At 42.8% G+C, this 144,179-nt stretch overlaps 1 protein-coding gene and 1 non-coding gene across 2 annotated transcripts; both read left to right on the forward strand.

Annotated features, from left to right (window-relative positions):
- The first annotated feature begins 13,285 nt into the window (after positions 1-13,285).
- On the forward strand, positions 13,286-62,391 carry LOC126278365 (endoglucanase A-like). The gene is made up of 8 exons (XM_049978433.1): positions 13,286-13,362; positions 13,634-13,801; positions 24,651-24,929; positions 35,996-36,173; positions 39,764-39,926; positions 49,074-49,238; positions 57,888-58,027; positions 62,129-62,391. The coding sequence occupies exons 1-8, from the start codon at positions 13,311-13,313 to the stop codon at positions 62,340-62,342; spliced, it is 1,359 nt and encodes a 452-aa protein (XP_049834390.1). The 5' UTR covers positions 13,286-13,310; the 3' UTR covers positions 62,343-62,391.
- Positions 62,392-130,925: 68,534 nt separating this feature from the next.
- On the forward strand, positions 130,926-130,998 carry Trnaa-cgc (transfer RNA alanine (anticodon CGC)). The gene has a single exon. It is a non-coding gene; the product is annotated as a tRNA-Ala (tRNA).
- Positions 130,999-144,179: the final 13,181 nt, after the last annotated feature.

The raw sequence follows: 144,179 nt of genomic DNA on the forward strand, positions 1-144,179 counted from the left end.
AAGACGATGGACATTGTGGTAAAGTTTGCCGAGCGGTTAGAGGCGCCATGTCACTAATTGTGCGGTCCCTCACGCTGGAGGTTCGAGTCCTCCCTCGGGCATGGGTGTGAGTGTTGTCTTTAGCGTTAAGTTAGTTTAAGTAGTGTGTTAGTCTGGGGACCGATCACCTCAGCAGTTTGGTCCCTTAGAAATTCACACACATTTGAACATTTTTTGTGGTAAAGTTTTAAAAACTGTAAAAGCCTATATTAAACTAGTCATTTCTACAAACGAATCAAAAGTTACAGATAATGCATGATACATATCAATTACAGTGGAGAACAGCAGGCAATCCCACATACAGACACTGTGCCATATGAAATAAAATTTTGATATGTCGATGTAATGTAAGTGCAAGTGATTATCACGAGCTCTTATTGATTTTCACAAGTTGCTCCAAATACACGTTATCAAAAGTCACAGATTCCTCATATTTTTCCAATATGATGTTTACATTTTTGCTCAATTTTATATCCCTGTAGGGTATGCTTCAGGCAGAAATGATCTTACGCCTTTCAGATTGTACTGAACTCTAAAAAGCGTGCTCCAATGGCGGGCATACACCAAACTCTCAGCGCGAAGATATACAAGCATAAAACCAGTAAGTGCACTGGAATCGTAGTTTCCCTAGTAAATTATATCTTGATAGTTCTTCAGTGATCAGTCTTTCGTCTGGTACCCAATTTCTTTCTATTTTGATCTAAACTTCCAGTTTCTTGGTATCTGCTATAGCAAACAGGCTCTACAAAATTTTATACTATTTTTTTCTTTTCGTACTGTTTTTCCGCACTACTGCTCTTCCCAGCACTAGTAATGTATCCGGATGCTGTAACAGATATTCCACCATTTCGTCACGTATTTGGTTAAAGTCTTATGTAGCAACTCACTTCACCTCCTCTTTCTAGAACCTGCTTTATTCATACCTTAGCTGCTCCTTAATTCATATTGTTCTTAGACATTATCGTATTTCACACATGAAACTTAAATTTCTCCCAGCGGTTAAAATGTTCAAACAACTTATGGGGTTGCAGTCTCTTAACACCTTCGACAACTGTCGATATTTCTACACAAGGACATCATAGGGGCAAAAGTAATGGAAGCGCTGTGAAAGGAAAATTAAACCATCGGCAGATAGGGCTGTGCCCATCAAAAACGATAATACGCCATTTTACACACACACATATGTAAGGAACTAGTGCCACCACACAGTGTTAGAGGATTGGGTTTTACGTGTACTTGCTCAACCGTTCGTAAATAATATTCTTTATCGATAAGTTCTGACATTTGTGACCTTTGGTTGTGTGTTTGTCGTACTTCAGTATATGCTGTGTCATGGTCCTTGGTCTACATATCTCCGTCTGCTGAGGCACAGAGATCTCCCATTACATATCTGTCTTGAAAATGTTACGGTATTCACCTGTAAAAACGTCAGTGGTTGTCGAAGGCACTTTCCTCTAAGCTGCTTGAACATATTTCAGACGTTTCCATTTACTTCCCCTCCATATTTCTATTGATCTACATTCAACTTCTACACAATACTGTATTACACCTGCATTGTTTCATGAACTTCCTTCTCGTTTCCCTATGAACATGGTACATTAGTAGGAATTTTTTAGTGACGATTGCGTTCTTCTCTCCTGTCAGTATACTACAGGTATCATTATTGCAGGTGTAATTCATTCTTGTATTGATGGCAGCGAAATTTTCCTTTTCTTTTTGCAAATAGTTGTGAATTATGATTTTGTCTTCATTTCCGCGAATTGCTTCGGTATATATGCTCTCTATAGACAAAAGTCTTTGTTTATGATTGCATGCTCTGGTATTGATATCCAATAATAAAGTAAGTATTCTCGAGTTTCAAGTCATGTCAAGTGGTTAACTTCCCACCAGCTACTAGCAGAGATCTCCACTGCCCTTGTCAACTTGTTGACTGTCAATCAAATACTTGATAATAACAGACCAGATCTCTGCCGAAAGCTCGTGGGCAGTTAACCAAATGACGCGTCTTGAAACCTCAGAACAGCTTATTATGCCTCTTCGTCATTATCCGCTGGTATCAGCGACGCCAATTGCTTTTGCTAAAGCGTTCGACTTTTTGTGATATGTTAGGTTGGGAGAAAACAAATGGACTCTTACCTTTTAGCGATATTAGGTGAAGCCTATGTTGCACTTTAAGGTAGAGGCAACAGCAGTGAAACTTACTCTAATGGTGGTATTCATCACGTTCTTGGCGATTTCTGTCAGAAATATACAAACACAAACAAACTTGTCAATACTTCTAAACAGTTATTATTCACCAAAATTGAAAAATCGCTGTTATCTATTCAGACCTTGAAGAACAAGAAACAAGACTACAAAATCTCTACATTATCTTAGGTTGAAGAAGCAGTGTACCAAAGAATTCAGTTAGAAAACGAAATGTCACCAGCGGCAACGAAAACGATATAAGAAGGTTCTTGGATTGAAACATCAACAGTTTCTACAATAATGTCGTAGGGATCTCATTAGCTAAAAACTCAATTAAGGCAAACAGCTAGTGAAAGGAAACTAATTGTACAATCAAGGAAATACCTCACCTGAGATTTACGTCTGCCAATATAAGACATTTTATGGTTTCAAATATTGATCTAAAGATGAGTACACGTTTTCGAAAAATTGCGTCTTGAGCTCAGATAAAACTAGAGTGAATGAGCAGAAAGGAAAATAGAATAATGCTACAGACAAAAAATAAAACAAGGAAATTATCAAAGGATCGAAGAATGACGAGATAATGAATCGATGGAACTGCGTAGACTGCCTGTACAGATTTGAAACTATTGACGCAAAATAACAAGAAACAGGAGAACACAGGAAACCTGTCTAAAAGCTGTTGATTAAATGTAGAAAAAGGAGGAAGATGAAAAAGGGGAGTTCGCGTTCCGCTCTCTTTAAGACACATACTTTCTTTTGCAACTTAATAATGAGTTACCAGTAGAACACTTCCTTGAGCGTACTCTACAAAGTAATGGCCCAGTTTGGATACCTAACGAAAAGCTCTTACGTTTATTTAATTATTTAAGGAGATCTTTAATGAAAGGCGCTTTGTATGATGAGCAGAAAATGGTTGCAACAGATAACCAAACTCTTTGACGCTAGTCTGCTCTTCAGTGCTTTCTGAAAAGTTACGGATGAAAGACTGCAGGCAGGTGCAGCGTTAATGATGAACACGACAACAAAGTAAAGTATTAGGACGCAGCCGATATCCTATGCAAAAGCCCGAAATACATAGTGTAGACTGGAGTAACGTTTAGGAAATCAATTTCTGATATTGATCAAACTGCAAACAGAATTATAAAGACTTTTTTAACTTAATAAGTACTGTCCTTAGTGGTACAAACGTCACAGGGAAATTTTTCGGACACAAAAATATTTCAACTTTATATGCTTTCACTGATCAAACATCAAATGCATCGAATAACCGAACGTTACCCATTGGGATTTCTTGTGATCTCTCAAAGGCTTTTGATTGTGTGAATCATGAAATATTTCTACCTAAGCTTAAGTATTGTGGTATGCGTGGGACAATGCACAAACGGTTTGATTCATATTAAACTGTAAGAATGTTGAAATTAACTGCACAGATATTCTACAAAAATCAGCAGAGTCCTCTAACTAGGGAGGTATCAAGAATGGTGTCTCACAGGGATCAGTCTTGGGTCCCTTATTGTTCTTAATATATATTAATGACTTTCCACTTTATATTCATGAAGACGCAAATCCAGATTTTATGCTGATGTTACAAGTATAGTAACCACACCCAACAAACAAGAATCAGCTGAGAAGATTGTAAATAATGTCTTTCAGAAAATTAGTAAGTGGTTCTATGCAAATGGACTCTCACGAAATATTGAGAAAGTACGGTTTATACAATTCTGTACAATAAATGGCATAACACCACTTATAAATATAGACTATGAACATAAATCTGTTACCCAGGCAGATTATTCAAAATTTCTGAGTGTGTGAACTGATGATAAATTGAATTGGAAGACACACATTCATAATATGCTGAAACGGTTAGGTTCAGCTGCTTATGCTATTATGATTATTACAAATTTTGGTGATAAACATAGCAGTAAATTAGCCTACTATGACTATTTTCATTCGCTGCTTTCATATGGCATCATATTTTGGGCCTGTTCGTCATTAAGAGAGAAAGTATTCATTGCACAAAAGAGTGTAACTGGAATAATAGCTGGAACCCACCCAGGACCACCTTGCAGACATTTAAGGAACTCAGGATATTCACGGTACCTTCGCAATACATACACTCCTCGAAATGGAAAAAGGAACACATTGACACCGGTGTGTCAGACCCACCATACTTGCTCCGGACACTGCGAGAGGGCTGTACAAGCAATGATCACACGCACGGCACAGCGGACACACCAGGAACCGCGGTGTTGGCCGTCGAATGGCGCTAGCTCCGCAGCATTTGTCCACCGCCGCCGTCAGTGTCAGCCAGTTTGCCGTGGCATACGGAGCTCCATCGCAGTCTGTAACACTGGTAGCATGCCGCGACAGCGTGGACGTGAACCGTATGTGCAGTTGACGGACTTTGAGCGAGGGCGTATAGTGGGCATGCGGGAGGCCGGGTGGACGTACCGCCGAATTGCTCAACACGTGGGGCGTGAGGTCTCCACAGTACATCGATGTTGTCGCCAGTGGTCGGCGGAAGGTGCACGTGCCCGTCGACCTGGGACCGGACCGCAGCGACGCACGGATGCACGCCAAGACCGTAGGATCCTATGCAGTGCCGTAGGGGACCGCACCGCCACTTCCCAGCAAATTAGGGACACTGTTGCTCCTGGGGTATCGGCGAGGACCATTCGCAACCGTCTCCATGAAGCTGAGCTACGGTCTCGCACACCGTTAGGCCGTCTTCCGCTCACGCCCCAACATCGTGCAGCCCGCCTCCAGTGGTGTTGCGACAGGCGTGAATGGAGGGACGAATGGAGACGTGTCGTCTTCAGCGATGAGAGTCGCTTCTGCCTTGGTGCCAAAGATGGTCGTATGCGTGTTTGGCGCCGTGCAGCTGAGCGCCACAATCAGGACTGCATACGACCGAGGCACACAGGGCCAACACCCGGCATCATGGTGTGGGGAGCGATCTCCTACACTGGCCGTACACCTCCGGTGATCGTCGAGGGGACACTGAATAGTGCACGGTACGTCCAAACCGACATCGAACCCATCGTTCTACCATTCCTAGACCGGCAAGGGAACTTGCTGTTCCAACAGGACAATGCACGTCCGCATGTATCCCGTGCCACCCAACGTGCTCTAGAAGGTGTAAGTCAACTACCCTGGCCAGCAAGATCTCCGGATCTGTCCCCCATTGAGCATGTTGGGGACTGGATGAATCGTCGTCTCACGCGGTCTGCACGTCCAGCACGAACGCTGGTCCAACTGAGGCGCCAGGTGGAAATGGCATGGCAAGCCGTTCCACAGGACTGCATCCAGCATCTCTACGATCGTCTCCATGGGAGAATAGCAGTCTGCATTGCTGCGAAAGGTGGATATACACTGTACTAGTGCCGACATTGTGCATGCTCTGTTGCCTGTGTCTATGTGCCTGTGGTTCTGTCAGTGTGATCATGTGATGTATTTGACCCCAGGAATGTGTCAATAAAGTGTCCCCTTCCTGCGACAATGAATTGACGGTGTTCTTATTTCAATTTCCAGGAGTGTATATTCACTTACGGAATTTGTTATTAGTAACCCATCCCAAATAAAAATAGTAACTAAGTGAATAGCTGCAACACTAGAAGAAAGGATGATCTTCACTATTCTGGATTAAACCTCACTCTGGTACTGAAAGGGGCAAATTATGCTGCCACAGAAGCCTTTGGTCATTTGCCAAATAGCATTAAAAGTCTGACAGATAGGCGACCAACATTTAAAATTAAATTTAAAAAAATTTCTGAGTGGCACCTCCTTCTACTCAATAGATGAATTTTTAGGTATGAGGTAGTAACTGAAAAAAGAAAAGAAAAATTCTTATTAATTAATTATTTTGTGTAAATAAAACTTATGTTAAAGTGGCACGTTCCACATCATTACGAAATGTCGTATTCATGATCTGTGGAACAGGTATTAATGTATATATGTGTGTATGTGGCGGCTTGGTAAGGGATTTAACCGCGTGTACAGCTGACACATAATTTACAGTGATTTGACTGTGTTCATGAAGCCTCGCATTCCATCAAGGCTTGTATCTGAGGGTCGTGGTGGTCGCTCGTCGTCTCTGTACGGCTGATGCTGACATCGATGGTCGAGTCTTCGCCAATTGAGGAGTAACAACTTTGTCTTGCCTGTGAAGTGAATGACCATATCCAGGAGCTGAACTCCGGCATGTTCCTGTTGCCTGGGCTGGAAGGCGTGGCCGTATACATCGTCCACGACTCGCTTTCTCCTGATACAGGAACGAAAGTGAACACCATTTATTGTGGATGATGGGTGTTGGCCATGATTCACGAGATAGCGCCTCCCTTGTGCAGTCACCTCTGAGTACCGTTTGTTGTATACTAGTGGCCATTAAAATTGCTACACCAAGAAGAAATGCAGATGATAAACGGGTACTCATTGGACAAATATGTTATACTAGAACTGACATGTGGTCACATTTTCACACGATTTGGGTGCATAGATCCTGAGAAATCAGTACCCAGAACAACCACCTCTGGCCGTAATAACGGCCTTGATACGCCTGGGCACTGAGTCAAACAGAGCTTGGATGCCGTGTACAGGTACAGCTGCCCATGCAGCTTCAACACGATACCACAGTTCATCAAGAGTAGTGACTGGCGTATTGTGACGAGCCAGTTGCTCGGCCACCGTTAAACAGACGTTATCATTTGGTGAGAGATGTGGAGAATGTGCTGGCCAGGCCAGCAGTCGAACATTTTCTGTATCCAGATAGGCCCGTACAGGACCTGCAACATGCGGTCGTGCATTATCCTGCTGAAAAGTAGGGTTTCGCAGGGGTCGAATGAAGAGTAGAGCCACGGTCGTAACAAATCTGAAATGTAACGTCCACTGTTCAAAGTGCCGTAAGTGAGAACAAGAGGTGACCGAGACGTGTAACCAATGGGACCCCATACCATCACGCTGGGTGATACGCCAGTACGGCGATGACGAATACATGCTTCCAATGTGCGTTCACCGCGATGTCGCCAAACACAAATGCGACCATGATGATGCTGTAAACAGAACCTGGATTTATCCGAAAAAATGACGTTCTGGCATTCGTGCACCCAAATTCGTCGTTGAGTACACCGTGCTGTTGCAAACGTAGTCGAACTGTTCGTGGAGATGGTTGTTGCCTTGCAAACTTCCCCATCTGTTGACTCAGGGATCGAGACATGGCTGCACAATCCGTTACTGCCATGCGGATAAGATGCCCATCATCTCGACTGCTAGTGATACGGGGCCGTTAGGATCCAACACGGCGTTCCATATAACCCACCTGAACCCACCGATTCCATATTTGGCTAACAGTCATTGGATCTCGACCAAAGCGAGCAGCAATGTCGCGATACGATAAACCGCAATCGCGATAGTCTACAACCCGACATACACTCCTGGAAATTGAAATAAGAACACCGTGAATTCATTGTCCCAGGAAGGGGAAACTTTATTGACACATTCCTGGGGTCAGATACATCACATGATCACACTGACAGAACCACACGCACATAAACACAGGCAACAGAGCATGCACAATGTCGGCACTAGTACAGTGTATATCCACCTTTCGCAGCAATGCAGGCTGCTATTCTCCCATGGAGACGATCGTAGAGATGCTGGATGTAGTCCTGTGGAACGGCTTGCCATGCCATTTCCACCTGGCGCCTCAGTTGGACCAGCGTTCGTGCTGGACGTGCAGACCGCGTGAGACGACGCTTCATCCAGTCCCAAACATGCTCAATGGGGGACAGATCCGGAGATCTTGCTGGCCAGGGTAGTTGACTTACACCTTCTAGAGCACGTTGGGTGGCACGGGATACATGCGGACGTGCATTGTCCTGTTGGAACAGCAAGTTCCCTTGCCGGTCTAGGAATGGTAGAACGATGGGTTCGATGACGGCTTGGATGTACAGTGCACTATTCAGTGTCCCCTCGACGATCACCAGAGGTGTACGGCCAGTGTAGGAGGTTGCTCCCCACACCATGATGCCGGGTGTTGGCCCTGTGTGCCTCGGTCGTATGCAGTCCTGATTGTGGCGCTCACCTGCACAGCCCCAAACACGCATAGGATCATCATTGGCACCAAGGCACAAGCGACTCTCATCGCTGAAGACGACACGTCTCCATTCGTCCCTCCATTTACGCCTGTCGCGACACCACTGGAGGCAGGCTGCACGATGTTGGGGCGTGAGCGGAAGACGGCCTAACGGTGTGCGGGACCGTAGCCCAGCTTCATGGAGACGGTTGCGAATGGCCCTCGCCGATACCGCAGGAGCAACAGTGTCCCTAATTTGCTGGGAAGTGGCGGTGCGGTCCCCTACGGCACTGCGTAGGATCCTACGGTCTTGGCGTGCATCCGTGCGTCGCTGCGGTCCGGTCCCAGGTCGACGGGCACGTGCACCTTCCGCCGACCACTGGCGACAACATCGATGTACTGTGGAGACCTCACGCCCCACGTGTTGAGCAATTCGGCGGTACGTCCATCCGGCCTCCCGCATGCCCACTATACGCCCTCGCTCAAAGTCCGTCAACTGCACATACGGTTCACGTCCACGCTGTCGCGGCATGCTACCAGTGTTAAAGACTGCGATTGAGCTCCGTATGCCACGGCAAACTGGCTGACACTGACGGCGGCGGTGTACAAATGCTGCGCAGCTAGCGCCATTCGACGGCCAACACCGCGGTTCCTGGTGTGTCCGCTGTGCCGTGCATGTGATCATTTCTTGTACAGCCCTGTCGCAGTGTCCGGAGCAAGTATGGTGGGTCTGACACACCGGTGTCAATGTGTTCTTTTTTCCATTTCCAGGAGTGTATATCAAAGTCGGAAACGTGATGGTACGCATTTCTCCTCCTTACACGAGGTATCACAACAACGTTTGATCAGTCGACTGCTGTTTGTGTATGAGAAATCGGTTGGAATCTTTCCTCATGTCAGCACGTTGTAGGTGTCGCCACCGGCGCCAACGTTGTGTGAATGCTCTGAAAAGCTAAACTACTTCCTGTCGGTTAAATTTCGCGTTTGTAGCACGTCATCTTCGTGGTGTAGAAATTTTAATGGCCAGTAGTGTATGATCGGAAACTGATATGGATCGTTTTACTGACCCGGTTTCGCCGTCGCCGTTATGTGTATCAGTCAGAATAAATCAAATAATTGTTTCATTGTAAGAGGGTATCTCTTTCAGAAGGAAAACGTATTTACTGAGTGTTTGACAGTTCCTGTACTTAGGTGCCTTTTGTATATACATTTTCTTATTTTTGATACTAGGGGGCGGAATGGAGTCAACTATGTACCATCAAGCTACTTTTGTCGTTGGGTATATGCATATTGCTTGCCACTCCGTTGCTGAGTAAGTTTAATTTATCCTCTGTGTATATGTTTTACAATTTGTCGAACAACTGTCTGGGAGATCGTACGAATTTACTGAAATTGCCTAATGCATTTGCTCTAAGCCCTTCGGTGGCCTGGGAATTCGTTGGTTGTTAACGCTCTCAGTCTGCTTTAAAGACGTGTACATTATCTTAAAATTTATGTTTGCTATGATTACATATTAGTGAAATAGTAATTTCCTTTGCCTGCTTCACAGCCGTGTCTGTAATGTTAACTTTTTGAAACTAATTTTCTCATATAAGTGAGTGATATTTATTAATGCGAAAGTCTACTTCATACATGTTGGAATTTCAAATGATCTGCTTTCCATCACTGCAAACTAGTGCGACAACAGTCTCCTCTGGTTACTTCACAGTTGTATATGTAAATTTTTAAAGGTTTTGGCTTATACGACTATCTACGCGTTTTGGTAATTATTGCTGTTGCAATACGCCCTGTCTCCTTCAGAGACTTGTATATTATTTCATGTTTCGGGTGGGAGGCCTGTTAACGCTTATTAAAGGATCTGTTTTTAAAATAAGTATAATTTCTTGGAATTTTCTGCTGTATGTATTAGCAGCGTAATATACCCCTTCGCTGTGTATGTAAACTTCCACCTAAGTGTTTTGTTATTTATTGATGCTACATTCTATTCTCTAACACACGTATATTTTATTTCCAGGGTCTGCTATCTACTGACGTGTATTTCACAAACTGTTGTTTGAGAAACTAGCGATAAAATTCGGGTATAAGCAAGTATTACTTGCTTTTGCCGACTAAACACGGCCTCTTTGGCAAATAAATAAATAACTTTCTTTCAGGCATTGTTTCTTCTTCGCTCAGAAGCTTACTTCTGCCGGACTCTTTCTCCTAGCTCCCTACCTAGAACGAACCTGACCATGTTTATGAATCTTCATGAAAATGTATATATGGAGTCTGTATCGACTCTTATTGAATTAGAGTTGTGCTAACTCCTACCGTCTGTGATCCTGAAGACAGGGTCGACTCAAGCCGCGACGTTTCAATCCGTATCTGAGACACCACTCTATCTTTGACGATAACAGTGGTCACGTTAGTGTATAACAGCAGATCGATGCAAGGTACACGAGTAATCCTACGCCGTGTGAGCGTGCATTATGCATTATAAAAGAGTTTGTACTGAGTCATTCTCTGGTATCGACAACCAGTCCTCAACTGTAAACTGCACATTAGAGATATTATAGACAACTGGGCATTACACTACTGGCCATTAAAATGTCTACACCAAAAAAATGACTTGCTACTGATGCGAAATTTAACCGACAGGAAGAAGATGCTGTGATGTGCAAATGATTAGCTTTTCAGAGCATTCACAAAAAGTTGGTGCCTCTGGCGACACCTAGAACGTGCTGACATGAGGAAAGTTTCGACGTTGCCTGGTGAAACGTTGTTGTGTTGCCTCGTGTAAGAAATGGCTCTGAGCACTATGGGACTCAACTGCTGTCGTCATTAGTCCCCTAGAACTTAGAACTACTTAAACCTAACTAACCTAAGGACATCACACACATCCATGCCCGAGGCAGGATTCGAACATGCGACCGTAGCAGTCGCACGGTTCCGGACTGCGCGCCTAAAACCGCGAGACCACCGCGGCCGGCCTCGTGTAAGAAGGAGACATGCGCACCATCACGTTTCCGACTTTGATATAGGTGGGATTGTAGTCTATCGCGATTGCGGTTTATCGTATCGCGACATTGGTGCTCGCGTTGGTCGAGATCCAAATTACTGTTAGCAGAATATGGAATCAGTGGGTTCAGGAGGATAATACGGAACTCCGTGCTGGATCCTAACGGCCTCGTATAACTACTAATCGAAATGACAGTTATCTTATCCGCATGGCTGTAGCGGATCGTGCAGCCATGTCTCGATCCCTTGGTCAACAGACGGAAACGTTTGCAAGCCAACAACCATCTGCACGAACAGTTAGTCGACGTTTGCAGCAGCATGGTCCATCAGCTCGGAGACCATGGCTGCGGTTACCCTTGACGATGCATCACAGACAGGAGCGCCTGCGATGGTGTCCTCGACGAGGAACCTGTGTGCACGAATGGCAAAAGGTCATTTTTTCGGATGAATCAAGGTTCTTTTTACAGCATCATGATGGTCCCATCCATGTTTGGCGACATTGTAGTTAACGCACGTTTGAAGCGTGTATTCGTCATCGCCATACTGGCATATCACTTGGCGTGATGGTATGGGGTTACATTGGTTACATGTCTCGAACACCTTTACGACCCGTGGCTGAACCCATCATTCGATCTCTGCGAAACCCTACATTTCAGCAGGATAATGCACGGCCGCATGTTGGAGGTCCTGTACGGGCCTTTCTGGATACAGTAAATGTTTGACTGCTGCCCTGGCCAGCACATTGTCCACACCTCTCACCAACTAAAAACGTCTGGTCAATGGTGGCCGAGCAACTGTCTCGTCACAATACACCAGTCACTACTGTTGATGAACTGTGGTATCGTGTTGAAGCTACATGGGCAGCTGTACCTGTACACGCCATCCAAGCTCTGTATGACTCAATACCCAGGCGTATCAAGGCCGTTATTACGGGCAGAGGCGGTTGTTGTTGGTACTGATTTCTCGGTATCTGTGCACACAAATTGCGTCAAAATGTACTAACATGTCAGTTCCAGCATAATATATTTGTCCAATGAATACCCGTTCGTCATCTGCATTTCTTCTTGGTGTCGCAATTTTAATGGCCAGTAGTGTATTTCTTGTGGTAAGGGTCTCTAACATTGATGCGATAGGCACGTCTTTGTCACGTAACACAAGCAGTTTATACACAAATGGCTCACTCGAATCACTTATTGAAGAAGTTGTACCGAGTGTCTCATTTCCAACCCACGATGTGGTATTTTAGAACATTATGATTAAAATTATTTAACCGGAACTTTATTTGACCCTGCAGACGTGACTTGTCATAAAAATGGTCATCAAAAGAAGATGTCAGGAAGATGTTCGAGCAATACCAAGGTACTGATTAACTCTCAAGCACATAAAAAAGTGCAACACATTAAATAGTAAATACATAACATAAAATAAGCCGTAGCTGGAAATCGGTAGAATATTTATAATGTAGATTCATGGACCAGTGTTGTTCGATTTTCAGCCTGCGTTGCCGACGTCTACGTGCCTCGTAGCGTCAGTTGCGTCTGCAGACAGCAGCCGGTGCAGCTGTGCTGGCTCCACCCACTACTGTCTCCGCATGACGTCACACGTGTGCTCAACGGGGACTCTCTCATAGTCACGCAATAGCGTCTGCTGTTACATTTCAGCTTCACAACAAGTATCAAACTGAAGAGTCGGGAACAAAAGCTGCATCGAAAAAAATATAGTTTACCATGTAGGGCGTGGTTCTCTGGGACCGCCTTGTTTGTTCTAGACATTGAAAAGAAACTCTTAAAGAAACTGTAACCTCTAGCCTGCCTGTATTAGCAAGACAGCGCTCCGACAAATGTAGCATTATGCTCACGTATGTGGCAAAGGCAATGGGCGTTGCAGATGGTACACAGACGTGTTTACTAACAGAATTCTCTGCGATAAAAAAAGAATTAAGCAATGCGAAGGACTGCATATGTCTATATATATGAGTCTGTCGAGGGCATTTCGGAGACAGGATACAACCATGGCTCGTTTGGCTGCCCTGTCGTTGCTGACGATCGTCGGCGTCGCATTCGGTTAGATAACTTTATGATCAAGTTAATCGCTCAGTGACGAACGTTTAATAGACAGACGTTATGCAAAAATATCTCGTACGGTTCTGAAGCTTAATTTTAATTTTTTATAGGGGGAATTTAATCTCATGTTTACAGAATTCGAATGTCATACTCCGGCACTGTGTCAGTTAATAGACAAACGCAGTTAACTTTACCTTACCGTAAATATACATGTTGGCCAGTTTTATGAGACGTTTCCCTCTATTTTTTTTTTCTGTGACGTGTTTCGCAGGCGCGACATACAACTACACTGAGGTCATCTACAAGTCGCTGCTGTTCTACCAGGCGCAGCGCTCTGGCAAGTTGACCGGCATGGATCCTCTAGTTTCTTGGCGCAAGGACTCTTGTCTCGACGATAAAGGAATCTTCGGCGAAGACCTCACGCAAGGTTACTTCGACGGTATGTATTAAAAATATCGAAAAATGACACGCAAGCAGTAGTATTAGCTTTTGTTGTCAATTGTGGTAATTTCACCCTTAAAAAAAAAGGACAAACATTTCCTAAATATAGCTGCAGTGAGGCATACATTTTGTGGACCTTCATTGACTTTGCACAACGTGTAAAAAAGTAATGTTTTTATTTTTCACGATTTGCAAGTACTCTACGACTGCCCTATACTCAAGGATCTGTAAAACACCTCATATGACAGAATCAGAACGCCTAATACCATTAAAACGTTTCATCAACTGTTAAAGCACACTGTTCTTTATGTTAATTGCAGTCATTGTAGTTCTGAATGGACAGTTATAATTTTTTAAGCAATTTATTGCGGTCTAGAAAGTTTGCTGGAGACGGTATAAAAATTACTAACGTCACAGCTTGTCGTTCTAGTACGTAAGTAGGCAACTAGGTCTAGATTCACGGATTATTTAACAAGTAAATACATTAAACATTTCTTGACGATTACAGTTATTTCCTGTAAATGAATATGAATTAAAAACCCAGAAAATATATTAGTCTTGAGTTTTCACATATGTTTAACTGCAGAAATTGCGCATGTGCACTAAATTATAGCACACTAAAGAAAATAACCTACAGCAATCGTAATTCCATACTCTATCAGTCCACCTAATCTTCAACGTTTTTCTGCAGCACTACATCTCAAGTTTCGGTTTTTACACAGTCTGTGCTTCGTTAACATGCAAGGCTGTGTTCCAAACGTACATTCCCAGAATCATTTTAATTGAATCAACTGTGACTTCTTGGAGAAACATTGTAAATTAACTGAAGAAACACAGTTTCTGCCTTGTTTCGCATTTTTTGTTATTAATGTTACTGCAGAACCTAGGTTTCTGGTTATAAGCCCATTTTCAAGTACATTACTGATTCTCAAAGATGATAATGCACAGATAAACACGATGCTAAGGCAAAGACAGCAGTCTTAATTTCTTAAAATATCGATCCATAGCGTAATCGAAAATTACTTCAATGACCATTTTTTAACAAATTACATATGGACTTACACAATTCAGCAGGATTCTAACATGACGGGACTAGAGTTGTGCATCAACGAAGAACTTTTTATCTACTTATTTCTTTTATTTATTTATTTATTGTTGCGTGGGATCAAATTAAGGAGAAGTATCCACGGTCATGGAACAAGGCAATACATGAAATTATTACACGATATTAGAAACAGATAAAATGAAATAAAATAAAAACATATTTAGGTGACAAGCAAGTTTAAATAAAGAAAATCAACAATGTAACACAGCAATTTGCTTAATTTTTTAGATCTTCCAGGAGCTCCTGGACAGAATAGAAGGAGTGAGCCATGAGGAAACTCTTCAGTTTAGACTTAAAAGAGTTTGGGCTACTGCTAAGATTTTTGAGTTCTTGTGGTAGCTTATTGAAAATGGATGCAGTAGAATACTGCACTCCATTCTGCACAAGAGTGAAGGAAGTGCATTCCACATGTAGATCGGATTTTTGCCTAGTATTAACTGAGTGAAAGCTGCAAACTCTTGGGAATAGGCTAATATTGCAAACAACAAACGACATTAAAGAAAATATATACTGTCAGGGCAATGTCAGAATTCCCAGACTATTGAATAGGGGTCGACAAGAGGTTCTTGAACTTACACCACATATAGCTCGAAGAGCCTGTTTTTGAGCCAAAAATACCCTTTTTGAATCAGAATAATTACCCCAAAAAATAATACCATACGACATAAGCGTATGAAAATATGCAAAGTAGACTACTTTTCGTGTTGAAGTGTCACTTATTTCAGATAGTGTTCTAATGGTACATAAAACAGCATTTAATTTCTGAACAAGATCTGGACATGGGCTTTCCACAACAGCTTACTATCTATCCGAACGCCTAGGAACTTGAACTGTTCCGTCTCGCTTATAATATTCCCATTCTGTCTGATCAAAATATCGGTTTTTGTAGGATTGTGAGTTAGAAACTGTAAAAACTGAGTCTTACTGTGATTTAACATCAAATTATTTTCCACAAGCCATGAACTTATTTCATGAACTACATTATTTGATACTGTTTCAATATTTCACACAAGATCCTTCACTACCAAGCTGGTGTCATCAGCAAACAGAAATATTTTTGTATCACCTGTAATACTAGAAGGCATATCATTTATATAAATAAGAAACAGCAGTGGCCCCAGCACCGACCCTTGGGGAACGCCCCACTTAACAGTGCCCCATTGGGACTGAACATCACTACCACTGTCAATATTGAGGAGAATTACCTTCTGCTTTCTGTTCTTCAAGTACGAGGCGAACCAATTGTAAGCTACTCCCCTTACTCCATAATGGTCCAACTGCTGCAGTAATATTTTGTGGTCAACACAGTCAAAAGCCTTCGTTAAATCAAAGAAAACTCTTAGCGTTCGCAACCTTTAATTTAATCCGTCCAAAACCTCAGAGAAAAAGAGATTATAGCATTTTCAGTTGTTAAACCATTTCTACAACCAAACTGAACATTTGACAGCAAATTATGTGAATTCAAATGCTCCAGTAACCTTGTATATACAACCTTCTCGATAACATTAGCAACCACCGATGGCATAGAAATAGGTCTATAATTTTCAGTATTGTCCCTGTCTCCCTTTTTATAAAGTGGCTTCACTACCGAGTACTTTAATCGGTCAGGAAACCGACCGCACCTAAAGGGAAAGTTACAGATATGGCTAAGTACTGCGCTAACATACGTAGAACAATACTTCAGTATTCTGCTAGATACCCCGTCATATCCATGAGAGTTCTTGTTTTTAGTGATTTAATTATTAACTCAATCTCCCTCTTATCAATATCGTGGAGGAGCATTTCAGGTAACAGTCCAGGAACACTTTTTTCTAAGAGCGCTGTATGATTCCTGTTGGGACTAGGTTTCTATATAGATCACCTGCTATATTCAGAAAGTGATTATTAAATACTGTACATATATGCGACTTATCAGTAACACGAACATTCCCACTATGCACTGATTCTATATCCTCGACATGTCTCTGCAGACCAACCACTGATGCTTGTATCCTGCAGTTGTAATATCATCCCAAAGAGGTGAATAGCTGAATTGGGTTGCTCGTTTAATACCAGGAGTGGGGCCGTACACATCTGTCTTTTAATTCCTAAATTTCGAATTGGTTGAGTTTAGCTCCTTTTTCCTCTGTGTGTAAGACTTCTACACCTATTATGTATTTGTGGTTATTTTCTAGGCAATGTTCCGCAAATGCTAAATGAGGATTCTTAAATCTCCAGCCTTTGCGAAACATTACCTGAACAATAACCACAAATACATAATACTCGTAGATGTGCAAGTCTTACACATAGAGAGAAAGGGCGCTAAACTACAACATCATGCAAGACGTTTAAATTTATTACTTCTTTGCTAGTGACTCTATTCCCAACACATTTAGATTCAGTATCCGAACATGACGCTGACTGTTTTGATGCAGCCCGCTACAAACTTCTTTCCCGTCCAACCTCTCCATCTAAGAGTAGCACTTTTAACATACGTCCTCAAATATTTGCTGACTGTATCCCAATCTCTGTCTTTCTTTGCTGTTATTATCCCCTTCAGCTTCTTCTAGTACCATAGAAGTTAGTCCTTAATGTTTTAACATATGTCCTACCACGCTGTTCCTTCTTATTTTCAATGTCCTCCATACAGTCCTTTCCTTTCCGGTTCTGCGCAGAACACCCTCAATCCTTACCTTATCAGTCCACATTATTTCCAACATTCGTCTGCAGCACCACAACTCAAATGCATCGATTCTCTTCTCTTCTCACGGTCCATATTTCACTACCATACAATACAGTGGTCCAAACGTACATTCTTAGAAATTACTTCCTCAAATTGATATTTGTAGACATCTCTTGGCTAGGAATGCCCTTTTTCCAGTGTAGGTCTGCTTTTGATGTACTCATTGCTCCGTTGGGATGTTTTTCTGCCTAAGTAGCAGAATTTCTTAACTTCATCTACTTCGTGATCATCAATCCTTAAATACATATTCTGAACTCAACAGACTGTTTCTCCCATTCAGCAGATCTTGTAATTCTTCTTCACTTTCACTGAGGATATAAATGTCATCACAGAATCTTATCAGTGATATCCTTTCACCTACTCTTGAACCTTTCTTTCATTTCCATCGTAGCTTCTTCGATGTATAGATTGATCAGTAGGGGTGAAACACTACATCCCCGTCTTACGCGTTTTATAGTCTGAGCACTTCGTTCTTGCTCTTCCACTCTCATTATCCCTTCATGTCTGTTGTACATTTGTATATTATTCTTCTCTCCCTATATCTTATCCCTATTTTTCTCTGAAAATCGAACATCTTCCTCCAGTTTGCATTGTCGGCCGCTTTTACGGAGTCAACAAATCCTATGAACGTATCTTGATTTTTCTTTAGTCTTGCTTCCATTATCAACCACAACGTAAGAAATGCCTCTCGGCTGCCTTTAGTTTTTCTAGAACGAAACTGATCGTCATCTTACATATTCTCAATTTTCTTTTCCATTCTTCTCTATATTAATCTTGTCAGAAAACTGAATGCATGAGCTTTTTAGCTGATTGTGCGATAATTTTCGCACTTGTTGCTTCTTGCTATCTTCAGAATTGTATGGATTATCTTTCTACAAAAGTTTGAGGGTATATCTCCAATCACATACATTCCACACATCAACGTGAATAATCGTTTTGTTACTATTTCCCACAATGTTTTTAGAAATTTGGATGGAATGAAATCTATCACTTCTGCTTTATCTGCTCTTAAGTCTTACAAAGCTCCTTTAAATTCTGATTGTAATACTGGATCCCCTATCTCTTCCCCATTGACTCATGCTTGTTTTGCAATTGTGTCAGACAAATCTTTCCGCTCACAGAGGGTATCGTGTTCTCTTTCCACTGATCTGCTCTCGACTCTGCATTTAAGAGTAGAATTCTCTTTGCACTCTTAATGTTATCACCCTTGCTTTTTATCTCACCAAGGATTGTTTTGACTTTTGTATATGCTGAGATGGTCTTTCTTACAGTAATGATTTTCCGATTTCTTCACATTTTCTCATGTAGCTGGTTTGCATTTGCTACCCTGCATTTCCTGTTTATTTCATCCCTATTTCTGTGTTCCTGAATTTCCCTGAACAGTTTTGTACTTTCTTCTTCCATCGACCAAATAAGCATTTCTTCTGTTACCATGGTTTCTTCGTAGCAACCTTCTTTCTACTTATGATTTTTTCACAATTTGTGTGACTACCTTTTTTAGAAATGTCCTTTTACTTTCAGCAGAACTGCCTACTGAGCTCTTCCTTATGGAAGTGTCTACAGCCTCTGAGAGCTTCAAGCGTACTTCTTCCTTCTTGGGTACTTTCGAATCCCAAATCTTTCCGTATTGATTCATCCTGAGTAGTCTCTTAAACTTCAGACTTTCTTAATCACTACTAAATTATGATCTGCTCCTGAGTGCGCTTTACAGTGCAGTACCTAATTTCGAAATCTCTGTCTTGCCAGCTGATATTTATTGCAGAACTCAATTAATCTTTTTCCTCTCTCATTACAGACACCAAACCCATTTTCTTTGCCGGCCGTTTTGGCCGAGCGGTTCTAGGCGCTTCCGTCCGGAACCGCACTGCTGCTGTGGTCGCAGGTTCGAATCCTGCCTCGGGCATGGATGTTTGTGATGTCCTTAGGTTAGTTAGGTTTATGTAGTTCTAAGTTCTAGGGGACTAATGACCTCAGATGTTAAGTCCCATAGTGATCAGAGCCATTTGAACCCATATTCTTTCTTCTGCTCCTTCTGCCCCTAAAACCGCATTTGAGTCTCCCATGACTATTATATTTTCAACTCCGTTTAAGTATTGAAACACTCGTTCAATATGCTCATACACTTTCTGTATCTTTTCATCTTCAGCTTGCGACGTCGGCATGTGTACCTGAACTATCGTTATGAGTGCTGATTTACTGCCGATTCCGATCAGAACAACCCTATCACTGAACTGCTCACAGTGACACATTCTCTGCCCTACCTTCCTATTCATAACGAATCTCCAATGTTACTCCAGTTATACCATTTTTTGCTGCTTTCGATATTGCCCTATACTCATCTTCTTATTAGAAAGCCTTGTCTCTTTTCATTCCTCGCAAGTGATCCTCACCATATCTAGATTGAGCTTTTGCATTTCTCTTTTCAGGTTTTCTAGCTTCCGTAACACGTTAAAAATTCTGACATTCGACGCCCCGTCTCGTAGAACGTTTTTCTTTTATTCAGCCTTTGTAACTAATGTAACTATAAAATTATGTCATTGCTTGAAACACAGTTCAGGACACGTGACTTCATAAACATTGAGCTGCATGAAAACGAAACTGCAGAGCAAATTTCGGCAGAGAGACGGGAGAATTACGTATATAAATTTGTGTGAAGCATGTGAAATAAATGTGAAGTATGTGGCATGTGCTTATGTGGGTAAATTCACAGGTAACAAGGTCCTCCTAAACTTGTGGATCGATTCAAGCAAATTCGATACTCATATTACTTATTCTCTGAAAAGAAATGCTGTGGGGGTAAGAATGAACAAGGTCTTGCTTGAGTAGGGGTGATAGCGTGGAGAGAGAAGGAAGGGAGGGAGAGGTGGACACAGATATGGGATAGAAGGAGACGCACCTAGAACGGGGGAGGGGGAAAGGACAGAAGGGTACGAGGAGGAGATGGACAGAGAAATGGAAGACGAGGAAAATATCATACCAAGTACTACCAGAAAGATTTGATACTGTCCCACCAGCATCAGGCAATGATATAGTTCCAGTATGATGAGGTCCCACCACACTTTGCTGCTGATGTCAGAGAACGGTTAGACAATGTGCTCAACAACTGTGATAAACGGAAATGCCGTATGGCTAGGTACTTCCGTCGGGTAGGCCGTCCGCCTGGTGCAAGTCTTTCGAGTTGACGCCACTTCGACGACTTGGGTGTCGATGGGAATAAAATGATGATGATAAAGACAGCAAAACACCGAGTCCCTGATCGGAGAAAATCTCCGTCCAAGCATGGAATCGAAGCCGGTCAGTTAGGTACAACATACCGTGGCTCTGACCACACAGCTACCAGGAGCGGACAACAACTGTGGTGAAATGGTAGGGGTGTGCTATTACGTGGCCATTACCACTACGTTCTCCCAACCTCACTCTCATGGATTTCATTTTTTGAGGAGAACAAAGCGTTTGGTGTACGACACACTGATAGAAAGAGATGATCACCTGTTTAGCCGAAGCTGCACCCATATTCGTTTAGCACGCGAGTACCAGATGCGCATTAATATAAAGAGGCGAAGTATTCAAGAAAATGGTTCAAATGGCTCTGAGCACTATGGGACTTAACATCTATGGTCATCAGTCCCCTAGAACTTAGAACTACTTAAACCTAACTAACCTAAGGATATCACACACCACCCAGTCATCACGAGGCGGAGTAAATCCCTGACCCCGACGAAGTATTCAGCAACATCTCTGAAGCAATATTCATCACACAGGAGTCTTAACGACATCTCTGCATATCAGTAGTGACCAATATTCATGGACCCATAGCGAAGAAATGGTGCACATGTGACGTTTTTACCACATGAAATCTTCCTTTTTATCTTCTCTAAACACAAAATTTGTATAAATACTTCTTTGTATGCAGTATTCTTCCGAATACTAATATACTTTGAGACAAGGGCTGCCGGTACAGTCTTTGTTGGAAATGAGTCGAACACTTAGTTAAAATACCGGGTGATCAAAAAGTTAGTACGAGGGTCGGTCAAAAAATAATGCCTCCCATTTTTTTTCTACTTAAAAAAATTAAGTTAAGTGAAAAATTTGAATTTGGCGCCATTCCTCAAACCTTCTTCTGCAATCCACTGCAGTAGTAACTTTCTGTGTCAACAGGTGGCAGCACAGCAGAAGTTTGTAAGATGGCCGACATCGATGTTCGTTTGAGACAGCGTTGTGTGATTGAATTCTTGAATGCAGAAGGTGAAACGCCCATACGCATTCATGAAAGGCTGAAGAAGATGTATGGTGTTGTGACAGTGGATGTCAGCACTGTTAGACGATGGGTTCGTCGTTGTAAGGAAGCTGAAGGGCAAACACCGTTGACTGACGAAAAGCGGAGCGGCAGGCCGGTGAGTGCAGTGACTCCACACAACATTCAGCAAGTTGATGACATCATTCGTGGTGACCGTCGGGTGACTGCAGATGAAGTGTGTCGCATTATTTCTCTTAGTAAAGTCAGTGTGATCACGATTATTAAACAATTGGGGTACTCAAAAGTTTGTGCACGGTGGGTTCCAAGAATGTTAACCGATCAGAATAAAGAGGCAAGGAAAACAATAGCCTCCCAACACTTGCAGCGCTTCCGTTTGGAGGGAGATGAGTTTCTGAAAAAAATTGTGACCGGGGACGAAACATGGGTGCATTTTTTTGAACCCGAATCAAAGAGGCAGTCAATGGAGTGGCGTCACACAAGCTCGCCGAGGAAGAAAAAATTCAAAACTGTGCGATCGGCAGAGAAAGTTATGGCAACAGTTTTCTGGGATACAGAGGGTGTGATTCTGGTTGATTTTTTGGAGCAGGGATGCACAATAAATTCTGTTCAATACGTCACAACCCTCAAAAAACTTAAAGCACGTCTTCAGCGAGTTCGCCCAACAAAATCAATGGCAGATGTTCTTCTTTTGCATGACAATGCAAGACCACACACCAGTCGTCACACCTCTGACGAGATTGTCAAAATTGGATGGGAAGTTTTGCCTCATCCCCCATACAGCCCTGACCTGGCACCATCAGACTTCCATCTGTTCGGGCCACTAAAAGAAGCTCATCGTGGGATTCATTTTGAAGATGAGGAGGCCGTCAAAACATCCGTGCGTCAATGGCTTAGGAAGCAGAGCTGTGATTTTTACCGTGCTGGGATACATGCCCTTGTTCAAAGATGGACCAAAACTGTAGAGATGGGCGGAGATTACATTGAAAAATGACAAAATGATCCTCAATGTTGTGGTTTTCAACCTATGTAATTGCATTTAAATTTCCTGACAATTAAACGTAGAAAAAAAATAGGAGGCATTACTTTTTGACTGACCCTCGTATAAATTCGAAAACTGAGTAAATCAAGGAATAATGTAGATAAGGAGGTACAAGTTGAAACATATGCTTGGAATGACGTGGGGTTTTAAATAAAAAAAAATACAAAAGTTAAAAAAATGTCCGACAGATGTCGCTTTATCTGATCAGAACAGCAATAATTAGTATAACAAAGTAAGACAAAGCAAAGATGATGTTCTTTGCAGCAAATGCTCAATATGACCACCATCATTCCTCAACAATAGATGTAGTTGAGGAATAATGTTGTGAACAGCACTGTAAAGCATATCCGGAGTTATGGTGAGGCAATGGCGTCGGATGTTGTCTTTCAGCATCCCTAGAGATGTCGGTCGATCACGATACGCTTGCGACGTTAAGTAACCCCTAAGCCAATAATCGCACGGACTGAGGTCTGGGGACCTGGGAGGCCAAGCATAACGAAAGTGGCGGCTGAGCACAGGATCATCACCGAGTGACGCGCGCAAGAGATCTTTCGCGCGTGTTGCAGTATGGGGTGGAGCGCCATCCTGCATAAACATCGTACGTTCCAGCAGGTGTCTATCAGCCAGCCTTGGGATGATGCAATTCTGTAACATATCGGCGTACCTCTCACCCGTCACGGTAGCAGTTACAAAATCAGAATCACGCCTTTCCTCTAAGAAAAAAAGGCCCGATAACGGTAGATGTAGTAAATCCCACCCATACCGTGACTTTCTAGTCGTGCAATGGAGTTTCCACGACAGTTCTAGGATTTTCGGTAGCCCAAATTCTGCAGTTGTGGGAGGGTGAAACAAGCTTCGTCGGTCCACAACACGTTACTCATCCAATCGTCATGTTCCGCCATCTTTTGAAAAGCCCACACCGCAAATGCTCTCCGCGTCACTAAATCGCCAGGTAACAGTTCATGATGCCGATGGATTTTGTACGGATAGCATCGGGGGCTACGCCTCAATGCCAGCCAAACAGTAGTGTATGGAATGCCGGTGCGACGTGCGACTGCAAGAGCGCTGACTTCCCCGTGCTTAGACGAACCCGCAACAGTCTCCATTTCTTCCCGAACTCTCTCAGCAGCATTACGCCTTGTGCTCGGTCGCTCACTACGGGGTCTATCATCTAAACCACCCGTGGCTTCGAACTTCGAAATCATTCTCGCCACCGCTGCATTTGTGAACGGACCTTGACCCGTTCGAATCCATGCCCTATGGCGATAGGATTGTAATGCTGAAGTAGCACATTCCCCATTCTGATAATACAGCTTCACTAAAAGTGCCTTTTCAAGTAACGTCAACTTGTTTCGACTGCTGGCGCATCTGATTATCTCTCTCGTTAGAGCTCCTTTTATACACGATTGTCATGCGCAGTCACTGACATTTTGCAGTCCAGCGCCATCTGTCAGACATTTTGTGAGCTTTGTTGTTGTTTTCTTTTTTGTTCTGATAAAACCCCATGCTACTCCAAGCATGTGTGTCAATTTTGACCTCTCTATCTACCTTATTCCGTGGTTTATTAAGTTTCCAAATTTGTATTGACTTTTTGATCACCCAGTATTTGAATTCCAGGCAACAGTGGTAATTCATATTGAGATACTGTGTAGTTCCTACACCATAAATTAAAAATCTTACGCAAGCGCCTGACAGGTATCGAAGAGAGTGTTTTTCTTTGCAGCGGGAGACTATGTTAAGTTCACGTTCCCCGCGGCGTCAGCGTTCACTGTGCTGTCGTGGGGTGCGATCGAGTTCGAACAGGGCTACCAGCAGGCGGGCCTCCTGGACGGAGTGCGCGACGCCATCAAGTGGGGCACCGACTGGCTGCTGAAGGCGCACCCCCAGCCCAACCAGCTCTACCTGCAGGTGGGCAACGGCACCACCGACCACAACTACTGGGGCCGGCCCGAGGACATCGACTTCCCCAGGCCAGCCTACCTTCTCAACGAGTCCTTCCCAGGTGAGTTCCTCTTCAGATCTTTAAGGCTGTAGTTCTCCACTCCAACCGATGCCCGCGTACCATCTCGTCCCAGCATAACAGCAGCGTGCCACATCTCTAGCGATCTACCATATCTAAAAAAGGCACTTGCAATTCTTTCCTTGTACGATCCCATCAACGACTCGTACTGATAGCAATTGGAAAGCACCACAAGACGAGACACACACACACACACACACACATGCTCTCGCGCGCGCACAGCATATACACTACTCGTCATTAAAATTGCTACACCACGAAGAAATGTACATGATAAACGGGTATTCATTGGACAAATATATTGTACTAGAACTGACATGTGATTACATTTTCACGTAGTTTGGGTGCATAGATCCTGAGAAATCAGTACCCAGAACACCCACCTCTGGCCGTAATAACGGCCTTGATACGCCTGGGTATTGAGTCCATCAGAGCCTGGATGGAGTGTACAGCTACAGCTGCCAATGCAGCTTCAACACGATACCACAGTACATCGAGAGTAGTGACTGGCATATAGTGACGGGCCAGTTGCACGGCCACCACTGACCAGACGTTTTCGATTGGTGAGAGATCTGGAAAACGTAATGGCCAGGGCAGCAGCCGAACATTTTCTGTGTACAGAAAGGCCCGTACACTACCTGCAACATGCGGTCGTGCATTATCCTGCTGAAATGTAGGGTTTCGCAGGGATCGAATGAAGGGTAGAGCCACGGGTCGTAACACACCTGAAATGTAACGTCCACTGTTCAAAGTGCCGTCAATGCGAGCAAGAGGTGAGAAAGACGTGTAACCAATGGCACCCCATACCATCACGCCGGGTGATACGCAAGTATGGCGATGACGAATGCACGGTACGCAAGTATGGCGATGACGAATACACGGTTTCAATGTGCGATCACCACGATGTCACCAAACACGGGTGCGACCATCATGCTACTGTAAACAGAACCTGAATTCATCCAAAAAAATGACTTTTTCCATTCGTGCACCCAGGTTCGTCGTTGAGTTCACCATGGCAGGTGCTCCTGTCTGTGATGTAGCGTCAAGGGTAACCGCAGCCACGGTATCCGAGCTGATAGTCCATGCTGCTGCAAACGTCGTCGAACTGTTCGTGCAGATGGTTGTTGTCTTGCAAACGTCCCCACCTGTTGATCCAGGGATCGAGATGTGGCTGCACGATCCGTTACAACCATGCGGATAAGATGCCTGCCAACTGCTAATGATACGAGGCCGTTGGGATCCAGCACGGTGTTCCGTCTTACCCTCCTGAAACCACCCATTCCATATTCTGCTAACAGTCGTTGGATATCGACCAACGCGAGCAACAATGTCGCGATACGATAAACCGCAATCGCGATAGGCTACAATCCGACCTTTATCAAAGTAGGAAACGTGATGGTACGCATTTCTCCTCCTTACACGAGGCATCACAGTAACGTTTCACCAGGCAACGCCTGTCAACTGCTGGTTGTGTATGAGAAATCGGTTGGAAACTTTCCTCATGTCAGCTCCTTGTAGGTGTCGCCACCGGCGCCAACTTTGTGTGAATGCTCTGAAAAGCTTATCATTTACATATCACAGCATCTTCTTCCTGTCGGTTAAATTTCCCGTCTGTAGCGCGTCATCTTCGTGGTGTAGAAATTTTAATGACCCATAGTGTAAATGGGATATATATTTTTTTCAACCTCAGAGTGGTAGCTGAATTAAAGCCACAGTGTAAATCTGGTCAATCTTTGCGGAGATATGTTGCACACTCTCTGTACTCTCTATCTTGCCGATCTACCGCTTCTCGACGGACCACAGCACTTCTCAGTTCGAGCGCACAGTGAACATGTAAGGATGCCTTCAACAACAGTGTGTCCCGCCAAGTGTGAAATTCCTGTTGAGGGGTGTCGCCTGCTTCCATGCAGCCAGCACAGTGTAACTGTCATGTGTTTCCTCTTTCAAGCCAATTATCGGACAGTGGGAAGTGTTTGTCGACCAATCACACAGCATAGAATTGGCTCTCGTCATCTTTGGTTTTCGTCTCTTTACTTAGATCTATCGCTGCCTATGAGGAGAATTTTAGCATGAACAGAAAACTGTATATCAGTGTAGGGTGTTGGGGGAAAAGACGTAGCAAACTTTTTCAAATAAAATAGTTTTGACTTTTTACTGTGGTTTCCATTTCTCGATCGATCATAGGTTTGAAAAAAATAGCATTCGTATATACATACTGGAATATCAATGTTGTAGCCATCTCACGTTTATTAAGGGCACTTGTCTAGTGTCCTGTCATTTTATTTATTTATTTACTTTTGCACAATTACAGAGGCTTGGGAGATGCGTAGAGCGACTGTTGTATGTCAGTTTACTTGCTCATAACACATTCTTTGGCTAATTTTCTCTATTTGTGTTCATGTGTGGATCAATGTGTGAATGATGATGTGTTATACTTGTCTCCACATGTCAGAAGGATTAGGGTAATAGCTCTGCATTGCCAGCGTAACTGGGTTGTTGTAGTGGGTAATACAGACAGCGTGTTGAACAGAACCAAGGCGAGAGCAGGGACAAAGCATTCCCTGGCGAATGTTGGTACTCTCATACCTATGCTAACAAATAGATACCCTACTCTTGACAACAAAGTGGTTGGTCTTGTCTTTCCGTTCTGGAAGTGGTGTTGGATGTTTCTTAATCAACTAGTCAAAAGGATAAAGATAATGATTTAATTTAACTATCTTCTAGTGGACAATTAATCCTTTTCTTTCACCTATGGTGTCTGTTTGGTTACGTCACGAGCTCTTTTCATCTGCAAATTTAAGCCAAATCCGTGCTTTCTTCTCCGTGTACGATACATGTGAAATGGGCTTGATTATTTTGGTTGTAGACCCTGCAGAAGTGTTAGTTTTATTATATAAGGTAGCATTTTTCCTTGCTTATGTGTTCCTATTCTTCTTAAATTCCATGTCAGTGATTATTGTATAGTAATTTTCGGTCATTGTTTGGTACCTGTCATGTATTAATCTTTGTTCGGCTGGCCACTTATCTTTATCATGTGTCCATAATGTCCATGGGATTGTAATATCTTACTGCATGCAGAGTCGCTCACACTGCTTTAATTCAAGCAAATACTTGTGCGCTTTATAAGTTCTGCTTTATTTCCTCATTTTTCCTCGCGGTATGTAGAATTTAACTAGTACTTCCAGGTGTATAATTTCCATTAATTGTGATTTTACCTATCTTTTCAGATTTACTACAGATCTGGGGTTCGCTCTTTTCACGTGCTACACGATGTGTGGCTAGCTTAAAACCATACTTTTTAGGGGTTGACCACGATATACTGATTTGTACGACCATTTGCATGTATACTGAATTATGCGGAATTTTCTTAGTTCTTAACTTATCTGAGTAAGTTGATTTCTTGTGCTCCAACCCACTGTGTTTCTGAGCTTCTGGGCCCTAATATAGGGAATCTAAGTCACTTATTTAGTTGGTAGGTGCTAAATTCTGAGTGACCGTGTTTACCTATGCGTACGGGAGGCCCATTCTGATATCTGATTTTATGATGTTCATACCAATTTGGACACTTACTGTTGATCTGAGTACAAAAGTCCGTGGCACAACCATGTTGGTATGATTTAGTCTCTGAATTCAGAATTAGGATGAGCTCAAGGAGTAGATGGTGTAGTTTTCCTGTGTGAAACAGTAAACAAATGATTTTGAGTGTTTTCTTGCCTCTCTCTGTTGTAGTTTCCCCGTAATACTATGAGGAAGATTGACTGTTTTCGTATTTACGATTGCCTTAGTCACTGTAGCACAATTTTTAACGAATCATTCACGAGAAGTTTAATGTGTTTGATGAACCCCAAGAACGTCTTGAGGTGAACTATATGTTTGCTCGTCATCCTTGTTGAGTAATAAATCTACAGTCCGTTTTCGTAATCTGTTTGTTGTGTGAATTACACTAAAATTTCTCTGCCCTTATCCTCTTCCAGTCCATGCCATGAGTCGAAAGCCTTGCAGTATAAATTGCAAATTAGATCATTCGTATAATGAAAGAAAAGAAGGGATGATTCCAGAAACTTATTTACGTTTTCCCTTGCCCTTTAATTTTAATATGAGAAGTAGTAATAAAATGATGTAAGTGTCTGTACAGATCTTATGAATTAATAGTACTGACTAAGGGTTAATAACGTTAATTCTGGCAGTACTTATACTACTGATGCTATCAATAATAATGATAATAATAATGACAATAGTAATAATAAAGATAGTGGCTGATAAAAAATGAATTTGTAGGTCTACAAAAAGCTATCTTCTGATATAGCTAGTTCTGGGGAAGGGAAATCTTAGAACATGACGAAGATCTGGTTGGAAAGAAAGATGTAAAGGGGCAACGAGTTCGTATTGGGACAACAGTAGTCACTATTGTTCATTCAGTAGATATGTCATAAAAATTCTTTCGAAACCGCATAAGTTATTCAGTCCTCTAATAAAATGAGGGACGTTATTCCGAAGTCGAGTTACTGCTACTGAAAAGGACGTAGAGAAAGTGGCTGAGTGATGAAATGGCACAGAAAGGATTTTGATCTGATGGTAACGGGTGTTCACGACATGTAAGTCAGCCAAGAGCGTTAAGGCCAGTAGAGATGTGACGAACAGTGTACGTTGGTAAGAGAGTAGAGAAGACAGAGGGCTTGGAAAGCTCTGCGCTTCACTGCATGTAGCCAGGATTGCTGTGCACCTGATTGTGAAATATGATGAAAGAGTCGAACGTTAGAGATATATCGAACACAGGCTTTCATAACCAGTTCCAGGCGCCTCGAGCATTCTTGTGAAAGTCCTTGCAGGGCAATATCACTCAAATCAATAATTGGAATTGCAAGGGTTCCTACAAGTTTCTTTTACAGGGTAAGAGGGAAAAGTTTTTTAAATATTTTTATAGTGCAAGAAAAGCTGCGGCGATTTCCAGCACATTGTTGTTACGAGCTCAATTTAATTTAGATATTCGTATATTATTAGTTACAGAGACTTTAGTGAGGGAGAGAAGTTAACATTTGTCCTATTTAGGATTTAAAATGTTAGGAATTCCCAACCATTTAGGGTTAATGAGCATAGAATGACCAACCAGTACAACTTGGCTTTTGGGTGCGTAGAACGTTATATTCTGCGCCCATTTTGATAGTACTGAAATTCTCAATCTCGATCTCTGTGTTCAGGTTTTTTGGTTTTGCACATAGATACAACTGGAGGTCGTCACCATATAAGAATATATGTGATATTTGCAGTAGGACAAAACTAATAATACATTTTTCACACAACGTACGGGAATTCAACCAGGGTTATATTTACAGCGACATATAATAAGAAGAGTATAGGGTCTAATACCGAGCCATGTGACCGCCTGATACTGCCGGCCTCCACTGTGACTCTGTGGAGCCGGATACGTCACACTTTTGGCAAAACGACAGGTGTGAGTGGAACCACTGATCTGCACTTCGCGAGAAATTTAAGCTGCTACGTTCGACAAGCAAAATATCGAAGTCGACTGTGTGAAAAGCTAAGGAGCATATTGTCTCTATTAGTCAACATTCAGGTAAAATACGACTACTACACGTATGATTCATCCCACGTATGACTTTTGCCAATAACAGCATCATATATATATATATATATATATATATATATATATATATATATATATATATATACTCCTGGAAATTGAAATAAGAACACCGTGAATTGATTGTCCCAGGAAGGGGACACTTTATTGACACATTCCTGGGGTCAGATACATCACATGATCACACTGACAGAACCACAGGCACATAGACACAGGCAACAGAGCATGCACAATGTCGGCACTAGTACAGTGTATATCCACCTTTCGCAGCAATGCAGGCTGCTATTCTCCCATGGAGACGATCGTAGAGATGCTGGATGTAGTCCTGTGGAACGGCTTGCCATGCCATTTCCACCTGACGCCTCAGTTGGACCAGCATTCGTGCTGGACGTGCAGACCGCGTGAGACGACGCTTCATCCACTCAACATGCTCAATGGGGGACAGATCCGGAGATCTTGCTGGCCAGGGTAGTTGACTTACACCTTCTAGAGCACGTTGGGTGGCACGGGATACATGCTGACGTGCATTGTCCTGTTGGAACAGCAAGTTCCCTTGCCGGTCTAGGAATGGTAGAACGATGGGTTCGATGACGGTTTGGATGTACCGTGCACTATTCAGTGTCCTCTCGACGATCACCAGAGGTGTACGGCCAGTGTAGGAGATCGCTCCCCACACCATGATGCCGGGTGTTGGCCCTGTGTGCCTCGGTCGTATGCAGTCCTGATTGTGGCGCTCACCTGCACGGCGCCAAACACGCATACGACCATCACTGGCGCCAAGGCAGAAGCGACTCTCATCGCTGAAGACGACACGTCTCCATTCGTCCCTCCATTCACGCCTGTCGCGACACCACTGGAGGCGGGCTGCACGATGTTGGGGCGTGAGCGGAAGACGGCCTAACAGTGTGCGGGACCGTAGCCCAGCTTCATGGAGACGGTTGCGAATGGTCCTCGCCGATACCCCAGGAGCAACAGTGTCCCTAATTTGCTGGGAAGTGGCGGTGCGGTCCCCTACGGCACTGCGTAGGATCCTACGGTTTTGGCGTGCATCCGTGCGTCACTGCGGTCCGGTCCCAGGTCGACGGGCACGTGCACCTTCCGCCGACCACTGGCGACAACATCGATGTACTGTGGAGACCTCACGCCCCACGTGTTGAGCAATTCGGCGGAACATCCACCCGGCCTCCCGCATGCCTACTATACGCCCTCGCTCAAAGTCCGTCAACTGCACATACGGTTCACGTCCACGCTGTCGCGGCATGCTACCAGTGTTAAAGACTGCGATGCAGCTCCGTATGCCACGGCAAACTGGCTGACACTGACGGCGGCGGTGCACAAATGCTGCGCAGCTAGCGCCATTCGACGGCCAACACCGCGGTTCCTGGTGTGTCCGTTGTGCCGTGCGTGTGATCATTGCTTGTACAGCCCTCTCGCAGTGTCCGGTGCAAGTATGGTGGGTCTGACACACCGGTGTCAATGTGTTCTTTTTTCCATTTCCAGGAGTGTATATATATCACCTCCTTGCTATTTCGTTAACCGTTATCCAGGGTAATTTCTTTTCATGGGCCCTTCATGTTGTGCATTGACCACGCATTCAGTGTCCACAGACTTTCAACCAAGGCTTCGCTCGCACATACGACGGCACAGATATTTCATTCATCGTCGACGAAAGGGTCGTTAGGGACTAAGTATAAACTCGAATTTGGGAAGAATGGGAAAGGAAATTGGGTGTGTTTTTTTTTTTTTTTCAAAGAAACCATCCTGTCGGCGGTATGAATGGCCATCATCCTATAAAGGAGTCCGGTGTGTTATCACTGCGCCGTCTCAGTCGGTCAGAGATCAGAGCAGTGTCGTCCGAACTGCTATTGCCATCGTGTGATATTACGCTGATGAGCCATAACATAACGTGACCACTGTCCACCGCGAGATTGTATGGGGCCTGGTGGCATTGCGGGCATGCGACACAGTAAGGAAAGCATATAGAATGTCTCATAAATGCTGCGACTAACTTCGAGGGACTGTGAAGGGTATCCTGAGGAACAAATTAAAGGTAGGAACCCATGTCTGGAAAGTTAACCCAGCTACGCTACAGAACATTGATCTTACAGGCGCCGGAACCTGCCTCTAGGCCATCCTTCCGGCAGCAACCAAGTCTTGGTTTGCTGACGAACCATAGAGGGGAAGTCTCGGAATGTTGTTTCCTCTTCAGTGATCGCAGCTGATCATCACCATCGCCAGTGTAGAAGATGGTGCTAGCCGCTGCGTTGTTTCCTATGGCTGCTAAGCTCCACTGACCCATGAGATGACTGTTTAGGCCACAGGTTTCCATCCACAGTTTATTTTTCTCCTGGAGCCCTCTAAAACCTCCATTTTTTCGGTATGCAGAAGAGAAATAAACTTCAGATGGAGTCCTATGTCCGAAATTGTCATCTAACAACAGAGCATTGCATTTATAAGAGACGTGGCTTGTCTATGCAGCACTTAGCTCCATCTTCTCCGCTGGTGAACATTACAATCAGTCGCGATAACTGAATAACGCCTGCAGTTCGTCAGTGTACAGAGCCATGTTTGCTGCCGAAGGGTTGGACTAGCGATACATACCAGCACCTATAACTTCAACTCTCTGTAACGTCGTTGGACAACGTTTCCGGACATGGATACCTGTCGTCTACGTGTTCCTTAAGATACCCTTGACAGTCCTTCTAAGTGGTTCTCAAGATATGTGGGATGCCCTGTATATGTGTGGCAAAGATGTATGGGGAATCATTTTAGTGCCAATACGGGCAGAAGATAGAGAAATTGATTGATAAAAGTGACTTTGGGAGAGGACAGATTGTTACGGCCCTCCGCCTGGGAGCGGGCAACGGCGAAACTGGTCAGTCGTTGGCATGCTGCTGTCGCAAGCTTCTTCAGAAAGTGGTTGAAGGATGGTTAAACGACAAGTAGGTGCAAAGGAGTTGATATCAACGCCTCATCACAGAATGTGAAAATTGGAGGGCTACTGTCTCTGGTAAGCAAGGTAAGCAGCAATCTGTGACAGATATGACGACATAGTGCAATGGTGACGCAGGTACAAGTGTTTTGTAGAACACCGTTCCACGTACATTGCTGAACATGACGCTCCGCAGCAGACGACCGCCACGTGTTCTCATCCTGACCTAACGGCATCGCCTCTCACGACTGTAGTGGGCACGGGATCATCGACACCTGACACAGCATCAGTGGAAATATGTCAGCTGGCCGTATGAACGACATTTCTACACTACTGGCCGTTAAAATTGCCACACCACGAAGATGACGCGCTACAGACGCGAAATTTAACCGACACGAAGAAGATGCTGTGATATGCAAATGATTAGATTTTCAGAGCATTCACACAAGGTTTGCGCCTGTGGCGACACCTACAACGTGCTGAGATGAAGAAAGTTTCCAACGAATTTCTCATACACAAACAGCAGTTGACCGGCGTTGCCTGGTGAAACGATGTTGTGATGCCTCATGTAAGGAAGAGAAATGCGTACCATCACGTTTCCGACTTTGATAAAGGTCGGATTGTACCCTATCACGTTTGCGGTTTATCGTATCGCGACATTGCTGCTCGCGTTGGTAGAGATCTAATGACTGTTAGCAGAATATGGAATGGGTGGTTTCAGGAGGGTAAGACGGAACGCCGTGCTAGATCCCAACGGCCTCGTATCACTAGCAGTCGAGATGACAGACATCTTATCCGCATTGCTGTAACGGATCGTGCAGCCATGTCTCGATCTCTGAGGCAACAGATGGGGACGTTTGCAAGACAACAACCATCTGCACGAACAGTTCGACGACGTTTGCAGCAGCATGGACTATCAGCTCGGAGACCATGGCTGCGGTTACCCTTGACGCTGCATCACAGACAGGAGCGCCTGCGATAGTGTACTCTACGACGAACCTGTGTGCACGAATGGCAAACCGTAATTTTTTCGGATGAATCCAGGTTCTGTTTACAGCATCATGATGGTCGCATCCATGTTTGGCGACATTGCGGTGAACACACATTAGAAGCGTGTATTGGTCATCGCCATACTGGCGTATCACCCGGCGTGATGGTATGGGGTGCCATTGCTTACACGTCTCGGTCACCTCTTGTTCGCATTGACGGCACTTTGAACAGTGGACGTTACATTTCAGATGTGTTACGACCCGTGGCTCTTCCCTTCATTCGATCCTTGCGAAACCCTACATTTCAGCAGAATAATGCACGACCGCATGTTGCAGGTTATGTACGGGCCTCTCTGGATACAGAAAATGTTCGACTCCTGCCCTGGCCAGCCCATTCACCATATTACTCAGCAATTGAAAGCGTCTGGTCAATGGTGGCCGAGCAATTGGCTCGTCACAATACGCCAGTCATTACTCTTGATGAACTGTGGTATCGTGTTGAAGCTGCGTTGGTAGTTGTACCTGTACACGCCATCCAAGCTTTGTTTGATTCAATACCCAGCCGTATCAAGGCCATTATTACTGCCAGAGGTGGTTGTTCTGGGTACTGATTTCTCTGGATCTAAATGTAATCATATGTCAGTTGAAGTATAATATATTTGTCCAATGAATACCTATTTATCAGCTGCTTTTATTCTTGGTGTAGCAGTTTTACTGGCCAGTAGTGTAGATACACCAGGTCGATAGCCATGATCAGATACGCTGTCATGCAGGAAAATGGCTGACGGGAACATGCACTACGCCATTAAGTTTGGCGATGGGGCAAGAGTTGTGCTATGGAAAAGAGGGACACTCACATGGTTTTACGGTAGTAATTGAAGACACCACAGCTGCTGCGGACTACCTGGAAATTATCACGAACCAATTGCCTCCCTTTATGTTTTATGACTTGATGGTAGGTTATAGCAGCATCCAGCAGGATATCTTGCTACAGTGGTCCGAGGAAAAACAAAAAAAACAACTTAAACATTGGTATCATGCAATATTTTTGTAGTGTAATATCTTGTACAGACATATTTTATTAACATGACACGTTCCACATCATTACGAAGAGTCATATTCATCATCTATTGAACAAGTATTAATCTAATCTAATCTAGGAGCTTGACACTGAATTACCTGATATGTCGGGCACCAAATGCGCCAAATCTGAACCCAATGGGCCACATGTGAGCCGCTGTCGGTCGCCAGTTCTGTAATTTACGGAACTGCTTAAGCTGTGCGTAGATGTCTTCCTGCCACATACCTCCGTAAATGTACCAAGGACTTGTCGAGTTCATGCCATATAGAACTGCCGCTGTATTATGTTCCAAAGCTGGACCATAAAGCTAAAAGCCATAAAGACTTGGCTCGTCCTTGTAAGTGTGACTTTCTTCGGTTTCTTGGCGGTTTGAATAACTTCCGCCACGTTCACTGTGCATCTAGTCTTCCTGTAACGTGGAGCACACTCGACGGGTTGCTGCAGGAACGGACGCCGCCGGGGAGGCGGCCGCGGCGTTGGCGTCGGCGTCCATCGTGTTCCAGTCGGTGGACGAAGAGTACTCGGCCACTCTGCTGAACGCCGCCATCGAGCTGCTCAACTTCGCCGACACCTACAGGGCGCTCTGCACCGACTCCATCCCCGACATGGCTGAGTTTTACACGTGAGTCCTACCAGTACCGTGTTCCTCGGCATCATTAACTCCTTTAAAATTTGCTCTAACACTGGAGGTAAGCCGTTCAACTGGCAAGTAGCTACCAAATGTTGTTAATGTTTAAAAATAGGATTTCTGGACAGGAACATAAGGAATTTGTAATCACCTTGACCTGCGTGAGTGATAATGACTGTTCATGAAGCTGAACAGGATGCAAACAGCCACCACGTTGAAATTTATCTAGTAAATAGTCTTCTGTAGTAGCTACCCATCGCCGAATCTATGAAGTTGCAGAGATTAGGCAATATGTGCCATAATGGTTGAGTAGTGGAAGATAACACCAGTACCACCTGGTAGCAACCGCCATTGAGGCATCATAAAGTCGTGGCTACTGTACAAAACCGAACCCAAGTTGATCATGCTGTGTACACAAAGGCACCTCATTACCGTCACGCATGAAGGTGGCCCATTATGTCGATGACGAATGCAATCTGGCATCGTTTTCCTCGGAGCCTCCACGCAATGATATTTCCACCGTGATGATGTATTCAAAACTGGAGCTTGTTTCGCAAGACGGCGTAGTGGCCCTCCCGTGTCTGTGGCTGTCTTTGAACGCACCACAGTCATCGCGTCTCCTCCTGTTGCCGTAGCAAGAGAAACGCAACAATTGTCACCGTGCTCACACTGTGTAAGCTCCAGACGTCGTCGTACTGTTCGTGTGGACACTACCCATTCTGCGGACAAACCACTTTCCAGTCTCGAGGTGCGCTACACGGCATTACGATCCTGCACAGTGGAACGAACGCTGTTGAGACGTGCTCTCATATCGTGGGATCCGGAACAACGCTGAATGGAGGTCTCGATGGGCAACTATCCTGCCGCTGTGGAATACCAATAAATGCCGCGGAACGTATATCCATTTTACATCTTTCATAACATCATGTTCTACTGCGCAACCAGTGTTCAAATACAATTTTAGAACGACAAATTGCCTGCATACTAATGTGTTCAGTGCCTGTGTTCGAAGTCATATTGGAATAACAGCTCAAATACGGCATGTGTGAGCGCTAACGATGCAGGGTATATAAAGTGTGTCCGGAGGACACGGAAAAAAGTGCAATCATTGTCGTAATGCGGAAACGGATTGATTTAGCTGACACTGGAAAGGCCATCACCATTGGCTTTCGAGTCAAGGTTGGAAGCATGTCCGAAACGGCAAAATTTTTTAAACTGTTCACGTGTCCCTGTGGTTAAAGTATTCCGTGAATGCAAAATGGTCTTATCCAAAACAGCCACCGAGCGAACTTTGGTGCAACACGGGCGAGAGATGGCCGGTATGATGGACGGCTGCGGAGACGTGTACGGGCGAACAGATGCGCAACTGCTGAGCAACGGCCGCTCAGATGGACCAAGAGGCTACCAACAATGACACCTCAGTGACGGTTCGCCGAACGTTGCTCCGTATGGGTCTCATCAACAGGCGCCTGGATTTTGCAGCCACCCTTACTGGTATACATTGGAGACGAAGGCTTGAATTTGCAGGTTAATCCCGCAGCTGGGTGTCCACTGAAAGGTGATAGGTAGCCTTATCAGATGACTCACGTTTTGTGCTGCATCTGTTTGAAACGTCTAAAAGAAAAAACACTGCAACAATCGTCGGAAGGGTCCAGCCAGGAAGAGGGAGCCTTATGGTCTGGGGACTGTTTAAGTAGCATTTCTCGCGTGATCTCGTCATTCTGAAAGGCAAAATGGATCAACAAGGGGATGTACCTATCCTTGGGGCACGTTCAACCCTCCATTCAGTCTGCTTTTCTTCAGCACCATGGCACCTGCCAACATGACAATGCAACACGTCACACAGTTTGCACTGTACGTTCGTGGTTCAGAGAGCACCAGGTGGAGTTTACCGTACTCTCCTGGCCTCCAAATTCCACTGATTTAAACCCATTCGAGAATCAGTGCGATCACAACGTTCAATCCGTCATTTATAGTGGGAACATGCGTCAAATCACGTATGACATGTGATACATCTGCGATAATTTATTTGCCACTGATGATGGTGTAAAATCGAAATCGATAGCAGAATAAATAACGTTTCCACAGACAGCACAGTGTTATGCATTTTGTAAAATATGGTTCAACCAAAGTTGTGCTATCAGTGAAACATACATATTAACTGGCAATTCCTGTAGGTGATTAGTGACCAACGACTCATAGCAATAGTAGAGCAACATAACCAGCAGAAACAATACGAGATGCTAAAGACGAGTGTATGGAATATTTATACCCAATTGGGTAAAGATAAAGTGAACGAAAAGTGTTGGTAGGTAGCTCTTTTACGCGCCTGGTTAGCCGCGCGATCTAACGCGCTGCTTCCCGTGCGGGAAGGCCTGCCTCTCCCCTGCACGAATCCACCCGCGAATTAGTGTAAAGGTCCGGTGTACCGGCCAGCCTGTGGATGGTTTTTAAGGCGCTTTTCCATCTACCTCGGCGTATGCGGGCTGGTTGCCCTTATTCTGCCTCAGTTACACTGTGACCACAATTGCTGCCCAAACAACATTTACACGTACACGTACACCATACTTATTCTACGACACAAACATCTGGAGTTACACACGTCTGGTATGAGACGTTCCCAGGGGGGAGGGGGGGGGGGGGGGGTTCACTGGGGGCCGAATCGCACAATAACTCTGGGTTCGGTGTGGGGCGGAGGTAAGGTGGGTGGACTGCTGTGGCCTGTTATGGGGCTGTGAATCACTGAGGACTACTGCGGGACGAAGCTTTCCTGTCGTTTCTAGGTCCCCTGTTAAATACATGCATACGTAGCTCATGTAAGACTGTAAGAAAAATCTTACATCATAAATTTCATGGATACAGTATCAGATAGATTTAGCATACGGTTATAAATCTGTTCACGAAGCTCAAGCTGGTAGCTTTTCGATATAAGTCTTCATCGACGAAATTTCTTGGCTTTTTCTGAGACAAAACTTTTTGAGTTTGATTTTGACGTATTACTATGGCCACAACTAGCATGGGTAAAATCGGGTGAATGGAAGAGATATAACGTACTCGTTCTATAACTTACGTGCTTCCTTCCATTCAGAATGGCATATATAACTATTACGTAACACGACAGAGGAGGATAGATTTTTTTCAAAAAGCTCCTCATGACTGCTTCATAATTTGAAGCGCTCCAGAGTGATATTATTTAACGTCCAGGACTACCAACTCAGTGTTAAAAAGGCCTCATTGAAAAATTGGCATTAGCAATCGCCGCAAGTGATGAAAAGAAACCAGGGAAAACGTGTGAATTATATGACTGGAATTGGTGCTCCTATGAATAAGAATTCGGTGTATTAAAAACAATATCACATATTTTCTGGTGAAGCTGCGCAGTGCGTGACATCAATTCTTTGGTCGATAGTTTGCTGTGGTCTTGCTGGTCTTGAAGACCAAGTGGCACAAAGGTTAAAGTGTGTACCATGGTGTGTTCTTTATTAAATTCTCATTATCTCTCCCGTACTATGATATCTGGAAACTGAATGGATCGATTCTCGCAAACCACAAGCGCTACATTATAGCTGTTGTGCTCATTTCAGGTCGTCCGGCTACACAGATGAGCTGGTGTGGGGGTACGTTTGGGTGTACAAAGCAACTGGGGACGAATCGTACCTGCAAAGGGCCCTAGAGCTCTTCGAAGAGTTCCAGCTGCAATACATCTCCAGCAACCTCAGCTACGACCAGAAGACGATGGGCATTGTGGTAATGTTAGAGAATTCCTAAATGCTAATGTCTTACGACCAATAGGACAATTTCAGATGACTGTTTTTCATCTCGGTCACAATACAGAACAGTACGTAGTCTTTCAACGTATAGTCGTTATACCGTATCTAAACGTGTATATGTGGCAAGTTCAATGTTGTACTCTATTTTTTTTCTGTTGCACCAAAATTTTTCTTCCCACTTGCCTATTATAATCAAAAAACCTTAATCATTAGTTTAACGTGTTATGGTCTTTGTTTGATTCTACTACTCTTTCTCCTCTGCTGCTCCTTCCAGCTCCTTCAAACCCTTCTTGGGTGCAATAACAACTATCCTATCATTTGTCCCTTCTACTGGTAAGAATCTTCCGTATGCTTCTTTCCTCACTTCTGCTTTTCAGTATATCTCCATGTAGTACCTTCTCTGTTAATTCATAACATTCTTCGATAATTCCTGTTTTCAAATTGTCCCCATCCCACTTCAACACAATGCTCTAATTGCTCACTTTCATGAACTTCATCCTCGTTTGTGCATCAGTACCTGATACTAGTTGAGGAATGTTTTCTCGCCTGTACCAAGCTACTGCAGATCTCTTCGTTGTACACAGTGCGAATCAGGAGTAAGTGCAGCTATTTCTGCTGGGGACTGAGCACGGTGTACTGAAAAACGTTACATCAGTATTAACGTCATTTGCAGATTAATAATTATAGCTATTACAAATCGTATGCTTTAGGTTGTACAGTACCTCCAAGTACATACGGCAAGAGCAAGCTGTTAATGCTTATTTCCCCTGGACAGGAGGTCAGGAGTTGAAGTGTGGACACGTGGGTGCCAAGCGGTTTGCCTATACTGAGAAGTGCACTCCTACTAGTGGAGCAGTTATGACCATGCAGAAAACTTCAGGTAGTAAATTATGTGATGAGTCTATGGAAAGACTGTTCGATGCAGAGAAAAAACAAGCCAACCGACTGACCTGTGTACATATTAAAAGCACTCCGTCTTCAGGCCACGAGTGGCCTACTGGGACCATCTGACCGCCGTGTCATCCTCAGTGGAGGATGCGGATAGGAGGGGCGTGGAGCCAGGACACTGCTCTCCCGGTCGTTATGATGGTATTCTTGACCGAAGCCGCTGCTATTCGGTCGAGTAGCTCCGACAGCGCTTAACTTCGGTGATCTCACGGGAACCGGTGAATCCACTGCGGCAAGGCCGTTGCCTGTGTTCGTATTAAGGCAGCACGTAAAAAATATGCACTTATGACCGTTACATTCTGTGTGTAACGTTTCCTCGTATAGAGGCTACCATAATTAACAACGAAAATTGATATGTTTGAAAGTACGTAATAATAGAAGCAAACAGTTTCTAGTAAGCAAGGGTGGTAATAAAATTGTGCCACGGACTTCAGTATGAAATTTTGTTATAGTTAACACAAATATACAGGGTGGGGCAGGGAAATGGGAAATTATGAACGTTACTATTGTCGACTGTGTAGTCCCGACATTGTTCAGAAGCAGTGGATAGTTTTTGTGATGTACGAGCGTTTCTCAAGGAGGATGACTGCGGCACAAATAGTATTTACACAGGATTAACAGCTAGGACGTCATGGCCGTATGTCATCCGTTCGTATGATTGGAAAATGGGTGCATAATTTTGAGGGAACTAGCAGAGGTTGAAAGTACAGCTTCAGCTGTAAATTATTTTCACACGACCGGTTTCGGTCTGTTGTGAGCCCATCCTCGGGTATCGTAGTTGTGCCGTGATTCCCCTGTTTGTGCTCATAGGCAGCACACCGCGTCTGGTATACGCAACGCTCGGGGACCACAGCACAGCTACGACACCTGAAGGTGGGCTTATAACAGTCCGAAACCGGTCATGTAAAAATAAAGTAATTTACAACCGAAGCGGTATTTTCAACCTATGCTATAGTGCTCAGTTGCGGATATTCTGCCAACAGTATTGTTTGAGGTAACTGTTTCAGGATTGAAAAAGTACCTCACGGTGGCGTTCGAACGGTACGTTCACCAGAGAACTTTCCAGCTCCTACAGTTTCCGTCGAAAGGAGCTTTCATCGCTCCGTTCGGCAACATGCATGTGCGCACCACAGATTAGGCGACAAAGAATAGTAAACGAATTGAAATTCGGCCACTATAAGCCACACATTGCGGAGCAATTAAATCCGCGAGATTGTGTCATAGAGAATTTAGGACACCAGCGCCCTTAACAGAATACGGATGTCAGACGATGCCAACTTCGATCTAAACTGATGTGTTAGCAATCATAGTTTTCGTCACTGGGCGCAGAAAAATCCTTGCGGGTTTCTCGAATGTCCTTTACATACCATCAAGGATAAAGTATGATGCGCTGTATCGTGTCATAGTGTCGTTGGACCTTATTTCTTTGAACGTAGGTGTGGCATTGCAGCGATATAACATCCTAACACCCGCTCTGTATGTTGATATGATTGGAACATTCATTATATCGAGAGTGCATCACCTTAACATCAAAAACATGTTTCAACAGGACGAAGCCATGTCCATAATTACTATAGAATCGATGGCAGCCGTTCGCCAGTTGCTTGCAGGCGCGTCATCTTATGTAACGATGACATTCAATCGACTGCGAGATCCCCTGATCTTTGTGTATGCGATTTCTTCCTCTATGGACATCTTAAAATAGATGTGTATCTTGCAAGGCCTCTCACGTTAGCAAACCTCAGGGCGAATTTCTCAGTTTGGCCACGAGTCTGTAGCAACTGATGAAAATGACGTATAGTGTAACTAGTTGTGTCTTCCTAAGCGAGACTGGGCTACTTAAGCTAACACATTCCTGCCTTATCTGAAAGAATCGGCCGTAGGATTTCCTTCCACCTGTTTCCTAGAATCTGTCGTTCATGTCGCTCACAAGAAGTTCTACTAGCTCACTAGATTCGTCAGGAGATGCAAGCAGGCAACTTGTGATTATAAGTGGATGTACAGATAGCCAATTTATTCAGGTTAAATTCCAGGGATACTATTACGATGTATTTATTTGTGAATACAGTTACAATTAAATAGCCAGAAACGATTCATCTAAAAAAGTTAACGGAATTCGAGAGTGTGGTAAGACAAACTAATGTGTAAGAACAGGCTCCAATTATATCCCATCGCCGAATGACTAGAGTGGCATACAGCCATGAAAACTTAAATGCATCGTGAAACTTCGTAGCCCTTAGTGCATCGGCGACAATTTAACAATATTCATTTGTCTACTGAATTAACTGGTTTACTGCGTAGTGACAGTGCTGCAATGAAGCCGTGATGGCCCTTAGGCTCCTCCTGCAATTTACTATGCCAAAAGTGGACTTTAATAACTAATATTTATAAAGAAAATTCTGAGTTCCACACCACACCGATAGTTTCCCTTAATACAGATTTTCGCGCAAGGTTCGTTCCCAAGGCCCGTACCAAGCGACGTCGCGCAGCGGGCAGCACCCTGGACTCGTATTCAGGGTGACGACTATTTGAAGAAAAGTTCATCTCAGGCGCTGCAGTCATGGACTGTGCGTCTGATCCCGCCGGAGGTTCGAGTCCTCCCTAGGGCATGGGCGTGTGTGATTGTCCTTAGGATAATTTGGGTTAAGCAGTGTGTAAGCTTAGGGACTGATGACCTTAGCAGTTAAGTCCCATGACATTTCACACACATTTGGACATTTCTTGGAAGAATAGTTCCGAGGAAGCTAGATCATTATAACGAGTGCGAATAGAACTGTTTCCTATATAAGTTGTTTTGTTTCATTGTATATACGTACTTTTCTTTGAATTTATACAAACATATAACACGAATGTATTCAACATTCGCTCTTGTAGGTAAACACTTTCTTCCGCCAACCCCCTTGACAGTACCATGTTATGCCCCCAGTTAATAAGGAATTCCTTGTTAAGGTAGGCAACAGATTCAGTTTTATCACCATTAGACACGGACTTAATCGAAGAGTTACATTTCAAATACATGTTTCATTATCAGAGGTGGCTGTTAACGATATTATAGCAAATATGCCAGAAACAGCTCATTTGCGGACCTGTGTTTGTCGGAACGTTAGTGCTTTTGTTATCGTGTGCTATCTCATGTGTCAATTTTAGCTGTGCACCTTTCCCGAATTTTCCTTTCTTCTGTAAATGATTGAAAGTCATGAATTCTTAATTTTTAATAGTTGTCAGAGTTCTTTTCACTGTCGGCTGAGATTGTTGGCATGACCGACTTCTGATCATATGTAAGACGCACCTACTGTTCCCTATAAAGCATTTGTATGTGGCAGCCGGCAATCTCCAAAGATTATGGTCGATCATCTGTTGCACTTTAAAGTAGTATTGACACCCGAGGAACATACTCGAACGGCAGAAACCATAAAATTCCTAGCGATTTCTGTCACAAAAATATACAAAACTTTCAATGAAAATCGGTAAAACTTCTTCATAGTTATCACTATAAATTTTGAAGTCGTTTAGAAACCTCAGCGATAGTAAATTATAGGTTTAAAAAAGTCCAAATCTCAATAAATTATTTATTTTTAATTTTGGTAAACTATTTCGGTCTATATGACTATCTTCAGATCAGAGGCTCAGGTAATGTGTCGAGTTGGAACACATGGACTGTTGTGAGTGTCGGTTCCTCACTCATTAGAGCCTCCGGTCTCTAGATGGTCATATAAACCGAAACCGTTTATCGAAATTAAAAATAAAAAATGTAATGAAACCTCGAGTGTTCTTCTGTTAAGACAATTATTACTACATTAAGACTCTGTAGTTGGAAAATCGAGAAACGAAACGTCCAAAATCTGTGAACTTGCTCGTAATGAAGAGACAATGCATCGATGAATTCAATTCGAAAAGAAAATCGAAGGTGAATGTTGGTTTGGAAGAACAGTGGATTCAGTTTTCCTCTCCAAGGAAACCAATGTCTATAACACTGAATTAAGTTGAATGACTGGAACGGGGAAAAAGTTTGCTCATTCAACAAATTATCTTTTATGGAAATTTTTATCGTCATTGTAAGGCGAAATGGTGTCTCAGCGTTGTGCTAAATCGAGTGGGCGTTTCGAAACTGTACATCTGCAGCACTTACAGAAAAAGAGTGAATTCCACTGAAGAACTGGAAGCGTAGCAATAACAGACAAAAAGGTAAAACGAAGAAATCACCAAAAGAAGACGTATAATACAGAATAGGGAAGCGATAATCGACGAAATTGCGAGGAACAGCTATACAGAGATATATAATGGAACAAAATATCTTGAAAGTGGGGACTACCAGATGTTAAGTGAGAGAAGAAAAGAGAAAGGAGAAAGGAACATTCACCTTATATCTTCTTTAAGAAAGACGTTTTCTTTCGTAACGTAATGAAATAATAAAAGGTTGCATTGGAGCCAGACTTTTGAGCGCGCTCTGCAAAGCAGCGTCAAGACCAGTTCAGGTATCTAAGGAACACCTCCCGAGTGTACTGAGAAATTTAAAGAGACCTTTAATGAAAGGCTTTTTGTATTTTTAACAGAGAACGCCTGGAACAGATACCAAAACTCTTTGATGCTAGTCTTCTCCTCTGCGCTACCTGGGAATTTACGGATAAAAGATGCAACTTCTGCGACGATAAGAAAAGAAAACGAAGTTTCAGAGCGAAGAGGCCATCTTACGTGAAAGGTCTGAGATACGTAGCTATTATCGGAGTCTCAGACCGGTAATTGAATCACTGCTTTGCCGAGAGTGCCAATCTCTCCTAGGATGTGTGCAAGATGTAGGTTAATATATGCCGTGAAGGTTAAGTTTGCGAAAGACTGATGCGATCGAAAATGGAGCAGTAGCCGGCTGCTGTGGCCGAGCGGTTCTAGGCTCTTCAGCCCGCTACCGCTCTGCGGCTACTGTCACAGGTTTGAATCCTGCTTCGGACATGGATGTGTGTGATGTCCTTAGGTTAGTTTTGTTTAAGTAATTCTAAGTCTAGGGGACTGATGACCTCAGATGTTACCATTCTTTCTGCATACCAGTGACACGTTAAAGTAACTGTGGAGGTAGTGCAACTTTATCTCCAAAGTAGACCACAAAGATTCAGTAACATTGGGGTCTGTTGACCGGTGGCGCCGGCCGGAGTGGCCGAGCGGTTCTAGTCGCTCCAGTCTGGAACCGACTCACTACTACGGTCGCACTACGGTTCGAATCCTGACAGGGCCATGGATGTGTGTGGTGTCCTTAGGTTAGTTAGGTTTAAGTAGTTCTAAGTTCTAGGGGACTGATGACCTCAGATGTTAAGTCCCATAGTGCTCAGAGCCATTTGAACCATTTTGACTGGTGGCCAGGGGAGATGTGGCATGTCATCCTTGTACTCAGAAAACCAATCCTGGACAAAGTGAGCTGTGTAAAACGCGGCCCTGTTGTCTTGGAACACAGCACTGTCATTAGGAAACAAACATTATATCATGGGAGGTACAGCCAAAATTGACAAATAATCCTCGACAGCAACGCAGTCTTGCAGTATAACCATGAGACCCATGGAATGTGAAGATATGGCTGCTCAAATCATCGCAGAATCCCCGTAGCGTTTCACTCTTGAGACATGAACTAGACGAGAAGTTGGGAACACTATGAAACAAGACTCACATCACCAAATGACTTTCTACCATTGGTCCACAGTCCAGGTTTTATGGTTTCGGCGCCAGGTTTTCCTGCAATTTCCAGCTTATGGAGCTGTGTTAGTGGTGAAATTTTCTGCGAGAGCGGCATTCAGCTCTGCGGTGAAGCTGTGTCGTCATCTTCTTTTTCGTCACAAGCGTCTTTAGTAAACGTGCGCCACGGTCACTCAACGCATATTTTCGTCCGCGTTGTGACGCAGCGGAGGATGTTTATCCGCTTCCCTGTATGCAGTATGATCTTCGATACGGTGCCACTAGAAACATAAAACACTTCGTCTAGCTTGATTACGAAAGTTCGCACCATGCTAACACCAATAATTTGGCGACGTTCGAGTTCACTTAGCTGCGGCATAATACAATCACGGCTGCACAGAGCACTGTTCTGACCACAACTGATAATTGCAATGTGCTGAGGACACTGCTCAGCTGCAGCTCCTGGTCAAATACGACAGCGTAACATCTACGTCTACATCTACATCCATACTCCGCAAGCCACCTGACGGTGTGTGGCGGAAGGTACCCTGAGTACCTCTATCGGTTCTCCCTTCTATTCCAGTCTCGTATTGTACGTGGAAAGAAGGATTGTCGGTATGCTTCTGTGTGGGCTCTAATCTCTCTAATTTTATCCTCATGGTCTGTTCGCGAGATATACGTAGGAGGGAGCAATATACTGCTTGACTCTTCAATGAAGGTATGTTCTCGAAACTTTAACAAAAGCCCGTACCGAGCTACAGAGCGTCTCTCTTGCAGAGTCTTCCACTGGAGTTTATCTATCATCTCCGTAACGCTTTCGCGATTACTAAATGATCCTGTAACGAAGCGCGCTGCTCTCCGTTGGATCTTCTCTATCTCTTATATCAACCCTATCTGGTGCGGATCCCACACTGCTGAGCAGTATTCAAGCAGTGTTCGAACAAGCGTACTGTAACCTACTTCCTTTGTTGTCGGATTGCATTTCCTTAGGATTCTTCCAATGAATCTCAGTCTGGCATCTGCTTTAACGACGATCAACTTTATATGATCATTCCATTTTAAATCACTCCTAATTCGTACATCAGGTTTGGCCAGCATCTGCATTCACGTTCAAGCAGGCAGTTTCGACGATGTTTCCATATTTTTGTCCAAACTCTATAAACGCAGTAAATATTCATCATAGTCAAGCCTTACGACAATATTTCCCTCTTAATGAATTATGTACTGGTACCGTGCGACATACCATACAATGAATTCTTACAAATATGCTGCTCTGTTCCTGAGAAGCATGTGAAATTAGACAAGATAGTGGGCCGTCGTCCTAGAAATAGTCACGGATAATAAAGTAATTCATTTGACGAAATTGTCATTGGTGATAGTGTTGAAAAAAAAAAAATAGGTTTGGGATAATATTTCAGTAACAGAAGGAAACCTTGAGTAGTTCCTGCACCTACTGAAATGCTCCTGTTAGCAGTAAGGTTCGTTTCGTGAAAATACTTTCGTTAATGGAAGAAGTAGAAAGATTCTTGGTCATGTGGACGGTTCATAAAAGGTTTCTCCTTCTAATGATTCTACCTTATTTATCATTCTCTCTTTCTCTGATAATTACTTCTTTGATTTTGATTCTCATTATAAGTACGGGATTCTATTTTAGTTGTTTGGAATAATAGCAAACCAATGAATTAAACATTAATTTATTTTACTGATTCCCGTACTTAAAATCTCGATAATAATGTCAATCTCCTGGTTGCCTTTATAATAATAAGCTAACGGATAATTTACTGAGGTAATGGATGAGGACTGGATGTATTCACATTCATGCTAGTACTTGTGTGCTGGAGTCATAGATTTACTGCATACCGGATTTTATTTCATGCATCACGATTATCATGCTGTAACAAGTTACAACTAATGCAGCACAGTCGAATGCTATCTGGACATTTTCTGTTCTAGCTCGGTTTACTTTTCTGTTTGTCATTACATTTGCTACTCAAACTGAGTTTATTTCTATGAGAAGGTCCAAGAGGGGACCTGTCAAAATGCTTGAAGATCGCCTGTACAATTAGACCCATATAAAATCAGACCTCGACTGCTTTGGAAAGTTGTACTCTTGAGCTGTATTTGATAACCATTTCTTCTGTTTCTTCTCTGATGAACATTTGTAAGTGGCATTCATTACAGTACCCTACCTCCATTCTGAAATTACGTAACAAGTTGTGTATATAGCAAGTACTGATGGCAAGTTATCATCGTACTGCTAAAATATCAAGAAAGGGTTTCAAACATTGGATAACTCTTTTCTTCAAAAAAATAATTATGATAATTGTGTGTTTCACTATGTCCAACAACGTCTGGTACTCAGAACTGAAGTAGAATCAGAATTTCACAACAGACTTCAAAGAGCTTATCGTTAATAAAAGGGTTAGCAGAAGGATTAATGTTCTTCGGTCAAACTGAAGCAGGAGATTTGTGAGGCTTTTCGATGGGTTTGTGAGTAACATAATTGCCTGGGTTGCAGGCGCTCCTGGCGGACATAACCGGTGACGAGCAGTTCATCACTCTGCTGTCCGACCACTGCACGTACATGGTGCACCAGCAGCAGAGGACCCCACTGAGGCTGCTCTACCTCTCCGACTGGGGCAATCTCCGGCTGGCCGCCAACGTCGCCTTGACCTGTCTCAAGGTGAGTGTGTCGGAAATAATCGTCCAGAACTAACATGACTGTCGTTTGAGGGGATAATAATTCATGAATATGTATACAATACGTTATCATTCCCTTTGTTTACCCGTTGATAATGTCATCTGCATGAGCAGCCGTTAGTGAAGTAGCAAACCGATGCACCTCTGTTTTCTCTCCATCTGCCATTAATGTCAGAACTAACATAAACTAAGGTGTGTGTTCTTATTTAACTCTACTGTAAGTCTTTATGCAACAAAAGACAGAATGAACCAACAATCCACACACTCCGTTCCTGCACTATACTATACAGTCAGTGAAATGTTTTTTATTCTAGTCTTTGATCATAATATCAATTCTTTTGACGATGGCCGGTTTCAGTCCGTAATGACCATCCTCAGATCTACAATATACAAATATATAGATCTAGTGAGCAGTGTGTCTTTCAACACAATACAGCAATACGTATCAAAATATACTGTATACGACTAGGGAAATGTACAGATAAAATACGGTAAAACGTACCTTTTCTACACCATGCCCAAAAGTGATAAGGCCATAAGGGCATCGTCAAAACATACAAATATAATCAGAACAGCATCGTCACATAGATCTAAAATAAGGTGTAGCATAGGCCACAGCTTCCACACAGTCATTATTGCAACTGGTTACTGAAGTACAGTGGCTGCCAGAAATCTGTTTGCCTGCATCCTACCTAGATGTGGCTGCTGTATAGCGACATTTTACCATATTTTATCTGTACATTTACCTAGTTGAATATACACTCCTGGAAATTGAAATAAGAACACCGTGAATTCATTGTCCCAGGAAGGGGAAACTTTATTGACACATTCCTGGGGTCAGATACATCACATGATCACGCTGACAGAACCACAGGCACATAGACACAGGCAACAGAACATGGACAATGTCGACACTAGTACAGTGTATATCCACCTTTCGCAGCAATGCAGGCTGCTATTCTCCCATGGAGACGATCGTAGAGATGCTGGATGTAGTCCTGTGGAACGGCTTGCCATGCCATTTCCACCTGGCGCCTCAGTTGGACCAGCGTTCGTGCTGGACGTGCAGACCGCGTGAGACGACGCTTCATTCAGTCCCAAACATGCTCAATGGGGGACAGATCCGGAGATCTTGCTGGCCAGGGTAGTTGACTTACACCTTCTAGAGCACGTTGGGTGGCACGGGATGCATGCGGACGTGCATTGTCCTGTTGGAACAGCAAGTTCCCTTGCCGGTCTAGGAATGGTAGAACGATGGGTTCGATGACGGTTTGGATGTACCGTGCACTATTCAGTGTCCCCTCGACGATCACCAGAGGTGTACGGCCAGTGTAGGAGATCGCTCCCCACACCATGATGCCGGGTGTTGGCCCTGTGTGCCTCGGTCGTATGCAGTCCTGATTGTGGCGCTCACCTGCACGGCGCCAAACACGCATACGACCATTATTGGCACCAAGGCAGAAGCGACTCTCATCGCTGAAGACGACACGTCTCCATTCGTCCCTCCATTCACGCCTGTCGCGACACCACTGGAGGCGGGCTGCACGATGTTGGGGCGTGAGCGGAAGACGGCCTAACGGTGTGCGGGACCGTAGCCCAGCTTCATGGAGACGGTTGCGAATGGTCCTCGCCGATACCCCAGGAGCGACAGTGTCCCTAATTTGCTGGGAAGTGGCGGTGCGGTCCCCTAGGCACTGCGTAGGATCCTACGGTCTTGGCGTGCATCCGTGCGTCGCTGCGGTCCGGTCCCAGGTCGACGGTCACGTGCACCTTCCGCCGACCACTGGCGACAACATCGATGTACTATGGAGACCTCACGCCCCACGTGTTGAGCAATTCGGTGGTACGTCCACCCGGCCTCCCGCATGCCCACTATACGCCCTCGCTCAAAGTCCGTCAACTGCACATACGGTTCACGTCCACGCTGTCGTGGCATGCTACCAGTGTTAAAGACTGCGATGGAGCTCCGTATGCCACGGCAAACTGGCTGACACTGACGGCGGCGGTGCACAAACGCTGCGCAGCTAGCGCCATTCGACGGCCATCACCGCGGTTCCTGGTGTGTCCGCTGTGCCGTGCGTGTGATCATTGCTTGTACAGCCCTCTCGCAGTGTCCGGTGCAAGTATGGTGAGTTTGACACAGCGGTGTTAATGTGTTCTTTTTTCCATTTCCAGGAGTGTAGTATATTGTGATACGTATTGCTGTATTGTGTTGAAAGACACACTGATCACTAGGTGTATATATTTGTATATTGTAGATATGAGGAGGGTCATTACGGACTGAAACCGGTCATCGTCAAAAGAACCGATATTCTGATCAAAGACTGGAATAAAAGACATTTGACAGTATTGGATCACTGTTCGTATACGGGACTATGTTGCAGCTGGTGAATCTACATTCAGTAGTCTCTATTTGCAATAATATGAGCAAGGCATGTCTGCTTCCTGTAATATAAATGTAATTTCACTATTGCAGGTAAAAACTAAGACGGTGAGTGGTGGACAATGAAACAAGTAGATAATCCTGATAAGCATATAAGGGACCGTCAAATGAAAACCGAAATCCGCCTTTCAAAATAATTACCGCGCGTGTTAAGACATTCGTCCCGCTAGGAGCTGAGACGATCAATTCCAGTTTTATAAAAAGCGGCCGGCCACTGAAGGATCCACAGCCTCACCCACTCTCTCACTTACTTGTCGACTGAAACCGATGTCCACACTTGTCTTTCTTCATGTGGCCAAATCACACAGAGAAAGATTTGTATTGAACAAAAGGATGTTGCAGTGTTTCCCGACCAAATTGCTGAAGGGCAGCCTTCGCCTCATTAGCAATTTGCGACGGTATCATACATCTGACACCACTCGTGGGCGTTTTGATTTTAAGGCGCGTTGCAGTTTCTGCTAAGTGTCTTAGAAGCGTTGCACATTGATTCTTATTCCTCGCTCTGCAGTCGAAGAAGGGGGGTCATGGTGACCTTACCGGAACTTGTCTGAAGAATTATTGATTTATTTGGCTGGAAGGTGTGAGATGTTTCCACTGTTGGCTTTGATGTTTGCTCTCGGGCTGTTGGAATGCTCTTGGAAAGGATCATCCTGTTGCGCGATAACGCCTGCCGTCACACTGCCAATTGGATGAAGGCTACGCGTCAGCGATTTGGATGGGAAACACCTCAACATCCAGAAGTACGATAAATCCATCGAGAGTTTATCGCTTTGTGAATGCGTGCTGTGTTTGAAAATAAACGAAGCCTTGGACATTAGCAGTGTTGTGACACTGGTATGACTGTAGTTGTGCATGTGTCATGTTGGTGTGAACATTGGATTCCAGACTTTATTTGAAGGTCATGTTATTGTTTCACTACCATTCACTTGCCCCTATCGTTTGTTCTATACCAGCCATACACACTGTATTATTTGAATAAATAAACAACCGCAACAAATGCCGTTGGAAGATTTATTGATCTCCGTACCGTGTATCGTCTTTTGACTGCACAAGAGCGATCTGGAAACATATGGGGATAACTCATGTAAACAGACAACGACAATCCAGTCGAGACCCATTCCACTGTACAGACAAAAAAGACTCTGGTTACTTGGTCACTATGTCTGCGGTAAAAATGCACAGTGAATGTAAGAGTGCACGATACCTTCTAGGAATCTCGGGCATCGGGAAACTAAGCACTATTTTAGAAGTCATTCAGGCCGAATAATTTCATCAAGTATGTTTTCTTTTAGCATGGGATGTCATGAGAGATCAATAAATGATTTTACGATGTATTTTAAGTGAAGCAAGGAATCTAAAGTGGCCAATAAAATGTAAGAACTAGCTCAGGGCCAATATTTGAGAATGTTAGAGAAGAGACAGAGAGAGATGAAAAACGGTTGCTGAGAGAACTGATGTGACACTCTCTAGCTCCTGCTGAGAGGTGGCTCAAGTCTTGGGGTATGTGTATAGGTGATGACCATCCACATCATCATTGGTGCTATAGCTTCCACCAATTCTGTTAAGTTGTGTACGTGCAAAAGGCACTGCGTGATGTTTCAATGGCTGTCACGAGTCCTTAATGTCACGTAATGGCCTAATCCACTTGGCAGAGAAGTGTAGTAATGCAATTCAGCAGTGGTTCACTTTGAAAGACGTCCATTAGAAAACCTCTTTCAATAATTTATCTTTACTGCGGCCTGACCCCCCCTGGGAGAGAAGTATAGCAATGCAACTTAGCAATCTTTCACCTTAAATGTCGTCCATTAGAAAATCTCTTTCCAGTAATTTATCTTTACTGCAAGTTATTAGTTGCTGGCGAGGCGCAAAGATACACTACGCGTAGTTTTAGTGTGTCACGAATGTTACAGTTTTTGGCTGCACAACAGAGGTACATCTGTACACTGTGCCTTGGAGGAGAAGCTGACCAATTTGGTGTCACTATGGCAGTTTCAGGAGCATCCCCAAGTAGACGGCTAGACAGAGAATACTTGTGTTTCCTGGATCGTTGGGACCAGATGCATTACGGGGACTCTTTCCCTGGTGTTTCATTTCGATGACTATTTTCTACTTTGCAACCGAGAGACAATTAGGGTGATCGTGGCTTGTATGCACTCACTGGCGTAACATTTCATTCGCAGCGTTTTCAGCTTTATAAATGTAGTCTTTGTGACCAAGGTTAAATGCATTGGTTCAAGCTAGAGCCTTTCACCAGTCATGTGCTTTCAGCAAAATCGTTTTCCAATTGAGCTATCAGAAGTATTTTCAAATTCTTTGCAAGCATTTTGCAGCAAGTATGTTGCAGAGAAGTTCGAGTATTCCTGCTGATCTTGAATGTGTTCAGGCTGATTAGTGTACTTGCTGTTAATTGTGAATAGGTGTTAGACCACACATAGTGACGTCTTACATCCTCTGTTACAAAGGTAACAAATGTACTTGCAGGTCGTATTAGGAGACTGGAATGTGATGATCGTAGTTTTGCATTCATGTAAATACATTTTCTAATCCCTTTTACATTAAATTACTAGTTGCGCTATGGTCTTTCCTGATTCGTCAATCAAATAAGTCAGATCACTTTAACTTTTATTTCATGGTAAAAAGTTGTATAAAAGAGAGAATATTTTGAGCTCATTTTCTCTTCCATAATTCTAGTTGCTTACTCAGCTTAGTTCAAATAAGGAAGCAGGAGGCTTTCAACCAGTCAGTATTCCATTTCACTCAAGTAAAGCAACACGTAGAACGGTCACCTTGAAATAAGTGTTGATGCACAGGGCATATTGTTCCTTTCCATTTAATCGTAGTGTATGGTGAGAAGATACTAATTTTTTAGGAATACATTATTTTTTTAAAATAACCATAGTGAAAATTAGGTAAAAGTTTGGGAGCTGAAGAAATTGTGATACAAATTAGTTGCATTCCTGCAAGTGAAATAACCATCGATTGGTATGGGAGAAGGAGACACTGCCAGAAGAATGGAAATTGGCTATAATATGCTCAACATCAAGATGGAAAGCAAAATGGAATGCGGTAACTACAGAGGAATCTGCTTGTTGAATGTAACGTATGAGGTGCTGTCCATCATTATCCTCAGAAAATTGCAATCATTCATAGAGAACAACGTACAGGAGTGCCAAGCTGGCTTCCGACCAAACCGATCGACGATAGATCACATTTCCACACTAGGGCAACTGTCTGAAAGACACTAGGAATGTGATAAAGATATCTAGAGTCTGTTCATCGATTTTCAACGTGCATATGACAGCATCCACAGGAATAACCCATACAGTGCAATGCGGGACTTCAAAATCCCTGAGAAGCTAGTGAGAATGGTGAAAGCTTGTATGGAAGGGTCAAAGGCTGCAGTACGTTTCTGAGGAGGCACATCAGAAACATTCGAGATTGAGACAGACCTCAGACAAGGGGATGCTCTCTCGTGTGTTCTGTTCAACGTCATCCTAGAGAAAGTAATAAAAGAGTGTAGGCGACAGGAGTGGGCAGGAGCAGAGACGGACGGTAACTTCAATTGTCTCGCATAAGCAGATGACGTAGTAATGTTCAGTGAATCAAAGCACGAGTTGAAAGAAACGTACCAGAAAATGGACAATTACGCACAGACGGTAGGGCTCAAAGTGAATCATGACAAAACAGAGTTGATGCAATTAGGAAGAAGACAAGAGCAGATAGAATTTCTTGAGATAGATGGCCAGAGGTTCAAGAGAGTAGACCAGTTCAAATACTTAGGAGTGTGGTTTACCACAGACAACAACATAATAATGGACACCAAGGAAAGAATAGCAGTGGGAACGAAATGCATGCATACCCTCAATGAGACGCTTGGCTCTCAGTGAACACTAAGACGAAAATCTATAGCACAGTGATATGCCCAGCAGGTTCAGAAACATGGAGCGTGACTAAGCGAGAAAGGGAAAAACTATTATTATTTGAAAGAAGAGTAATGAGGAAGATATGGGGACCAGTTTTAGATAACGGAGAATGGAGGAGGAGGAAAAACGAGGAAATATACCTTCTGATGCGACAACCAACTATCCTACAGAAGATAAAGAGCAGAAGAATACAATGGGTGGGCCATGTAGCCCGTATGCCAGATGGAATCCAGGCGAAGACGCCACTAGAGAGGAAGCCAAACACAAAACGCCCCATTGGACGACCAAGGCAGCGCTGGATAAACGACCTGGCGAAGGACCTAGCAGCTATGGAAATTGAGGACACCTGGTGGAACCGGGCACAAAAGAGGACGGAATGGAGACACTTTGTGGAAGCAGCGAGTGGTCTGCATGGCCAGTGATCGCTGAATATCTATCTATCTCTGTATCTGATAATGCTGCTCTTAGATGCAGTTCTTTAAGTGATAAAGGTATTAGTTTTTAATGTTCCCTAATGTAATAAATGCGTCATCTCATAAATATATTTTGTACAGTGTGATTAACTGAAACAGAAGTACACAAATTAGATTGCTAATGCAGGGCTGACCACAGATACGATTCTCCTCTGCATCTTCGCAGGCTACGCGGGATTAATCGAGCAGTCTGAGGAGCTGCGGCGATGGACTATGCGGCTGGTCCCGGCGGAGGTTCGAGTCCTCCCCCGGGCATGGGTGTGTGTGTTTGTCCTTAGGATGATTTAGCGTGTAAGCTTTGGGACTGATGACCTTGGCAGTTAAATACTACACTCCTGGAAATGGAAAAAAGAACACATTGACACCGGTGTGTCAGACCCACCATACTTGCTCCGGACACTGCGAGAGGGCTGTACAAGCAATGATCACACGCACGGCACAGCGGACACACCAGGAACCGCGGTGTTGGCCGTCGAATGGCGCTAGCTGAGCAGCATTTGTGCACCGCCGCCGTCAGTGTCAGCCAGTTTGCCGTGGCATACGGAGCTCCACCGCACTCTTTAACACTGGTAGAATGCCGCGCCAGCGTGGACGTGAACCGTATGTGCAGTTGACGGACTTTGAGCGAGGGCGTATAGTGGGTATGCGGGAGGCCGGGTGGACGTCCCGCCTAATTGCTCAACACGTGGGGCGTGAGGTCTCCACAGTACATCGATGTTGTCGCCAGTGGTTGGCGGAAGGTGCACGTGCCCGTCGACCTGGGACCGGACCGCAGCGACGCACGGATGCACGCCAAGACCGTAGGATGCTACGCAGTGCCGTAGGGGACCGCACCGCCACTTCCCAGCAAATTAGGGACACTGTTGCTCCTGGGGTATCGGCGAGGACCATTCGCAACCGTCTCCATGAAGCTGGGCTACGGTCCCGCACACCGTTAGGCCGTCTTCCGCTCACGCCCCAACATCGTGCAGCCCGCCTCCAGTGGTGTCGCGACAGGCGTGAATGGAGGGACGAATGGAGACGTGTCGTCTTCAGCGATGAGAGTCGCTTCTGCCTTGGTGCCAATAATGGTCGTATGCGTGTTTGGCGCCGTGCAGGTGAGCGCCACAATCAGGACTGCATACGACCGAGGCACACAGGGCCAACACACGGCATCATGGTGTGAGGAGCGATCTCCTACACTGGCCGTACACCTCTGGTGATCGTCGAGGGGACACTGAATAGTGCACGGTACATCCAAACCGTCATCGAACCCATCGTTCTACCATTCCTAGACCGGCAAGGGAACTTGTTGTTCGAACAGGACAATGCACGTCCGCATGTATCCCGTGCCACCCAACGTGCTCTACAAGGTGTAAGTCAACTACCCTGGCCAGCAAGATCTCCGGATCTGTCCCCCATTGAGCATGTTTGGGACTGGATGAAGCGTCGTCTCACGCGGTCTGCACGTCCAGCACGAACGCTGGTCCAACTGAGGCGCCAGGTGGAAATGGCATGGCAAGCCGTTCCACAGGACTACATCCAGCATCTCTACGATCGTCTCCATGGGAGAATAGCAGCCTGCATTGCTGCGAAAGGTGGATAAACACTGTACTAGTGCCGACATTGTGCATGCTCTGTTGCCTGTGTCTATGTGCCTGTGGTTCTGTCAGTGTGATCATGTGATGTATCTGACCCCAGGAATGTGTCAATAAAGTTTCCCCTTCCTGAAATAATGAATTCACGATATTCTTATTTCAATTTCCAGGACTGTATAAGCTTTCACACACATTTGAACATTTGTTTCTTCGCAGGCAGCAGCGCTGGGCATCAACACGGAGGAGAACCAGGCGCTGGCCAAGGAGCAGATCGGCTACATCCTGGGGGACACGGGTCGCAGCTATCTGGTCGGCTTCGGCGAGAACCCGCCGCTCAGGGCGCACCACCGCGCCGCGTGAGTTGTCGGCCAGCTACAGTGGTGTGCAAGTAGGAAGGGGGGTAATGCAGGGGGTGCGCTCAGTGTTTGCCGCCTTACTGCTACCACATTACCAGCACTTTCAGTTTCCCGATGCAAATGTAAAGACGCAGAGCCAGTGATCTACTTACGAGGGTCACTCCAAAAGAAATGTACACTATTTTCTTTTTAATCCACCTTAAATCAACATGTTTTGAAAGTTTTACAGTGTGTAGATACATCCCTTAGGTACAATGTTTTCATTTCTCCACACAATTTCCCTCCATCTCAACTACCTTACGCCATCTTGGAACCAGCGCCTGTATACCCGCACAGTAAAATTCTGGATCAACCGGTTGGAGCCACTGTTTGGCCGTGTGCACGAGGAAGTCATCATCTCCAAACCTTGTTCCACGAAGAGAGTCTTTCTGTTTCCCAAAGAGATGATAGTCATACGGAGCCAGGTCAGGACTGTATGGCGGGTGTTTCAGTGTTGTCCATCAGAGTTTTGTGATCACTTCCATGGTTTTTTGACTGACATGTGGCCGTGCATTGTCGTGCAACAGCAAAATATCCTGCTTTCTCCGATGTGGTCAAACACGACTCAGTAGAGCTGGAAGTTTCTCCAGTGTCGTCACATATGCATCGGTATTTACGGTGGTTCCACTTGGCATGATGTCCACAAGCAAGAGTCCTTCGGAATCGAAAAACACCGTAGCCGTAACTTTTCCAGCAGACGGTGTGGTTTTGAATTTTTTTGTTGGGTGAATTTGCATGATGCCACTCCATTGGTTGCCTCTGGTGAAAAATGATGGAGCCATGTTTCATCACCTGCCACAATTCTTCCAAGAAATTCATCTCCACCATTCTCGTACTGTTGCAAAAGTTCGCTGAATACTGTTTTTCTTGTTTCTTTGTGAGCCACTGTCAACATCTTGGGGACCCACCTGGCACAAACGTTTTTTAACGCCAACACTTTCAGTATTCTGCAAACACTTCCTTCCCCTATCCCAACGTAGCGTGACAATTCGTTCACTGTGATGCGTCTGTCAGCAGTCACCAATTCGTTAACTCTCTGCACATTGTCTGGAGTGTGTGCTGTACGAGGCCTGCCGCTGCGAGGACAATCTTCAATAGTGCCCTGCCCGCTCTCATCACGTAAGCTGCTTGCCCACCGGCTAACTGTACTGCGATCGACAGCAGCATTTCCATACACCTTTTTGAACCTCTTGTGGATGTTTCCCACTGTCTCGTTTTCACAGCACAGGATTTCTATGACAGCACGTTGCTTCTCACGAGCGTCAAGTGTAGCAGCGATCTTGAAGACATTCTGTGACTGGGCCACTCACGCGAACACTGAAAAGTCCCCTTAGAGTAACGCAATCTGACTTCCAAAAATCCCTACAAAAGAATAGCCCTGGCTAACATTAATCTATACGTTTCACAAATCACTTACCTCACAAAAATATTCGTTACTCGAACTACTGCAATACAGCGAGCGCCACTACTGACAGCTAAATAAAAGATTCAAACTACTGAAGGCACTACCTACTGATAGGTATAGTTAGCAAATGAAAGATTTTGATAGAGAATAAACAATGTATTTACCTTAATAGTGTTCAAAAGTCATAATACACTCCTGGAAATTGAAATAAGAACACCGTGAATTCATTGTCCCAGGAAGGGGAAACTTTATTGACACATTCCTGGGTGGCACGGGATACATGCGGACGTGCATTGTAATGTTGGAACAGCAAGTTCCCTTGCCGGTCTAGGAATGGTAGAACGATGGGTTCGATGACGGTTTGGATGTACCGTGCACTACTCAGTGTCCCCTCGACGATCACCAGAGGTGTACGGCCAGTGTAGGAGATCGCTCCCCACACCATGATGCCGGGTGTTGGCTCTGTGTGCCTGGGTCGTATGCAGTCCTGATTGTGGCGCTCACCTGCACGGCGCCAAACACGCATACGACCATCATTGGCACCAAGGCAGAAGCGACTCTCATCGCTGAAGACGACACGTCTCCATTCGTCCCTCCATTCACGCCTGTCGTGACAACACTGGAGGCGGGCTGCACGATGTTGGGGCGTGAGCGGAAGACGACCGTAGCCCAGCTTCATGGAGACGGTTGCGAATGGTCCTCGCCGATACTCCAGGAGCAACAGTGTCCCTAATTTGCTGGGAAGTGGCGGGGCGGTCCCCTACGGCACTGCGTAGGATCCTACGGTCTTGGCGTGCATCCGTGCGTCGCTGCGGTCCGGTCCCAGGTCGACGGGCATGTGCAGCTTCGGCCGACCACTGGCGACAACATCGATGTACTGTGGAGACCTCACGCCCCACTTGTTGAGCAATTCGGCGGTACGTCCACCCGGCCTCCCGCATGCCCACTGTACGCCCTCTCTCAAAGTCCGTCAACTGCACATACGGTTCACGTCCACGCTGTCGCGGCATGCTACCAGTGCTAAAGACTGCGATGGAGCTCCGTATGCCACGGCAAACTGGCTGACACTGACGGCGGCGGTGCACAAATGCTGCGCAGCTAGCGCCATTCGACGGCCAACACCGCGGTTCCTGGTGTGTCCGCTGTGCCGTGCGTGTGATCAATGCTTGTACAGCCCTCTCGCAGTGTCCGGAGCAAGTATGGTGGGTCTGACACACCGGTGTCAATGTGTTCTTTTTTCCATTTCCAGGAGTGTATATATAGCAGTTCATGCCATCCATTCTTACAAATGTACTGTTTATGATGGACACACATCCAGATCATCCGCTCTCAAAAATCCGCCATCTCACTTCCCCACATCCACCACTGCTGGCGGCTCACCTCCAACTGCGCAACGCTACGCGCTGTTAACATCCAACTGCCCAATACTACAATAGCCAACAACAATGCAAACCAGCCACATACTGCACACAACACAGCCAGTGATTTTCATACAGAGCGCTACGTGGCCTTACGTGGCGCTACGTGGCGTTACCAATGTAAAAACCTAAACAGCCTACTTACAACAGGTTGAACTAGGTTTGAAAACCAGCGGGAAGGGTGTATCTACACACTGTAAAACTTTCACACATGCAGAATGAAAACTGTATTTTTACAAAAATAGTGTGCTTTTCTTTTGGAGTGACCGTCGTATGTTCGCATGGTAATATACAAGGCATCTCGATGCATGAATGGGTAATGTTTCTCACCCTCGTTTTCCTGCCCCTTTCTGTGGAACTGAGTTACAAAAAAGTGGTGAAAATGTCTAGCACTGCTTTAAAAATTTGGGGTTTCGTGTTGTTGTGCACATAGTTCCGCTTACACAACTTTCCCACTAGAGCGCGCTCCCCTAAGCACAACAGAGCAGGCGCAGCGCTCGTCCGTCTCCGCACTTCGAGATGGCGCTCCCATAGAGACGAACAAACTCTGCTTCCTCTGCCCATCCGCGTATTAATATGTAACGCAGCCAATGAGATTGCTGCTAACGTAGAACCTTTTCTCCTCGTGTATCACACTCGCACAGTGATACCTGAATGTGCGAGGTATTATAACGAGTGTACAGACCTCCGATTAGTGAGTCTACATTTGTCTGTACCAATCTATAGTCAATTTTCTGTCTGCTCCCAATAAGATTACCATATTCCTGTACATAGCCATGAAAATAAATGTATAGACACTTTTGGCGAGTATCAGAGATATAAGTGAGAATAAGATTAATGTACCAATACCAAAGGAACTTCAGATCGTCAATTGTAAATAGCATCCATAACCAAGTTAAGTAATTTTTATGCGTGTTACTATTTTTAATAAATGAGTGTGAAACTTAATCAAGATCTGTTTAAACTTAGTTACCGCCAATCTGCTACTCTAAGCATGCAAGTGGCATTTCTATCGTCTGACCTAACGGCAGAAGGTAAACACGCCACAGTAAGACCACGAGACATACTGCTGACACTCGCCTACTTCGTTAGAGCGACAAGTCAAATAATCTGATGGTGTGTGTACTGAAGGTATTACGGTACGAACACCACACGTGTCTTAAATGTACATCTCTGACGAAGTCTCCTCAACCGCGCTCTGCGCCCTAGTTACAGTTTCCTGCTGTTCTGTATCGACAGGTCTTGCCCCGAAGCGCCCGCGACTTGTGACTGGACGCAGTTCAGCACTCTGGAACCCAACCCTCAAGTGCTCTACGGCGGTCTGGTTGGTGGACCAGACGCCTACGACGCCTACTACGACAACCGCACCGACTACCAGCACAACGAGGTCGCGCTCGACTTCAACGCCGGATTCCAGGGGGTCGTGGCGGCCCTCGTACAGCTCGGACTCTGAACCGTTCCCTCTCACAGGTGTCCCACAATAAACTAAAACGCTAAGTGCATGACTGTGTTTGTTACTTCTGTTAGTATTAACCAATCCGTCGTACCTCCTGAGAATTCCAATTCCAGCATCGAGAAATTAGCAATGCGGCTCAGACAACGAGGAACTCCGTCGTGCATGAAGTTCCTTTGCGCTGATAAAGGAGCAGTTTGCAACGGTTCAGGTAAAGTATTCGAACTGCTCCTTTCGCCGCGTTATCACACCTCCAGTGGCCTCAAACTGACCCACACATTTTTAGCGCTTTGCGGCGCGTGAGAAATTACGCGACGTGCAGCTCCGCCAGATTTACTGGGAAACATGTGTTGCCGGATCTAGATCAATGATCGGAAACGCCACACCGCTAAATCAGTCTAAATAAGGGTGACCGGCTCTGATATCACACCAAAGGTACTGTTAAAATTGTCACTACTATACTGTTAACAAATGTCCTGTAGAAATCGAACGCTATTCAGAGACGCTTCTAGTTCTGAGTACTATTTTGGAAAAGGTACACTGAAAACGTACGCTAGTCCACCTCCAGCCGGTTTAAGCAACACATATCGACAATTAATTACAGAAAAGCAGAAGACACAGAAAAAGACACACAACATATTTCCACTGAAAAAAACGGAATTTATTTCTTCAAATTAGATTCCAATACGTCTACCTGGAACTAATTTCCGTCCCTCTTTCTTCTAGTGCCTTCCTCCAATCATTCAGCTTTTCCTCAAGTCTACATCGACAGACTTGAGGAAAAGCTGGAGGATTGGAGGAAGGCACTACAAGAAAGAGGGATGAAAATTAGCAGGACAAAGTCAAAATTTTTAGCACTGAAGGATGTGCAGATGGGGTCCCGCAAAGGATGGTGAGCTGAAATCGGTCTGCAAATTTAATACCTGGGTTCGTACATACAGAGGGACGGAGGACTGGAGGAAAATAAACGGAGTGTTGTGTGAAAGAAGGTGAGCATTGGGTTGAAAGAGAAAGTGTACAATTCGGTGGTAAGGCCTGCTATGATATATGGGGCAGAGACATGGTCAATCACAGTAGCCCAGGAAAGGAAGACGGAAGTGACGGAAATGAGGATGCTGAGGTGGATGTGTGGGGTAACAAGGAAGGACAGGATTAGAAGTGAATTTGTTCGAGGAGCTGTGAAAGTGGGGCCCATGGGGAAAAAGATGCAAGAGAGCAGACGAAGGCGGTACGGACACTTAAAGAGAAAAGGGGAACTTTATATCGGAAACAGAGTTGAAGATATAAATATTGAAGGAGAGAGAAGGAGAGGAAGACCGAAGATGAGGTGGAAGGATAAGATATCCGGGGACCTAACAGAGAAAGGATGGAAAAAGGAAGAGGCAATGGATAGAGTACTATGGAGGAGAAGGATCCAAAAAAGCAACGCCAGCCCTACGTGACGTGGAACAAGGCGACGATAAAGAAAGAAAGAAAGAAAGAAAGAAGGAAAGAAAGAAAACCTGGAACTGTAAACATCACCCCTAGCTGACTGATGGATCTACGCCATGTCGTGCTGGCCCTTCCCACAGATCATGTGCACACTAACTAGACCGACAATTGCGGAGAAAGGTAACTGACCGGAAGTCCATGCCCACACACGGGAAATGCACTTGTGAACTCTTTCAGAGCACTCTGTACTGGCTCAACATCTTTACTGATTACTGGGGATCCTTCATTCCCAAATCGACACACTCTAAACTCTTAAATACAGCCTTCACCCAACAGGACTCACCACCTGCTTCCAAAAAATGGGAGAACTTACAGCCGAATCACGATTACACAGCTCTCCAAGTATCTCCACAAAGTTTTTATACGTCCAGGGCTTTCAGGAGCAGAATCCAGACTATTGAAACAACACTGAGTAGCAAAGTGGTTCTTCCTGTCAACACATTTCAAAAGTTTATTTCCAAAAGCAATTGGAAAACATCTGGAATAAGGGGAAAAGAGCCATTTCGTCACCATACGGTGGCCCCAACTATAACACATTTACAAAAAAAAAAATATTTTTTATGGCAAAGGCTGTAGAGTTTTATTTGGCAGTGGGACAGGGTTGTAGCTTGTTCCTGGTCTTATTCAATCTGTATATAGAGCAAACAGTAAAGGAAACAAAAGAAAAATTTGGAGTAGGTATTAAACTCCAGTGTGGCCGAGAGGTTCTAGGCGCTTCAGTCTGGAACCGCGTGACCGCTACGGTAGCAGGTTCGAATCCTGCCTCGGGCATGGACGTGTGTGGTGTCCTTAGGTTAGTTAGGTTTAAGTAGTTCTAAGTTCTAGGGGACTGATGACCTAAGATGTAAAGTCCCATAGTGCTCAGAGCCATTTGAACCATTTTTGAAGAAATAAAAACTTTGAGGTTCGCCGATGACATTGTAATTCTGTCAGAGACAGCAAAGGACCTGGAAGAGCAGCTGAACGGAATGGACAGTGGCTCAAATGGCTCTGAGCACTATGCGACGTAACATCTGTGGTCATCAGTCGCCTAGAACTTAGAACTAATTAAACCTAACTAACCTAAGGACATCACACACATCCATGCCCGAGGCAGGATTCGAACCTACGACCGTAGCAGTCGTGCGGTTCCGGACTGAGCGCCTAGAACCGCGAGACCACCGCGGCCGGCTGGAATGGACAGTGTCTTGAAAGGAGGATATAAGATGAACACCAACAAAAGCAAAACGAGGATAATGTAATGTAGTCGAATTAAGTCGGGTGATGCTGAGGGAATTATATTAGGAAATGAGACACTTAAAGTAGTAAAGGCGTTTTGCTATTTGCGGAGCAAAATAACTGATGATGGCCGAAGTAGAGAGGATATAAAATGTAGACTAGCAGTAGCAAGGAAAGCGTTTCTGAAGAAGAGAAATTTGTTAACATCGAGTCTAGATGTAAGTGTCAGGAAGTCGTTTCTGAATGTATTTGTATGGAGTGTAGCCATGTATGGAAGTGAAACATGGACGATAAACATTTTGGACAATAAGAGAATATAATCTTTCGAAATGTGGCGCTGCAGGAGAATGCTGAAGATTAGATGGGTAGATCACATATCTAATGAGGAAGTATTGAATAGGAGTGGGGAAAAGAGAAGTTTGTGGCACAACTTGACTAGAAGAAGGGGTCGGTTGGTAGGACATGTTCTGAGTCATCTGTTGATCACAAATTTAGCATTGGGGGGCAGCGTGCAGGGTAAAAATCGTAGAGGGAGAGCAAGATATGAACACTAAGCCGATTCAGAAGGATGTAGGTTGCAGTAATTACTGGGCGATGAAGCAGCTTGCACAGGATAGAGTAGTATGGAGAGCTGTCTCAAAGCAGTCTCAGGACTGAAGACCACAACAGCAACAACAATCGGTTTCCGTACTGGAAATAATCTTTACAGGTACAAGACAAGAATAACAAAGTACGTAATTTCATACAAACTTATAACATGAAAGCAGATAAAAAGATTTGAAGTAACGTTATACTCGTAGTTATATAATGTACATCAACTGCTCAGAAATACATCTCTAACAAATACGGGAACATAAACTATAAAATGTGACTAATTATCACCATTTTTCTGTCGGAGAGTTAGTACTGTAGTAGATTTACATTATCGAAACTTGGTAGCATGCACACACTTAATCTTGACAGGAAAATGTAGTCCATCTATGTGTGGTATACAGGGCACAGTACAGTTCAAAGGTAAAATTGCAATACTGAAAGAAGCAGACATTACGTGTACATCGAAGAATATCAGACTAAAGGTACGTGTTTCAGATATGTCTCTTCTATTATTGTTTGACCACACATGGAATAAACATTGAAGTTAAGATGGCGTCTGGTAGTAATGGTAAGAAGAGTACAGTACCCAAAAATGTGTTGCAATTGCATACTAAAAAAAACTAACCCCTCAAGGCATGTGTTTTTCTTTCACTAACTGAAGGAATCTATAGTACTCAAGTTCTCCATATGTACTGGGTGTGTACTATGTTACACAGCATCGTGCACTAAAAATATTTTTTCATTTCTGAAGAATATTTATTAACAGAAACCTCATTAAATTAAAATAAAAACGTTGTGTGGAAGATTATACTACATGAGGATACTTAACTGTCATAAAAATAGTATACCGTTATCTTCTAGTGTGCTGGAGTACATGGTGATAGTAGCAAATTGTACGTGTAATCTAAATAGCAGCAGAAGTATTAGCGATTGTCATATTTTTCAACGAAATCTACGTAGGTTATACATAACAATAACTGATAAACATAAAAATTATTTCAGTTTCGAAATTTTACATTCAACCATTTTTCCGCCCGAAACAGCCCTTTTCTCTTTTTCTACTATCTCATCATTGTCATTCGGTGCCTTGGTAATTCAAGAAGTTACTTACTTACCCATGTCAGTAATTTATCTACATTAACCATATGGTATTTACACCTGCCTACAAACTCAGATCTCAGACAACCTGCGACAATACTACTAGATGAGGCATTATTTCACAAGAAAAGGAAAGATAGCTGAGTGAAGGGCTGTCTCGTGCAATACAAATAATGGTGGTGCATCCTGAAATTATTAATCTAAACTGCGATACTCATTAGATGCATATAAGACAGAAATTTCCAATTATTTGCTAATCAAATAGTTAGTGGCAATTTACTGAAACATTATTGTCATAATTAGTCAAATTTTGCACTTAACGTTCCCTTATTTGGCAGAGGCATATTTTAGACCATTTGACTTATGTTACGTTTCTGTTTGTACCGTCATGTCGTAAGACTGTAGGAATTCACGTACTTGTGTTGTGTTGTCTTGTATCGTGCAGTACCTCCTGTGAAGATGACTGCCAATACTGAAAGTGATGGAGAATTAAAAAAAAAATAAAAAAAAATTTACAGTTGTTAGCAGAAGAAATGATTTTTTCCAAGTGTCTATAGGCTGTAGATAATTTGAAGAAAGCGACATTTACAATAATTATGGAAAAATTGTTTTATAGCTCTCTTGTTAGACAGAACCTCTTCTACAGGTGTCGGGAACCAGGTTTGGCTTTCATAGTGACTGCGGGAGGGGATCACACGTGTCAAGTTCTTTAAGAAAGCAATCAAGTTCTCAAACAATGTTAAAACACTATACGATATAATTCTGACATTTCTATTCCAAAGTAAAATTTGCGCAACGGAATAATGACCGCATTCAAGTAATAATAACCTGGTACAAAAATCAAATATTATGAGCTGTAGTCACTACTAGAGCGTAGAAATTTACATGGAAATGGAAATAATCGTAAGGTATTGTGGGCCGGGAGTCCCCCCATTCGGGGAAGTTCGGCCGCCGAGGGCAAGTGCTTATTGCATTCGACGCCACATTGGGCGACCTGCGCGTCGGAGATGAGGATTAAATGGTGATGATGACAACACAACACCCAGTCCCTGAGCGGAGAAAATCTACTGCCCCAGCCGGGAATCGAATCCGGGACCCTTGGCATGGCAGCCCGCATCGCTGACAACTCAGCTAACTCGATATTTACAATTATTGCTGTATAGTGACATAGGTTTGATTCATTTTCTCAGCGAAAGATTAAATATGGAATGCAAGCAAACTAATGTGTCGACTGGTTGCCGATGTGAGTATCACTGTTACGTAGTCGTACAAATAGGATAAAAATAGTATAAAACCACCCCATTCAAAATATTGCACAGTAAGACACGTAACAACAAACTTTGTAAAACACTAGGAACCAAAACGCTGATTTATTCACAACGCAGCAACGTCACGCCAAATTATATGTAGCAGTGAATCCAAAAAGGTCAGAAAGAATGAACAAATACTGGGCGCAAAGAAATTCCGAAGAAAGTGAAACGAAAGAAGAAGATACACCACCAAAAAGATACTATAAAATTTTACTGTTCCACTACTACTTTCGTCAATTTACTTCATTATCTCGCAGAACTAGACATAATAGTAATAAAGTATTTTTTCTGAAGAATGGAGATGTTAGGTCTGTAATCACATTATAATTAGGTACTATGTTGAAAACGTAAAATGATCTCCAATATGCGCTTGGTTATCAAAACAGTTCCGAAGCAAGTGGGCCTATAAACATGTTCTAAAAGTTTAATTTCTGTTTTTGTACATTGTACATAAAAGTTACCAAAGTAAGTCAATATTGACCACATAAACTGCAGCACCACTCGTCACATAGATTAGGTAGTGTCTATCTGTCTGAAAGACAGTATGATAATTCCGATGTATATTACACTTGTGTTTATAGGCTCACTTACGTCAACACCGCTAACTACATGTTTAACGTATTTTGCAAACAATGGGCATGGTATATACTATTTTAAGCTGTAAAATAAGTAAATGTTTGGGACACGAGATACTTGAGACAGGGGAAATATCCTCGAAACTTCAGGAAGGTCGTTGTTGTTGTTGTTGTCTTCAGTCCTGAGACTGGTTTGATGCAGCTCTCCATGCTACTCTATCCTGTGCAAGCTGCTTCATCTCCCAGTACCTACTGCAACCTACATCCTTCTGAATCTGCTTAGTGTACTCATCTCTCGGTCTCCCTCTACGATTTTTACCCTCCACGCTGCCCTCCAATGCTAAATTTGTGATCCCTTGATGCCTCAAAACATGTCCTACCAACCGATCCCTTCTTCTAGTCAAGTTGTGCCACAAACTTCTCTTCTCCCCAATCCTATTCAATACCTCCTCATTAGTTACGTGATCTATCCACCTTATCTTCAGTATTCTTCTGTAGCACCACATTTCGAAAGCTTCTATTCTCTTCTTGTCCAAACTAGTTATCGTCCATGTTTCACTTCCATACATGGCTACACTCCAAACAAATACTTTCAGAAACGACTTCCTGATACATAAATCTATATTCGATGTTAACAAATTTCTCTTCTTCAGAAACGCTTTCCTTGCCATTGCCAGTCTACATTTTATATCCTCTCTACTTCGACCATCATCAGTTATTTTACTTCCTAAATAGCAAAACTCCTTTACTACTTTAAGTGTCTCATTTCCTAATCTAATTCCCTCAGCATCACCCGATTTAATTTGACTACATTCCATTACCCTCGTTTTGCTTTTGTTAATGTTCATCTTATATCCTCCTTTCAAGACACTGTCCATTCCGTTCAACTGCTCTTCCAAGTCCTTTGCCGTCTCTGACAGAATTACAATGTCATCGGCGAACCTCAAAGTTTTTACTTCGTCTCCATGAATTTTAATACCTACTCCAAATTTTTCTTTTGTTTCCTTTACTGCTTGCTCAATATACAGATTGAATAACATCGGGGAGAGGCTACAACCCTGTCTCACTCCTTTCCCAACCACTGCTTCCCTTTCATGCCCCTCGACTCTTATTACTGCCATCTGGTTTCTGTACAAATTATAAATAGCCTTTCGCTCCCTGTATTTTACCCCTGCCACCTTTAGAATTTGAAAAAGAGTATTCCAGTCAACATTGTCAAAAGCTTTCTCTAAGTCTACAAATGCTAGAAACGTAGATTTGCCTTTTCTTAATCTTTCTTCTAAGATAAGTCGTAAGGTCAGTATTGCCTCACGTGTTCCAACATTTCGACGGAATCCAAACTGATCCTCCCCGAGGTCTGCAGCTACCAGTTTTTCCATTCGTCTGTAAAGAATTCGCGTTAGTATTTTGCAGCCGTGGCTTATTAAACTGATAGTTCGGTAATTTTCACATCTGTCAGCACCTGCTTTCTTTGGGATTGGAATTATTATATTCTTCTTGAAGTCTGAGGGTATTTCGCCTGTCTCATACATCTTGCTCACCAGCTGGTAGAGTTTTGTCATGACTGGCTCTCCCAAGGCCATCATTAGTTCTAATGGAATGTTGTCTACTCCGGGGGCCTTGTTTCGACTCAGGTCTTTCAGTGCTCTGTCAAACTCTTCACGCAGTATCGTATCTCCCATTTCATCTTCATCTACATCCTCCAGTTCAAAATCCAAAAAATACAGGTGCTGACGGGTGTGAATACTACCCCACTTTCACCTCAATGTCATGACTCCAAAACACTGACACCAATTATTTACAGGAGAAGGGAAACCCTGATAGAAACCGACTTCGATAAAATTCAGCTTGAGTTCCAGAGGAATGTAGGAACCCGCGAGGCAATACTAACACTACGACTTATTTTAGAGGATAGGATAAAGTAAGGCAAATCTACGTTTTCAGCATTGGTAGACTTAGAGAAAGCTTATAACACTATCAAGTGGATTACATTCTTAGCATTGCTAAAGACAGCAAGGGTAAAATGCAGAGAGGAAAAGGTTATATACATATTGCACAGAGACCAGACTTCTGTTATGAGAGACGATGGGTATGAAAGGCAAGGAGTGAATGGGGAAGGTGTGACACATGGTTGCATCCTATCCTCGATGATATTCATTTGTATGTTGCCCAGACAGCAAGGAAACGGATGAAAGATTGGGAAATGGAATTAAAGTTCAGGGAGAAGAAATAAAAACAATGGTATTAGCCGATGTCACTGTGTTGCTGTTAGAGACAGCAAAGGATCGGAAGAGTAGGCAAACTGAATTGACACTGTCCTGAAAGGAGGATCTAAGATGAATAGCAACAAATTCAAAATAAGGGAAATGGATTGTAGTCGAATTAAATTAGATGATGCTGGGGGTGTTAGATAAGGAAATAAGGTACTAAAAGTAGTAGATGAGTTTTACTATTTGGGCTGATGAGGACTGATATAGAGAGGATAAAAAATTTCCTCTCGAAATCACAAAAATGGTTCAAATGGCTCTGAGTACTATGCAACTTAACTTCTGAGGTCATCAGTCGCCTAGAACTTAGAACTAATTAAACCTAACTAACCTAAGGACATCACACACATCCATGCCCGAGGCAGGATTCGAATCTGCGACCGTAGCGGTCGCTCGGCTCCTGACTGTAGCGCCTAGAACCGCACGGCCACTTCGGCCGGTTCGAAATCACAAGAAGGGCGTTTGAGAAGAAGAGATATTTGTAGACATGGAATATAAATGTAAGCGCTATTAAGTCTATTCTGAAAGTGTTTGTCTAGAGCTAGCGTTTCATGGAAGTGAAACATGGACGATAAGCAATTCGGAGAAGAGAAAAATAGCTTTTAAAAACAGTTCTATAGAAGAATGTTGGAGAGTAGATGACAGGTGGCATAAATAATGAAGAACCTAACAGAATTGAGGAGGAAATAAATTTTCGGCATAACCTGACTGAAAGAAGCGATGGACTGATAGGACACGTTTTGGGACATTACATCAACAGCTCAGCACTGGATAAAAGTGTATACCTCTGTGTGTGTGACGGGGAGGGGGATATAAATTGTATAGGGAGATCAAGAAATGAATACAGTCAACAGATTCAAATGGATGTGGATTGAAGCTGAAGTTTGGAGATGAAGAGACTAGCACAGGATAGAGCACTGTGGGGAGTTGCAGCAAAATCAGTCGCCGGAGTGAAGTCTACAACAAGAAGTTGTAGAAACGCCCCAGAACAACATTTGAGAAACCGTATGGAAGTAGGAATTAAAATCCACGGAGAAGAAATAAAAACTTTGAGGTTCGTCGATGATAATGGAATTCTGTCAGACACAGCAAAGGACCTGGAAGAGCAGTTGAACGGAATGGACAGTGTCTTTAAAGGAGGATATAAGATGAACATCAACAAAAGCAAAAACAGGATAATGAAATGTAGTCGCATTAAATCAGGTGATGCTGACGGAGTTAGATTAGGAAATAAGACACTTAAAGTGGTAGATGCGTTTTGCTATTTAGGGAGCAAAATAACTGATGACGGCCGAAGTAGAGAGAATATAAAATGTAGACTGGCAATGGCAAGGAAAGCGTGTCCAAAGAAGAGAAGTTCGTTAACATCGAGTATTGATTTATGTGTCAGGAAGTCGTTTCTAAAAGTATTTGTATGGAGTGTTACCATGTATGGAAGTGAAACGTGGACGATAAATTGTTTAGACAAGAAGAGAATAGAAGCATTCGAAATGTGGTACCACAGAAGAATGCTGAAGATCAGTAGGGTAGATCACATAACTAATGAGGAGGCATTGAATAGAACTGGGGAGACGAGACATTTGTGGTACACCGTGAGTAGAAGAATGGATCGGTTGGTAGGGCATGTTATGAGGCATCAAGGGCTCACCAATTTAATATTGAAGGAAAGCGTGGGGGGTTAAAATCGTAGAGAAAGACCAAGAGATGAATACTCTAAGCAGATTCAGAAGGATACGGGTTGAAGTAGGTACTGGGAGAGGATGCAGCTTGCACAGGATAGAGTAGCGTGGAGAGCTGCATCAAACCAGTCTGTGGACTGAAGACCACAACAACAAAAATGAGATTGGCGCAAATTGAGACATAGTAGGAACAATCAGATAGCACCAGATACTGAAATTATGACGGTGAATTATACTGTGACGTGAAAGTGGGTGTGGCACACACAGTTGGGCGCCGCCCCCCGAGTAGACGGGCGCCGGCAAGCGCGCGTCAGCTGTAGAGCACGCTACTGTCCTAGGTAGTAAGTGACGTCACGCGAAGTTTGTTGGAAATAGCGAGGACGAATCGTATAGATGCAGCCTCAGTGCTGAAATTACGCTGCTGCTTTCATTTATTTTGTACGACGATTACTAATGACGTATAGGTCGCTGGAAGACGAGTAATTATCTTAAAACCTGGTCATAATTTTTTATTACAATGCCTCAGCATTTCAGACGGTGCGCAAACAAATGATTCCACGGATAGCATGAACAGCAATCTGCAACTGTTTGCTGACGGCGCTGCAATCTAAGAGCAAGTGCCGTCATTCAGTGAATTTGGGAGGATACAGGATGACTTAGACAAAATTTCTATATTGTGTGATGAAGGGTACTTGCTGAAAAGCCGAAAAAGTAAGTCAATACGAATGAGGAGGAAAACAATCGTTGGGATACAGTGTTAGTGTTATGCTGCTTGTCACATTCACATAGACTAAATGTGTAGGCGTAACGCTGCATAGCGGTAGGAAATAGAACGAGCACGTTAGGTCAGTAGTGGGGAACGCGAATGGTTGACTCTGTTCACTAGGAGAATTCGAGGTAAATGTAGCTTATCTGTAAAGGATACTGTGAACAGAAACTAGCGCCACCCATTCTTGTGCATTGCTCGAATGTTTGGGATCCGCACCAAGTCACATTAAAGTCAGACATCGAGGCAATTCATAGCATTTCATTTGTTACCGGTAAGTTCGGAGAGCACACAAAGATTAAGGACGTACTTCGTGATCTAAAATGTGAATCCCTGGAGGGAAGACGACGTTCTTTTCTTGAAACCAACATCGTTCATTTCGTGTATTGAACGCGAAGACAAATAAAACTATGGCTAGTATTAATAGTGGCAATGAGAGTTGTTTTACGATTTCTACGTTATAAATAAACGAATATATGAAGTGATCAAGATGGTTTTATAGGAAAAAAATTATTTTAATATGTCCACCAGAAGAGGAGAAGTATAATGTGCACTTATCAATCAATCTATTACGAATTAACGACGATATACCAGTCCTCACATACCAGCATATTTCTTCTTGGTATATTTCTTCACTTGACACCTCTAAAAATGTCAAGGTTCGACTATTAAACCTGCTGAAGTTATTAGTCTTTCACATATTCACCCTTCACTGCTATAATTTCCCTCAAAGTTGGATGAGTAGAGGGAAACCTTGGTTCGAGAAATCTGCATTTTAGCTCTTGAGCAAATACTCTGCTTATGAAGTAATTTCGTCGTGTTTCTGCAAATGTCTGACATGCAATGGTTTCTGAAACCAAAGAAAGAGGGAGAAGTCATTAGGTGTCTTATCAGGACAACGAGCAGCATGAGGCAAAACCTGGTAGCCCATAGAAGTAGCGTCTGTTACTGGGTCCTGTGAAGTTTCAGTTGGGTCACAATCAAGGAACAAAAATGTCACTTTGGACAGGTTCTCAGGGCCCTTCCTCTTGACAGCGTCCTATTATGTCGTCAGGAGACTTTATTAATACACTCATGTGTCGGTTTGGCCGTTACGAGCATTGGTTGTTAGCTCCCAACGATGACATTCCACAAAACGTTCGTCATGATTTTGTCCAAAAAGTGAGTCTTCCTGTACAAACAGCATATCGATAAGGTTCCTTTCAGAGTTTGGTGATACAATAGTCCCATACTTAGCAATCCTATAACCGCTCGTTCGACGAAAGATCCACACTAAAAGAAGTTGCACAGGTTGTAAGCATATTGTGACATCGCTGGCTTACTTGTGGAGTATCTCTTCGGGCAGCCGCGTCTGCAGAGAGTCGAGCGCAGGACACCAAACTATTATGTTGTGTTGTGTGTAGCTCTGCATGTGGGAGGCGTTGTTAGTATGGAAGTTGAAGTGCTGCTACAAGTGCATTTACAGTAAAAAAATAAGTAAATGATTCAGAGGAAAGTGCGTCAAGAAGTATTTAAAAATCCGCAGTGCTGCTGATAACGTATTTGTGGATCCTCTTGTTGCGTGTCGCACAGCATCAATCATCCGCGCAGTGTTCGGTTTCCCAGACTGAACTGATGTGAATCAGTAAGAATTAGTAACCATAAAAGAGTGCACTTAAGTGCCAGTGTCTTGTAGCGAGCGTGAGGACGTGCGTTCGATCATCGCGTTCCGCATCATCAACAATCAGTCGCGCCGCGGCGGTTACGCTCACGATCGTACAAATGAGAGCTGAGAACTGAAAAAAATAACTTTACGAACAGTGTTATATCATTACTGGTGTGAAGGAGGACTATTACCAGATATCTGCTCGTTCGATCATTCGGCATCCGCATCTTCAACAATCACCCGCGTCGTGTCGGTTACGCGTACGCTCGTGTGAGTGATATCGTGGACAGATAATCATGAATATTGGGATAAACATTTACTACTTAGAATGCAAACAATGCAACCTGCGTTTTTCTTTCATCGTCTCGGAATATAGTTCATACCAAACGTAACAGAGTGTTGTTTTTTGATGTTTAGTCGCTGCCCTAACTCAACTCGCTTGCATATTTCTATAGATAATTCCAGGCAAGCCAGCAGCAGTGTGGAGAAGAACAGTACGGCCGCCGTTGATTTACCAGGTACGTGGTGTGGACAGGGCACACGATCAAGAAGTGGACAAAACAGTTTAAGGATCCCCCAACCCCATTCGTACTACAGGGCGTCTTACAAGGTCACTCAAATATTCAAGAAAGAAAATAGGAGTAATTCCGTGTACTACAAACACATATCACTAACGTCGATTTGCTTTAGGATTTTGGAATGTACGTTGTGTTCGAATGTTGTGGATTACCTCGAAAGTAACAGTCTATTGACAAACAATCTGCACGAATTCAGATAATAATGTTCTTGTGATATACAACTAGCTCTTTATTCTCACGAAATAGTGAGTGCTATCAACGGAGGATCTCAGATTGATTCCATATTTCTAGATTTTGTGAAGGCTTCTGTTGTCGTTCCTCACAGGAGACTTCCTAATCAAATTGCGTGACTGTAGATCAGAGCATCAGCTCTGCTGCTGAATCCGTGATTTACTCTCGTAGTAATAGAAGGAAAATCACTGAGTAAAACGGAAGTGATATCCGGTGTTCTTCAAGGAAGTATCATAGGTCCTCTGCCAATCAACATAAACGATTTAGGTGATAATATGAGCAGTTCTCTTAGATTGGTTTGGCCGAGCGGTTCTAGGCGCTTCAGTCTGGAACCGCGCGACCGCTACGGTCGCAGGTTCGAATCCTGCCTCGGGCATGGATGTGTGTGATGTCCTTAGGTTAGTTAGGTTTAAGTAGTTCTAAGTTCTAGGGGACTGATGACATCAGATGTTAAGTCCCATAGTGCACAGAGACATTTTTTTCTTAGGTTGTTTGTAGATGATGATGTCAGTTGTCGTCTAGTAAAGTCATCAGAAGATGAAAACCAGCTGCAAAATGGTGTGGAAAGTGGCAATTGTCCCTCAGCGGGAAAAGCGTGAGGTCAACCACATGAATACAAAAAAAAAAGAATTCTTTAAATATCGATTACACGATAAATCACACAAATTTATGGGCCATCAATTCGATTAAAAACCTAGAAATTATAATTATGAATGAATGATCTGGAACTATCACAAGAACGATTTGGAACAATTGCATAGATAATGTTGTGGGGAAGGCAAATCAAAGACTATGTTTTATCGGCAGAACACAAAAAGATGCAACAGATCTCCTAAGGAGGACGCCTAATCTGTGCTTGTTCGTCCTCTGCTAGAGTATTGCTGATCTGTATGGGATCCGTACCACATAGCATTTAAGTAGGACATCGAGAAAGAACAGAGGAGGGCAGCTCGTTTCGCATTATAAAGAAATAGGGGAGAGAGTGTCACGGTCACGATACCGGTTTTATGCTGGGTATCATTAAAAAGATGGCGTTTTTCGTTGCGGGGGAATCTTCTCACGAAATTTCGATCACCAACTTTCTCCTCCGCATAGAAAATTGTTTTGTTGATGCCGACCTAGACGAAGACTAACGGTCGTCACAATAAAATAAGAGAAATCAGAAATCGCACGAAGAGATGTACGTATTCGTTTCCTCCGAGCGCTGTTCGATAGTGGAATAATAAAGAGTTATTGTGAAGGTCGTTAGATGAACCCTCTTGCAACGGAGTATCCATGTACATGTAGATGAAGATGAGCAGAACTAAAAATAATAATGTGTTCATTAATGTTAACACTAAAGATGTGTACATATCCCTTAAACTTAGTCGTTATGCATTTATATAAGAGGATCATTGACGTGACCTGACGAACATATAAATAACTGACTGTGTTGCGACCTCCATGTGAACCTCTCACTATCATTATGTAACCCCGTTGCCCACCATATACTCACACAATTTCCACTTATAGGAAAATTTATACTCTATGAAGAAAATACTCAAAATATGCTCGTACAGGGGTGCCATTTCAGGCAACAATCCCCACAGGCACGGAACTACCGCAGTAGCGCAAAGTGTGATGATGGAGATAGCTGAGTGAATAGGAACGAATTTCCGAAAAATGTTCCGTGGTTTCGTGTCACAGGGCCAATGAGAATATAATTAAAAGATCTGATTGTCGAGGTTGGTAGTGAACCAGTCTAACGGATAATTTATAAATTTCGAAGTTGGCGACACTGTCACTTGATGTTTTGTTCATTGTATGGTAGAACTTTATTTGTAAGAAGAAATCTAAATGGTGTTGATTTATTGTAAGCAAATTTACAGTCGAATTTCATTAATCAAAACTTCAATTTTAAAGTATGCTTTAATCTGATATGTGTTTCTTCTAATTTTCGGTATTTGTGGGATGAACAGAAAAAATAACACTCAATGTTCCTATGGACAAACAGAGTATATGGTAGAAATGAAGAACCACCGAGCACTGTTCCGGGGATGGTTGGTCATGCTGTGATTAAAATATGAAAAAAGCAAGCAGTAATTTAGATCGCAAGTATTTAAATATGTTATTAAGAAAGCAAAGACCCTGATCATATTTGTTTTTACAAAAACAAGTTCGATTAATGACATTTATTTTAACAAATGAGGAGTCGTATTTACACAAATGTGACCTAATGTATTAACACACCAACCAAGTTAATCAATCTGTTGTTACTAGGAAGTAATTAGAGATATAACAATAAGAGATACAAAAATATATATTTGGAAAACGGAATAAAATATCACAATTCATGCGATATTTTTAGTTTTTGTACAGAATAAAACATTTTTTGAAGGAAAAAAACTTCTTATTGTCCTACATCCATTACAGGTTTCGACAAGTTCCTATTCACCACAAAGACCAATAAGTAAGGTAAAATAATATTAACACTGTTGTTTCTAATCAACAGGCTCTGTGAAGTGAAGAGGCACTTTGCTTCTCCTTTTTTTAAAATTGAAAATTGTTTTATTCACTCGTATCTACCGCACCATCAGTCTGGTAAGGATCGCTCTAGGTGTTCATAATGTAATGATCTCCAATTTTGTCAGGCTCGTTAATGTCAGAAATTACTGACATCCGTAATACGCAATCAACTTGAGTTTTGTAACAAATAATAAAAATGTAATTTGTAGCTGTTTTTCAAGAGGAGATTAGATAGTATAATAATTAACCCAACAAAGAAAGGTCATTTGGCACTTTATGATCATTTTCTCATATGATTTGTGTGAGTGCATATGAAGTGCTGAGTGCTATTGACAAGGGATTTCAGATCGATTTCGTATTTCTGGATTTCCGGAAGGTTTTTGACACTGTACCACACAAGCGGCTCGTAGTAAAATTGCGTGCTTATGGAATATCGTCTCAGTTATGTGACTGGATTTGCGAGGTCAGAGTTCGTAGTAATTGACGGAAAGTCATCGAGTAAAACACAAGTGATTTCAGGCGTTCCCCAAGGTAGTGCTGCAGGCCCTGTCCTGTTCCTTATCTATATAAACGATTTGGGAGACAATCTGAGCAGCCGTCTTCGGTTGTCTGTAGATGACGCTATCGTTTACCGACTAATAATGTCTTCAGAAGATCAAAACAAACTGCAAAACGATTTAGAGAAAATATCTGAATGGTCCGAAAAGTGGCAGTTGGTCATATATAACGAAAAGTGTGAGGTCATGAGTGCTAAAAGGATCTCGTTAAATTTCGGTTGCGCGATAAATCAGTCTAATCTAAAAGCCGTAAATTCAAGTAAATACCTAGGTATTACAATTATGAACAACTTAAATTGGAAAGAAGACATAGAAAATGTTGTGGGGAAGGCTAACCAAAGGCTGCGTTTTATTGGCAGGACACTTAGAAAATGTAACAGACCTACTAAGGAGACTGCCTACACTACGCTTGTCCGTCCTCTTTTAGAAGACTGCTGCGCGGCGTGGCATCCTTAACAGCTAGGACTGACGAAATACATCGAAAAAGTTCAAAGAGAAGGAGCACGTTTTGTATTATCGCGAAATATGGGATAGAGTGTCACAGAAATGATACAGGATTTGGGCTGGAAATCATTAAAAGAAAGGCGTTTCTCGTAGCGACGAAATCTTCCCACGAAATTCCAATCTCCAACGTTCTCCTCCGAATGCGAAAATATTTTGTTGAAACCGACCTACATAGGGAGGAACGATCACCACGATGAAATAAGGGAAATCAGAGCTCGTACGGAAAGATATAGGTGTTCAGTCTTTCCGCGCGTTATACGAGACGTTCTCGCTTCTCAAGCCCTGGTTCCCGGGTTCGATTCCCAGCGGGATCAGGGATTTTCTCTGCCTCTTGATGACTGGGTGTTGTGTGATGTCCTTAGGTTAGTTAGGTTTCAGTAGTTCTAAGTTCTAGGGTACGGATGACCATAGATGTTAAGCCCCATAGTGCTCACAGCCATTTGAACCATTTGAACGTTATACGAGATTGAAATAATAGAGAATTGTGTAGTTGGTTCAATGAACCCTGTGCCAGGCATTTAAATGTAATTTGCAGAGTATCCATCTGAATATAGATGTAGAGTAACGTGGTACATTTGTCATCTAAACTGGGAGGAAAAATAAACTGATTCAGCTATCAGGGTTTTGAACTTGATTGATTTTAAATTTAGACGCATTTATTTAGTCACAGAGTTCATGTAAGTCGTATTTTATCTCCTGGCTGCGGCAAGTTTTCTCCAGTTGGGGTCACTGATTTTTCTGAGTTACCGAGAGGGCCGGAAAATTTTAATAGGTCGCGGAGTCTAGGAACGTGCCTGGCACAAATCGCCACGGCGTGTTGAGGGCAACCGCGGACAAGCGGCGGTGATGAAACGTCGCAGGTATATATAACGGGGGCATTAGCGGGATGCGGCCAGGTAATGGCGCCGTATTTCAGCGGCGGTGACAGGCGGCAGCGTCGCCACGGCGAGGAGCGGAGCGCAGGCCTGCCAACACTGCCGCGATATTATTCCCCAAACATTTATGGTGATTGCTGTTGATTGCAGCCGACGCGTATCTGGAGGCGGGTTGCCGTGTGCGGTCACTCGACCGCAAGCTGCCGGCCACCAGTTCGCTGAAAGCAGTCTACACACGACGTCCCGCATCACCGCAGCCCCGCACGGCTTAATAGCGCAGGCTCTCACAAGATGAGGTCCGCAGCTGCAGCTCCCAGAACTGCCTACTGAGCTGTGACGTAGTTCTTCACATATTTTTATTTCCATTAACGTTCTGTGCTACTACAAAAGAAGTATCACACTTCGCACTACAATCTGATTGCTTTCTGAACTCCACTACGTCTAATTTATTGAACTTTTTGTGCAAGGGCGTCGTTGTAAGACTGTTTGGATGCTGCATTCCATCTTTCTAAAACTATTATTACCATGAAACCTCCTGTCAGATTAAAACTGTGTGCTGGACCGGGACTCGAACTCGGGACCAGTGCCTTGCGCGGGCAACTGCTCTACCAACCTTTTTCTTTTTCGTGATTGTTCGTTCTGTTTGTTCGGGGTGGACGTCGCGTGATGCTTGTTCAAGTTCATCATAGTTCCATTAACTCAGCTATTTTTTTTATTACAGTGGGCGGTAAATCCTCTGACCGAACACGCTGAGCTACCGTGCCGGCACCAACTGAGCTACCCAAGCACGACTCACGCACCGTCCTCACAGCTTTACTTCTGCCAGTACCTCGTCTCCTACCTTCCAGACTTTACAGAAGCTCTCCTGCGAACCTTGCAGAACTGGTACTGCTGAAAGAAAGGATATAGCGGAGACATGACTTGGCCACAGCCTAGGGAATGTTTCCACAATGAGATTTTCACTCTTCAACGGATTTTGCGTTGATATGAAACTTCCTGACAGATTAAAACTGTGTGCCGGACCGAGACTCGAACTCGGGACCTTTCGCGGGCAAGTACTCTACCATACATCTGTACAAAATCTAAATGTCAAAACACCACTTTTCTGCAACGCATAGATTTTGTGAAAGTATTGTACTCATCTTTTACAAAATCTAACTAGAACCGATTCAATACACATGGCAAAACCTGAACTCCACAGACAGTATTTCGAATGTTGTTCTATGATATTTTCTTAGAATTTTTGTCTAAGGAGATTTCTTTCGTTAACTGTTAGAGTTATCTTTTTTTCTATGCAAATACCTTCGAAACAACGAAAAAGATACAATACAATAAAAAACACAGAGTAAATCAATAACTTCAGACGTAATACGCACACTTTTGAACCTGTGTGTCCTGTCTGTGTAGAGTGCAGTACGCGACAAATGCAGAACTGTTGAGCACAGGTATCGACGAAAATGTCGACGACTAAGAGCACGGAGGAGTGCACAGTGACGCATCATCGACTGTATTAAGTGACTTTCGGTAGGAAATTTCTATACTATCCTCTTCAAAAGCTCACAGAGCAAGAAGACGTCCATAGGAGTCTGTCCGTTGACCGAGCTGGCCATGAGACCGGACCTTGGCGACCAATCTACTGATTTCCAGTTATTCAGTAACCAACCACAGCAGACCACGACTGTCGAAAAAGGAAAATTCTCGGAAAACATCCCTTCAAATAATCCGAAATTGTCTCTGTAGAGTTAGGATTCACCTTGCACGTCAGTACATTGAACAACATGTGTCAATGCTAGAGCTTCAACTAGACTTCATCAGGGGAGTGACAGTTGAGGAATTTAAAGAGGAGTTAGACAGGGAAATTATGTACCAACAAAATTATTCCCAGCAGCCATAGAGGGAATTTTCTGTGGTTAAATTGGCAAAAATAAAGAGCAACATCTGTTGCCCTGATGACACAGTACTGTAATGGTTGGCTCTAGAGAAGGCAACAGACATGGAAAAACTTAACAGATCAATATTGTAAGTGAGGGCAAAGTAACATGTAGCCAAATTATTGCCCCGAAATAGTAAAAATGAACAATTAAATCTTAGATGCCTTCGAAGAGTTTTTGTATTTAGGCAAGACAGTGACTGCACGAGTAACAACAGAAACGGATAAGAGTAAAAATAACCTGAAGTGTTTTTCAAAATGAAAATGGATCTTCCAAATGAAGGTATTACTATCGCGTGGAAAGTACAGTTTGAAACTGGTCTGTTGCCTCTTTTGACTTAATAACAGTGAGACATGATCATGTAACGAGAAACTATTTATGAAATTTTTTCGAGTAAACGTACAAAACAATGTCAACTTTTCATCATTTTTGACAAACTTAACTGTTTACATGACGATTCAAATGTTACTCAAAAATTGAAGGAAATGGCAGAAGAGTTGAAACACGAACACCTTGGACATACCATCGTATGACACTACACGTAATCCTGAGCTAGTGAAACGATTGGAATATCAGAAACAACATGGACAATCAAAGGACAGGTCCCATAAGTCCAGCAAAGATACTCAGAAAAGTTGTACATTGGAGAAAGTGTTCAAAATCGTAAAAGTGGCAACATCCCATTCAGAAATTTCAAGTGCAGTCTACCAAATACACCAGGCACTGCACGAGTGTGCCAGGGTTACTTCTAAGAGAATAAGTTCTTATTCGGAAGTTGTATTTCAACACCTCTATCCGTTCCTTCCTTTTTGTGCAACATTTTGAATGATAATGTATACTTTGCTATCATGGGTACGTGCTTTACATCACTTGGAACTGCTAAACCTGCCACATCATACTGTAAAGTCGATATGGTTGCAGGAAAATTAAGTTCTGTTTAATACCATGTTTTAGTTATTTGACACCGTAATAGTTAAAAATTCATAATTTGCGATCTACTATCCTCCTGTCGCTATCAAAACTTCTGTTTTAAACATGCTAGGCTCTCGGAGACTCGAAGAGATATAGAGTTGAAACAGACTTACAGTTATGTGTAATAATTTATACTGCTGCAGTCACTTTTTACTAATATTTTATTAAAAATGGTTCAAATCGCTCTGAGAACTTTGGGACTTAATATCTGAGGTCATCAGTCCCCTAGAACTCAGAACTGCTTGAACCTAACTAACCTAAGGACATCACTCAGTTCCATACCTGAGGAAGGATTCGAACCTGCGACTATAGCGGTCGTGTGGTTCCAAACTGAAGCGGCTAGAACAGCTCGGCCACATTGGCCAGCAATATTTTATTAGCACCATGCATTTCGGCAGCATGCTGCCATCATCAGGTGCATTATACTGTTACTTATATTATGTATATTAGCTGTGTTTGTCAGTTGGGTTAAGAATCGAAAAATAAACTTGTGTGGAAGGATAAACCTATTGCAGTGTGTACATTATGCGAATTGCACGATTTTACGTGATATATTAATACGTTTACTTACATTTCTGTTGGCGATTTCATTTTTTGGTACACAGAGCAAAGTAATGGTTAAATCATAATTTAATATTTTCACAAACATCTGTTTACATCTTCCCAAAGAGTTTTAAAATCTAAGATAAGCTACAAACAATTTCAAAGAGCAGACCTGCTTAGACCACATAAAGGAAGGTGGAGGAGGAGATCGATGAGAGAGAGAGGAACAGAGGAATAGGGAGCAGCAGATGGATAATGAGAGGGTGCAGAAGTAAACAGATAGACGGAGTGGGGCAGGAGGACATGGTTAGAGACAGGTGCAAGGAGAGGGGTAGGATGAGGTGAATATGCTGATGTGAGGAGGAGTACGTAGTGCAGAAGGTGATGCGTAGTGACAGAGGAAGGGCGAGGGGTAGGTAGAGATGAATAGGGTGATGTGAGGAGGATGGCAAGCTAACATGGGCTAAGAAAGGGGGCGGAGGAAGTGTAGACATAGAGAGGGAGAGGAGGAGATTATGAGCGATAAGGGGAGGATAAGACAGAATGAGAAGGGGGAGGAGGATATGGAAAGAGAGAGATGGCGAGGAATAGACGGTCAGAGAAGGGAGGGAAGAGTAGATGGACAAAGAAAGAGGGGAGGTGGAGATGGGCAGAGAGAGGGTGCGGGAGGGGATGGGCTGAGAGTGGGGCAGGATGAATGGGAGAGATGGGTGACTAGGATGCAGGCAGAGCAAGGAGAGGAAAGAGGGGCAGAGGGAAGGGTAGAAGGAGATGATCAGAGAGGTGGTTGAGAAGTTAAAGTGCTGACAGGTGTGAGGAGGAGAATGGTCATGACAAAGAGGGAGTGAGGATGAGATAGTGCTGAAAGGGACTTGGAGGAAGGAGGAGAGAAGGGTGGAGAGAGATATTGTGGGAGCAGGAGGAGATGGACCAAGAGGTGTGCTTTGCAGAATAACCTAAAGGGCAGGGACAAGAAATAGTTTTCCAGCTCAAGACATGTTGACTGCCTTATGTGAGAGGATTTTTGTCTTGGAGTAGTCCACAGCTGCTTTACTGTCCTGTTCTGCAGGCCTACATGTGCAAATTGGCGCAGCTGGGGGAAGGTTTAAATGGATTGAGGAGAGGGTGGATGGAAAGAAGGAGTAGGAGGGGATGGATACAGAGTGAGATGGAGGAGGGAGGTGACAGACAGAGAGGGGAAGGGGGAGGGTGCTTGAGAAGTAGGAGGCAGGAGAAATAAGTATTAAGGTGGTGGGCAGGTGGAAGAGATTAACTGAGAAAAGGGAGGAGTGCAAAGGGAGAGATAGTTGAGGGAGATATGGTCAGAGTATTTGGAAAGGGTAGACGAAGTGTTGAGGAAGAGGAAAACATTGAGAGAATGGGGATGTACATGGGTGTCCGATCACTGAGACGGATGGAGAAGTGGATGGACATGGAAGAAGTAGGTGGAGATGGCAATGGAGAGGAGATAGAAGATGCATAAGGAGGTGGAGAAGGGGACATGGAAATGGAGAGGTGGAGATGAGAAAGGGGATAGGGAGCTGGGGTCTGGGGGAGATTCATAGGAAGCTGGGGCAAAGGGAATGGAACGAGAGATGAGGGTGGGAGGAGATGGTCAGAGAAAAAGGAGATGGTAGGAAATGGAAAGGGTGTGTAGTGAGAAGGAGAGATAGAGACTTGAGGCAGAAGAGGATAGGCACATAGAGAGGGTGGAGGAGGAATTGGACAGAGAAGGAAGGGGGAAATGGACAGAAGTAAGCAGAAGAGGAGACAGACTGAGAGGGGAAGGAGATGGACAGTGAGAATGCAGAGGAGGGAAGCGATATGTGCAACATATATGAATATATGTACATGGGTATATATGTGAGAATTTGGGCAGTTTGTATACACTCCTGGAAATTGAAATAAGAACACCGTGAATTCATTGTCCCAGGAAGGGGAAACTTTATTGACACATTCCTGGGGTCAGATACATCACATGATCACACTGACAGAACCATAGGCACATAGACACAGGCAACAGAGCATGCACAATGTCGGCACTAGTACAGTGTATATCCACCTTTCGCAGCAATGCAGGCTGCTATTCTCCCATGGAGACGATCGTAGAGATGCTGGATGTAGTCCTGTGGAATGGCTTGCCATGCCATTTCCACCCGGCGCCTCAGTTGCACCAGCGTTCGTGCTGGACGTGCAGACCGCGTGAGACGACGCTTCATCCAGTCCCAAACATGCTCAATGGGGGACAGATCCGGAGATCTTGCTGGCCAGGGTAGTTGACTTACACCTTCTAGAGCACATTGGGTGGCACGGGATACATGCGGACGTGCATTGTCCTGTTGGAACAGCAACTTCCCTTGCCGGTCTAGGAATGGTAGAACGATGGGTTCGATGACGGTTTGGATGTACCGGCCTCCCGCATGCCCACTATAAGCCCTCCCTCAAAGTCTGTCAACTGCACATACGGTTCACATCCACGCTGTCGCGGCATGCTATCAGTGTTAAAGACTGCGATGGAGCTCCGTATGCCACGGCAAACTGGCTGACACTGACGGCGGCGGTGCACAAATGCTGCGCAGCTAGCGCCATTCGACGGCCAACACCGCGGTTCCTGGTGTGTCCGCTGTGCCGTGCGTGTGATCATTGCTTGTACAGCCCTCTCGCAGTGTCCGGAACAAGTATGGTGGGTCTGACACACCGGTGTATAAACGAGATTGTATGTGTATATGGAGGTCTGTGATCTCCTCCCAGATCCCTGCATCGATTGAAAAATAAATTCGGACAGAAACAGCAGGCCTCATTGTCTGACAGGAGTGGTGGAAAAGTTTGTTTCTTCAGCCCTTTCCATATAGGCTTCCCTGCATGACTGGCATGTTATGTCAGTGTAATATCGACCTGTATAATTAATTTGCTTTGTACGGCATGCTAAACATCAAGGAGCAGGCAACAATGGCACTCCCTTCTATGCATGTATACACATGCCACTTCTCTTGGTACATCTCTTCCTCCCCTCCCCTCTCACCCAGTCAATAGTCTTCTCTCTCCCCTCTCTCTCTTTACCCATCTCCTCCTCCTTCTCTTGCCTGAAACTTGAAGCAACAGCCTAATTTTTAATGCCAGCACATGCATATCTCCATGGCAGTGGGAATGTTGAGATGGACGACGGAGATTACGGACAGAGAGGTGAGGAGGAGATGGGCAAAAATACTGAGAGGAGGAAGGAATTGTCAGAGGTATGGGAAATAGATGAAGGGAGGTGTACAGATGGAAACACATGGTGGAGCAGCAGATGGACAGCGAACCAGGGGTGGAAGAGATGGGCATACATGTAAGGAGGATAGGTATGGGAGGCTATGAGGTGCATGGACAGATAGGGAGAATGAGGGCAGAAGGAGATGGACAGATACTGAGAGTGATGACAGAAGAGAGGGACAGACAGTGTATTGAAGGGATAGGATAAGGGAAGGAGAAGCTGGGGTAGACAGAGAGTTGCAGAATAGGAGACAGAGAGATAAAGTGGGGAAGAAGGACATAGATAGTGTGAGGAAGATGGTCTGGACACAAAGAGATGAAGAAGGGGATGGCTATGGAGGGATGAGCTCTAGAGAGGATAAACAAAGAGAGGGGAGGTAGAGGAAATGGACAGGGACAGAGTGTAGGAGGAGTTGAACACAGAGAGAAGAAAGAGATGGAAAGAGAGAGAATGAGGAGGAAATGTACAGGGAGAGGGATGAATTGGAGATGGACAGAGAGAGGGGGAGTATTAATATTCATAGAGGAAGAGGGAGAAACAAATTGTCTTAGAGAGAGGGCAGAGGAGGTGGGGAGAGGGAAGGGGGAGGAATGGATGAATTGGGAAAGAGAAGAAGCAGGACAAGATATGTGAGAGAGAGAGAGAGAGAGAGAGAGAGAGAGAGAGAGAGAGAGAGGGTGGGAGATAGAGTGATGGGGAAGTAATGTAAAAAGAAAGGAGGAAGGAGGAGATGTATGCAATAAATCTGTTGAACATACACATAACTGAAGACATGGGAAGAGGCTAGTCTATATATATATATATATATATATATATATATATATATATATATATATATATATATATATGAGGGGGGAAAGGGAGATGGTCAGAGAGAGGGTGAGGATGACAGGGGCAGATGGGTGGCGAAGAAGGACAAAGAGAGGAGGGAGGAAAAGGTGTGTGCATTAAATGACAAAGACATGGGTGAAAGGATAGTTTAAAATAATGTTCCCCTGTGAAGCCGTAGGAATATCATCTCTGATCTTTAATAAACATCGTTAAATAAAATAAAATAGCTTCTGACCGCCAAGGGAGTACGATTAAAAGTGAGCATACCATATGCCTTTGGTGGTCTGGACGAAGCGTACGAGGCCAGCGAGGGAGAGGGAGCCCGCAGGCAAGGAGGAGGAGGAGAGGCTTTGCATGCGGAGGTAGAGTTTGCGAGAGTAACAGCTAGCAAATGGATGGCTCTGGTGAGGCTGCCGGGAGCAGAGAAGCGTGCGTGTGTGGACGAAGGCTCAGGATTAGACTTTCGCCAGTTCAGACGAAGAAGACGGCACGCCATGGTAGCCATCTTGTGTAGATTCGTGGTATTTCGCTTTTGGAACTTTTGATCTTTGAAAGTGAGAGGATTGGTTTCGGTTTCATCTGATGAAGTAATCTTGTTTTAGAATCTCGTAGATCTGTGTTGTAAAGGTGATCTTCTAAGGGGAGGGGGGGGGGGGGTGGGAGGAAAAAGGAAAGCGCTGGAAACGAATAAGTTGATTCGGTTTGGTGGAAATAAGGGACGAACTGTAACCTGCTGTATTGGTCGAGAAGAACCTGTTGTTCTGGTAGTAAGGCCTGAGAAATGTGGTACGAGTAGTACAAAGGTATGACCGGTCCAAGCAGCTGGTAGAAGTTAAGTAACTTTAAGTAAGGTTAGTTGTACATGGTAGTCTGATAAAAGGTAGTCATTTCTGTTATTGTAACAACTCACTGCATACACTGGAATTTTTATTGTTTGGGAAATGTGTGTATTGGCAAAATGTAGTAATTACCGCAAATAGTAAAGCGCTCCCATGTTAATATGTTGGTAACAGCTGTTAGTTAACCGCATTTTATAAACTGTGTTTCCTTTGGTTATGATCGCATGAAAACTTAAGCTGATCATTTTTTGCATGAGTTTTGCTTAAATTATTTGTTATCAAGAGACCTCGTAAATGCTTTTGGTAGATTGATTTAACTTATGAAAATTTAATGAAAATTCTCCTCTGGAACTGTGAATTTATAGACTATTGTAAAAAAATTGTCTTCCGGTATGGTCTGTTTCTTTTTTTTTAATTTGTACTTACGGGACTGAAATGCTACTTTGTTCAATGGAGGGTATTTTGAAAAAAGTTGCTTTTAATATTGTTCTTTAAATTCTTTTGTGGTATTCTTTGCATAAGATCTTGTAAGTGAAAGTTTGAAAACAAAATAAAAGGTTTTCAGTTAAGGTGGAACTGATTAACTAATAATTGTTGGATCTTAAGTAAGGGAAGAGCCCAACATTTGCCTTCAAAATATATAATGAAATAGTAGGGCACAGTGTTGACTGGTCAGTAATGTATAGAAAACGTTGTTAGAATACTGAAAATGTATAAACTTTTGTAATAAGGTGTTTTCGACTTTTCAGTGTACAACCAGTCCGCTCCACTTCCCCACTAAATCCGTGTCCTTGCCTTTCAGAAACATCAGGTTTTCTGGCTTCTGCTAAGATAGCTATTAAAAGCCTGTTTGAGGTAACTGGACTGGAAACAAATTTTCCGGTTCGGATATGACCCATGAACAGAAATAAATATATTGCGGGAATAGAGCAATAAGAATGATCTGTACCGATGCATACAGTGATGTGATCGTACACTAGGTCTCGAATATAGCACCAAAAGTCGCTTAGGTGGCATAATACTTATTCAATGAACGTGGGACTTAAGATTAGGTGGGGCTGCGACAACGTCAATAAAAATAAAGTGTTAGGTAGACCTATTGTTATTTGTTCAACGTTTTGCGTATGTATTTAGCCAGGCAATCGTAAGGTTGTTTGGTTGCCAGTATATTGCTAGTTCCTCTGCGTTATGAAGGGTGCACCTGTAAAGTTTTTACTACGGACTTGAACTCGCTTTGCACGAACCTATTAAGGTGATATGGTGGACCCGCTCATCTGCGACAGAGTTGATTAAAGAATTAGAAATTAGTACATCGTTTACACTCAAATTTTAATTTTACATTTACTCTTTGTTGTGACCGACTTCTTGGACAATGAGGTGGCTGGTAATAATACAGTGAATTAGAACACTCTTCATAAGTGATGCGTCATTCCTTTCGACACATCAAAATTAAACCCATAAACAGTTTGTAGTTGCCAAACACTTCTTTATTCCAAACACAAGCTGTTAATGAAACCAAGAATAACACGATTATAATTAAAGGCATCTGGCCTACAGAAGCAGGAGCAGTACTCAGATTGGAACATTAATGCATTTAAATGTGACAGACCTTGATCTTTCAAAATTTACTCAAACAATTTTCACTAATTAAATCAATGTTCATAAACCCCATTAATAAAATTAAACTGACATAACTGAATGCGTCATGAATTACATAGGAACTGGCTCCCATATTAAATTCTAACAGCTCCATGAACTGCTTTTAATCAATTGTAACAAATTAAAGTATTATCAGATTAGTACTCTCGACGAAGCTTCTCTTTAGTATTACTCACAGGTACAAGGTAATCATACATTTCATGGCCAGCATATTGTAACAGCATATTAAATAGCCTTAACATGGAGCCATTTCAATTTTTACGTTGAAAATTAGAGATGGACGCGAGCAGACCGAATGGTGCTACCAGACAGAGAAGATTGACAGACGAGAAGGTAAAATGGAGCCATACCCAACTTTGGGCCACAATTAAGCTTCGAGAAAACCACAACGCTTCACCGAAAAGGCACTAACAACGTAACTACATACACCGATCCAGGTTATTAAATTTCCGTCTTCCACCGCGACAGCTCGATCGGAATTTGCTCGCGTCGACCATTGCCAATTATTTGAAACATAAACACATCAGCGACAGACAACCTTCTGGCGCATCAGATACACAGCACCAATTACCTAAGTCTGACTAACCTAGATGAGCAATTGCCTAGTAACGGCTCTTAAAGTTTGATTAGCCAATTCTCTAGAACATAGAAATAAAATAATAACATGAACAGGACATAGGAAAATTATTTCGGCACGCTCTTGAACGTCAGGTACAGACTTACGTACTATTTGGCATGACCTCCAGGTAAACATTAAGCACGGCTTCATTTCTATTTGTTGTTAAATAACATTAACATATCAGGCGCCCAGACCAAGTATAGTGACAAATAACTGAAACATCCAAGGTCGTTTTTAGTACACACGGGTATTCAATTAACGTGAACATAACCCACCAAGAAACAATTCGACGACCCCAGTTCGTTCACTTTGAGTAACATGTAACAGGCGAGAAGGAAATCTGTCGAATTCAAATGGCACCAAGCACTATGCGACTTAACGTCTGAGGTCATCAGTCCCCTAGACTTAGAACCACTTGTACCTAACGAACCAAGGACATCACACACATTCACGCCCGAGGGGAAATCTGTCCTTCAAATTTACAAGAAATCCCAATCACCATCGGGATGGCAATCGATGGAGACTGGCGCCAGCAGCAAAATACTTATCACAGCTGGATAGGGCGGCTGTAGCTGTGAAACTGCGCACGTGGAGCTGTGGTTCAGAACACACAAAATGTGCCACGATTACTGAGTGGTGAACTGGTACAAGTTCAGAATGACTGTTCTCTGGCTTCACTACAGTCACTAGAACACGCAAGTTTGTAGACACTTGTTGACACAGTTCTGATAGCGTTGCCTTATAGGCATACCCTTGTTTGAGAATCAAATAGAAGTGCATGAAGTGAAGAAAGAATAAGGATTGACGGATACCCAGTTATGATCCATGATCCACGCCTTTAGCTCCTTCGTTGGACGATCATAGAGTACATTCTGTACTCAAACAATACTACGGCCCTGGTTGAAACACAAGTGGTTTTATTTGTAAACGACATGTTGCAAAATATTATACGTAGGTATCGGGTAAATTCTGTCTTCCCAAGTTTCCGAAAGAGAGTGGACACTCTGTCATATCATTAACTACTAACCAAGATACGATCGTACGGAGTGTTTTATCAAATATGGGACTGGATAAACGAATATTTGACCAATATAAGCCAGTATCATCTTCTGGAGGCGTATGGCATGTGACACAACCAGTAATGTTAGCAGAATGTATATAAATGATTTATCATACAGGATCAGCGGCTGTCTAAGAGTTTTCTTTAACAGTGCTCTTGTTTACAAGATAATACCATCATTGGACGATTGTAAGGGAGTGCGCAGAGACTTGGACAGAGTTTTTTTCCACTTGGTGTCGTGAGCGGCAGCTCCGTTTAAAAGTCAGTGAATGTAAGGTAATGCCTGTAGCAAAGAGAGAAAACACGACAGCATGTGATTACGAATTAGTGGACATCTAGAGAACAACACATATTTTAAGTGTTGAGGGATAATGTTAAGAAGTAATGTAAACTGAGTGATTACCTAAAATTTTATTATGGGGGCGAATGGGAGAGACATCTGCTGGAAGTGCTCTGGGAAGATGGAGCTATAGTACGTAGCGAGCAACATAAACATTTTTCCTTATCTGGCTTCCCGAGTATTTGTAGGCGTAGATTGGAAGAAAACTACACTCCTGGAAATGGAAAAAAGAACACATTGACGCCGGTGTGTCAGACCCACCATACTTGTTCCGGACATTGCGAGAGGGCTGTACAAGCAATGATCACACGCACGGCACTGCGGACACACCAGGAACCGCGGTGTTGGCCGTCAAATGGCGCTAGCTGCGCAGCATTTGTGCACCGCCGCCGTCAGTGTCAGCCAGTTTGCCGTGGCATACGGAGCTCCATCGCAGTCTTTAACACTGGTAGCATGCCGCGACAGCGTGGACGTGAACCGTATGTGCAGTTGACGGACTTTGAGCGAGGGCGTATAGTGGGCATGCGGGAGGCCGGTTGGACGTACCGCCGAATTGCTCAACACGTGGGGCGTGAGGTCTCCACAGTACATCGATGCTGTCGCCAGTGGTCGGCGGAAGGTGCACGTGCCCGTCGACCTGGGACCGGACCGCAGCGACGCATGGATGCACGCCAAGACCGTAGGATCCTACGCAGTGCCGTAGGGGACCGCACCGCCACTTCCCACCAAATTAGGGACACTGTTGCTCCTGGGGTATCGGCGAGGACCATTCGCAACCGTCTCCATGAAGCTGGGCTACGGTCCCGCACACCGTTAGGCCGTCTTCCGCTCACGCCCCAACATCGTGCAGCCCGCCTCCAGTGGTGTCGCGACAGGCGTGAATGGAGGGACGAATGGAGACGTGTCGTCTTCAGCGATGAGAGTCGCTTCTGCCTTGGTGCCAATGATGGTCGAATGCGTGTTTGGCGCCGTGCAGGTGAGCGCCACAATCAGGACTGCATACGACCGAGGTACACAGGGCCAACACCCGGCATCATGGTGTGGAGAGCGATCTCCTACACTGGCCGTACACCTCTGGTGATCGTCGAGGGGACACTGAATAGTGCACGGTACATCCAAACCGTCATCGAACCCATCGTTCTACCATTCCTAGACCGGCAAGGGAACTTGCTGTTCCAACAGGACAATGCACGTCCGCATGTATCCCGTGCCACCCAACGTGCTCTAGAAGGTGTAAGTCAACTAGCCTGGCCCGCAAGATCTCCGGATCTGTCCCCCATTGAGCATGTTTGGGACTGGATGAAGCGTCGTCTCACGCGGTCTGCACGTCCAGCACGAACTGTGGTCCAACTGAGGCGCCAGGTGGAAATGGCATGGCAAGCCATTCCACAGGACTACATCCAGCATCTCTACGATCGTCTTCATGGGAGAATAGCAGCCTGCATTGCTGCGAAAGGTGGATATACACTGTACTAGTGCCGACATTGTGCATGCTCTGTTGCCTGTGTCTATGTGCCTGTGGTTCTGTCAGTGTGATCATGTGATGTATCTGCCCCCAGGAATGTGTCAATAAAGTTTCCCCTTCCTGGGACAATGAATTCACGGTGTTCTTATTTCAATTTCCAGGAGTGTATATCACCATGGATTGTAACAGATATGTAAATACGAGTATGATATTCCTGGCTGTGGCCACCAGTATTTTATTTTGCTAGAATCTCGCCTTGATGCAGCTTGATACCCGTGAAGGAGCATTTGGTACAAAACTGTAGTGAGGTACAAGCTACAGATGGTATAGTATGTACCAATCCCGTGGGAAAGTCCGCCCATTGTAGAGAACTTTTCATTATATTTGACCCAGTTTTTGGTAAGACAATCTCACATGGTTACCCTACGAGTCTATCGTTATTTTTATTAACTTTCAGTGATTTTGAAAAACAAAAGAGTAACGATATTGCAACCGAAGTGCTTAGAACACTTTCGGGTCGCATTGGTGCGCATGGGAGACGAAGCACTTCGTCTGGGCTAGTCAGTCTGTTCTGGGCGTCCTGGAGGGTTGGACACGTATCTCAGTATCGTGCGTTACTTAGATGTTACTATGTAATAGTCACTCTGTTAGGGGTTCTTCAGAGCCTGACATGTTGTACTCTATATAGTGCGTAACTTAGGTTTGAATATGATTTACTCACTCTGTCTAGTGCATACCGGAGAGCCAGACAAGTGTATCATATGTCGGAAGTTGGATGGAAAAGTTACCATACAATTAAGAAAGCTGTATCGAGTGTCGTAAAAGACAGTGTAAATATGTGAATATTTGAATAATAACCAAACAGGATACACTAATGGGAAGTGTCGCCTACCATTATTGTCAGTACTAAAGATCTTGCCCTCTGTAAATGCAGAGACTAACCAGGGCAAGTGGCATACCTCAAAACGCACAGTCACAGGTCCGAATTGAGAGCGTAGCAGCCTCCGCCGAAGCAGATCCCACCACTGACGAGCTGTCTTCTGCGCTGGGGACACAACTTTAGAAGACGACAGGTTCGCGGAAAGAAAGGTCAGAGACTTTCAGACTCTCTCCAGCTTCCAGATCTGACTTCCAAAGGGACATGTAATTTATACATGGCATCTGCTTGCTGCGGAACGTGTACTTGAAGGAGAGGCTATTATCCGTTAACGAGAACTGTTAACTGGGTGAGCTGTGAAAATCATAGTGAGAACAGTGGCCTGTAATCAGAATGGGATTTTCACTCTGCAGCGGAGTGTGCTCCGATATGAAACTTTCTGGTAGATTAAAACTGTGTGCCGGACCGATACTCGAACTAGGGACCTTCGCCTTTCGTGGGCAAGTGCTCTACCATCTGAGATACCCAAGCACGACTCACGCCCCGTCCTCAAAGCTTTACTTCTGCCGGTACCTCGTCTCCTACCTTCCAAACTTTACAGAAGCTCTCCTGCAAACCTTGCAGAACTAGCACTCCTGAAAGAAAGGATATTGCGGAGACATGGCGTAGCCACAGCGTTGTTAATGTTTCCAGAATTAGATATTCACTCTGCAGCAGAGTCGTGTACTTGAAAGTGAAAACGTGAAAACGCAAAAAGTTATAAGTGAGTGCGCGGTCCAGAGGGATTACGTTTTACATCACCTCTACGAGGGAGTGATTAGCAGAGCAGCTTACAGCAGGCGAGGCGGATGAGATGGGAGGAACACCTGTCGTCTCCACCAGCTGCAGTCCAACGTCAGCAAGCGGCCAACGACAGAAATAAGCTTCTGTGTTTGACTATGGCAGCCAAAGACACCCAACACGGCAAAAATAACGCGGCAAGCATTAGCATCGCGCCGGAGAAGAAGGTAGCGTGTAAGCTAATCACTTTACAGATAGCGAGAGGAAGCGAGCATTGACAACAATAGGGATTTTTAAGAATATTGCCAAATTGTTTCGTAATAATTTCTTTAATAACAAAATGTCGGGGAAAAGTGAAGCGCTGTACTACCTTAGAAGCAGAGAATCACTGTAACCTCAGGGTAACGAAATTGAAGAGGCAAACAAATCAAAGGGCATGCCAGACGAGATTACTAATAAAAGTAAAGAGCATATTAACATAAAGTCAGTAATGGAGAATATACAGGAAAAATTTGAATCAACGGTAGATGACGAAAGTATACAAAATGAAATGGATAATAGATAGCTACCTACCAGAATCATGTGATGTAGGAACTGAAGTTTCCCAAGAAAACATAATTTCAGATATTAGAAACAGAGAAATTGTAGAAGTGGACTCTGATGTAGATGACTTGAATGTTACTGGTAAGTTAATAACATGAATCGTGGTGTCAGAGGTGATGATTCTGAGACCACCACTGCTAATGAATCAAGAAGTAGAACAAGTAGATTGAGGCATGGAACAGCATCAGCTGATACATTTTCTACACAAGATAACAAAGTGTGGTTGAAATATTAATGGAGTTAGTATCTGGGCAAAAAGAAGTAAAAATAAGGCTAGAAGAAAATATAGAACAAGGACAAAAAGAATTTAAAACTCTAGAAGAAAAGATAGAACAGGGGCAGAAAGTATTAAAAAAGGATTCAAATGAATTAAAGATATGACAAAAATTGCTTGCTGATAAAATAGAAGCAACAAACGAGGAGATAGCAAAAATTAATAGTAAGTTTAAACATTAGGAGATCATAGTTGATTCTCATGAAACTAGAATATGGGCTTGTGAGAAAAGAATTGAACAGGAGAGAAAAGAATGGGGTCATAAATTAGATAAGTGTAAGAAGAGGTTGATCGTAAGATTGATGATGAAGTAGTGAAAATAAATGACCTCATGCAAGCTCAAGATACTTTTGTATTGTCATTTAGGAATGAAGTCATTAAATTAAGTAATGATCAGGGTAAAATAAACAAAATTCGCAAAGACACACCCATGAAAGACAAAACAAACAGGACGTGAACGTAAAGGACGAAAATGTAGTCCTTAGCCGTAAAGTATCACGAATAGAAGCTGTTTGTAATGGTATTACAGATACGATTCAGGATCGTTTGAGAGAAACAGAAACGAAAGTAGAAAACAAATCTCAACTATGTGAGGTGAGTAAAAATATAAATAATACGGAAGTTGCCTTAAAACAGAAACTCGAAATGTGGGTCGAACAGGAAAAAACTTAAGGGTATCTTTCATATTAATGCAGTAATCAGGGGCAACGCTTACAAATTTCATAACTTTTCTATCAAAGGAAATGACTTTTCTAGCGAATATTGAATAACTTAGATATAAAATCCATTTACATTTCTATGTACCATCGTCAATCCATCATGAGCCAGAGAGTGGTGAGAGAACTCAACAGATTATTTAGAACCTACTGCGATAAGATACATTGTATGTTGGTAGAATATGTGGAAGAGTTTAAAAGAATAATCAGTGAGTTGCCTCATCAATCAAAGTATTCACATACGTGAGTGTAAACTTCTAGGGATCTGAAATCGTATTTTGACATAGGCTTTGTCACAGCTAAAGCAGATCGTAGCCTCCGTTTCATTGGTAGAATACTGTCAGAATTTGTGAAAATACATTTATGTAACTCTTACACACCGCATTCTAGAAAGTTGCTAAAGTGTACGGGTATGGGACCCGTAGCAAACAGGGATGTAAGCAGCAGTGAACTAATTCAAGGAACGGAAACACATGTGGTCAAAGGTTTGTTGCACACATAAGACAGCATCATGGGGATAGCAGCAAATCTAAACCAGATGATGCTGGAAAGTGTATGTTCCCTTGTGGTTTGACGATTTTGTAGACTGTTCATTTGCTTGGCCTGGCTTTTGCCGTAGATCTGATTTCAAAAATGGTTCAAATGGCTCTCAGCACATGGGACTTAACATCTGAGGTCATCAGTCCCCTAGAACAGGGGAACCTAACTAACCTAAGGACATGAAAGAAATCCAAGCCCGAGGCAGGATTCGAAGCTGCGACCGTAGCAGTCGCGCAGTTCCAGACTGAAGCGCCAAGAACCCCTCGGCCACAACGGCCGGCCCGATCTGATTTGACATCGGGCAATTTGTAGACAGCATTATGGGACAACTTACTCTCCAGGTACACAGACAACTGCAATAATTCCCTTAACTGTATGCCAATGAGACATGTGCACCCTCAATTTACTGTTCAGTATAAGTAAGTCAGTAAATATACTACGTTAAACAAGGGCTCTCTAAATGAAACAGCTTATGAAAATTACTGTGTATAGTATATCTCGAGTGTCTGGAAAGAAATTGCTATGTCTATCTAAAGTTGAATCAGGTTACATGAACATATACAATACTCATATTATCAGTAGAGTTAACAATTGCCTTTTAGTATTCTGCTCAGTTCACAGGAAGTAAAGAGTGCTATTGACAAGGGATTTCAGATAGATTCCATATTTCTAGATTTCCGGAAGGCTTTTGACACAGTACCATACAAGCTGAAACATCCCCTTAGAAAATTATACATGACTGTGCTTACATTGACACACAATATTTTTAGCGCAACGCAATCTGAATTTCAATAATGCCTACAAAAGAATGGCCCTGACTAACATTAACCTATACCTTTCACAAATCACCTACCTCACCAAAAATCTTCGTTGCTCGAACTACTGCAATACAGCGAGCGCCACTACTGCCAACTAAATAATAGAATCTAACTACTGAAGGCACTAACTACTGATAGGCATAGTTAGCAAGTGAAAGATTTTGTTAGAGAACAAACAATGTATTTACCTTAATAGTCATAATATATATAGCAGTTCATGACATCCAGTTTTACAAATTTTAAAACTCCGCCATCTCTCTCCTCACGTCCACCACTGCTGGCGGCCCACTTCCAACTGCGCAACGCTACGCGCCGCTAACATCCAGCTGCCCAACACTACAATGGCGAGTATTACAACAATGCCAACCAGCCACAGTCTGCACACAGCACAGCCAGTGATTTTCATACAGAGCGATACGTGGCGTTACCCATAAGCAAACGTAAACATCCTACTTACATAGCCCCCATGCTCCCCACAAAAAATTTTATATATTGTTTTGGGCAGTGGCCACTACAGATTTGAAAAATTTCATAATTACAATAACAAAGAAATCAAATGCACACACTTATTAATACAATGTTCGTCAAAAGCTAAAATTTTCTCACAGTCTATAAAGACAGTCCTGATCATTCATCACAGTGAAACTGCAGTGTTTTTCTCAAAGTCTGAGTAGTAAAAGAAAATGCACATGGAAGTAGTGGATTTCAATGCAGTCTTGAAGAAGCAGTGTTGTACTTCCAACGGAAAGAGAGTGCTGACTCTTGACATGCAGACAGGTAATGGGCCACAACAGAACAAACCCACAGCAGAGTCAGTCAAAGTTATGAAGAATATTGGTAGGTAGGTCATCACAGATCAGACCACTGTAGTCTTGTTAGAGATTACGGTATTGGTGGGCCACCTGATGTGCAGACCCACTGCAGTCCTTGTAGAAATAATGGTATTGGTGGGCCATCAAAGATGCAGACTCACTGTAGTCCTTGTAGAGACGGCCAGCAGCCATCTGTTGCGTCTGTGGAGGTGTACAATCACCATCGAAGAGTCGTGAGACAATATAGCAAGTGCATAAACCATCACTTGTGCACTCACAAAGTTTTTGGAATTGTCCTTAGAACCAGCAATGCTGTTATCCAGTCCCTTGCTGAATTATTAACACACATACAAACACTAACAGTCCCAAATTCTCACATATTGTCCATACACTATGACCAACAGAAATGTGTGCAGTGACATGTAACTTACAAGTTACTTAATTTGATGAACTGGTGTCAATTACAATTTTATAACGTAAGAGTACAACAACAAAGGTACAAAATACATCATTAAAGAACATAACAATATATAGGTAGATAACATTTGGAGTAAAACAGGCTTTACAGAAGAATAGAAATAAACATATACATCAGTGTTACAAGAATTATGACATAAGTAAATACATAAAAGATCAGAATAATTATTGAAACATCAACTTCACACATGAGCATTAAAACAGAACAGAATTAATAATGTCTAATATCTTTACAAAGTAAATAACATATTATTAATGCAAATTATATTTGAGGATAACAGAATTCCTCATCATAGTTCATGTAGCTGAGTATTAGAAAAATTCTACAACATTAGTCTTATCAGTTAACATATAAAGACAGGAAGAACATTAATACACAAGTGTACACAAATATATAGTGGGATAACACAAGGAAAGGACAGGGTTTGTTTTACTGCAGTATTTTACAAACTAAACTTTCTTTACTTCTCAGAGATCTCCCTTCGTTCTTCATTATTTCCAAAAATCCTATCTATACCTGCTTTCTGTACTTTTCTCGTATAACCTCTCAGTGCATTTCTTCAAATTCATCACAACTCATTCTCTTATATACGCTACCCCTCTTAAGGTAACTTAAATCTACTGAGCTCAGATGCTAAACTAAGGGATGAGGCAATGCAGCCACACAAAACACTTAACACAAACAGCAATGACAAAAAAATGGAAATTGGCAAAGCAAGCTGCAGTAAATCTAAATTACCAAGCTATGCAACATTACAACTAATATGAGCCAATGTGCAGCAACAAGAAAAATAAATCAGCAGTAAAATTGGCTTAACAGAGTAATACAAAGTGAAATTTAGTAGCACTATGCCTGACAAACAGCCGCAGCAAATGCAATAACTTATATCTAAACATGACAAAGCTCAAGCAGAAAAAATATTACAGTATAAATGGCCATTTTTAATACCTATGTCACATCTTAACACTAGGATGATGCATCACGAGAACTTACTGTAGCAGACAAGTTACCAAATTGTTAAAAAAATTATTTATGCTATTCCTGTGAAGGAAAATGTCTATTAATGTTCCCTCGTTTTCTTGGAAGTAGATCATAATTATTTTTTTTACTGGATCTGTAGGCATAAAATAATTATATTAGTACATCTATTAAATTTTATTTTAACAAATGCTGCAGTGCAGCTAGAAACTAGATATTAAACAAAATGAGTAAATAAATACGTAAAGCAAGCCATATGGCATTTCTCTCAACCAGCAAGACAATAGGCGTGAAATGTTTCTCATTTCTCATCGTTTCATTAGGCGTTTTACTAAATATCATAAATTAAGAGCTCCACTGTATAATCATATGTATTCAAGTTTGAGCGTGTCGTATTTGCGATGCTTTCTACAAAGGAAAGTCAATAGCGAGGATAATGGCCTCTTTTTTTTTTCTCCACCTGTGCCTCTGAAAGGCACACACTAATGGCTTTTTTCCAGATGACGCATTACGTGAAGGTGGTCACTTAACTTTCTTACCGAAATCTTTACGACACCAGTGACAGTCTCATATAAAAAAATTTCACAGGTCGAGAAATTGCGTTTCAAATCTGTAGAAACAAAATACTGTAAATATAACAGTGTCCAAAAAAATTTCGCCAGCATAGTGATACATTCATGCATACACACACATTTCATAACTCTTAAAGTACGATTCTCGGTTTCCAACATCCCTTTCCATAAATCAGAGTCACTAACCACTACTCATTATTCCTTACCTTATTATACATATACATATTCATCGACACTTCTTCAATATTTCATCATAAGAAATATTTACCATAATCAAATTCCTCATATATGGCAGCACCATCTTACTGATCACAAACATACCTCAACAGCATAATACACGTTGTCGTCGTAATAATATCATAACATTTCAGTCAATTCTCAAAATCGTCATAGCTTTCTCCAATAATTTCAAAACCTAAAAAAATTCTCAATTCATTTCAATAGTGTCATCTACCTCAAATGTACTTTAAAAATCATGATCCCACACCAAATACATTATTCAAAGCTCTCATAGTATCACAATGGTTCCCAAAAATATGAAGGGTTCACACAGTACAGACAAAATACAATTTCATAAGTGTGAAGTTATCCAGCTGTGTAATTGCGTAAACATATGTCACTGACGTAGTAAAAAAAAGTTTATCTCTCAGTTAAATGATCAGATAGCTGTGTAATTTATGTGTTAGAGAAATATGGTACCGATGTGTAAAGTTGTATAAGCAAATACCATATTAGCTAGAGCTCCTTGTGTTTGCCAGACACATGGTACACAAAGTAAGCATGTACCCCCTGAGGATTAATGTAACTATACCCTCAGGTGTTACAGATTACAGCAATAGAATGAAATGTATCACGAAAAACCTTTGTATCCTTGTACTTCAAATATCTTTAAAAATAAATGTTTTATGTACAAAATTAATCACTCAAATACGTGTACTGTAGCGTTAAACTGTGCGTCTTATTGTAAGATAATCTCTGTGGAAGTGTTGTAGTTATCGTCCTCTGTGAGCAAAGTTCTGCTGAAGTCAATGCACTTCCCTTGTAATAAACGAAGTGAATTGCTTTGCGTATATATATCTTAGTTATTACGCTTATTCCCGTGATGAAGTAAGTACTATACTGTAACGTATTGTTGTGCTACAGAAAAGGCTGTCTCATTGTACCTATAACACTAAGTTACTGCTAAAACATGTTTTCCTTTCCAGAAGAATTCAGAAAAACTGTGCAGATATAAAACAGAAACACCCCAAAAGCAACATTGTAATTGTCACTCATTAGTAGCGTCGTGCTAAAATCGTGTAGTTGTCACATAAACTAACCACTGTGTCATCTGGTATCTCACAGAAGTACTTTAAATCAAGAACGTATTTTAAAGCAAAGCAAAATGTTGCATCAAAATCTCATTAGCAGTACCGGTACATGTTCTAAGTATGTCAGCCTTATAGTCGTTACGTAATCGAGCAACTAACAAGCAATAATGTACAAATTCAACACTGTGTCGTCTGTGCACTATAACAATGCATTCGTAATTACTGTTTAGAAATGTTCCCTGGGTTCTAGACTGGATATTTAACTTCAAACATTGTTGCATGTTAACAATTTCTTGAGTCTGACAAAGCATACTAGAAATGTGAAGTGAAAAGTTTTATGGCGAAGACCAAGTTAAAAAGCAGATTATCTTTCAATAAACGGTTTTCATGTGAAATGTGGTGTAAACCGTTACTCTTCCTAGTACGCAGAGTTTCAACTTGAACGCAGTTATCATGCCGTAAACGTCGGTAAAGAATACTGGAGTTTTTCTCAAGGTTAGCGCCTATGTTATTTTTCTCTGAGCCAGCGGCGCACATGGCTGCCTGCGGTGCGAGTCATTGTCTGCCATCTGTTTGTTGGCGCGGGCCGTTATTGGGATTAGGAGACCTAACTTCTACAAATTCACCTTGCCGAGAGGGCCCTGCTCTGTTTGAATCCCGCCAGTTCTGATGAAATTCAGGTCTGTCGTTACGATCATACCGTCTGTCGTCATTTCGGTAGATTCCATAGTTTCTTTCTTGTCGGTCACGTGGTGGAGAATTTCCCCCTGAATCGTAACTGCGCGCTGGACCGTTGCGTCTTAAATTATTCTGTCTCGCGTGATAATAATAGTTCTGGTTGCCATATTGTCTGTTTCTATGATTGTCTGTGTAATATTCATTACTACGGAAATGCGATCTTTCTCTGTAACTATTACTCTGCCAGTGGTTGTCATACGGGTGGTGTCTGTTTTGGTCACGATTTGTGTTGTGAGAATAACCTTGTCGTGACCAGTTATTATTTCTTTCATCACGGAATTGCGACGGATGTGACCTGTAATTGTTGTGTTCCTTTTTCGCTTTTCCGCGATCGTCAATGTCAATTTCCAGTTCTTGTAACAGTCACTGAAAAGCTTCAATGTCGTCTTTGCATCGTCCTGCTAAAATAATCTGTCGTAAATGTTCAGGCAATTTGATTAAGCAAATGCAGATGAGTTCTGAGGGGCTTTATGGGTTTGAAAGGTACTGATTCTTATGTAACATGTCTTCAAAATATTTCACAAGACTGGAAAATTCAGATTGTTCGAAATGTTTCATCATGATGCTATGTTTTACTCGGTCTTGTGTAGCTTAATACCAACATGCTGAGAGGAGGGCATGATAAAATCCTCCTTCACTGTGACAATCGTAAATGACCGAACGCATTCTTACAGCTGGTTCATTCTCTAAGTAGCCACACATAAATTCTAATCTGTGCTCTAATGACCAGTTAGGAGGAAAACAATGAGAGAATTGATGGAGCCACGCTTGTGGATGAATGTCGTTGCCAGAATTCTTAAATGTTTTGAATTTACGTGTAGTAATGAACAGCTTATAGTCAAAATGATCGTGTCGGCGGGTAGCATATCGGTCGGTCATTGTTACGTCGTGTCGGCGGTTCCATCTCGAAATTCGGTGCACTTTGCCAATTTCTTTCATAATTTCCGAAATGCCCTGTGTTATTATTTTGTAGCTTTTCCGTATTTCTAAGGCCCTCTTCCCGTACTGGAGCGCGAGTGTCCTCTGAAATACGTAATTCTTGTATTACCTGTGTCAACTGATCTTGTACTTCCCGGATTTCTCTTTGGTGTTGCATATTAATTTGATTCTGATTTAGTTTGAATTTCCTAATTTTTTCACACACTTCTGTGTCATTCAGATCATCATATACCTTTGCAGATAAGTTAATGAACTGATCCGAAAGTTCGGCTACTTTCTCTGATAGTGCACTTATTTCCTCAGTGTGTTTTTCTGAACCAAATTTCAGAGTGTCCATTTGTGATGAAATCGTATCTTCTGTGTCCTTCAAGTTTTGCTGAGTTTTTGCAAGTTGCGTAACCGAATCGGTAGTTGCAACTGAGTCAATTTGGCTTGCAAGGTCCCATGATTTTCATGAACAATAGTTCGCAGTTCTTTTACGGCTGATTCGTGATTCTGTAATGCATTTTCATGCCACGAGAAAATAGGTTGAAAGTGCTCACAAATCTGTGTTTTTATGTCATTACAGACTTTTTGACATTTCGATTCGATTTTATGCAACTCAGTAGTTAAATCTCCACTTGTTTGTTCAAGCGTATGTTCCACTGAGTCTAACTTTGGAAGCTTTTGTTCCATTGAGTCTAACTTTTGAAGATTTTGTTCCATTGTGTCTAACTTTTGAAGATTTTGTCCTATTTGTTTCTGATTTTTTCAAGCGTTGTGACTAACTTTTGAAGCTTTTGTCCCATTTGTTGCATTAATTGTAATAACAATGCACTGGTTGTGGGGCGGCGAAGAAGTTGTCGAATGAGTTGTTTGAATGTTCATTTCACGTAACAGACTATTGCCGATGCAACATATGTGGAACGGCGAAGAAGTCGTTGTTTAATGTTGAATGAAAGTTGAACATTGCCACCTTAAATCACGCGAGCCTGGCAACTAATTTGGTGGCCAGTCAGAAAGCGAAGGGAAACTTACTGACCTTAGTTCCCAGTCTGCACGGCCACATTCCTGTACAGCCCAGCTAAACGAAAAATATCCATAGTTCTTCACGGGATTAGGGCTGCTTCAATAAAACTTAAAGTTCCAAACAAGATTTTATTATCTTAAAGGCTCACACAAATTACTCGAAACTTCTGAAAATGCTAAAGACATTAAATATTGTTAATTCAGCCAATCGTTTAATAGTTCAGAGGCGACTTCTACAGCAAGTTCCTCCCGAATAGTTCATTACTCTAACTAACGGTGCTCTATTAATAGTTCGCAATAATGTTAAAAAAAAATTAATGCTCGCCTTAAAAGTGGAGTTAGTCACCACTTGCCACGCGGAATTATACTTCACACGGACGGCACAATAACAGTTTGTTACCGAAGTCTAAACGATCCAGGACGGTGTACAGTCCTCGCGATTTTCAATGTCCGTTTACATTGCTAAGTACGCGCATGTCACAGCCCGCTATGACGTCACCCGAGGCGAGGCGCGATCGGACGTTAAGCTCGCGTGGACTAGGCGTTGGTCTAATGCGGAGTGAGCTTACTACTGCCTCTGCCGCTCTTTTTATATAGCTCCGGCGCGTACCGCCAAGAGAGCATCTGTTCTCTCCGTTCCTATGCAGATGCCTGCAGCCTCCAAATGATCGCTATCTCAGGCACATAATCTTAAATATCACATTTAATAATAGATTTACAAACTTCTCAATTTTTGTATACATACATCTGAGCAGTACAGAAGCACGTAGAAAATCTCAGCCCGCTAAAATTAAAACTTTACTCTCTAGAATTTTTACAATGGAACTAACGGTAGATTGTTACCTCTGAACCATAGCTTTATCAAGACTTGTATCAGCTGTTAATTATGCTACAAGACTAAAACTTGGTGTAGCTTAGTTAATTGTCCTATCTGATCATTGGTCTTAAAGAATTTGTTTTATCATTAAAATTTAAAGTACTTAATCTATAATGCTTATGTACATTTTACTCACAAAAGTAGTTTTTACTAAATTACTAAAAAAACTAGAAGAGGTAACTGATTGTGGTATTTCCATTATTATTATTAGGGTGAACTGAAGCATCCTACCAATTTTCAATATTGTAGCTCTATTATTTCGCGCCTCTGATTTTTCCGAAAAACGCGGATTCTGGAGTCAATTTTAGTTTTATGGTTTTGGAAACCAGCACCACTCATTAATGACTTCTTACTGCACCTTCTCACCAAATTTTGGCTTCCTAGCGTCATTATTTAGCGCCTCCTATTTTTCTTTCAAAACGTGAATTTTACGTAAACTACTAATTTTATAACATTAAGATTTGTTACCTGAAACATTATTACATAGAACTATACTTTAACAAAGTTTTACACACAAATCTTAATTTTTACTTTTATGTTAAATGTGGTGCAATACTATATGCAGGCGCGTTACGATGACGTGACGCTACTAGCAGTGAACTAGGGTAAGTCCCGTGCACTCGCTCGCCTCTGTATCTTATACATGATACAGCGCTTGCTTTGCTTCATCACCCCCTTTTTAATTTTCGTGAAAATCTATTTTTGAACAAAATTAAATTTCTAAAAGAACAAACAAGCGATGGATTACTTTAGTATACCTCTTTCAACTTAAGTTGCTTCTTCTTAGGAAATTCCTTATTACTACATACACAAAATAACCATACTCATATACACATAGAAAACCTAGTACAGAAGACATTCACAAATTATTTACATACATTTACATGGAAATATAAATTTTTCAATGGTTACAAAATAGTTATTTTTTTTTCTTTAAAATCAGTCTCTTCCTGAAAAAGGAAATACACACGACTTTTATCACTGCAACGCACTCACATTTTTCTTTTACTATAATACTCGGCACTGTGGTGGGTGTCCTATTGTAACACTCATTTAATTTCACTGATTGACAAAATTGTGGGAGGAAATTGTATTCACTGTGGTTTGCGTCTCTACTTCCAATCTCCCTACCGCTTGTTGTCAGTCATTCATGCAGCCTGCATGTCCCTGAGAAACAGACAATACAGTCTAAGTTTCTGTTTTCAACTTATATCTAAGGTAGGACAAAGTACATTTTATAGTTTATATTCTGGCACTATTTTACTAATTGTGAAGTTGTCAGAAAGACATTTAGCACTAAGTCGTATCTGATACAATAGCTCCTACTTTCTTCTTTCATAAATAATCTTTTAGGTTCCTAAATAGTGAAAATTCTTTTAGCAAATTAATATATTAAGATCTTGCTTCAACTTAGAAAATTGAGTAACCTTTTAGTTTTAATGTACTCTGGCTTAATTATCGTATGGATTAGTTCATCAAAGAAGTCATTTGCTGACCAGCACTTTGCTTTATTGTATGAATTACTAAAGAAATTAGTTATTTTCAGTATACCGATTCCAAATTTCTGCATTTTCCAATATTTGTGTGTTTCTGTTGTCTGTTTAACTATTTATTTGCCTCAAGCAAGATTTAGCGTTTTTCACCATTTCACGAGACGTGAGGGAATTATTCTTTAATCCTACATCATTTACTTCAATTTACTTACTTCACTTCTTCACCTCATTCATTTTCTCCCTTTTCTTCCAGATTCAAAATACTTCATTTCTCCACTTCTTTCTCCCTTTTCCTTTTGTCAGCCTATTGACGTCCTGTTTCTATATATTTGGTGCGATCCTCACACCACTTCCACACATCTCCATTTATTTAATTCTAAAACGCCATTGCTTGCCTCTATGAGCATTACCTTCTTACGCTGTTTTCCTTCAGACAACCTTATTTCTAGCAACATACTACCTTCTGCATAATCTCATGGATTATTCATATTCATACCGTACTTCGTATACTGCAAAGTGTCTCTCTTAGTTGTAGTTTCTAACCCTTTACAATTACATGAAATATTTTAATTTATTTATTTTAGCCATGTTTGCCTCTTATTGGTACTCAGACTTTTGTTTTGCCATTCACTAGGTAGATCCTTACTAAGAATACTTAAAACCTAATAGCATATATACAACATGAAGACATATGTGATTCTTACCTGTTATGATAGACCAGAAGAAGGGAATGAAACTTGAAAAGGAAATAAAGTTTCACCCAGCTGGGACTGCACGGTACGCCAAACCGTGTATCCGCCAAAGAGTGGCAGACTCCCTACAGTAATTAATTACTGTTAATTTTAAATTCCTTTAGATCCACAATATTTCTTAGACCTAGTTCTCTCTTACTCTTTGGATATTCCAAACGATAGGCATTTGCATGAGGTTTACTTACTATTCTAAATGGTCCATGATATACATGCATAAACTTTTTAGTTTCTGCAGAAATTTTCTTTGATTTTTCTTTTGTTTTGACCAGCACTAGCTCACCAATTTTAAAACTAGTGGGGGAAGCCCTTGCATCATGCCTCTTTTTCCTATCTAAAGCTCTTTTGCGTATATTTGCCCTGGCCTGTGCTTTCTTCTCATCCAATGTACTCTGACTTAGAACTGGAAAGTCAATCATACTCGGAATGATATTATGTGGTTCCTGATTGAACATCAGCTCACATGGAGCAAAACCTGTGGCATCGTGTTTCAGATTATTATGCTTAGTTAACACACTCTTTAACTCTGATCTTTGTTCGTCAGCAATTTGCTTTGTTGATTGTACCTTTTCCTCTATTTCCTTTAGGATGTGTCTCTCTTTAACCTTAGCACTTTCCTCATTCTCACTGAAAACCAAATTTTCCTGCAAGTATCCTTTATTCTTTATTACTCTAATAGGCAGTTCCCAAGTTTCATTACTGCCGCCTATATGACTTCCTATAAAAGACTCTCTTATCACTTTAGAGTCAGGTAAAGTTAAAATTAAGTTGTTCTGATCAAAATTGATCTTTCCCTGGTACTTTGATAAGAAATCAGTACCAATCAACATATCAACACTTAAGCCTAGCACAATCAAACAAGGATGATCTATTACTACGTCATTTATACCAATGGGTATCAAAGCTTCGTGTTGAACTGGTCTAGAGACTTTTCCAGTAGCACCTATAATCTTTAAGCCACTTACTTTCATAACTGTTAACTTCTCTTTATTGGGTATGGTGTCAAAAAATGTTTGTGATAAAGCACTTGCTTCACTGCCACTGTCAAGCAGACAACGCACAGTGACTCCTGATATGTTTACTTTGATAACAGGGTGAGTTATTTTACATTGAACAGGTTGCTCACACACCTCGTCTAATAAATCTCGTTCTATGTTCTTCCAGCTAAAGTAATTCTGATCAGTTGCAATTACATTTACATTTACATCCTGGGGCTCATCATGCTCTATAATCTTAGCTGCTTTCTCTAATCTGTCCACTAACTTTAAATCGAAGCATCTGACGACTTTTTCTACTTTTGTTTGCTGCACATCAGCCAAACTATCCTCTACCTCTGAGCAACTGCGTCCCTGCGCAATATTGCTGTTCATAAGAATGTCGTCACCTTCAACCATTTGTGGCACGTTTACACAGCTACTAGATTCTTTCACCTCGTTACTATTTCTACCCCCTTCATTCATCATTTCCTCCTCTCTAAAGTTTTGCAGTACTGATTCTACTTCTGCTACTTCTACTTCAGCTTTTAGATTGCCATTTTCATCGAAGATGTAAGCTTTTACTTCATCATTATTCCCATCAGACTCAAACCCATTATCTATTTCTTCCCCATTATCTACCTTGAGTTCCTGTTCTTCCTTGACCCATTTTTCTAGTGTATCCAAAATACTATCCACTATTTTGTGAGAGTGGCTTAACACATCACTGGTATTATCTGTATTTATTTCGTCATCCATGTTGTCTGTCTGTGTATGTTGGCTGATTGTCTGTGTTTCCGTTACTGGCTGTGTTACTGTTACCGCCTGGTGAGCGCCAGTTTCCTCATAGACGGGATTTAGTTTCCCACACGCGGCCTGTTGTGTTCATCTGTGACACCACTAGATATAGTAGCATCATGACTCCCTTCTTGTCTTAATGGCATAGTATTTACTTCTCCACTTTCGTCATAGTAGTTGTTACGAAAGCGTGGTGAGTATCTACCCCCTCTTCCTCTGCCACGGCTTTGGTTTCGATAGTTTGTTTTGGTGTGCCTAACTTCCATATTTCTAACGTTCACGTTTCCATTATTTTGTACGTGATTGTTAGAAGATTTGTTATTCTGCTGCACCTGCTCCTCAGCAGCAGCTACTCTTTCCACTCTTTCCAGATATTCAATAAATTTGTCTATATTATCTCTAGGGGCGGAAATGATCCTCTTCTGCCAGTACCACGGCAGCTTACCTTCTAAACCCATAATGATCATATCTGGCTTCATCTTTTCTGTCAAATGTGACAGTCTTGAAACCCACTTCCTAGCGAAATCCTTTACTGATTCACGCCCTGGGAAAAACTTCTTACCACTCCAGAATTCCCTTAACACATCATTTTGTTTGTTATGTGACCAGTATTCGTTGAGAAATGCAGACTTAAATTCAGATAAAGTTTTACATTTGATCATTACATCCGCTGACCATCGCAAAGCATCACCTGACATATGACTTCTTATAAATGAAATTTTTTCTCTTTCTGACCAAGTGTTGGGGAGAACATCCTCAAAGTCATTCCAAAATTCAAGAGGGTGAATGTACTTATCAGGATCAAAGCGCAAAAACTGTCGACACCCTATAAAAGCGGCGTCAACTGAAGTCACATGCTGTACAGTAGAATGACTAGAATTAACAGAGGTTACTCTATTTTCTAGGTTAGCAATGTTAGTATTTAATTCCTCTACTTGTGACTCTACTGCTTCTATCCTGGCAGAACATCTTTGTTCCACTGCACCACGAATTTCGGTACAGGTTTCTTGTACTTTCTCAATGTTTTTCTGACAAGTATCTACTTTAATTTGTACCTCTTTAACTTTGTCAGAGCAAAGTTTGGACTCGTTGCTCAATCTTTCGGACAACCTCACTTCCAAAAGTTCATCTGCCTCTTGATAATTTTTTTGAATTTGATCTATTTCACATTTGAAAGTACTATGCATTTTAGTTAACTGTTGCCCTACTTTTACTTGAATGTCATGATGAATAGCATCTATCTTATAATTCAAACTATTCCATTTTGATTGCAGTTCTTCTTTTAGTTCTTTATTACTATCCTCAATTTTAGCCTCAATTTTATTTTGGTTTGATTCGAGTTTGGCAAACAGTATTTGAATCCAATCCGGAGCTTCTACCTTGATACTTTGTATCTCTTGACTTGACTGAGCTGGAGATATATTGAGCTCAGTTTCACTACCTGACAAAGTTAGCAACTCTACTGGCTCCCTTTTGACTTCTATTTCACTTATTGATTGCATCCCTGCACTCTCATTTAAATTAAAGTCATAATTTACTGGTGACAAATTACGTTCTAGTTCAATATTTGAGGGATTAATGGAACCATCCTCATTAAACTCAATTCCTGATCCTGAGGATTCTTGGTCAGAGACCGGTTCCCTTCTGAAATGTACACTACTTTCCATATCTTTTAGTTTGTTAGCAGCAGTTAATAAATATTTTAAAAGTCTTTGACTTAACTTAAATGCTTGATTTCGACGAATGATGTCGTCGCGGTGCACCAGCAATCGTGATGCGACGCGTCGCGACGTATTGAAGGCAGCAGCAGCAGCTGTAGCGTCGAGTACCGCCACAGGAATCGCCTACTGCAATAGCTCCAGGGGGGGGGGGGGGGGGGGGGGGCAGCAAGGCACCGTTGACCGCTCGGCGCAGCCGGCAGCTGTCTCGCAGATCAGCGCAGCTCCGCGATGACGCACCGTCTTCCTTTAGTCTCAGCGCCGTCGGCAGCCGCGATCCAGCATCGTCGCCTTCCTCACCATCGTCACTAACCAACGTACAGCGGTAGACACTTATTGTTTATACACTACACCCGCCTTTACTGGTAACACTGTTCCCACACTAGTTCAATTCAGTGTCCTGTTATTGCCTACCGAGTTCGTTCATTTATACCAATCGCTTTCACACATCGAGCACTTTTATTTGCTTTTAATTCAGTTTTCCCGGCCGATAAGCACCATATGTGGCGGCGGCGAAGAAGTTGTCGAATGAGTTGTTTGAATGTTCATTTCACGTAACAGACTATTGCCGATGCAACATATGTGGAACGGCGAAGAAGTCGTTGTTTAATGTTGAATGAAAGTTGAACATTGCCACCTTAAATCACGCGAGCCTGGCAACTAATTTGGTGGCCAGTCAGAAAGCGAAGGGAAACTTACTGACCTTAGTTCCCAGTCTGCACGGCCACATTCCTGTACAGCCCAGCTAAACGAAAAATATCCATAGTTCTTCACGGGATTAGGGCTGCTTCAATAAAACTTAAAGTTCCAAACAAGATTTTATTATCTTAAAGGCTCACACAAATTACTCGAAACTTCTGAAAATGCTAAAGACATTAAATATTGTTAATTCAGCCAATCGTTTAATAGTTCAGAGGCGACTTCTACAGCAAGTTCCTCCCGAATAGTTCATTACTCTAACTAACGGTGCTCTATTAATAGTTCGCAATAATGTTAAAAAAAAATTAATGCTCGCCTTAAAAGTGGAGTTAGTCACCACTTGCCACGCGGAATTATACTTCACACGGACGGCACAATAACAGTTTGTTACCGAAGTCTAAACGATCCAGGACGGTGTACAGTCCTCGCGATTTTCAATGTCCGTTTACATTGCTAAGTACGCGCATGTCACAGCCCGCTATGACGTCACCCGAGGCGAGGCGCGATCGGACGTTAAGCTCGCGTGGACTAGGCGTTGGTCTAATGCGGAGTGAGCTTACTACTGCCTCTGCCGCTCTTTTTATATAGCTCCGGCGCGTACCGCCAAGAGAGCATCTGTTCTCTCCGTTCCTATGCAGATGCCTGCAGCCTCCAAATGATCGCTATCTCAGGCACATAATCTTAAATATCACATTTAATAATAGATTTACAAACTTCTCAATTTTTGTATACATACATCTGAGCAGTACAGAAGCACGTAGAAAATCTCAGCCCGCTAAAATTAAAACTTTACTCTCTAGAATTTTTACAATGGAACTAACGGTAGATTGTTACCTCTGAACCATAGCTTTATCAAGACTTGTATCAGCTGTTAATTATGCTACAAGACTAAAACTTGGTGTAGCTTTGTTAATTGTCCTATCTGATCATTGGTCTTAAAGAATTTGTTTTATCATTAAAATTTAAAGTACTTAATCTATAATGCTTATGTACATTTTACTCACAAAAGTAGTTTTTACTAAATTACTAAAAAAACTAGAAGAGGTAACTGATTGTGGTATTTCCATTATTATTATTAGGGTGAACTGAAGCATCCTACCAATTTTCAATATTGTAGCTCTATTATTTCGCGCCTCTGATTTTTCCGAAAAACGCGGATTCTGGAGTCAATTTTAGTTTTATGGTTTTGGAAACCAGCACCACTCATTAATGACTTCTTACTGCACCTTCTCACCAAATTTTGGCTTCCTAGCGTCATTATTTAGCGCCTCCTATTTTTCTTTCAAAACGTGAATTTTACGTAAACTACTAATTTTATAACATTAAGATTTGTTACCTGAAACATTATTACATAGAACTATACTTTAACAAAGTTTTACACACAAATCTTAATTTTTACTTTTATGTTAAATGTGGTGCAATACTATATGCAGGCGCGTTACGATGACGTGACGCTACTAGCAGTGAACTAGGGTAAGTCCCGTGCACTCGCTCGCCTCTGTATCTTATACATGATACAGCGCTTGCTTTGCTTCATGGTGTCTGAAACATGTTCCTCAGTGATATTCGGCAATGCATTTGAACTGGAAATATTATCAGCTTGAAAAACAGAAAATGTGTCTTGACTTATTTGAGAAAACGGTGAGAACGCAAAACCCGAATCTACAGTATTTGCAAGATTGTGTCCTGTCTATCTAAAGTTAAGCAAGGGCTCTCTAAATGAAACAGCTTATGAAAATTACTGTGTATAGTATATCTCAAGTGTCTGGAAAGAAATTGCTACGTCTATCTAAAGTTCAATCAGGTTACATGAACATATACAATATTCATATTATCAGTAGAGTTAACAATTGCCTTTTAAGATTCTGCTCAGTTCACAGGAAGTACAGAGTGTTATTGACAAGGGATTTCAGATAGATTCCATATTTCTAGATTTCCGGAAGGCTTTTGACACAGTACCATACAAGCTGAAACGTCCCCTTAGAAAAATTATACATGACTGTGCTTAAACTGACACACAATATTTTTAGCGCAACGCAGTCTGACTTTTAATAATGCCTACAAAAGAATGGCCCTGACTAACATTAACCTATACCTTTCACAAATCACTTACCTCACCAAAAATCTTCGTTACTCGATCTACTGAAATGCAGCGAGCGCCACTACTGCCAACTAAATAAAAGATTCTAACTACTGAAGGCACTAACTACTGATAGGCATATTAGCAAATGAAAGATTTTGTTAGAGAACAAACAATGTATTTACCTTAATAGTCATAATATATATAGCAGTTCATGACATCCAGTTTTACAAATTTCAAAACGATGCCATCTCTCTACCCACGTCCACCACTGCTGGCGGCTCACCAACTGCACAACGCTACGCTCCGCTAACATCCATCTGCCCAACACTACAATGGCGAGTATTACAACAATGCCAACCAGCCACAGTCTGCACACACCACAGCCAGTGATTTTCATACAGAGCGATACGTGGCATTACCCATAAGAAAATGTAAACAGCCTACTTACAAAGCGACTTGTAGTGAATTTGAATGCTTATGGAATATCATCTCAGTTATGTGACTGGATTTGTGACTTCCTGCTAGAGAGGTCACAGTTCGTTGTAACTGACAGAAAGTCATATAGTAAAACATAAGTGATTTCTGGCGTTCCGCTAGGTAATGTTATAGACCTTTGCTGTTCCTTGTCTGTATAAACGATTTGCGAGACAATCTGAGCAGCTGTCTTAGGTTGTTTGCAGATGACGCTGTCATTTATCGACTAATAAAGTCATCAGAAGATCAAACCAAATTGAAAAAGGATTTAGAAAAGATATCTGAATGGTACGAAAATTTGCAGTTGACCCTAAACAACGAAAAGTGAGAGGTCATCCAAATGAGTGCTAAAAGGAGTTGTTTATACTTCGGACACACGATAAATCAGTCAAATCTAAAGGCCTTAAATTCAATTAAATAACTAGGAATTACAACTTAAATAGGAAGGAACACATAGAAAATGTGGTGGGGAAGGATAACCAAAGACTGAAAGACTACGTTTTATTGGCAGGACACTTAGAAATTGTAACAGGTCTACTAAGCAGACTGCCTACACTACTCTCCTCTTTTAGAATACTGCTGTGCGGTGTTGGATCCTTACCAGATAGGACTGACGGTGTACATCGAAAAAGTTCACAGAAGGGCAGTACGTTTTGTATTATCGCGAAAGAAGGGAGAGAGTGTCACTAAAATGATGCGGGATTTGGTCTGGACATCACTAAAAGAAAGGCGTTTTTCGTTGCGGTAGAATCTTCTCATTAAATTCAAATCACCAACTTTCTCTTCCGAATGCGAAAACATTTTGTCGACCCCGGCCTACACAGGAGAAACGATCATCACTATGAAATAAGGAAAATCAGAATTCGTAAGGAAAGATATAGGCGTTCGTTCTTGCCGCGCTGTACGAGATTGGAATAATAGAAAATTGTGAAGGTGGTTCTATGAACCCTCTGTCAGGCACTTAAATGTGATTTGTAGAGTATTCATGTAGGTGTGGATGTAGAGTCGCTTTAAAGCAAAGTTTACCGTTCCATGTACATGGAAAAGAAAATTGAGGATGTGTTAGATGACCAACAATTTGGCCTTAGGAAAGGTAAAGGCACCAGACAGGATGTTCTGACGTTGTGGCTCATATTGGAAGTAACATTAAAGAAAAATCAAGAAAAGTTCATAGGATTTGTCGACCTGGAAAGCGTTCGAAGATGTCTCTTAGCCGCGCGGAGTGGCCGTGCGGTTTGAGGCGCCACGTCACGGATAGAGACCCCCTCCCCCCCCCCCCCCCCCCCCCCACACCCCCCGCCGGAGGTTCGAGTCCTCCCTCAGGCATGCGTGCGCGTGTTGTTCTTAGCATCAGTTAGATTAAGATTGTTTAAGTAGTGTACAAGTGTAGGAACCGATGACCTCAGCAGTTTGGTCCCGTAAGTATTCACACACATTCGAAAATTCGATGCCAATTGTTTCAAGATATTCGAAATTCTTAGGGAAGAACGGGTAATATTCAATATGTTCAAGAAACTAGAGGGAATAATAGGGGTGGAAGATCAAGAACGGAGCTTTGTGATTAAATGGGGTGTACGACAGGGATGTTGTCTTTCGCCGCTACTGTTCAGTCTATACAACGAAAATAAAAGAAAGTTTCAAGAGTGGAATTAAAATACAAGGTGAATGGATACCAATGTAAGATTCGCTGAAGGAATTGTGGTCCTCAGTGAAAGGATCTTCTGAATGGAATGAATAGTTTAATGAGTACAGAATATGGACTGAGCGTAAATCGTAAGTGGCCGGAAAGACAGACCTTACTTTGAGGAAGAAATTTCAGAGAATGTGTGTCTGGAGCAGAATATTGTATGGCAATGAAATACACTCTGACTCTGAGCACTATGGGACTTAACTGCTGAGGTCATCAGTCCCCTAGAACTTAGAACTACTTAAACCTAACTAACCTAAGGACACCACACACATCCATGCCCGAGGCAGGATTCGAACCTGCGACCGTAGCAGTCGCACGGTTCCGGACTGCGCGCCTAGAACCGCGAGACCACGGCGGCCGGCAAATGAAATACAGACCGTGGGAAACCGGAATAGAAGAGTCGCCGCGTTTGAGATTTGGTGCTACAGACAAGTGTTGAAAATTAAGTGGAATTATATAGTAAGAAATAAGGAGGTTCTCGACCGATTCGGCGAGGAAAGGAATATATGGAAAACACTGAGAAGAAGAAGGGACAGGATGATAAAGCATCAGGAATAACTTCCATGGTAGCATAGGGAGCTATAGGGGTAAAAACTGTAGATGAAGATAAAGATTCGAATACTCCAGCAAATAATTGAGGATGTAGGTTGCAAGTGCTACTCGGGGATGAAGGATGAAGAGATTGGCATAGAACAAAACTACGCGGTGGGCTTTCATCACAAAACTGATTTAAAAAAATAAGTAAAAAGAAGAAAGAGCCCGACTTCAAATACTATTGGTTCGTTTCATGAGCCGATACTGCGGGCTAACTGCCTACTCACCTTCTCACCCTTTCTGCTGGAGTCAGATGCTCATCTCTCTCTCCAATTAAGCGGCAATTTCACCTGTGATCTTTGGTCCAGTAGAGTAGGGTTAGAGGAGCATTAGATACATCGTAGCGGTAATGATATTTGTGCGATTGCACAGGTAGATGGCAAGTATACTGAGAAATCCTACTAACCGAGTTTCGAGGTCAGGTGCATTGGGGAATATAGGAATATATTACAATGCCCCTACGTATGGCTCCCATAGGTGTCGCGAAGGCAAGATTACACTAATTTCAGCGCTCACTGATACGAATAATCGTTCGTTTCTCCCGCATTCTATAGCCGAATTGAACGGGGAAACTCCGAGGTATAGTGGGTACCAGCCATTTGACAGTGGTTGCAGACTGTAACTGTAGATGTAGATTCACCGCGCAGTGACGTCTGTGGTGAGAAACGCCTGCGTGGCGTCCCACACGTAATCAGACGTCATGGGCAACTCGGTCACTGAGTATGTGGTCCGCCGCACACACACACATGTCGTGAATGTCAGCACTGCAGCCCACGCGGCCAGCTGATACGTAAAGACATGGCTGCGGGACCCTCAGTGGCGCGGTGCGCTGTACACATCCTTCCAGATGAGCTTACGTGCAGTGGACCACAATCACTAATGAATGCCGAGGAGCAAAAGAATGGAGTCGGTCAGGTGTGATTACCCGCCGGTAATGTGGACTTTAACAAACTGTCAACCCGCAGTTAACATGTAAGACAGGGTTTTCCAAAAAGTTTAATCCGATTTGAGTGGGAATAGAAACTTGGAGTAAATTTAACCAAAAAAAAAGTGGCTCTGAGCACTATGGGACTTAACATCTGAGGTCATCAGTCCCCTAGAACTTAGAACTACTTAAAACTAATTAACCTACGGACGTCACACACATCCATGCTCGAGGCAGGATTCGAACCTGCGACCGTAGTGGTCTCGTGGTTCCAGACTGAAGTGCCTAGAACCGCTCGGCCACAGCGGCCGGCTAAATTTAACATATAGGTAGGACTAGAAACTTATTATTTTCAAAAACTCCATTCACTTTTGTGAGGGTATACGTATTACGTACCTTACTACACGACTCTGTGTTGCAATTTTTCCTGTTACGTTTAAGTTAAATGTCCAATGCACTTCTCAGGGGCAGACACAGTAAACATCGAGATAATAGACAACTCGTCAAAATCGTCGCTATGAAGAAAAAAGAAAAAGGTAAAAGGGGGTGGGGAGAAACGAGAGAATCACATACCTTGAGATCTGGCGACCTTGGAGTACGGTGCTGCTATGCGGTGAAATCCGTATGCACGTTAAGTTTGGTCCGTCGTTGAGCAGGATTAGGATTTAACGTCCCGCCAACATCAAGGTCATTAAAGACGGAGCACAAGCTCAGACTGACTCAAGGATGTGGACGAAAATAGTCTGTGCCTTATCATAGGAACAATCTCAGCATTTACACTACTGGCAATTAAAATAGCTACACCACGAAGATGACGTGCTGCAGACGTGAAATTTAACCGACAGGAAGAAGATGCTATGATTATCTTTTCAGAGCATTCACACAAGGTTGGCGCCGGTGGCCACACCTACAACGTGCTGACATGAGGAAAGTTTGCAACCGATTTCTCATACACAAATAGCAGTTGACCGGCTTTGTTGTGATGCCTCGTGTAAGGAGGAGAAATACGTACCATCACGTTACCGACTTTGATAAAGCTCGGATTGTAGCCTAACGCGATTGCGGTTTATCGTATCGCGACACTGCTGCTCGCGTTGGTCGAGAGCCAACGACTGTTAGCAGAATATGGAATTTGTGGGTTCAGGAGGGTAATACGGAACGCCGTACTGGATCCCAACGGCCTCATATCACTAGCACTCGAGATGACAGGCATCTTATCCACATGGCTATAACGGATCGTGCAGCAACGTCTCAATCCTTGAGTCAACAGATGGGGACGTCTGCAAGACAACAACCATCTGCACGAACAGTTCGACGACGTTTGTAGCAGAATGGCCTATCAGCTCGGAGACCATGACTGCATCACAGACTGGAGCGCCTGCGATGGTGTGCTCAACGACGAACCTGGGTGCTCGAATGGCAAAAGTCATTTTTTTTCGGATGAATCCAGGTTCTGTTTACAGTATCATGATGGTCGCATCCGTGTTTGGCGACATCGAGGTGAACGCACAAAGGAAGAGTGTATTCGTCATCGCCATACTGGTGTATCAAAAAAAAAAATATTGAAATGTGTGTGAAATCTTCTGAAACTGCTAAGGTCATCATTCACTACTTGACCTAAATTATCCTAATGAACACACACACACATGGCCGAGGGAGGACTCGAACCTCCGCCGTGACCAGCTGCACAGTCTATGACTGCAGCGCCATAGACCGCTCGGCTAATCCTGCGCGGCCACTGGCGTATCACCCTGCGTGGTGGTATGGGGTGCCACTGGTTACACGTCTCGATCACCTCTTGTTCGCATTGATGGCACTTTGAACAGTGGACGTTACATTTGAGATGTGTTACGAGCCGTGGCTCTACCCTTCATTCGATCCCTGCGAAACCCTACATTTCAGCAGGATAATGTACGACCGTATGTTGCAGGTCCTGTACGAGCTTTTAATGGATGCAGAAAATGTTCGACTGCTGCCCTGGCCAGCACATCCTCCTGATCCCTGACCAATTGAAAACGTCTGGTCAATGGTGGCCGAGCAACTGCCTCGTCACAATACGTTGAAGCTGCATGGGCAGCTGTACCTGTACACGCCATCCAGTCTCTGTTCGACTCAATGCCCAGGCGTATCAAGGCCGTTACTACGGCCAGAGGTGGTTGTTATGGGTACTGATTTCTCAGGATCTGTGCACCCAAATTGCGTGCAAATGTAATCACATGTCAGTTCTAGTATAACGTATTTGTGCAATGAATACCCGCTTATGTTTTGCATTTCTTCTTGGAGTAGCAATTTTAATGGCCAGTAGTGTAACTGGAGTGACTTAGAGAAATTACAGAAAATCGAAATCTTGGCGGCCGAAAGCCGATTTGAACTGTCGTCCTCCCGAATGCGAGTGCAGTGATGTTAAGAAATGTTCTTACTTAGGGATTTCAGAAATTAAGTTACAAATGCCATCCTGGAGAAGAGCAGAGAATAACAAGAGTGGCGTGTTGTTAGAAGACAGTACATGTTGCAAGTTTCCTGCAGACACATTTCTGCTGTGTTACAGAAAACACGTGCATCACGAAATGCGACTCAAATGGTGCAGCAAACAGAAATGCTCCAAGATTGGAGAATGCAGGACAGGCTGATTCTTGTCAGCAAACCGTCTTCATCGCAGACAGATTCACCATGAAATTCCGGCAGTATATGGACCAAATGCAATGCCGCGTCCAGACCTAGTGATATAAGGCCTGCAATTGGACCCAAAGTCGCACAGACGACGGTGATGCTGATTCGGAAGTCGAGTTTTAGCACTACTCTTTTTCCACATTGTCAGCAGGCTGTGTGAACAGTTACAGTGAGAGAGATTTTCGAACAATGAGGACCTTTACACAGCGGTTCTAGAACAGTTCCGTGACCAAGAAGCGGATTTCTGTCGTCGAGGAACTAAATGGTCGGTAGGACATTCCGACCATTGTTTTTGGAGAGGTTTGGTGATTACGTTGTAAAACAGAGTTATGTATCTGCGTCTCTTTGAGGAATAGTGCAACATCCAATAAAAGTTACTTGGCCTACCGCAATAACGTGTAACTCAGTTTTTGAAGTCCTCCCGTACATGGAGGTGCCACTGAAATAATGCTCTGCCCTACAGAAAAATGAAATTTGGGGGGTATTCTCCCAATTATGGAAAAAACTGCCTCCAACATGTTCAGGTACTTGATTAACTGCTTCTTTCCGCAAGTCATATATCTCTCCTGGGAAGCGGTGTAAACAGACGAAGCTCCAGAGAGCTTCTCAGTACCTGAGTATAATATGTGGCTGCAGTGTCCCCCATATTATTGCGATGTAGGGTTCATTTTCACACTCAAATGCAACGTGGTCTCATCAGTCAACACTAAACGTGAGTGGGCGTTATTATTGTGGTATCACGTATCGATACCACCATAAAGTCGTCAAAGTTGGCAACAGAACTGCAAGTTGATATCAGACACCGATAGCGGACGTGTGGGATCCGGAGGACTAAACAGTACACTCCAGCTGAGCCACATCTACAGAGTCTCTCGATTACCAAAACCCTCTGATACCACAATACAGACGACCGGCGACAGACAGGTGTCCCACTCGCACTTGGTTCTTCTCCGCTATGTAAAGCTACGTACGCCACCTAGTCGGAGCTCCGACACCATCGTTTGGGCTGTGTTTCAGAGCCTCATCCTTGCTAACCTTGTGATATCTGTTGTTGCATTAATTGTAATCAGCCTTTGTTTGCTTGGAGAAACAAAAGTTAAGTACATCTTCTGATAATTGTATTAACTTGTTCGTTAATCATTTCTGGTCCTGTCCAGCTTTCCTATGACAAAAACTGCTCCACCACTCTGTAGCCCATCTCTCCTTACCATTTTGCGCAAATATGTACACAAGTTATCTCCTATCTACAAGTCCTGGATGAATTCAGAAATGTCTAGCGCATCATTGTTTATCATCATAATGAGGGGCTACCTGTAATTGAAACTTACATGTGATGAAACACAAAAGCTGCCTCGAACCACACAAGAAAGACACATAAGGGATGGCTAACTGGCACAATGACCAGGTTTCTACGGACTACTTTATAAGCTCCCGTCTCCTTGGAGATTATATGGGTTAATTAATGGTTACTATGTTACATTCCTCTTGTTTTAGTTGACCGTGAATATCGAGTCTTCGTTCATTGTTAAATGCAATAGTGTGATGGAGACGCATTAAGAACTGGTAAAATTTAATTTATTTCCTTTATCAGACTGCACAAACATAAACACACTGCTATTCAAACTGTGTGCCACTACTATTAAACACTGAGATAAATCCTTCGCTACGCAAACATCTTTCGCTCACGCAACCTACACCTTCCACAGCCTCTCAACAACTGCCTGTGCTTGCGACTCTCTGCGCCACTGGGCATTTTCGCCCTCCAAAGAACAACCACTTACAACTACTACACACCAGTATCCTCACAAGTTCTCTTTACATATTAAACGAGTACTTGGGGACAGCTGTGGATTTACCCTTCCCTTGCCCAACTGTGGTATGTAGGTACCGTGTTCCCTATATTCTTGTGGACAATGAATGAGAGAGCAGTTGAATTAGCTAGGGGCTGCAGCAGGAATCCCCCAGCCATCAGCCATAAGAACCAGCAATGTAAAAGTTGAATTTTACTCCAAGTTCATATATTCGTCCATATAAAAGGTACACATTACTGAAATACACTGCCGATAAAAAAAAATTACTACAGTTGCAAAGACAACGCCGATTTTGATCCGATGACGGCATATGCCACCTGAGCGTTAGTAGATGTACTGATATTGGTTTCAACATCATCTGCCAACAGACAGCTTTGTGGCATAGGAACCAAAGCGCCATCTGAGTTTACCCTTTAATAGGGAATTTTCACCGACAGAAGACTCAGTGTGGTGCAAACGTATGAAGCAATCAGGCAGCCATGCCACAGGGGCGCACTCGTACTTACTACAGCCAACCAGATAGCCTGAAAGGAGTCAAATTGTCACCTTCCGAGTGTCAGGATGGTACTTTCGGACAACGTGACACACGTTCGACGTGCTGCGTCTTTTGTTGCTGTTATCAGTGACCACGTGGTAGAGTCTGACAGCGGTAGTCGAGGCTCTGTACGTCCACACGCAGCACAGACGCCAGCGGGGATCGTAGCATTCTAACGGCAGCCCGCAGTGGCAGATCTTACAGCTACTACACCACACAGAAGAGGGCTTGTGAGCGCAGGCGAACTGCTGGGTACACCTATACCCTGTCTTCCACTGATGCCACAGCAATGACTTCTTTTGCAAAAATTGCTAACTAAGCACGTAAGATGTCAGCTACACAGTATGTCAGTGGACATTAACACTTCCTTTGTAATGTTCTCGGTATGTTTTCTAACGTGTGCGGCAGAAGTCTTTGCAAAGATCACCCAGTTCCCGTAAATTACGGGTCAGTTACTCTGAGGAACCACAGTTGGCGATCAACAGCGTTTCACACGAGTTCCTATGGTTCAAACCACGCAAACTTGATGGGCAAAGCATTAATTGTGAGTTCGGTATTATGCTCCTCAAACCACTGTATCACTATTCTGCTCTTGTGACACGAACAGTTGTCCTACCGGAAGATACCGTGCACCTCGGTGAAGATATCAAGCATGAAGAGATGCGGGTGCTCGCAATAATATTCAAGTGATCCCCAGTTGCTCTGATGCCTTCGATTGCTGCCACAGGCCCTATGGAAGCATAACCGGATGTCATCTTTGGTAAAGGAACATGTCCACTGGAACGGTTAAATGTTACATTACTAGATGCTCCTAATGAACGCTAATAAATTTCGTTTATATAAACCGTAAACAGATTTAATAAATAATCCCTTACGATCACAGTGCAGGACAACAAACTGAAATAATTTTGTATATACTGAGGACTAAAAATCCTCGACGTCAAAGTCGCAAACAAATTTTATTGTGATTACTAGTTTCAGTTACAAACGAGCCATCTCCGGGATATGAAAACGACTTAAAATATCGACATGAAAAACTGAGTGACAACATTCATTCGAAATGATTTGGTGGAATAATAAGACATATCGTTCATACATGGCCAGCTACTATGAAGGTTATAAAACTAAGGCATCATATCATTGGTCATCAACTGCAGTGCTATTTTTATATACCACGTTGTAATAACGGTACTTACCATCATTTCTGCTATGACACAGCACAAATACTGATTAAATGTGTCAGTTAATAAGCTTGAATGACATAGTGCCTTAGTTTTACGACAGCTGATTATATACAAACGATATGTTGAATTATTCTGCCTACACATGCTGTGTGAATGTTGTCACTTAAAAAATTATGACGATATGTTAAACAGTTATGGCAACTACACTAATCATTATGATCTGATGATGGCTTGTGTGTAGGTTAAAGCAGTAATCATATAATAATTGGTTTGCACTCTTGATTTGAAGATTTTTAGCTCTTAATATATAAACAATTACGACAGATCGCTCAGCTCAAACGTTGACAATGTCAACAAACATGATAAACAGAAATAAAGTGATAAAAGTACATAGAGATCTTATATTTTGGCGACGTGAAAACAAGTAGTATATATTAAATTTTCTTCGATATCCGTCACAAATGGCGATAATACTCATTTCTTCGTGGTAACTAATTTCCGACCATCACGAACATTTTAAAAACATGGCCTTAGACGTAAGTGTAATCGTAAGATTCCCACACGTGAACATGTGAATAATCAAATATTATTTGGTCTTCGTCAGTGAACACTGCATAAATATAAAACGATGAACTTCGTATGAGATTAAAATGTGAATTCTTTCCAGTCGAATGCATAAACTGCATCAGTAAGTTGGAACTTCATAACTACTACGTTAGAGTTATGCAGAAAAATTGTTCAGTACCCTCCAATCACGTATAGTTACCACACTCTATAAAATGTAACATCAGAGCATACTGGACTCACATTTTGGAGGATAGCGGTTCAAACACCATCCAACTGTCTAGATTTACGTTTTTACGCCTCTTACCTCAGTCGCTTAAGGAAAATGCTGGGATGGTTTCTTTGAAAAGAATACAACACGTTTCGTTCTCTATGATTCTCGGATATGAGCTCATGCTCCAGTTAAATGACAGCGTCGTCAGTCAGATGTTAAACACTTAATATTGCTTCCTTCATAAAGTGGGATATTCTGAGCAGACCAGCCCAGTCGAATAAAACTCTAACAACGCATCCGATATTTAAATGATTGATGAGCATACTGCAACGCCGCTCGGGGTAGCCGCGCTGTCTAGGGGGCGCCTTGCCACGCTTAGCGCGGCTCCCACGTCGGAAGTTCGAGTCCTCCCTCGGGAGTGGATGTCTGAGTTGTCCATAGCTTAAGTTAGATTAAGTAGAGTGTAGGCCTAGGGACCGACGACCCCAGCAGTTTGGTCCCATAGGATCGAACCAAAAATTTCCCAATTTCTTCATACTGCAGAACTGCCCATGTGGTTCTAGTTTCCTTGTTCCTCACTCAGTATATGATGAGTGTGTTCTTTTCTAAAAGGGTAAAGACGCTGGTCTCATTTTCAGAATATCTAAGTTCTCTCTGTGAGACTGGAGAGTAATGGCGTTAGGAACAATACCTGCACCTGTGAGCACATTGACTTCGCGACAAGTGCCGCTCTCCAGTAGCCAGAAAGTCCGGCGGAGCTATTAGCGGAGTTCCGCTGTAACATTTCTGGTGGCAGGTGGAAGCCGGCGTGCCCGTGAAGTGGCCAACTGCGGGCCATTACCCAGCAAAGTACCTGTTGCAGGGCAAAAGCAGCTGCAAGTAACGAGCCGGGGCTGCAACGGAGAACTGAGGCACTTTTTGCCGAGTCACTGTCGACAACGGCACGGTGGAGGCGATCTGTAGGCATTCCACCGACGTATTTCCACTGCCAGTATCAAATGGAACGGACGTGACTCTGGGTAATCGTCCGGTAACGTTTTTGTAGTTACAAGTTCTGCCAGCTCCTAGTCTGTAGATAGACTTGTTCCCTCGCCCTGCTGCATGTAGAATAAATAAAAACTGAACAAAAGACCGGTCAAAAGTTTGTGAAATAATTTGTCTAAACTTTAAAAAACAAAATAGATTGGAGAAACATTTGATGCGCTTCTGAATCACCTACAGAAAATGAGACTGCACGGTCTACACAGTCTCCGAGACAAATATGTTCTAGCAATCTTCAGAATTCCAACATTCTACGTTGAGCACTGAACTTTTAATTCGCAGTTGGCACCTCGTTTGTTGCACATACACTCCTGGAAATTGAAATAAGAACACCGTGAATTCATTGTCCCAGGAAGGGGAAACTCTATCGACACATTCCTGGGGTCAGATACATCACATGATCACACTGACAGAACCACAGGCACATAGACACAGGCAACAGAGCATGCACAATGTCGGCACTAGTACAGTGTATATCCACCTTTCGCAGCAATGCAGGCTGCTATTCTCCCATGGAGACGATCGTAGAGATGCTGGATATAGTCCTGTGGAACGGCTTGCCATGCCATTTCCACCTGGCGCCTCAGTTGGACCAGCGTTCGTGCTGGACGTGCAGACCGCGTGAGACGACGCTTCATCCAGTCCCAAACATGCTCAATGGGGGACAGATTCGGAGATCTTGCTGGCCAGGGTAGTTGACTTACACCTTCTAGAGCACATTGGGTGGCACGGGATACATGCGGACGTGCATTGTCCTGTTGGAACAGCAAGTTCCCTTGCCGGTCTAGGAATGGTAGAACGATGGGTTCGATGACGGTTTGGATGTACCGTGCACTATTCAGTGTCCCCTCGATGATCACCAGAGGTGTACGACCAGTGTAGGAGATCGCTCCCCACACCATGATGCCGGGTGTTGGCCCTGTGTGCCTCGGTCGTATGCAGTCCTGATTGTGGCGCTCACCTGCACGGCGCCAAACACGCATACGACCATCATTGGCACCAAGGCAGAAGCGACTCTCATCTCTGATGACGACACGTCTCCATTCGTCCCTCCATTCACACCTCTCCCGACACCACTGGTGGCGGGCTGCACGATTTTGGGGCGTGAGCGGAAGACGGCCTAACGGTGTGCGGGACCGTAGCCCAGCTTCATGGAGACGGTTGCGAATGGTCCTCGCCGATACCCCAGGAGCAACAGTGTCCCTAATTTGCTGGGAAGTGGCGGTGCGGTCCCCTACGGCACTGCGTAGGATCCTACGGTCTTGGCGTGCATCCTTGCGTCGCTGCGGTCCGGTCCCAGGTCGACGGGCACGTGCAACTTCCGCCGACCACTGGCAACAACATCGATGTACTGTGGAGACCTCACGCCCCACGTGTTGAGCAATTCGGCGGTACGTCCACCCGGCCTCCCGCATGCCCACTATACGCCCTCGCTCATAGTCCGTCAACTGCACATACGGTTCACGTCCACGCTGTCGCGGCATGCTACCAGTGTTAAAGACTGCGATGGAGCTCCGTATGCCACGGCAAACTAGCTGACACTGACGGCGGCGGTGCACAAATGCTGCGCAGCTAGCGCCATTCGACGGCCAACACCGCGGTTCCTGGTGTGTCCGCTGTGCCGTGCGTGTGATCATTGCTTGTACAGAGCTCTCGCACTGTCCGGAACAAGTATGGTGGGTCTGACACACTGGTGTCAATGTGTTCTTTTTTCCATTTCCAGGAGTGTATTTCGAGAGTAATTCCAAGGCGCATCGAATATTTCTCTAATCAATTTTATTTCATAATTTTAGACAAACGATGTCAGTAACATTCGTCTGTATTTTTCAGAAAAAATATTTCAACATTTTTTATTTGAAAATATTTTATTGACAGTTAAGTATTATATCAAAGTACGAGTAGCTTTTAATGCGCAACACACATATGCCTTGAAGATATGGACTTCTCGACGCTTCATTTACATAGTTAGCAGCAGCTCCTTCTGAAATATTACAGTTTTCCCTCAGACCATTAATTAACTTCGTCGCAATTATACTGATTCCTTTCAAGCAATTAAGTCTCTCTTTGAAATTTGACTTCTCGCTTGTCAGTTCGAAGCCCCATTGGTCAAGTTCTCACTATTCTTTTGGCTATGAAAATTCTGACAAAAATCCATTGTATAATTGGTTGCACATCTTGTTTTAACTCTCCTGAAATATTTGACCAGAAAGATCATTTGTTTGATTCATGGAAGGTCTTATAACCTTCCCGTAAAAATAAAAAATATATAATATAATGTGTTATCTTTGCGTCTGATTACTAAAGAGCACATGAATATGATCCGACAAAAATTCTGGAATATTTAAATTTAGATAAATGACTGGATCGGAACTGGCAATGACTTAAGGGGAAATTATACTTTTATAGTACACTAGTAAAAACATTTATATTCTGAAATTTTTTACGTTATGGATAAAAGTCTACAACCCATTACATGTGAAAATTGAATATGTTAGAAAGTTGGGTCAACTGGTGCTGACGAATCACAAAAGAAAAGATTGAAAAAATTCATATTAACATCTCAGACAAGTGACTTAACTACGCGCATGCCAATAAAAATAATAAAATTTATCTTACAATACATGGTTGACTTAATTACACTGTTGATTTTTCATTATATTAACAATTATTCATTTGTTCATTATCATCTCATTCCATGGTACGATTTAACTCTGCGGCTGATCACAATTATTATTCAGTTCCATATAACAAAATTTTACAATTTTTTCTGCACTGTGACTTTAACAACTACTAACTACAAACTGCGCTGTACCAGCGACAGACTGTACAATGTATCAGCGACTACACTGCAGCAGTGAGCGACTGCAACTGCGGCAGAGACTGTTCTGACCTGCGACTCTATTGCAGCTCTCTTTTGACAGGGGCAAAGGTATTTTATGTCCCAGGCAGTGCTTGTGAATTGTCGTGCTAGCAAGTGAGGAATACATCGAGATTACATCTGCTCCAGCAGGGTGGTGAACGCCTTAGGTGTCAACTCTCTCGACTACTATAGGAGCATCTTTGTCGATGGAGAGTATGCTGTTACTATTTTTCTTCCCTTGTTAACACGTAGACCAGGAGTTAAATGAGATGCAGCAACACACTTGTAAGATTTATGTCCATGGGAAATTTATGCTGTTACGTGTTTAATAAAAAAAAAGTGAGTACTCCATGCGATTACTCGTTTATTTTCAGTGATGGTAATGGCATCCAGACAGGCGACTATTTCGTTGGTTAAAGTCCTCTGAAGAGAAGGATAAAAAAGGTTGATTTTCAATGTGTACATGATGTTAGAGGTAGTAGTAAGAACGAAAGACCAAGGGATAAGTACTCATATTGAAGAAGGTGTAAGGAACGGATGTACTTTGTTCAGCCTGTGCGTCGAAGAAGTGCTGAATGAAATGAAAGGAACGATACACGCAGTGATTAAAGTTCAGTGTTAATCAATTATAAGATGCACTGTGAAAGCGAGTAAGAATTACATAATCTGTTGAGTGGGATTCGTGCTCTTCTGAGTTCACAATATGGACTTATAATATGCATCACGAAATTATTGTGAAGCGGCAAAAATGAGAAGGTTGACAAACGCGAGGTGAAATCTGGGGACCATGCAGTAAAGAATTTGATGAAAAGTAACACTTGATGGATGAAGCAAGGAAAACATAAGTAACTGACTAGCACAGACAAAGAGAACATTTCTCCCGAAAGAAGTCTTGTGGAATCAAATGTAGTCCTCAATTTAAGCAAAAAACTTTCTTAAAGTTACATCTGTAAGTGAGTCACAGATTGTGGGAAAAATGGAATAGAAGAGAAATGAAAAGTGTGAGAGATAATCTCACAGAAGGATTCTGAAATTTAAGTGCTCTACTAAGATAGGATCTGAGGTTCTCCGGAAAAAAATGGTTCAAATGGCTCTGAGCACTATGGGACTTAACTTCTGAGGTCATCAGTCCCCTAGAACGTAGAAATACTTAAACCTAACTAACTTAAGGACATGACACACACACATCCATGTTAGAGGCAGGATTCGAACCTACGACCGTAGTGGCCGCTCAGTTCCAGACTGTAGCGCCTAGAACCGCTCGGTCACCCCGGCCAGCGGTTCTCCTCACAGTAGGAGTAGTGATGGACGTGTGACAGACACTAATTAGCAGAACGGACAGGCTGTCAGGACTTGTCTTAGAACATCAGGAAATAACTTCTGTGATATTAGAGGAAGCCATAAAGGTCAAATTTGTGGAGCAGCATAGAGACTGAAATACATATAACAAATAATTCATGGCATTTGAATTGAGTAAAACAGTGAGATCAACAGTATGTCACAGGAGAGTAAATTGTGGCCGACAGCCTCATACCACTCGGGATACTATTGACATCCACGAAGAATTAAAATAAAAAAACAAGTTGAATACTAAAAGTTATGAGTTTGTAACACTGACCATTAGTTTTTTTTAATTTTTTTTGTGTTCAGCATCTGCGTTAGAGACTATCCGAGCGACGCAGATCAGAATGCCGCAAATTATAATAGAAAACTAAAAAGTTAGTACCTATGATCAGTCTTTTATATGCTGTAACAGAAGACCAAGACTTACACGTATCACCGAGCGAGGTGGCGCAGTGGTTAGCACACTGGACTCGCATTCCGGAGGACGACGGTTCAATCCCGTCTCCGGCCATCCTCATTTGGATTTTCCGTGATTTCCCTAAATCGTTTCAGGCAAATGCTGGGATGATTCCTTTGAAAGGGCACGGCCGATTTCCTTCCCAATGCTTCCCTAACCCGAGCTTGCGCTCCGTCTCTAATGACCTCGTTGTCGACGGGACGTTAAACACTAACAACCAACCAATTTACACGTATCTCTTTTCTCAACGTTTGTGAAACAAACCGCTGGTGTTACAAAGAATGAATCTTGCGATATACTATCTGGATTTAGAAAAAAACTTCATTGATACAATTCCCAAGATTGCAACAGCTGAGAAGTGCGAGAAGTATTGTACAGTCAGCTTAGCAGGCCATGCATCCAAGTTGCTGACGAGAATAATATATAGAATAATGGAAAAGAAAATTGATAACGTGATAGGTGACGATCTGTTTGGATTTAGAAAAGGTAAAGGCACCAGAGAGGCAATTCTGAAGCAGCCGTTGGTAATGGAAGAACGACTAAAGAAAAAAGTATGGATTGAGAGTAAATCGAAGAAAGACGAAAGGAAAGAGAAGTAGCTGAAATGAGAACAGCGAGAAACTTAACATCAGGATTGAATGTCACGAAGTAGGTGAAGTTAAGGAATTTTACTGCCTAGGCAGCAAAATAACCAATGACGGACAGAGCAAGGAGGATATCAATAGAAGACTAGCATCGGCGAAAACGGCATTCTTGGCCAAGAGATGTCTACTAGTATAAAATATAAAGCTTAATGTGAGAAATAAATTTCTGAGAATGTACTTTTGGAGCACAGCATTGTATGGCAGTGGAAAATGGACTCTGGAAACCCGTAACAGAAGAGAATCGAAGAATTGGGGATGTTGAAAATTAGGTAGACTGATTAAAAAAAATGGTTCAAATGGCTCTGAGCACGGTGGGAGTTAACATCTATGGTCATCAGTCCCCTAGAACTACTTAAACCTAACTAACCTAAGGACAACACACAACACCCAGCCATCACGAGGCAGAGAAAATCCCTGACCCCGCCGGGAACCGAACCCGGGAATTCCAGGCGTGGGAAGCGAGAACGCTACCGCACGACCACGAGATGCGGGCAGACTGATAAAGTAAGGAAGGAGGAGGTTCTGCTCAGAATAGGAGAGGAAAGGAATATGTGGAAATCACTGACAAGGAGAAGGGACAGGATGGATAGAATATGTGTTAAGACATTAGCGAATGACTTCTATGGTACTAGAGGGAGCTGTAGAAGGCGTAAACTGTAGAGGAAAACAGAAATTGGAATACATCCAGCAAATAACTGAGGGCGTAGGTTGCAAGTGCTACTCTGAGACGAAGAGGTTGGCACAGGAGAGGAATTCGTGGCGGGCCGCATGAAACCTGACATAAGACTAATGACTCGAAAAAAAAAATTCATTACGTCCACCCTTCGGCTTTATGAGGTCATGAACTCTGCTGGTCACGCTTTCAATACGTCGACTGAATGTCTGTGGAAGGACTGCAGCTCACTGTTTCTCAAGAGCGGAAACCAGAGATGATACTGATGGTAGAGTCTGGGCCTGGAGAGAAATCAGTGTTCTATCTCAAAGGTATTCTGTTGTGTTCAGGACGGAACTGTCGGCAGGCCAGTCCTTTTCAGGAAAGTTATTGTTCACAAACCATTGCCTCGCCCATGCTGGGTTATAGGATGGTACAATGCCATGCTGATACAGTCATCGTCTCCAACCTGTTCCACCACTGCACGCAGTATACCATGCAATAAGGTATGTTCATACCCTCACGCATTTTGCGTTTTCTTGAGAGAAGTAAGGGGACCAAATTCTAACCACGAAAAACACACCCATACCGTAGCACCATTCCATCTGTACCTTACTATTAGCACTACACACGACGGGCAACGTTCTCCAGGCACTCGCCAAACCCAAACCCTTCCCTCGGTTTCCCACAGGGTATAACGTGATTCCTCACTCTAAATTACTCGGTTCTTTTCACCCACGCCCCAATTGCGTCACTGTTCAAACAACCTCAAGTGTCGATTAGAATTGACTAAAGAACGTGTACCTCACGTTGACTTGCGCGAACATTGTACTCTATTCTGTTTAACCCGTACGCACAATCCTTGTATTAGCTGGACTGCTGGCAGCAGTTTGAAAATCACGATTGGTTCCTTGCGTTGATTTTATACGACTCTTTACACCCACAGTCGCAAAGCTCGTACAATTCTGTCGATCAGTATATAGGATCTGCCCTGTCTTGTTGTAGCTGAGGTTGTTCTTACGTATTACCGCTTCACATTCACAGTGCTAACATCAGACCAGTAATATAGATGTCGCGCCCTTGACCAACAGCCAAAACGTCCTGGGCTTCGGTTTTAGCCCCACCATAGATAAACTCTGAATAAAAATAATCAGCACTGACTGCCAAGGACGACCGACATGAGAAGTCACCCTCGTTCTTCCAACTGCCTTGTTAAAGAGGGTTGAGGAGCAGTCTTTTAACCTCGGAATGGAACACTGACCCTGAAAGACGGAAGAACCAGCAACCATCAACGACATAAGGAAGCAGAGGGCAATACAAACCACTACATTAATGTGCATCCTCAGGACATGTGGCTTGTAGTTGAAAAAGTATTAAAGTGTCATGGTGATCTCCGTACTAGTACTCTATTCGGATCTCCTGGGAGGGTTGCCAACGAAGTAGTGAACATGAGAAAAAGATTCATTAAGTAACGAAAGGGTAACGTTCCGCGAATCATGACATGGAATATCAAAAGTTTGAAGTGATAGGCAAGCTACAAAATCTGAAAACGGAAATGGTAAGGATAAAACTAGACACACAGTGGATCGGGGAAGTGAAATGGAAAGATTACAAAGATTTCTGACCAGTCGAGTAAAGGGTGGAATCAACAAAAGCAGAAAATGATACGACGGGGGTAGGATTCGTTATTAATAAGAAGATAGGGCAGAGAGTGTATTACTATCAACAGTTCAGTGTTCTCATCAGAACTGACAGAAAACCAACACCGACAACAATATTTCAGGTATACATGCCAACGTAGCAAGCTGATAGAGATAAAGTATGTTAAAATATTGAACGCGCAATTCAGTACGTAAAAGGAGACGAAAATGTAATAGTCATGGGGGGCTGGAATTCAGTTGTAGGGGATGGAGTAGGAAAAGGGGTGCGGAAGAATGTGGGCTTGGTACTAGGAATGAAAGGCGAGAAATAGTAACTGAGTTCTGCAATAAATTTAAGCTAGTAACAGCGAATACTCTGTTCAAAAATCACAAAAGGAGCAGGTATATATGGAAAAGGCCAGCATACACGAGAAGATTTCGGTTAGATTACACCATGGTCGGCAGAAATTCTCGTGTTAGATATTCGTTTGTGACGCATAAAGTCTCAGGTCAAAATTTAGTGGCGATGAAGAGTGGGCTGAAGTCACATAGATTAGACAGGAAGCATCAAAGTACAAGGAGATGGGATGTGGAAGTACTAAGGAATGAAGAGATGCATCTGAAGTTATGTGAGGCTGTAGGTAGTTCAGCTGAGGAGGACTGGATATTTCTAAAGAAGGTGATCACAGAATTTGAAAAGAAGACCGTGGGTACAAGGAAGATAACTACAAAGAAGCCAGCGCTAACAGAAGAAATAAGTTGATGGACGAAAGAAGGAAGTAAGAAATGGTCAGGGAAATTCATGAACACAGAAACACGGGTAACTTAGGAATGAAATAACTAGGATGTGCAGGGAAGCTAAAGCGAAATAGCTGAATCAAAAATGTGAAGAACTCGAAAAAAAGATGATTATCGGCAGGACTGAATCAGAATACAGAAAAGTCTGAACAACTTTAGGTGAAAGTAAAAGCAAGGGCGCTAACAATAAGACTGTAATCGGAATTCCACTGTTAAATGCTTTGGAAAACGTAAGATCAAATCAGGCAGAAGGGAAAGAGATAATTCCATCGGAATTTCTAAAATCATTAGGGAGAAGTGGCAACAAAAGGCTATTGACGTTCGTGTGTAGAATGTATGAGACTGGTGATATAACATTAGACTTCCGGAAAAATATGATCCACATAACTGAGAAGACTGCAAAAGCCTACAAGTGTAAGAATTATCTCATGGTCAGTTTAACAGGTCATGCATCCAACTTGTTGACAAGAATAATATACAGAAGAATGGTGAAGAAAACTGAGGATGTGTTAGATGACAATCAGATCGTCTTTCGGAAAGGCAAGCGCACGGGAGAGGCAGTTCTCACGTTGCAGTTGATAATGGAGACAAGACAAAAGAAAAAGCAAGACACGTTCATGGGATGTGTGGACTTGGAAAAAGCACTCAATAATGTCAAATGGTGCAAGATATTACTAATTATGAAAAAATTGGGGTAATGTACAACATGTAGAGGAACGAAGAGGAAACAATAAGACCAAAAACGAAGTGTTTGGATTAAAACGGTTATAAGACAGCGATGTAGTTGTTAGTCCTGACTGTTCAGTCTATACATCGAAGAAGCAATGGCTAAAATAAAAGGCAGTTCAGGATTGGTGTTAAATTAAAGTTGAAGGCATATTAATGATAGGTTTCTCTGTAAACTTTGCTACACATAGTGAAAATGAAGAAGAATTACGGACTGGCTCAATGGAATGAAGAATGTAATGAGATCAGCATATAGTTGAAGATTAAGCTGAAGAAAGAAGAAAGGTAGCAGAAATGCGAAAAGGGATAAATTTTACATATAATCGCTGATAACGAAGTAGATGAAGGGATTCTGTTACCTAGGCCACAAAATAACCCATGACTGACGGAGTAAGGAGTATATAAAAAGCAGACTAGCACTGACAGAAAGGACATTTCTGGCCAAGTGAATTACACTAATATAGTCTTAATCTGTGGAAGAAATTTCTGAGAATATACGTTTGGAGCACAGCATTGTATGGTAGTGAAATATCGACTATGGGAAAACCCCAACAGAAGGTAATCGAAAGATTTCAGAGCAATGATACAGACGGAAGTTAAAAATTAGATGGAATGATAGCAAGATGTCAGAAGGTTCTCCTTAGTACAGGCAAGGAAACAAATATACGGAAAACATAGAAAAGATGGGGGAACGGGGTAATACGATATCAGGGAATAACTTCCATTGTACTAGAGGAGCCTCAGGGAATACAGACTGTAGCGAGGTAAGAATACTCCCAGATTACATTAGAATGCATACGCAGGTGACTCCCAATGACTAGTTCCAAGTCACTGAGCTCTTATGACAGAAGTGTTGTACTGTTCCTGCTCCTCTACTGGCAATACAACACTCCCTACTTCCTTTTGTACTGGCCGGTCCACCACTGGTGACATCTGTTGGTCAATTCCGCATTACGTAGAGTGTCTGCAAAATTTTGATCAGACAGTTTAATTTCCAACCTATCCTGCCGCATCTTTGATTTGTAATAGTATGACTGGAGTGGGTGACGTGGTCGAGGTTGTAGGGCATGGCTGGGTAGAAGAAGGTGGCTGTTTCTGGCAATCTTCCTCTTTATTATTGGTTCTTCCAATACATTTTCTGGTAGCGCAGCCCCACTGCTCGTATCGTGGAGGAGACGTGCTGATGCATGCAGCCCGGGGAACGCAACGCCACGCTCGGCCAGCAGCTGCGCAGGCGGTAGGAGGTTAGCAGCACGAGGCCCGGCCCAGCTCACCTCCTGCAGACGCTCCGGCTCGTGACGACGCCGGGAGTCGCCGGTGCAGCAGCGGGCAACGCCCTCAGCCGGCTGGTCCTCGGGGACAGCGTCACTGATGACGACGACGTGACAGCGATCGCACGCCCAATCGGTCGAACCGAATCCCGTCGCCAACCTCTGATGCCCTTAAATAGTGCAGACCGCTGCTGAATCCGCCAGTTACGCGGCGCTGTGTTTGTTAGAAGGTTCTCGATGAGTTGGCTAATGCAACCGCACCACACGCGGCCCTAGCCTGCGTAATTCTGCTGATGTTGCGTTCTGGCTGTTGATGGCTGCCGTACATGTACACACATACCGACACTCGTTGCAAAACTGTGTCACCTGCATAACGAGCTGTCCAGCCTTCGTCCACCGTCTGCCATGAGGCTGGCGCATCGTGCACTGAAACACACTAAATCACAATTTCACACCATATTTCCTAAAAATAACCCCTTGTCCTCTACAGATTAGAGTGCTGATAGAAGAGCGACCAGTATTAATATACCAGTAGATTAGATTAGATTAATACTTGTTCCATAGATCATGAATACGACACTTCGTAATGATGTGGAAGGTGTCAGGATAATAAAAGATGTCTGTACAAGAAATTACATTACACAAAATATTGCATGACACTAATGATTAAGTTTTTTTTTTTTTTTTTTTTTTTTTGTTACTTAGTTTATATCTAAAAATTCAGCCAACGAGTACAAGGAGTTGTCATCTAGAAATTCTTTTCATTTATTTTTAAATGTTAGTTGGCTATCTGTCAGGCTTTTGATGCTGTTTGGTAGGTGCCCAAAGACTTTTGTGGCAGCATAATTTACCCCTTTCTGTGCCAAAGTCAGATTTAACCCTGCATAGTGAAGATCATCCTTTCTCCTGGTGTTATAGGTATGCACACTGCTATTACTTTTGAATTGGGTTGGATTATTATCAACAAATTTCATAAGGGAATATATATACTGTGAGGTTACTGTGAGGATCCCTAGATCCTTAAATAGATGTCTGCAGGATGACCGTGGGTGGGCTCCAGCAATTATTCTGATTACACGTTTTTGTGCAATGAATACTTTTCTACTCAACGATGAATTACCCAAGAATATGATGCCATACGAAAGCAGTGAATGAAAGTAGTCATAGTAAGCTAATTTACTGAGATTCTTATCACCAAAATTTGCAATAACCCTAATAGCATACGTAGCTGAACTCAGACGTTTCAGCAGACCATCAATGTGTTGCTTCCAGTTTAACCTCTCATCAATGGACACAAAACTTTCAAGTCCAGCAACACTTGGTACTCCAGTACCTCCTCGAACAATGGCAACAGTAAACCATCCGTTACCATGACCAAACGTATCGTTTATATCTAAATTAAAATTAAGTCTACAACCGACGAAAACAGCAGGACCATCCAGCAGAGCTTGTGCAGCGACAGACTTAACTGGAATACGATTCTTCTTGTCTCCAGCTGTTGTAGCAAATTCGATGTTCTCGATGTTCTTGTAGACTGTTTGTTTAGAACTGGAGTACCAGTTAGGAAAGATCCAATGAAGAAGGCACGTTTCATCACCTGATCATTTAGTTGGCACCCGAGCGTTACAAATATTCTCCTAAGTCTATCGAAGGCGCTACAAGAGAGGTTTTGTGTATTACGGAAAGTTTTACTACTGAAATTCCTAGACAGCGTATTAGGTAAATAGTCGGGTAACAGATTATTTCTGCCCATATACATCCTATGAAATTACAATGAGAAAATAGGAGTAATTAGGGATAATGCCGATGTGTGTCGGAAATCATTCTTTCCAATGGCCATTCGCCAATTGAACAGATAAAAGTTAACTAGAAGTACCATCTGCCAAAAACCGCAAGACGGCTGAGATGTAGACGGTGGAGATGTAGACGTCGTCATAGATGAAGGTCGGAAGTGGGCACGTGAGGTGCCTTCATGGCTGCAGCGCCTCTTACAAGCGACTTCCAGACACGTTCACTAGGACAGATGCAAACAATGTGTGCTTATATTCTGCAGCGTTTTCCACTGAGTCGTATAAGACAGGTAACGATCTACTGCTTGAACGAATGCGACAGACTGTGGCTAAGCCATATCTTTAGAATACATTTTCTTCCCAGAGTGCTAGCCCCACAAAGTGAAATTTATAAGGTTGCAAGTAAAGTTATGAGGCCGGCTTGTGAGTCGTGCTTGGATAGCTCAGTCGCTAAAGACGAAAGGCAAAATTCCCGTGTTCGAATCCCTTTTCGGTACCAAATTTTAATCTCCCGGAGAGATTAGTCTGAGTATCTAGTTTACCTGTGTTGGATTTTTTTTCTAGTGACTCTCCACCGCTGTTTACCCGGTAAACAGTTGGACACCATTCGCCCACGTTTCCTACCACAGCTGTTCAAATGGTTCAAATGGCTCTCAGCACTATTGGACTTAACTTCTAAGGTGATCAGTCCCCTAGAACTTAGAACTACTTAAACCTAACGAACGTAAGGACATCACACACATCCATGCCCGACGCAGGATTCGAACCTGCGACCGTAGCGGTCGCGCTGTTTCAGACTATAGCGCCTAGAACCACTCGGCCACTCCGGCCACAGCTGTCACAGTACTGTAACTATCTACAAGCCACACTGTTATGACAATTTTATTGTCCGCCGGAAACGTGTGGGTGTCTTGAGTGGTCGACTGGGGGGGGGGGGGGGGGGAGGGAGGGGGGAGGGGAGGGAAGAGGGTTTAGTTGTTCCGTCCAGGAAACTGGGTATACAGTTTTATTTATTTCAGAATTCAAATGATGAGCTGTGATTCTACGAATCCGCAGTTTCGCTCAGCGGAGCGTGCGTAAAAACACTAGATTCAATACTCGCTACACAACTAAAGAACATTTGGTTCGAGAATGAATTTTTAGATTTGCAGAACAGTGCGCGCTGATATGAAACTTCTTGGGAGGTTAAAACTGTGTGTCAGACGGGGATTTTTGAAACCGGGACCATTGCGTTTCATGGCAAAGCGCTGTACCGACTGAACTACCCAAGAGCGACTCACGTCCAGCGCTAAATAAAGGTGTAAGGTTGGCCTGTGAATTGTGCTTGGATAGTTTAGTCAAAAGAGAACTTTCGAGCGACACGCAAAGATCCGGCTTTCGAATAGTTATAATCTGCCAGGATGTTTCAAAGTACCTTTTGTTGTCACGTGGTAGTCGGAAGTTAACGAAGGTACGAGCATTTGAAATAAGTTCAGAGGTACTTGAGTGCCTCGAAGACTTATTAAGTAATAGAACCCGATATGTTCTCCACGACCGCGAGTGTTCATCACAGGCAAGGGTATCGTCAGGAGTTCCCCAGGGAAGTGTGATAGCGTAGGCTCCATGACACGGTGCTCGTTAAAGACTGTGCTATGGTAAGTTAGCGGGATTCACCTCATAAGAAAGAATTTTCGCATAGATATCGACCGCGTGTACCTGAATGGTGGTAAATCAAACTTACATCCACTCTGTAATAACAAGGATACGCCAAGTAAGTTCTAAATGCAATCACACGTCAGGATGGACCAAAAGCAAACCAGAAGATGCTACCAATGTGACAATAATACGGTCGCCAGACTAATTAGACATTAACTGAGTTTCTTCCCTGTACAATTTGGTATATATTCATGCAAAACAACAGGTTGTAACATTGCATAATATAGTAGAATTTTAGAACCATAAAATCTATTTAACTGATAGTTTCACGTTCTGCACTGATATGGAAAATCATAAATACATAACACTACACTATTATGTTTACTACAAAACTTTATACTGTCTATTAATCTGATTAAAATCGGGCATAGGTTACCCTAGAAATTGTACTTTCAAGCTACACACAAAATGTCAATTTTTATAAAGAGAAAACACTGATAAAGTTTGACTTTTTTATTGACTTTAACTTTTGCTGGTCAAACTAATTTAGAACACTTCAGAATCCAAATAAATGAAGGGGGACCGTGAAACTGTTATGATCGCTGTATTTAAAAAAATTATTACTGCATTTATTATTCGTTCAAGATTTCCAGTATATATACTCTTTTCATCTTCTTTACTGCTCATTTGAGTGCCTTTAAATCTTTCTCGAAATAATAAACTTCATTAGTATATCAGTACTAAAGTTATCTTTCCACTTCGTTAGACCTTCATTATTCATTTACTGGTTCATTAACAAAACATTTCTTTAAACACCATTCTAATACAGCTAGTTCTGCAAATATTTATTATTAACACAATTTTTAATTTTCATTTCGGGACACTCGGATTGCACAACGTTTGGAATGGACCCTGTCTAGGTTAGTTGTGAGTGTAATTGAATGATGGAAAAGTTCTGGTAAAATTTGGGTTATTATTGCACCAAACAAACACAGTCATTCTCTGATCCATACGAATACAGTACTAAAAGTTTCAACCTGCTAGTATCGACGCGGCGGTTGGCGGCGGCAAGATGGCGAGGCACAGAGCACACATACAACCACAGCTACGGCTGTTGACGTATCGGCACGTTAATACTTCCTAGCGTCGCAATACTTTTCCATTTAGTGCCTATGGAATTTTGTCATGCTGCGTTGGCGTTGGAACGGCATACCCGAGACTCAATGAAGCTATGTCTTCCAGGAGAGCCTCCTCGCTCGAGAAGGTGTTGCTCAAACCAGAGCCCAACTCAAACTACTACTGCTGAGCCCGTTGTGCCGTGCAGTGCCCGCGTGCATTTTCCTGCGCTCGCTTGCCATCCACCTTTTACCGCTCCCTGACAGATCGGGTATTCACCCGATGTTTTGCATTCTACATATCCTAACACATTGCCTACGTATGGACCAGACGCACAGTCACAATTTTAAACATCTTACAACAGTTTCAACATTTGTTACATTTCAATTATATTACAATATTACTTGACATTTGACGTAAACATTAATATTCACATTGAAACTTATTTGCCGGCCGAAGTAGCCGTGTGGTTGCAGGCGCTACAGTCAGGAGCCGAGCGACTGCTACGGTCTCAGGTTCGAATCCTGCGTCGGACATGGATGTGTGTGATGTCTTTAGGTTAGTTAGGTATAATTAGTTCTACGTTCTAGGCGACTGTTGACCTCAGAAGCTAAGTCGCATAGTGCTAAGAGCCATTTTGAAACTTATTTACAGTTTTCATGACATAATGGCATGAACCAAAAAGAAATGAAATCAGAACATCATTTACGCACGTTTATCGCAAAATCAGATGAAAAGAATTACTTATAAGTACAAAAGTACAGAGTCGTTGTTGTTACAATAGGACCGCTGCTGTTCTATGCATATATAAATGATTTGGCGGACAGGGTGAGCATCAATCTGTGGATGTTTACAGATGATGCCGTGATGTACGGTCAGGTGTCAAGGTTGTGTGATTCTAGGGAGATACAAGACGACTTAGACAAAAGTTCCAGTTGGTGTGATGAATGGCAGCTAGCCTTAAATGTGGAAAAATGTAAGTTAATGCAAATGATTAACCAGATCAAACCTGTAGTGATCGGATACAGTATTAGTAGTGCCCTGCTTGACACAGTCCAAACGTTTAAATTTCAGAGCGTAACGTTGCAATGCGACATGAGATGGAATGAACATATGAGAGCCATGTTAGGGAAAGCGAATGGTCGGCTTCACCTTATTGGGAAAATTTTAGGAGAGACTGGTTCACCTGTAAAGGAAACCGCACATACGACGCTACTGTAACCTACTCTTGAGCACTGCTCGAGTGTCTGAGATCCGTACCAGGTCGGATAATAGGAAGACATCGAAGCAATTCAGAGGCGGGCTACTAGATCTGTTACCGGTAGGTATGTGTTTCGGAGATGCTTCGGGAACTCAAATGAGAGTCCCTGGAGAGAAGGCGACTTACTTTTCGAGAAGCACTATTGAGAAAATTTAGAGAACCGACATTTGAAGCTGTCTGCAGAACGATCCTTCTGCCGCCAGAATACATTAAGCGTAAGGACCACGGTGATAAGACACGAGAAATCAGTACTCATACTGACGCTTTTACCTAGCTCTATTTACAAGTGCTACCGGAGAGAAAATGACAAGTAGTGGTACAGGGTTCCCTCCGCCACGCACCGCACGTGGCTTGCGGAGTATCTATGTAAATGTAGATGTATACGTAGATATACAGTTTCCTTGGCGCACCGGCTCTTTCGGTTTACGTAACATTGCCAGGACAGAATCGCCACACTGACCCTTGCTTGTACAGCCCTCATTGGACTGCAGAAAGGGACCAGTTTGACACCATACGTAGAGACTGGCGCCTATTGACAGTATATCCCATTCATTCCTTACCAGTCGTACATGAACATGTCTACAATGTCCTTGTAGTAGTAGTCTTTCGTCCCTGCTGTTCAATCTACAAAGCAACGACTGAAATGAAAGGAATGTTCGAGAGTGGGATTAAAAATCAAGGTGAAAGGATGTCAGTGATAAGATTCAGTGACATTGTTATCCTCAGTAAAAATGAAGAAGAGTTACAGGATCTGCTGAATGGAACGAGCAGTCTAATGAGTACAGAATATGGATTGAGAGTAAATGAAGAGTAAGCAGAAGAAACGAGAACAGTGCGAAACTTAATATCAGGATCGATGGTCACGGGGTAATAGAAGTTAAGGAATTGTGCTACCTAGGCAGCGAAATACCTCTTGAGGATCAGGGGAAGGAGACTCTAAAAGCAAACTAGCACTGACAAAAAGGGTATTCCTGGCCAAGAGAAATCTGCTAACAGCAAACATGGGCTTAATTTGAGAAAGAATTTAATGAGAATTTACATTGAACGGCAACATTGTTTGGTAGTGAAACATGGATTGCGGGAAAACCAGAAAAGAAGAGAATAGCGCCATTTGAGACGTTGTGCTCCAGACGAATATTGAAAATTAGGTGGACTGAAATGAAATATTGTTTGGCATGGGCTTCCCGGCGGGTAGACATGATAGCTTGGTGTAAGTCTTTTGAAGTGACGCCACTTCGGCGACTTGCACGTCGATGAGGAAGAAATGATAATGAAGACGACACAGCCACACATGCTCTGAGCGGAGACCCATCCGGGAATCCAACACGGGCCACCTGGCAATTTGGTGGATTGATATCGTAACTAATGAGGAGGTTCTGCATAGAATCGGAGAGGAAACGAATATATGCGAAGCACAGACAAGAAGAAGGGACAGCAGTAGTGGGGCAAAGCCGTCGTCACCCGAGGGAGGGCGTGACCCCAACTACCGTTATCCAAGGTGGCGGCTGTGACGGTAACTACGTGACATCAGCTGACGATGCGATTGACGTCATGAAAGCTTAATTAGGCTATCTCTACAAACCTGTGAAAATGGAAGGAAAGGAAGGTCACTTGTGCTACATCCACTAACCTAATCTAAGTCACATCTTCCTTGGAACTGGCGCCAAGTTTAAATTTTGGTGGGAAAAGAAAAGCCACTTGG

This window comes from Schistocerca gregaria, chromosome 6 (assembly GCF_023897955.1).
Source record: "Schistocerca gregaria isolate iqSchGreg1 chromosome 6, iqSchGreg1.2, whole genome shotgun sequence".
Classification (NCBI taxonomy): domain Eukaryota; kingdom Metazoa; phylum Arthropoda; class Insecta; order Orthoptera; family Acrididae; genus Schistocerca; species Schistocerca gregaria.

Coding starts and splice junctions, on each gene's coding strand:
- LOC126278365 (XM_049978433.1), top strand. CDS start 13,311: ATGGCTCGTTTGGCTGCCCTGTCGTTGCTGACGATCGTCGGCGTCGCA. Junction 13,363..13,633: donor GATCGTCGGCGTCGCATTCG/GTTAGATAACTT, acceptor CGTGTTTCGCAG/GCGCGACATACAACTACACT. Junction 58,028..62,128: donor AGGGCGCACCACCGCGCCGC/GTGAGTTGTCGG, acceptor CTGTATCGACAG/GTCTTGCCCCGAAGCGCCCG.